At 55.4% G+C, this 116,085-nt stretch overlaps 8 protein-coding genes and 1 non-coding gene across 14 annotated transcripts in view; 5 read left to right on the top strand and 4 right to left on the bottom strand.

Moving 5' to 3' along the window:
* Positions 1-9,059, bottom strand: part of Kcnc3 (potassium voltage-gated channel subfamily C member 3) — an 11,900-nt gene extending 2,841 nt beyond the window's left edge. The window contains 4 exon segments of the mRNA XM_026406385.1: positions 1,427-1,618; positions 2,945-4,052; positions 8,173-8,996; positions 8,999-9,059. Coding sequence (XP_026262170.1) covers positions 1,427-1,618; positions 2,945-4,052; positions 8,173-8,996; positions 8,999-9,059 — 2,185 coding nt within the window.
* Positions 9,060-14,239: 5,180 nt separating this feature from the next.
* Positions 14,240-21,040, bottom strand: Napsa (napsin A aspartic peptidase). The gene is made up of 7 exons (XM_026406359.2): positions 20,967-21,040; positions 16,673-16,814; positions 16,466-16,589; positions 16,159-16,277; positions 15,688-15,887; positions 14,520-14,642; positions 14,240-14,426 (listed from the first exon to the last, which is right to left on the bottom strand). The coding sequence occupies exons 1-7, from the start codon at positions 21,038-21,040 to the stop codon at positions 14,240-14,242; spliced, it is 969 nt and encodes a 322-aa protein (XP_026262144.2).
* Positions 21,041-32,987: 11,947 nt separating this feature from the next.
* On the top strand, positions 32,988-39,659 carry Nr1h2 (nuclear receptor subfamily 1 group H member 2). Of its 2 annotated transcripts, none has more exons than XM_077792895.1 (10): positions 32,988-33,100; positions 33,337-33,469; positions 34,233-34,294; positions 34,380-34,511; positions 34,834-35,124; positions 35,202-35,470; positions 35,638-35,817; positions 36,425-36,524; positions 38,393-38,601; positions 38,941-39,659. In XM_077792895.1, the coding sequence occupies exons 3-10, from the start codon at positions 34,252-34,254 to the stop codon at positions 39,085-39,087; spliced, it is 1,371 nt and encodes a 456-aa protein (XP_077649021.1). In that variant the 5' UTR covers positions 32,988-33,100; positions 33,337-33,469; positions 34,233-34,251; the 3' UTR covers positions 39,088-39,659. The 2 variants fall into 2 exon arrangements, with proteins under 2 accessions (XP_077649021.1, XP_026262149.1); XM_026406364.2 differs by having other exon boundaries at positions 32,988-33,223.
* Positions 37,648-37,720, bottom strand: Trnav-aac (transfer RNA valine (anticodon AAC)). Its single transcript has one exon. It is a non-coding gene; the product is annotated as a tRNA-Val (tRNA).
* Positions 39,660-41,005: 1,346 nt separating the features above from the next.
* On the top strand, positions 41,006-60,499 carry Pold1 (DNA polymerase delta 1, catalytic subunit). 2 transcript variants are annotated; one of them, XM_026406262.2, is made up of 27 exons: positions 41,006-41,091; positions 47,501-47,688; positions 47,990-48,100; positions 48,698-48,844; positions 48,916-49,041; positions 49,109-49,277; positions 49,364-49,445; positions 49,511-49,640; positions 49,909-50,075; positions 50,294-50,398; positions 51,715-51,855; positions 51,935-52,045; positions 52,405-52,596; positions 52,681-52,769; positions 52,841-52,957; positions 53,118-53,231; positions 53,537-53,612; positions 56,571-56,666; positions 56,773-56,910; positions 57,754-57,929; positions 58,205-58,357; positions 58,466-58,568; positions 59,119-59,251; positions 59,333-59,446; positions 59,724-59,776; positions 59,846-59,943; positions 60,368-60,499. In XM_026406262.2, exons 2-27 carry the CDS (start codon positions 47,502-47,504, stop codon positions 60,471-60,473), a joined length of 3,234 nt encoding a protein of 1,077 aa, XP_026262047.2. In that variant the 5' UTR covers positions 41,006-41,091; position 47,501; the 3' UTR covers positions 60,474-60,499. The 2 variants fall into 2 exon arrangements, with proteins under 2 accessions (XP_026262047.2, XP_026262046.2); XM_026406261.2 differs by having other exon boundaries at positions 53,537-53,684.
* Positions 60,500-64,289: 3,790 nt separating this feature from the next.
* On the top strand, positions 64,290-69,137 carry Spib (Spi-B transcription factor). Of its 2 annotated transcripts, XM_026406265.2 has the most exons (4): positions 64,290-64,445; positions 64,720-64,934; positions 65,328-65,443; positions 66,676-69,137. In XM_026406265.2, the coding sequence occupies exons 1-4, from the start codon at positions 64,380-64,382 to the stop codon at positions 66,972-66,974; spliced, it is 696 nt and encodes a 231-aa protein (XP_026262050.2). In that variant the 5' UTR covers positions 64,290-64,379; the 3' UTR covers positions 66,975-69,137. The 2 variants fall into 2 exon arrangements, with proteins under 2 accessions (XP_026262050.2, XP_077649083.1); XM_077792957.1 differs by lacking the exon at positions 64,720-64,934 and having other exon boundaries at positions 65,293-65,443; positions 66,676-69,135.
* Positions 69,138-70,426: 1,289 nt separating this feature from the next.
* Mybpc2 (myosin binding protein C2) lies at positions 70,427-92,328 on the top strand. Its single transcript, XM_026406198.2, has 28 exons — positions 70,427-70,535; positions 72,654-72,731; positions 73,200-73,286; positions 73,836-73,984; positions 74,338-74,455; positions 75,082-75,130; positions 75,284-75,343; positions 76,839-77,035; positions 77,289-77,421; positions 78,210-78,334; positions 78,406-78,511; positions 79,859-80,031; positions 81,737-81,902; positions 82,838-82,944; positions 83,154-83,183; positions 83,333-83,472; positions 84,538-84,697; positions 84,777-84,881; positions 85,268-85,456; positions 85,847-85,981; positions 87,813-87,980; positions 88,136-88,224; positions 88,306-88,501; positions 88,699-88,838; positions 89,567-89,726; positions 89,871-90,007; positions 91,241-91,427; positions 92,214-92,328. Exons 1-28 carry the CDS (start codon positions 70,517-70,519, stop codon positions 92,222-92,224), a joined length of 3,414 nt encoding a protein of 1,137 aa, XP_026261983.2. The 5' UTR covers positions 70,427-70,516; the 3' UTR covers positions 92,225-92,328.
* Positions 92,329-92,764: 436 nt separating this feature from the next.
* On the bottom strand, positions 92,765-97,754 carry Garin5a (golgi associated RAB2 interactor 5A). Of its 2 annotated transcripts, XM_026406202.2 has the most exons (5): positions 97,474-97,754; positions 97,152-97,270; positions 96,642-96,772; positions 93,276-93,540; positions 92,765-92,931 (listed from the first exon to the last, which is right to left on the bottom strand). In XM_026406202.2, the coding sequence occupies exons 1-5, from the start codon at positions 97,514-97,516 to the stop codon at positions 92,875-92,877; spliced, it is 615 nt and encodes a 204-aa protein (XP_026261987.2). In that variant the 5' UTR covers positions 97,517-97,754; the 3' UTR covers positions 92,765-92,874. The 2 variants fall into 2 exon arrangements, with proteins under 2 accessions (XP_026261987.2, XP_026261986.2); XM_026406201.2 differs by having other exon boundaries at positions 92,765-93,540.
* Positions 97,755-97,779: 25 nt separating this feature from the next.
* Positions 97,780-103,730, top strand: Emc10 (ER membrane protein complex subunit 10). 2 transcript variants are annotated; one of them, XM_026406200.2, is made up of 8 exons: positions 97,780-97,967; positions 98,873-98,945; positions 99,684-99,793; positions 100,596-100,700; positions 101,012-101,193; positions 101,324-101,417; positions 102,253-102,339; positions 102,533-102,620. In XM_026406200.2, the coding sequence occupies exons 1-7, from the start codon at positions 97,854-97,856 to the stop codon at positions 102,337-102,339; spliced, it is 765 nt and encodes a 254-aa protein (XP_026261985.1). In that variant the 5' UTR covers positions 97,780-97,853; the 3' UTR covers positions 102,533-102,620. The 2 variants fall into 2 exon arrangements, with proteins under 2 accessions (XP_026261985.1, XP_026261984.1); XM_026406199.2 differs by lacking the exon at positions 102,253-102,339 and having other exon boundaries at positions 97,782-97,967; positions 102,533-103,730.
* Positions 103,731-116,085: the final 12,355 nt, after the last annotated feature.

The raw sequence follows: 116,085 nt of genomic DNA, 5'->3' as shown, positions 1-116,085 counted from the left end.
TGGACTGGGAACCATGATGGCAGATTCTCCAATACCTGGCACTATGCCCTTAAGAATTTATTGCTGAAGGAGCGAATGATTGGATATGTGAAAGGAGCCAGGGGCTGGCAGGCTCTGCAGGATGACAGAACATGCTTCATCCATGAACACCTCTGCACACTCTCATTCCCTGTCCCTCTTGGTCCCTGACCCCTGTCTGCCTCATCTCTTCCTCTCTATTCCCACAGCTCCATTCAGGCCTCATCCTCTCCCCTGGACCCTCACCGGTCTCCTGATTTCATCTCTCCTTCCAGCCCCTGTCCTGCCCAGACTCACCTGCCGGCCTGGGCTCCTGGACAAGGTTCCCAGCCCCCAGCCTGGCCCAGCTTTCCTGTCTCATCTAGCTGCGGCTTTCCCTTCTTGTGCCACCTGGTCTCCCAGGCTTTGCCTGTGTGGCTCCTCTAGTCATTCGCAGATAGAATTAGGTCTCTGGCTCTCAGCCAGAGCTCTGGTCCACTGCAGACCTCTGATCCTAAGTCCCATTCCTGGGAGTTTTGTTTGTACCCCTTCCTGCCCTCCCTGTGCCTCCTCCATCTGAGCCTAGATCACGTCTGCCAGTAGCCTCCTAGGTTAGTGCCTGTTCCCCACCTCCCTGAGCTCCTGGGGAATCCCTATGCCCAGCTAGTGCTGGATGCTGGTGGGGACACCAGATTAAATGCTGGCTCACCCCTGAGGGCTTGAGCCATTCTACACCTGGGTGTCCCAGGTGTGCATCCAGGTTTCCTGATTGAATAAAAAAATCCAGGGGGGAGATGTGAATGGGGTGATGGGTCAGTCATGGGGCAGGGTGTGGGGGTCAGGCACCAGGTGTGGGAGGGAGGGTGAGGGTTAGTTCTCAGGGGTTAGTGAGGGGCAGGGCAAGTCCTGGGGTAGGTGGGTGAGGGTCCGTGTCAGGAGCTGGATGCAGCTGTCCACGGTGAGGGGTGGGAGTCTCGGTCAGTGGGGGCTGCATGTTCTCAGAGGGGTTAGTCGGGAGGGAGGGGGAGTCAGGAGGGACCAAGGGGGCTACTTACCCCGGGGGGAGGGGGTTCGTCCACTAGGGGGATATCCAGGCCGCAGCGTTGGCGTTGAGGTCGGGCAAGAAGCTTGGGGGGCCTGGCTTACGCCAGTCTGGGGGGGGCAGTGGGGGAGCACCAGTGGCTGGGGGTGGGGGAAGAGGCCAGAGGGTCCAGGGTTGGGTGGGGGGAAATGGAGATGGAATAAAGACAGGCGAAGGGTCAGTGGTGAGGAAATTTAGGGCAGGGAGGGAGAGGAGATCTGGGAGGGAGGCAGTTAGGGACTAAGGGAGTGGGGGAGGGAATCCAGTGCCTCCACCCCCACCGCTCGCCCCTCCCCCCTGGACAGGGGAGAGAGGGAGGGTCCCAGGGGCCCAAGGAGGGCACCTCACCTTTTCGAATGGAGCCATCAGGGGAGGGGGCATAGTCGGTAAGGAGGAAGCAGGCTCGGTCGCGGCTGTAGCGGCCCCGGCTTCCAGGTGTGATGGGGCTCTTGTCCTCCGGGGACATGGCAGGCTGGTCAATGGCGGGGCAGTCCTCGTGGGCCAGTGCTGCTGCAGCTGGATCCCCATTGGGGCGGGGGTCTGCATCCAAGGGAATCAGAAGGAGACAAGAGAGTGAGGTGCTGGGGAGCTGGAGGAGGCTTGTGGGTGCTAGAGGGTGTTGGGAAGGGAGATGACAACAGGGCATGTTGGGGACAAGGTATTAAGGGCAACCCGGATGGTCAGGGTAGACAGGGTGTTGGCAGAAGCTGGGCCAGGTATAGGGTGCTGGGTGTTGGGAGGTGGTGTGGGAAGCAGGCTGGGTGCTGAGAAGGACCAAGGCAGAGCCCTGAGTTGGTAGGGCAGGGCCGCGCTGGGTGGGGTACTGGGGCTTGGAGGGGATGGCTGTGGAGGAAGTAGTGGGTCAGGAAGTGACTGTTTAGGGACAAGTGTTGGGAGCTGGAAAGGGCACCATGGGGAAGGGCTGGGGAGGTGATAGATGAGGGAGGGGCAGGTGGGGGTCCCCTAGGCTCTGACTCCAGCTATTTTTAATTGGTGTGAAACTGGGTCAGTGGCTGAGGGAGCAAGATGGGGACTGGGCGGCCCAGCTCCCTTTCTTGGCCTACTTAAGACCTGGGGGGTGGGGCCCACCTCTTCCTCCTCCCTGACACCCAAATCTCTGCCTCTAAGGCACGGACTCCCCTGGGACACAGGACACACACACACACACACACACACACACACACACACAGAGTCAACTTTCTTCTCCCCTCTTCTCCCTCACCTCATCTCCCCTCACAGCGACATCTGTCTGGGCTCTCTCCAGTCCCCTCGCATGCTGTCCTCTGCAGAGCCCACCTGGTCCTGGTGTCCAAGTCACCTTTCTGTCCTAAGACCATATTGTCCACGAGGCCTCTGACTCTTAGTTTTCAGACCTGTCTCCCTCTCCAGCCTCACTGTTACTAGATCCTGGACTCCTGCCCACTGCCCCTCAGCTGTCCCCCACTACTCACTCAAGCCTCAGCTTTCTTTAAGCGACATTCTGACCCCTGCCTCAGACTCCACTATGTCACCTCTGGCCTTGGGGCCTCAGGACAGTCTCTGAATAGCTCAGATGCTACAGCTGTCTTCTGCCTGCCTCTGTCCTGCTGGGACTCCTGTGAGACCCTGTGTCTCCCCTCTAGCCTCTAGCCCCTCCTGGGTCCCTCTCACCAAATGCCAATTACTCCTATTTCCACAGCCTCTGCCCTGCTGGCCTCTTGGAATAGTCTTATCTCTCCCCATAATTCTTTTTCACGAGATCCACGTCTCTGTTGCAGTGTGCGCCTCCTCTCTGGCCTTTCCTCTCCCCTCTCTGGTGCCCACCGCCCTGGTCTCTCTGAAACTCAGCAGCCACTCCTCCCAACGACCCCCAGGTCCCAGCCTCACCTGCCCTGTTGATTTCAACCACCTCCTCCTGAGCCAGCGGGCAGGGCTCCCCAGGGGCCGGCAAAGGAGGCAGCCCCATAATCCCCAGCCCCCCTGCGCCCCCCCTGAGCAGCCCAGGGTGTGTGTGTGGCCCTGAAGGGTAGGCCCCAGCCACAGTCACACCCACGGAAGGTGGAGTGATGGGTGGTGGGGGGCTGATGCCACCACTTCCATGGTGAGGGTGGGGTGGAGGTGGTGGGGGTGGGTCAGGCTTGCAGTAGTTGGGAGAGCCAGGCTGCGGGGGTCGGGGGATATGTTTGTTCTTCTTCTTGGGTAGCTTCTGTTTGGCCATAGCCAGTGAATAGTACATGCCAAAGTTGTTGACAATGACGGGCACGGGCATGGCGATGGTCAGCACGCCCGCCAGGGCACAGAGCGCCCCAACCAGCATCCCCGACCATGTCTTAGGGTACATGTCTCCATAGCCCAGAGTGGTCATGGTGACCACGGCCCACCAGAAACCAATGGGGATGTTCTTAAAGTAGGTGTGGTTGGAGCCCAGGATGTCATCCGGATCAGCGCCAATGCGCTCTGCGTAGTAAATCATGGTGGCAAAGATGAGCACCCCCAGAGCCAGGAAGATGATGAGCAGCAGGAACTCGTTGGTGCTGGCACGGAGCGTGTGGCCCAGCACACGCAGCCCCACAAAATGTCGGGTCAGCTTGAAGATACGCAGGATGCGGACAAAGCGGACAACGCGCAGGAAGCCCAGTACATCCTTGGCGGCCTTGGAGCTCAGGCCGGAGAGGCCCACCTCCAAGTAGAAGGGCAGGATGGCTACACAGTCAATGATGTTGAGGCTGCTTTTGAGGAACTCCACCTTGTCCGGGCAGAAGGTGATGCGCATGAGGAACTCGAAGGTGAACCACACCACGCACACCCCCTCCACGTAGGTCAGGAAGGGCTCCGTCTCCACCTCCACATTGGTGATGTTCTCTGGTGGAGCCCCCGGGATTGGGGAGGCCTGTGTCACCGTCTTGTTGCTGATGTGGATGAAGCCCTCATGGGTCTCCAGGCAGAAGGTGGTGATGGAGATAAGGATGAAGAAGAGTGAGGCAAAGGCCACATACTGCAGGCAGGATGAGAGAAAAGCGGTGACCCACCAGAAGAAAGACCCTTCCAGTGCCCCTTTCCCTAGCTTCCTGGGGCCCAAACTCTGGGGGAACCATGGTACCCCAACCCTGTGGCTCCAACACTTCTAGCATCCTGTTCTCTCCTCCCAAACCAGTGAAAGGGTAGAAACAGAGGCTGCAAGACAGGAGCTGGCCCCATCCTACGCAGTAGGAAGCCTTCCCTGGAACCTCGTTCCTAGCCCCTTCTGTCTCCTAGACCACTGCCCCTGCCCTCCTGGTCCCTGGACTCCATCTCAGGGCCCCCTGGAAAGGTCCAAGTGTCGTGCTGAAGGATGGGGGTGAGGGGGACTAAGATCACACACCCTCAGTGTCTTAGAAGCTTTGGGACTCAGCTTGGAGCTGAGGGAAGGGGAAGAATGGAGAGTCAGAACCATGGGGCAGTAAAACCAAGAAAACCTGGGTTTGATTTCAGCTTTTAACCTACCAAACTTGGACAAGGAGATTTTATTCATGTGGGATTATTGTATGGATTAATTTATAGGAGTGTATAAAGGGCTTGGCTCCAAAAAACATTTTTGGTCCAGTGCCGGGAACACAATAAGAAGATCTGAACCTTTACTGGGATATAGGACATCAGTTAGTGGAGGGCAAGTCTGAGTCAGAGACAGGTCAGGGTTAAGAATCTCAGTGCCGCACTGGAGTTGTGGCTCAGAGGTAGAGTGCTCACCCAGCATGCGTGAAGCACTGGGGTTGATCCTCAGCACCAAATAAAAATGAAATAAAGGTATTGTGCGGCTGAGGTTGTGGCTCAGCGGTAGAGCACTCGCCTCACACACGTGAGACTCTGGGTTTGATCCTCAGCACCACATAAAAATAAATAAGTGAAATAAAGGTACTGTGTCCACCTACAACTAAAAAATAAACCTAAAAAAAAAAAAAGAATCTCAGTGCCAATGTCCAGGCCCCAGAAAGGGGAGATAGAGGACCTCACAAAGGAACAGGCAGAGGTACAACCAAAAAGTGGAGGTAGGAGATCAGAGCCCTGAAGGAGGTGTTGAAGGGTTAAGCTACAAAAAAGGAAGAGGATAAAGAAGTGGAGAGAGGAGTGGCTTAAGGCTCTGGATAAGGAGTCAGGGGCCTAGACATTTGGGGAGAGGACAGGGCAAGGATCAAAGGTGCGGGTAGGCTGTTTCAAGTTGATGGAGAACCATAGTCCTGCTACATAATGGTGGGGGAGGGGTTGACAAAAGCCTTGCAGAGGGGACAGAGTCAAGGTTTGGGAGAAGGCAGCCCAGGGGTCATACCTCTAGGAATGGCAGTGGGCTTTATCAGCTATGTAGAGGGGAGGGGTTAAGAGTTCATGCATTGGGAAGGGAAGACAATAGGTGCTGAGGTGAAGAGGGGCCTTTAATCAGATGGGTAGTGAAGGCACAGAAGATGGAGGGGCGGATCGACTTTTAATCCTAAATGCACACTAGAGAGCAAGGACAGTGACCAGCAACAGAGGACTCTAGACCCTGGGGTAGGCCAGGGGGTTAATGCTGGCCCTGTTTCTCCGCAGTGGTTTACGAGGCCAGAGCACTCTGCAGAGCGCATGCCCACTGCTTCCCCGCCCCCCTTCGTGCTGGGTGAGTGGCACAGGCTGCGGCACTGCAGTGGGGGCGGGCCGGCAGGGCCGGGAGGCGGGGCGCAGAGCGGCCAGAACCATGGACAGCTCCCCCGCCGCAGTGCGCAGCCGCAGTGGCGGGTGCCTCCTTAACCCTTTCCAGGCTGGAGCCCAGCAGGCTGGAGCCCAGCAGGCAGCGCAGCCGCAGTGCTGCTTTACGGCGAGAGGCCTCCTGCCAAGCCTTTGGTTAACTCCTTCCCTCCCAGGGCAAAGGGGAAGGTGGGCACCCGCCACAGTACACAGCTACAGGGATGGACAGCGTGGGGTTGATTTAACCCCTTGCTCCGGGCTGGCTCAAAAGCAGAAGGGATAGAAGGACACAAAGTCCCTGTAAAAGGAAAGGAGAGATTACGAAGGGAGAAGGGAGGTAGGACCGGACCCTCCACTTTGCATTGACCAGCGCTCCCAACTCTAAAAGCAATCTTACTAAGAGGCTGGAAAGTGCTTGGCACACCGCGGACACTCAGAAAAACATGTGTGCCAAATGAATGACCTCCGTAGCTATCCCGGACCCCTAAACTGACCATTACGGAAGGACTTCACATTCACCTTCCCCTTCACCTCAGCACCTTTCAATGGGGTCACGAGAGGGAAGGGCGCTCCAGGCCATGGGGGGAGGGGCCGCTAGGAAGCCTGCGGGGGCATCTGGGGCCGTGTCCCTTCTGCACCTCTACTTCTCACTTCCCCCAACTCAACCCCAAATCTTGCCAACTCAGCGCTTCCCAGGGACCAAACTTTATGCAGTGCCTCCGGGGGCACCCCTCCCCCTACTCCCTCCCCCGGCGCGAATGCGGCACTGCGGCTCCTTGTCCTTCCTGGCCCAGGACGTGGCACCGTGGGGGGAGGGGCCGGATTGACTCCTCTGGGTGTTTATGCCCCTCAGGAGGCTCGAAGGGGACACTGGGATTGCTCCTTTTCCCCTCTTTCCAATCCCCCCATTTTGAACTGCCCCCTTTCTTTCCACTCATTCCCTCTCTGGGGTCCCTGGGACCGGGAGGAAGTTAGGAGGAGGAAGAGGTTCAGAGGAGAACCAAGTGGAGAACCATTTAGCCTGGGAAGTTCCAGATGCTTAAGAAAGTTTTTTGGGGAGAGATGGAGAGATCGATGGGGGAACTATGGACTTTTGAGGGAGACAAAGGTGGAAGAAAGAAAAGGTTAGGGTGTGGGGTCTTTGGGTCACTTTGGTGAATGGAAATAAGTTGAGGGGCCCAGTTCTGGGCTTTGGGGTGAGGAAACTTGAGAAAGGGGCAGAAAACAAGGCTAGGGGAAGGGAAGCCCAGCAGGTAGAAATATCCTAGACAGGATAGAAAGAATTTAAGCTATTCTGAGAAGTTTCTGGGCTTATGACTTGAGATAAAGTTCTGCAGCAGGAGGGAAGTCACTTCGAAGACCAGGAAAGGAGCTAGGAGCTTTTGGAAGCAGCAGTTCTTAGAGGCAGTGAGGTATGCAGTTGAAGGGATGGAAGGGAGAGGTGGAGGCATCTGTGGTGAGAAAGAGCAATTCAGGAGAACATGCGGGGTTCTGGAGAGGAAAGGCATAGTATAGGGGCTTGTGGCTCTTCTGGAAACATGAGGAGGCTTGTGGAGGAAAGTCTGGGGCTCTAAGAGGAAAGTCCTTAGGATGGGAGTTGGTGTACAGGATGCAAGAAGGGACATGAACAGAGGGGGCAGAGGGAAGTTCCAGGAGGGAGGGTGCCCCACCACTCTGTTGTGAAGGGTAGAAGTGTCCCGACTAGGAAAGCGCTTTGAAGGTTCAGAGATCCAGGAAGCTCTGAGGTGCAGGTGGGGTTTGGGAGTGTCAAAATAACCAGGAGACCAAAACTTGGAGCTCTAGAGGTCTTCTGGGATACAGGCTCAGGGAGAATGGGGGAGGAGTTCCGAAAACTGAAAGAGTGAGAGTTGAAGAAAAGACTTCAGAGGTTCTGGAGGGGGTGAGGAATGTGGGACAGTGTTAACAGGGTCTTGATACCTTGAGGGGTGGGAAGGAATGTCTTGAGGGACTGGGGTTGGTCTGAAAAACTGAGGACTGAGGGAAGTGGGGGGGGGGTGTGACCAAGGGTGGTGACAAAAAGTTTAGAGGGAATGGAGAGCCTCTGAGGATTGAGGAAGGTCTTCAGAAGGTCTTGGAGGGGCCCAAGAAAGGCAAGGCAAGAGTGATTCACAGGAACCTGGAAGATTCACAGGAGGAAGGGAGTTTCTAAGGATCTAAGGTGGCCTGGGGCAGCAGGGTGGGCATGGAGAGGTCTGGGAGATTCTAAAGGTTGGAGAGGCTTCATTTGAGGACTTAGGAGATGGCCAGGAGAGGGAGGTGTGTTTGGAAGACTCTGGTTTGGGGGAAGAGGCTTCTAAGAATCTGGGAGCAGAGAGAGTCCAGAACAGGTTGGGATGGGGCACCCCTGAAGGTATAGAGGAAGGGTCTGGGGTATTTGGGAGCTCCAAGAGCGCGCTCACCCTGGCGGCCCGCGATGAGTAGGGGTCCTCGAAGAGTGCCCACACTCTCGGCTGCCAGCGGCGCCACCAAGTGCCTCCCGCGCCGCCCGCTCCCCCTGGAGGCCCCCCGGCGCCGCCGCCCGCGTCTTGGAAGCAGAGGCGCTTGAGCTCGCCGCCAGCGCCGTCCAGGCCGCCACCGCCCGCGCCCGCCTCGTCGTCCAGGCCTGCGTCGTGGGCTCCTGCGGCATTGGCGGCGTTGGAGGCACCCGAGGAGTCGGGAGCCTCGAAGGAGTCGAGCGCCTCCTCAGCATCGCGATGCTGTCGGTACGTCATCCAGCAGCAGGCCTCTACGTCGGTCTCGTCGATGCCCCAGAAGCCCAGCTCCTCTTCGAAGAGCGGCCCGCACACGTCGGCCGGGCAGTGCAGCTTGCCGGTGCGGTAGTAGTTGAGCACATAGGCGAAGACGCCCGGGTGTCGGTCGAAGAAGAACTCGTCTGCACCCGGATCGTAGTCGAAGCGCGCAGCCGCCTCGGGCTCCGTCAGGCCGGCTAGCCGCGTCCCTGGCAGGGTGCGCAGCGTCGAACGGTACGTCTCATGGCGCACGCCGCCCACGTTGATCACGATCTTGCCGCTGTCGCCACCGCCGCCGCCGTGCCGCCCCATGGCCGCCGCCGGCAGCCCGGGGCATGGCTCGGCGCGCCGGCCCCCGGGCCCGCGGGGTGCCGAGGGGCCCGCCGAGGACGCGGCGGGGCCGGGCTGCTGCTGCTGCTGCTGCTGCTGCAGCGGCGGCGGTGGCAGCGGCGGAGACAGCGGCGGCGGGGACTCGGGCAGCTGCGGCTCTGGGCCGGCTGCTGCTTGCTGGCCCCCTGGCGCCGGCGGAACGACGAGACGCAGACTGAGCTAAGCATTGGACGGGGGGCGGGGCGGGAGAGGCAGGGCCAAGAGGGGCGGGGCTCAGGGAAGACACAGACGTGATTGGGTGGGAGGAGAAGATGGACGGAGGAGGCGGGCCCGAAAGGGGCAAAGGCCGACGTGATTGGATGGGAGGAGTCGATAGAATGGAGGGACAGAGCCTTAGTGGGGGAGGATCCGAACTGATTGGCCTGAGGGAGTTGGGTGGGGCTAGGATCGAGAGGAGAGGGGATGATACTCTACCACTGCCTAGCTGGGTGAGGCGGAGCCACAAATGAGGCTCCTCGGTTGGATCTTTGGGAGCAAAACGGAGGGGCGGAGCGTCAGAGGAAGCGGGACCCGTAACAAACGTTTCTTGGCTCAGCAGCACAGTGAAAACGGAGACAGCCGGGCAAGATGTAAGAAAGATACCTGATAGAACCGAAAAAACGGTAACCAGACTGGCCTGGAGGGGCGAGGTCATAATCTGAGAATCCCATCTGGTTGGACTGAGAAGGTCCGGAGAGAAGGGTCAGAAGAGAAATAAAAAGAGATCTCTACCCGGGACCTAAAGCTTTGGCAGGGAGGACCCGGGTGTTGGATAACATAGGTTGGATGGGGCAAGACTTAAGAGCATAGAAGAAAGAGAGTCCTGATTAGCTGGGACAGTGAACGGGCAGGACTGAACTAGGGAAGGGAACTGGAGATGGACCACTTTCTCACGGAATGGGACTGGCTTGAGTGAAAAGGGACAAGGAGAAGGGAAGAGAGATTGAGAGATTGAGACCCAGTGAGAAGGTTTGAAACAAGTGAGGCTTGAAAATCTGAGAGCGTCTGAATAGGACTTAGGGAGGAGGAGCCCAGGTAGAAAGCTGAGGGTGCTGGGCCTAGAGAATGAATGAAGGAAGGAAGGATAGGTCGGGACCGAGAAAAGTAGGTGAGGTCTACGAATGGTAGACAACCCCTTGAACCGGCTACAGGAAGGTGAGACTAAGGGAGGAGCGGGACTTTAAGGAGCTTGAAAGGGCATGGGTGAGATGGTGGAGGAAAGGGACGAGGGGCGGGGGAATAGAGGAAGAGTGAGACTTGCAGAGTGAAAGGCTACTGTGCTGGACAGAGCGGAGGGACCTGGAAGAAGAAGAGTCTTGGAGTCCTTGGAGCTAAAGATCCTCAATGACTAAGGATCACTGACGATTTAAGGGGCAGGGTGAGAACGTCAATTGGTGAAGGAAAAGAGATGATGATTAGACCACAGTGGACTGCAGATTGGAGGATGAAGAGAAGGATAAGAACTGGAGTGAGCCGAATGCACACAGAAGAGAGGGGAGGGGGAGAAGCCAAAGCGTCTAAACTGGGGCAATAGATGAGACCAATGCAAAATGATGCCGGGTTAGGTGTCAGAGAGGTCTGGAGTGGGGGCAGGGGTCGAATGGAGAGTTAGGGGCGGGGCCAGAACAAGGAGGACCGCCTTGAAGCGTCAGGCCCCGCCCCCAGAGTGGACCTGGGCTCTAGGAGGCAGTGCGCAGACGCAGGGGCTGGGGCGGAGCCAACGACTGCGGCTGGGTTTCTGAGCGAGGAGGTGCCTGTGGGAGCGAAGTGGGCGGGTCAGAGGGCTGCGGGCATCCTCTGGCTGCGCGCTGTCTTGCCCGCTGCCTCCCTCTGCCTGTGCAGCGGTTGGTTGGTGTCGCCTCTCCACCCCATCCTGCTCCCGTTTCTGTGTCTCTGGCCCCTCTTTTCTCTGCCCTTCCTCTGGGTCTCTGAATTTGTTCCTTTCCTTTTGAGGCTTTGCTCCTCTTCTCTCTAGAGTTGACTTCCCTTGCCTGGCCATGGTTTAGAATCCCATCCCCATTCTCATTCTTTTGGTCTCTACTTTTTACTCAGGGAGTGCCTCTCTAGGTCTCTCGTCCTCCCATTGGGTCTTTTGTCCCTCTTTGAGTCTCTGTCACCTCATGATCTCTATCCTCTTCTGTGTCTCAGTCCCCCACCCCACCTCACCTGTTTCTGCCTTTTCTGGACCTCTGGGCCCCCCTCTTATTTTCTGATGAACTCCCTCTCCTTTCCTTTCCCTCTCCCTATTTATGATTGGTGCCAGCCAGCTGCTGCACCTGCAGAGGGTGGCATCAGGCCAGGCACCGGGTAGCTAGAGGATGCTGGCAGCCCCCTGGTGTGCCCCCTTCACCTGCTCATCTCTGCCCTTTGTCGTCTGCTCTGTTGACTCACTCTAATCCTACTTTCTCTCTGAGTCCTCTTTGGGTCTCTCTCCCATGTCTTACCCACTCCTGAGTCTGTCTCTTCCTGGGGCTCCCCTCTCTCTAGGTCTCTTATTCTTTCTCTAAAGGCTCTCCTCCATACACTCTAACCCCCATCCTGGCCAGGGTTCTTGCTGCGTCACTGCAGATAGTTTCAGAGTGGGGTTTGTCCTGCAGACAAGGAGGTAGTCATCTCCCTCCCCAGACCCTGGGCTCTCCCATAGCCTCCAATCCAGTATCCACAATCCTTGGACAGCCCTTGGGTCTCTGATGGGACCCACCTAGGCAGAGAAAATACATCAGCACTTCCTACCTCTCTCTACCCTGAATTCTGATGTGGTCCTAGGCAAAAGCAGTGAATCTGTAGTGATTGAATGAGGCTCCAGTTAGAGATGGGGATGGAGGCTGGAGAAGGGGCTGGGTAGGCACTAGGGGCAGGGAGTTGGGACTGGGGTGAGAACCTAAGTCAGCCATCCTTTATTCCCCACCTCCACCCCTACTTTCTGCTTTTGACAGCAGCCAGGCCCCAGGATCAAGTTACTAAATCAGCGGTTTTTGGTCCTCGCCACCAGAGGTCAGAAGTGTGGGAGAAGGTGGGTGTTGTTGGTGAGAAGGAGCTGGAAAAGGGGAGAATATGGAATAAGATTTGGGATTAGAAGCTGGGGATGGGGGCAGCAGCCAGGAGTAACAGGATGGATCGGACTCCCTCAGTCATGGGAAATTTGGATGCTATCATTCATTCCTTTATTGCCCTCTCCATACCTCATCGGGGTATGTGAAGGTTTTGTGAGCCTGGATTCTCACCCATCCATCAGAGAGAAGGGGCCTTCAGGAGACAAGATGGGGCTCAGGACACCCAGCTGTGCTTACAGACCACAGGAAAACGAATTCCACGTTTGGCCATGGACCCAGGAGGAGAGAGGCTATCTGTCCACTTCTTCAGACCTTTTCACACCCCAGCTCCTCTACAGAGCATCCTTTCCCTGACACTAAACACAGAATTTCTGAAAGCTCCAAACTCCCACTCCTTATCCTGGACACTCCCTCCCCCATTCACCGAAGGACCCAAAAATTGAGGATGGGTCATCTTCTCCCTGACTTCTAGGGCTCCTTTCTTATGCCCTCACCTGCATTCCCATCACTTCCAAATCCAGGAAAGGGGAGTCCCACTAATGCTGAAAATACAGGACTCCTTGCCTGAGACCCTTCAAGTACCTTGGCCCCAAAGCTCAGAATCAAAGGGGATCCCTCCGATGTAATCTTGGGTTCCCTGCCTTCCAAGTCCCCTACCTCCCAAACTGGTACTTGGGCTGTCTTACTGCCCCCCCCCCCGGACCTGAGCCTCCGCCCCCTCCCCCGTACTCACCCCAAGTCGAGGCAAGGCGGGGATGGGGGAATCCGGGGCTGGCGACGGGGGAGGGTGACCCAGCCCCAGCAGCTCTGAGCAGAAAGAAGCTGCTGAAAGGGTAGTGACATCACCACCGGAGGAGGGGCAGCACCGCTTCCCCCCAACTCGGGGCAGCAAGCTCCGCCTTTATGGCGGACCCAGGGGTCCCCGGAATCCCAAGGACAGAGAAAATGAACAAAAGATGAGGCCCACAGGAACATATGGTATCCCCCATCCTTAGAACAAGGGTTAGGAAACCCTTTATCGATTTCAGCCACCACCTCTACACACACACACACACACACACACACACCTGACACCTGTAGCTTTTGTCGCGACCTGTCGCCTCCCACGCATGTTGTGGCTGCGCCAGCCTCTGCTAAAAATGTAACATGGCGTGGACTACAACATCCACGATGCTTCGCGAGGCCGGGAGCCTTCGACTGGAGGCAGAGAAAAGGTTAGGGATTCGTGGTATTTGTAGTGTAAGACTCCCCTCGCTAGTGTAAACCCAGCAGAATAGTCGTGAAACCCTTCCCCTCCTCGATTCCGTAGGTCCGACATTAATTTTTCCCTCTAAAACGTGTGTGCTTAGTAAGAAGCGATCCAGGTAGGTTGTTTAAAAGGAAATGCTAGATTTTTACAAGGATGCGGGACCTCCGCTACTGGTCGGCGCGCATGCGCCTAGCAAGGGCGTCAGCCGCAGAACCGCGCCTGCGCGGGTTCATCCCCTTGCCGCCAGTTTCGCGGGAACGAGCGCGCGCCAGGCCCACCCGGGCGCTGCCATTCACGTGCCCGCGGTCGAAGACAGACACGTAGGTCCCCAAGAAGACGTCGCCGAGGATCCACAGGGGTCCTGCAGGCGGAGGCATGTCCAAGCCCTGGAAGCCGGACATACACAGGCGGATGCCACCCTGAGCAATCTGCAAAGCGACAAGACAGGACCACTGGGTGTCACAACACGCCACTGTACCTGCCTTTTCCCCGGGAGCTAATGTGGGGGCTCCTACCCCGCCCTGGTGGTCTCACTACCAGCTCCGCCCCTCAGGTCGGGTTATATTGTGTTACGCTGACGTCAATGAGTCACACACCTGAATGACGTAGTCCTGGGCCGTGAGGTTAAACCAAACCCCCCCAAGGAGGAAGGACACTGCGGGGAGCGATGGGATTTTCGAGCATTGAATGAGGTACTAGAGGAGAAGAACAAGTGAAGATGGGAGATTCCTGCTCAAATACCTTCCGCACCTCCCCAGCACCATAGGGTAATGTCTGTATTGGACAACTAGATATTCAGGGCCTTGTATGGACAGGCCTTGTCACCAAGCCTTGTCTCATCCAGTCCTAAATAAGTAAGGTGGTACTCAATGGGTAATTCTCATCCCTCTCCCCACCACACCTGAGTCATTCAGAGAAGATGCTTGGAAATGTCCTTGCTTCCTTCCTCCGTGTTGCAGCCCATCAAGCAAAGGTCCACTTCCTTCGGCCCTAGGACACTTTATAGCTACCTGCATCCTCCCCTTTGTTCCCAGCATCCTGCCCAATGTCTGCCATCAAATTCCCATCAGCCTCCCCAGTCCACACTCACCAGAGACTGTGTCCTTACCTGCCCAGCCAGCAAGGGAAATCCCCCAATGGCTACATTCAGGGCCTGGATCTCCTCAGAGGGTCCTGTGATGAGGGATGTGCCTGTGTCTAGGATGGCAGCACAGCCCTGGGCACAGACAGTCAGCCCTGTGCCCACCTTCACACTGTGAAGGGAAAGGGGACAGGTATTAGAGGCAGAACCCTAGAAATGCACACCCCTAGCCTCCAACTTCAGGCCCAGGAAGCAAGCCACTCACCCCTCCATGTGGATCTGCCAGAAGGCAGGGACTGTGACTGGCACGAAGGTGAGGGGTGGGATGTAGTGAGTGGGGTCTGAGCCCCCCAGGACCAGCTCTCCTCCATCAGCCCCTTCAGAGTCCCTGCAGAAGCAGAGTACTGTGGTGTCACTGATGTTTCCCTTTCCAGCCCCAGGAATGACCAGGGCTGCTGGGACTTCGTGCCAGTTGGTCTTTTCTCAGTTCTAGATGGGGGTAGTAGAGTGTGGGTAGGGCCTAGATATTGGAACTGGCAGCAAAGCAAGAAGTGAAGGGAAATGGTGCTTTTCTTGGTGGAGAAGGACTTTAGTGTGTTTGGGGGCATCCCGAAGTAGAGATGAGACTTCATTTGACTGGAAGGCAGAATTCTTGGCGGGGGGAGTGGATTTCCTGAACTGCCTGCCGTAGTTACCAAACGCAGCACTGAGGTTTCTGAATTGGCTCTGGATGTGTGATTTGTGTAGGGGTGGGGTGGCTTCCTGAGTAGGTAGTGAGACTTTCTAAATTGTGTGTCCTGGTATCAAGAGAGGTGTTAAGCTTCCTGAGTTGGCTGTCAGTGACCAGAAGAGAGCGTAGCGACTTCCTGAAAAATGGAGGAGGGCCCGTCTACTAAGAGGAAGGCTGGACCTCCTGAGTGGGTTGCATGTTGGGGTAACTGAGTGGACATCGGGATTTTGGCTGTGGGTGATGGGCCTCTGGGAAGCAAGGTGGAGATTTGGGGAGGGGGCGGAGACTTGCTGGTGAACAGGATTTTCGAGTGTAAGGTGGTACTCAATGGGTAATTCCTGACTTCCTGTTGAGTGTTCTCAAATGGAACTTGAGTTTTCTTTATGGTGAAGAGAGTGTTCCTAAGTCAAATATTTGAAGGAAAGTGCATGAAATTCTCTGTTTGATTTTGAAACGTGGAGCATTTTGAAGTGATGGTGAGTTTCTTTAGTATGGTTTAAGTAGTCACTTAAGCTGTGAAACTCATGAATAGGGTTGGGGCATTTCTTATATGAAACAAGCACTTTCCTCAATGGAGGCTAAAAATCGCTTTGTTAAGTGGATGACTTCCTGAAAGGATGATGAGATTTCCTGAATTGGGGGTGGGGGTGGAACTTCCTTCTTGGGGCCAGGACTTGTAGGTAGGGAGACCCTCCCCCAGTACCTGTTGAGGTAAAAGGAGAAGACAGGCTTATCCAGTAGTCCCTGCTCCACCAGTGCATCCAGCGGGGGCTGAACTCCTCCCACAGCCAGACTGGGAAAGCCGAGGCCCAGTATCCCATCGAAATGGGCAAAAGTGAAGACCAGGCTGGGCTCCCACAGAGCCTCCCCAAAAGTCACTGGTGCACCTTTGATTTCCCCAATCTAGGAGTAGATTGAGATTGGGCCGGTTAGTTCTGGAAGGACATTATCTACCTATCCCTTGGATCCCCAAAGCAAGGCATGGATCCTTGTTTCTGAACATCCAGAAACAAGTCCCAACGGCCCAGGAAATTTTGCCTCCCTGCCTGGGAAGCCCCACCTTCAAGCCCTGCCTCTTTGCCCAGGAGACCCCGCCTCTTTAAGCCCCTCCTAGAATCAGTTGGTTTTGGTCACTGCGGTTCTTCCAAGGTCAAGCCTTCTTGTGATCACGCACAGTCAACTTGTCCTCGCTCAGGATTCCACTGAGCCGCCCGGTTCCATACTGAATGGCAAACTTGGTCCCATTGGGCCGGAAGGAGCTGGAAGCCTTGGGATCAAAACGGTGATGGAACCCTAATTCAGAAGATCAGAGAGGTGTCACTGGGGAGCAGAAGATTCCCATGACTCCTGCCCCTTAGACTTCTCGCCGGTGAGGATATCAGAAGACAATGGTGGCTCAAACCCTTAGGAAAGATGAGGCCCCGTCCCTCCTTCTCCCTTCATCCCTGTTCAGCCTTATTCTCCCCACGATGAAAGCTCACAGCAAGGCAGACTGAGGAAGTGACATCGCTTGGATGGAACCCAGAGATTGGAGGAGCCAGTGTCAAAGACGACAGAGAAGTTTTGTGGAGGCGTTCCCAGGCCAATTTTCCCAAAATACTGGACCTGATGGCAAAGAGGAGATAGGATAAATTAAGAGAGTTTGGCTTAAGAGCATAAGGGTGGGGCTGTGTATGGCTGTGACTCACATTCAAGAACTTGGAGAGAGGCACAAAGATGGGCTTGTCCCCAGTGGATGGAGTCCCCAACCTAGAGGGCTCTGCTGGCTCTCCCCATCCCCTCAGTGGGTTCAGGGTTCTGTGTCCAGGGTGAATTCGCTTAAGAGGGATCCTGAAGGGAAAGAGGATGCTGACAGTCACGAAGCCACCCTTCCTGGAAGCCCCCTATAATACAGTTCCCAAATAGGATATGGTGGCAACTTAGACATCTCCATCAGCAGCAGCTACTAGAAACTTTACAATAGCAACCTTCCTGGAAATACAATGGAGAGCACCATGAAAACGAATATCCTCAGAGATTTTACAATAGCAATGCATCATCCCAAATAGAGCATCTCAAAGACCTTTAAATTTCCGAACACCTTAAAATAAGCCATTCCTGGGGAATTACCATTCTCAAAGGGTTCCAAAGACACTAACAAAAAGCTAGCCCTTGCAAAAACCTAGAATTATGAACTTTTGTATGCTTCATTCATCATGTAAGAGGGGAATGTGAGCAAAAAAATAATCATAACTTCATTCCTTACACTAAAATACTTTGCACAGAGCTGGGCACAGTGGTGCACACCGTAATCCCAGCTGTTCAGGAGGCTGAGGCAGGAGGATCACACGTTCAAAGCCAGCCTCAGCAACTCAGCAACTCTGTGAGACCCTGTCTCCAAATAAAATATATAAAAGGGCTGGGGATGTGGCTCAGTGGTTAAGCACCCCTGGGTTCAATCCCTGGTACCAATAAATAAATAACTAATACATTGCCTATATGTCAAAGATTTAAAGTGAAATATAAAATTATAAGATCACCATGAGCAAATGAAATGTTTAAAAAACTCTGGGAAGAGGACTGCTTTTCTAAGCATGACACCAAGAGAAGACTATTGATGAGTGAGATTCTAAAATTTTAAACCCTGGGGCAGGGGGGTGTGGAAAGAAAACGAGGGAGGAAAAGAGAAGTAAATAAAAAAAGCAAAAAAAAAAAAAAGAAATCTGGGGGAATAAATACAAGTTGTATGTCAAAGAGGTAATATTCCCTATATGCAAAGAGCTTCTACAAATGAATAAGGATAATGAAACTCTCCATGGGTCTCACATTTCTACAGAGGCACTGGCTGGCTTTGTGCCAACTGCCCTTTCAAAGATTTTGTTTCATGAATAGTCACAGCAGAAGATAGACAGCATCTTTCTCTGGATTAAGGAACAGGCAGGTTTATGATCCATTTTAAAAGATTTCAGGTCACCTAAGCTCAGAGTTCTTCTCCTATAATGACCTCACTGCATGTGAAAACTGAAACAAATGCTGATAGTCCTGCTACTGCTATTGCTGGGAGTAATAAACTGTCTTTATCTCTGATTTGGGAGTCTTGTGATTCTTTGAGCAACATGATACTGTGGCAAGATAATTTCAGTTCTTGACAAGAGGGAAATGGCAAAGAACCACAAATGGATAATTCTCAAAAGTACAAAATTTCTAAACAAATTAAAGATGTTTGACCCCCAACAGTCATCAAATAAATACAAGTGACTTTGTTTCACTCTGAAAGTTGGGAAAGAACTGAAAATACTGTCTCTGATGGAAAAGGAGAGTGTAAAGTGATACACACTTTTAGGAGGATGATTTTTGATTTGGCAAATAGGTAATAAATACCTTAAAATTAAACACTTTTTTAAAAATATTTTTAGTTGTAGATGGACATAATACCTTTATTTTGTTTATTTAGTTTTTTTTATGTGGTGCTGGGAATCGAACCCAGTGCCTCATGCATGCCAGGCAAGTGCTCAACCACCTATCCACAACCCCAGCCCAAAATTATACACTTTTGTGTGTGTGTGTGTGTGTGTGTGTGTGCTGGGGATAATGCCCAGGGCCCCATCCGTGCAAAGCATAGGCTCTATCACTGAGACACACTGACAGCATGCCTTTTTTTTTTTAATTGAGAAATTTTTTAGTTCTGTGTTTGACTAATTGTTCCATTGCTTTCCAGATAAATCATTAAGATATTATGTCCAATTGGGCATGGTGGCACATGCATATAATCCCAGCTACTGGGGAGGCTTAGGAAAGATGATCATAAATTGAAGGCCAACCTGGGCAGTTTAGCAAAAAGTGGGGAGCTGGGTGTTACTAAGGACATAACTCAGTGGTACTTGCTTTCTTAGTATGTGAAAGACCCTGAGTTCAACACCGAGTATCCCACAGAGACAGAAAGAGAAAGAGAGGTTAGGTCCTACAAAAACTTTCCATTATCATTTTATTTTTAATTAGAAAGTGATTTTGAGGGCTGGGGATGTGGCTCAAGTGGTAGTGTGCTCGCCTGGCATGTGTGCGGCCTGGGTTAGATCCTCAGCACCACATACAAACAAAGATGTTGTGTCGGCCGAGAACTGAAAAATAAACATTAAAAAATTCTCTCTCTCTCTCTCTCTCTCTCTCTCTCTCAAAAAAAAAAAAAAAAAAAGAAAGTGATATTGAAAGCTGAGATTACTAGAGGCTTTCAGGAAGTAAAAGAAACCAAGGAACCAAAAAAACTCTTGGACACACACCTTTTAACCCAACAATGTCAGTCTGGGAATTTCATCTACAAGAGATGAGTGCAGAAAGATGTGTTCATGAGGATGTGCCTGATGGTGGAAACCAGAAACTGTCCAGGGGCCAACGGTGGGTTTGGCTTAGCTCTGTGGTGGAACTTACATGTACAGAATCTCATTTGACCACTAAAAATGAGGAAGGAGCTCACTATACCAATGGTTCTCAAAACTGTAGCATGAAGCAGAATCACCTTCTGTAAAGACTTTGCAGGTTGTTACTCTCTGTCATAACTAAACTCTGTTAATAGAGCATGAAAGCAGCCCCAGACACTAGGTAAATGAATGAACAGGACTAGTTCTCTTAAGCTTTATTTGCAAACTGGCCCTTGATCAGAGTGTTTGCCAATCCCTGACCCGGGGGCTAGTTAAAATTCAGATCTCTTAGCTTCTGATTAAGTAGGTCTGGGATGGAACATTTGCATTTCCAAATTCCTGGGTGCTACCGAAGCTCTCCATCCTGGACAACATTCTGAGACTCACTGCTCTGCATGGACTTGGAAAATGCCCATGATATATTAAGTTCAGAAACCAGGTTAACAAAAATCATGTGCGTAATATTTTTGTACCTGCCTTGGAGCTCTGTCCCCTGGCTCACACCTTTGCCCTCACCCCAACTCCCATGACTCAGTCTTGAGAGGCAGGAGAATGTGAAGTGGGGAAAATACTTCCTGGAAGAGCCCCCCTCCCCCATCAAGAACCAGAGGGGTGAGAAGAGGAAGGGAGAGGGGGAGGGAGGGAGGCAACAGAGGCAAGGTGGTGGGAAAGGGACCCTTGAATGGGGGTCCCCAAAATTGGACTTTCAAAGGCCTGAACAATTTGAAGGATGTGAATTTGGGGGAATTGCATATTCTTCAGGATCTGGAAGGTGGGGGGATCATCTGGCTAAAGACCCCCAAACCAGGGGCTGGAGATGTGGCTCAGCGGTAGCGCGCTCGCCTGGCATGCGTGCGGCCCGGGTTCCATCCTCAGCACCACATACCAACAAGGATGTTGTGTCCGCCGAGAACTAAAAAATAAATATTAAAAATTCTCTCTCTCTCTCTCTCTCTCTCTCTCTCTATCTCTCTCTCTCTCTCTCTCTCTCCCCTCTCTCCTCTCTCACTCTCTCTTAAAAAAAAAAAAAAGACCCCCAAACCAGATCTTCAGAGCTCAGAATGGGATCTGAAGTGGCCACACAAAAATCCTGTCCTGAAAGGAGGAGGAGGCACAATGGTGAGCACACCTGTAATCCCAGCAGCTGGGAGGCTGAGGCAGGAGGATCACCAGTCCAAAGCTAGCTTCAGCCACTTAATGAGGCTCTAAGCAACTCAGCAAGACCCTATCTCTAAATTTAAAAAAAAAAAAAAAAAGTCTAGGGATGTGGCTCGGTGGTTAAGCGCCCCTGAGTTCAATCTCTGGTACAAAAGGTGGGGGGAGGAGAGGGAGAGGACCCCAACCATGGGTTTCTATATTGGGGAATCCTAGACTGAAAAAAAAAAATGGAAGTAGGGGGCTTCAGAGGATGTCATGTTAGAGCCCTCAGGGGTGAGACCCCGATTTAGAGATCTGGGGACCCAAGAAAGAGGAGCCAGGGATCCTGGGGTGCTGAGTTTGGAAGCTACGGAACTAGGGCGCACCAGATTTAAAGGGCAATAGGTGGAGAAGCCTCCTCAGAGTTGGGGTGTCGGGTGGGATCCCATACCGGATCAGCTTGGCCCGGGCGGGCTCTGCGCTCAATAGCGTCAACAGCAGCAGGCACAGCGGCGCCGGCGACATCTCTGGAGACCCGGAGTGGACCCAGGCGCCCTGGGGCCCCTGTTCTTTCCCCTGAAACTCCGCCCTGTGCACGCCCTTCCCCGGTTTCGGAGGTGAAGTCCCTCGGTGTGTGACACCATGGCGGGGAGGCGGGATGTTTTAAAGGTTACCGCTGAGTATTTTTTGAGAGGTCACCCAAAGTATTTTCCTGTGTCCCTGGCTCCTCACTCCTACCTTTGGCGGGGATGGGCGTGGGGGACCCGTCCTGAGCTGGGACCCGTTCCCTGGCCTCGCTCCTTTAGTCTGTCGGTTTTTACTTTGAACTTTCACTTCACTTTTCTGAGACTAGAAATGTTTCCTTGAGCAAGAGGGAGGGACGGTGAGTGTTCGCGAAGGTTCTGGGGGAACCGAGAGGGGGTCAGCTTAGACACCCGCTTCCCACGTGACGCTCCGCCTGTGTCTCGGGACCCCTGACTTTTGTTGGAGCTGTTGTTGAGGGTGGTCCTGTGTGCATGTTTCTTCTTGAAACGGGATCTCTGTGTCCCCCAGTTGGCCTCCAACTCCTGGATTCAAGGGAGCCTCCTACCTCAACCTCCGCCCAGCTTGGGCAACAGGCACAAGCCGTGGGGGGCTAGGAACCCGGACTCCTGTTGTGTTCGGAAAACATAGAAACACACGGATGCACACACGTACACAAGTGGTAGTGGCACCACCAATAGAAATGTTTTAAAATAATTCGCAGGAATTGTCACCGTCCCTTCATGTAGCCCCTCCCCTTTCCTTGATTAAGCATCGCAAATTTTAACAAACGTGAGAAATCAAGTGAAAAATGCAGATTCCTGGTCGTCCTTAGAAATTTTGGATGAGGAGGCCCGAGATGGGGGCCCTAAAGAATCTGCATTTTGCCTGGGAGGTGGCGCACGCCTGTATTCCCAGCGGCTCCGGAGGCTGAGACAGGAGGATCAAAGCCAGCCTCAGCAACGTAGCCGGGCGCTAAGCAACTCAGTGAGACCCTGTCTCTAAATAAAATACAAAATTGGGCTACGAATGTGGCTCAGTGGCAGAGCGTACCCTGATACCAAAAAGAAAAAAGAAAAAGAGTCTGCATTAAAAAAAAAAGAAAGAAAGAAAAAGAAAAACCCAATGAGCCTGTAACCACAAACATTACTGAAAAATTCCCTCCCTCTCTTCCTCCCTCTCTCTCTCTCTCTCTCTCTCTCTCTCTGTGTGTGTGTGTGTACGTGCCTGCTGCTGCTTAGAGATCTGGGGACTCAAGAAAGAGGATCCAGGGATTGACCTAAGGGTGCTTTACTACAAACTTACATCCCCTGCCCGATTTTTTTTTTTTTACTTTGAGACAGGATCTCACTAAGTTGCTGAGGCTGGTGTCCAACTTGTGATTCTCCTGCCTCAGTCTCCAGAGTATCCGGAATTACAAGTATTACTAAAACAAAAAAAATATATATATCAGATTTTTGGCTCACTCGATTAGATTTGCCTGTCAATATCAGCAGACACATCTCTTTTTTTAAGTAAATAAAAATAGATTTTGCTACTTGATCTGCATCTTATTTTCCCACTTAACTATATAACTTAAATTTTGAACACTGGCCTTAGCAACCTAGTGAGGCGCTGTTTCAAAAAGAAAAAAAAGAAAAAAAAGGAAAGGGAGGAAGGAGAGAACTGGAGGGCGTGCAGCATGGAGCTCAGTGGTCAAGCACCTTGGCTTCACGTCTCAGGACCAGTACAGACAAGAAAAGAAAGAATAAGATACAATTTACCTATGATAAAATTCACAAATCTTATTTATTTCTGGTACTGGGGATTGAACCCAGGGGCATTTTACCACTGAGTTACATCCCCAATCCTTTATTTATTTATTTATTTATTTTGAGACAGGGTCTCCCTAAGTTACTGATGCTGGATTCAAACGTGCAATCCTCCTGTCTCAGCCTCCAGAGTGACTGGGATGACAGGTGTGCAGCAACATGCCAGGCTCATTTTTCTTTCATTCTTTCTTTTTAAAATTCTTTTTTATAACTTTATTTTATTTATTTATACGTGGTGCTGAGATTTGAACCCAGGGCCTTTCATGTGCAAGGCGAGTACTCTACCACTGAGCCACAACATAACCCCAGCTCCTCATTTTCTTGATTCCAAAATAAATTCCAGATATCAGTACCATTTGTTGCAAAGGGGCAAACCTTCTTTTAAATAGCTACATTGTATCTCAGAGTATCAAAAAAACACTATTTATATAACCAATCTATTTATTGCTCCTCCTTTTTAGTTATAAACATTAGCTATATTTTCTGTGCATACCTTTAATAGTATGCACACATCAGTCTCTAAAACCAGAATCCCTCAGGCGGAGACCACATGTGATTTTGACAGCTATTGCTAGATTGCTCCCCAGAGCTGGTATAATGGTCTAAGGGTTGGTACTTCCCACTACAGGGCCTAGGCCCATAGCAACACCACCCGCCCACATCCGCACAATGCTACCTCCTGTCAGATGGTGTAAAAAGAATGTTTTTTTCTTCTTTATTGAAATGCCCATTTCTTGATTAGTAATGCTGTCAGCCTTTTTATTCTTTCTTACTCTTTAATTATTTTATTCTTTTTTCTTTTCTTTTTTTAACCAGGGATTGAATGTAGGGGCACTCGAACCACAACCCCAGTCCTATTTGTATTTTATTTAGAGACAAGGTCTCACGGAGTTGCTTAGCACCTGGCTAAATTGCTGAGGCTGGCTTTGAACTCGCAATCCTCCTGCCTCAGCCTCCCACGCTGCTGGGATTACAGGCGTGCGCCACCATGCCTGGCTAATACTCTGTTTTGATTTGTCTATTTTCGACATTATTCTTTGCCTTCCCACTGTGACAACTAGGCAATTGACTCTTTCCCCCCTGCCCGCTCTCCTAACACCTGGCTTTGTATGATGATGTAATGATTTGGGTCAGGTCAATACTGAACACCTATGGTCATATCTCATCAAGGGTGTGCATGTTAAAACTGCAGTGCAGAGCTGGGCTGTAGCTCAGTAGCAGAATGCCGGCCTAGCATGTGTGAGGCCCTGGGTTTCATCCCAAACTCAGGAAGAGAAGGGGAAGGAGGAGGGGCAGAAGGGGAAGGAGGAGGAGGAGGAGGAGGAGGAAAGAAAAAAGAAAAATATGACACCAACACACTCTCATCAGAATAGTGACTATTAAAAAGATGACCAGCTTGGGGACAGCAGGGAGCTGTGCCATTGTTTCCTCTCTTCCATTTCCCATTGCAACCAATAAAGGGTGTCAAATAAATTAAATAAGCACTTTGTATGCTTAGTCGTGTCCCTCTCTGGGTCTGTGAGATGCCAACATTCACCTCCCTCTGAGGCAGTAGGTGGTGCCCCTCAGTAGTCTCCTCTTCCTCCGCCTCTTCCCCCTCATCCCCCTCATCCTCTTCCTTCTTTTTTTTTTTTTGAGAGAGAGAGAGAGAGAGAATTTTTAATATTTATTTTTTAGTTCTCGGCAGACACAACATCTTTGTTGGTATGTGGTGCTGAGGATCGAACCCGGGCCGCACGCATGCCAGGCGAGCGCGCTACCGCTTGAGCCACATCCCCAGCCCCCTTCTCCTTCTCCTCTTCTTCCTCTACTCCTCCTCCTTCTCCTCCTCTCCTTTCTCCTTCTCCTTCTGGGGAATTGAACCAAGGGCTCAAGCATACTCCCCTGAGCTACTTCCCCAGCCCAAGACTCAACTCTTAAACTTGGGTTTCCTTTGAGATGCTACAGCAGAAAAGTCCCAGAGTTGGACCCTGGAGGAAAGGAATCTTCAAGAATTACTTAAGGGCTGGGGATGTGGCTCAAGCGGTAGCGCGATTGCCTGGCATGCATGCTGCCCAGGTTCAATCTTCAGCATCACATACAGACAAAGATGTTGTGTCCGCCAAATACTAAAAAAAAAAAAAAAAAGAATTACTTAAGAGGAGCACCCAGACAGAGGAGGACCCAGGACCTCCAGGTCTCTGGAATCACTCTCAGCAGCACCACGAGGAAGTGTAGCATTCTAATGTCTACAGTGACATCTAAAGGGACAAAAACTAACGAGTTGCATAACTAATGGTGCAGAGAGAGAGGAAAACATGGGAGGGGAGACTGCCTAGGGAGAAAAGAAGGGGTCAGTGCTTATGGGGGGGTGGCCATCATGGTCATGGGAGGGACAATGATGTAAGTGTATTTTGCCCATGAGCCAGTAGTGATCAGTGGAGTGTCTTCCTGATTGCTTCTGTTCCCCACCCCCCACTCCCCACCCCCACCACCCCACAAAAGAAGAAGTGAAACTGAAGAGAAGGAGAAGGAGAACTGTTGGAGGCTGGGAAAGAAAGTGAGGACTGGTTTCTTAGGCAATGGAGAAGGGCTCTGAGTGTCCACTTGCCACCTGCAGTTATGTGTCTGAAGGTGCCCATTGTGCTCAACTGGGTGAGCTGGAGTGAGGGTTTTGCCAGGCAAGTGTAACTGGGGGAGTCAAGTTTAGAGTGTGCAAGATGTGATGATGGCGGTTGATCATACACTCTCTGCTGGAAGGACAAGAGGACATGAAAGGAGGGGAGCAAAATGGAGGGGAAAATCAGTGTGGTGGCACGCACCTTGATCCCAGCGGCTCAGGAGGCTGAGGCAGGAGGATCATGAGTTCAAACCTGCAGTAGCAATTTAGAGAGGCCCTATCTCAAATAAAACTAAAATGGCCTAGCAATGGGGCATTCCTCTGACACTATAATAACTCTCACCATCCATCTCTCTTTGTTTCAGCATCCAGAACCCTCCATCTAGAGGCCCTTAGCTCACCCCCGACCACCACCACCACAGCGACCTCGCTGTCTGCAGCATCCCTGTTCTGACTTTCTAAAGTACTTTGAGAAGCCTTGCCTGCAAATCCCCAAATGGCCACACGGTGGTAGTGGGGACCTATTTTCCCAGGTAAACAGCACACACGCACGCGCGCGCGCACACGCGCGCGCACACACACACACACACACACACACACACTTATTCCAACCTCAGCTGCAACTTTTGTTAACCGAACTGGAACACACACCATGCTCTTTCCAGATCCCCTGCTTTGGCCCTTTGGTTCCCACGGCCCGGAATGCCGCCTGGCTCACTGTCTCCACCAATGGTACAAACAGAACAAATGCTTCCTTCCTGTCCAAGCTGACGGGAAGAAATTGCCCTTCTGAACACAGCTCTGCTAAAAGGGACCCACATTACCTCCTGTCTCGTCCCTTAGCATCTCCTGCCCACGTTGGCCTTCACCATCAGACCAAGAGGCTCTCAAACGAAGGCACCTGACTTTGTTGAATCTTCAAAATCACTCAACACCATCCTTCCCGGGGACTCAGGATGGGACTAGGGAAAGCCTTGGGAGTTTTCTCAATCCAGTATTTTATTTAATCGTCTAATTTTGTGAAAGGGATTATCGTCCACATTTCAAAGATGCCCCAGCCGGCCCTATTGCACTCGGTGGGGGTTTGAACCGGATTATTTTTTGTTTTGTTCTTTGGGTACTGGGGGCCTCCATGCATGCTAGGCAAGTTCTACCACCCCTAGCCCTTTTTATTTTAATTCGAGAGTGGGTCTCACTAAATTGTCCAGTCTGGCCTTGAATTTACGACCCTCCTGCCTCAGCCTCTCGAGTAGCGGGGATGACAAGGGAGCTCAGGCGGTCGGAACTGAACTCAGGAACACTTAGGAATGCGTGCAGACACCTCGTTTCCCTCTCTGCCTGGTTACTTTTGCAGCAGTCCCATTGGCTGGCATCAACCACGTGACCACATCTAGCTGCACGAGCCGCTGGGAGTTGTAGTTCGAGGGTAAGGGACGGCTTTGGTGAGTGCTCAGCCAGCGTAGGACACCTCTAATCTGGAAGGACACTTGATCAGAACTGCTGTTCCCTCTCTGATTTCTTTTTTGTTTGTTTTGTTTGTTTGTTTGCCTTGCTGCGGATGGAGCCCAGGGCCTTTCGCATGCTAGCAAGTGCTCCACCAATGAGCCACACTTCAGCCCCTTGAAGGGATTTAAGTCAATGTTTCAACATAAGTTCAGAAATGTGAACCAGTCTTTTTGTTGATTTTGCCAGAAACTGGTTAACATCCCTTATCTCTCTCCCACCACCACTATCCTATGGTCCTTATAGTTAAATTGAGGACATCGCAGAATTTTTCATGTAATTTATGTTGTCGATTTTATTTGGCTGCATTTTTGGAAAAAAAAATCATGTCACCTAGGGCAACGCTGCCTGAGGAGGTTGAGCTGATGACACAGCACACCTGAGGAGACTGCAATGCAGTTGTTAAATTCCCAGTGATTCTGCATCTCCAGGGAGGATCTGGCTGCCACGTTATCTTGTTACCTATATTGGAGGAGTTATCATTTTATTACAAATGAGTTTTCACCTATTCATCTTTTGTGTTACAGTTGGTGAAATAAAATGGTCTTTTATTGTTGTACACATAGAATTCCATTTCAGAATAATAACTGTTACTGGAGTTTGAGTGGACTGCAGGGTGACGACTTTTGGTCCTTCGGTATAATGCCTAAGATTAGACAATCTGTGCAGGACAAAAGCAGAAGCACAGCAAGGCAGAGATAGGAATTTCAGTAAGCCAGGAAGAGGTGAGAGCAAAGGATGTGCAGCTCAGAAAGGGGTGGACAGAGAGAGGTTAGGGACCCAAATGTGCCAGAATGATGAGGCTTGGGGCTTTTGTTAGGTTAGGGGGTGGGAATTTCCAGTGGTGCAAAACCTCAGAGGGACAGGTAGCCTCCCTACTTGGAAATAGCACTGTGTGAAAATTGAGGGCATGTGCCTGTGCACTTGGGTCACTTTGCCCTTTCTGGCCTAGTGCCACTGGCAGAAAGTCAAATAATAGTCCACTAACCCTCTGAGCTACTGCAGGTCCTTCATGATACGGGCCTATGAATCTACAGAGAAAAGTGATGGCCCCTTTGGTGGAATGCTGGGGAATCTGGTATTGACATTTGGTAGCTCTGAGTAGACTGCCCAATTCCTAAGATGGATTTCTTCCATAGCCCCAGCCACTCAAGGGGAGGGAGGAATGCCTGTCCTCACTTGGTGGTATGTTGGGTATTGATTCTCCTGGGTCAACTAGAGGCCAGGAGCCCTTTGACAGCTCCTCCCTCTTGCCTCCCCCTTCTCCCTTGCCTTCTTATCTCTGTGCCAACACAACCACAGAATTATATACATTAAATAAAAATTATAGGAGGTCATTCTTTTTTTTAAAATGTGGGTGCTGGGGATTGAACCCAATGTTCACTTGTGCTAGGCGAGCACTCTACCACGGAGCCCCAACCCCAGCCCCAGGAGGCCATTCTTTTAAACTCCCAACAGACTAAAAATCAAAATGGAGTCACTCGTGCCAAAGTTGTCACCGAGATGAAACTAAACTGTTCAGAGAAATCAGCATTAAAGACACAAATTTCACCAACAGGCTAGTTCAATTAGCATGGTAATGAAATTCTTTCTGTCTCCATCTTTACACAAAAAAGGTAACCCAGCTGGGTTACCTGTGCAGGCCCAGACCTATAATCCCAGAAGCTGAGGTAAGAGGATCACGAATTTATAAATTTGCAAATTTGAGGTCAGCCTGGGCCCTTTACTGATACCCTGTCTCAAAATTTTAAAATAAATAAATAAATAAATAAAAAGGGCTGGGAATGTAACTCAGTGGTTAAGTACCCCAGGGTTCAATCCCCAGTACTAAAAAAAAAAAAAAAAGTGGAGAAAATAGGAGCCAGGAATACTGGTCAGCACCTATAATACAGCTAACTAGGAGGCTAAGGCAGAAGGATCACTAGAATCCAGGAGTTTCAGGTCAGACTGGGCAACAGAGCAAAAAGACCTCTGTGGGAGACCAACCTTGCACTGACTGGGTCACACTCCCCGACTGGGTGCTGAGATGCTCAGTCACAGAAATGTGGCAGAGCTTCCCCCACCCTTCTTGGGTTCGAGGGATGGTGTCTCGTGCATGGGTGTGTCTTCCTACAACCCCATGGGTGAAGCTACGCTCACCTGTTCCTTTGTGATATTACCCCTTTCCCTGTTTAGGATAGAATCTTCCATGGAAGTGCCTTGAGTGTGTCCCCTCCTCTTACTGTGCCCTTGGGTGTGGCCTACCCAGGTGTCAGTCAACCCGCTGACAGTGGACATCATGAAGATAGACTCAGCCCCCTGAAACCTGACCCCTTGCCTCATTTGAATAGCTTCTCCTCAATAAAAGGGGTCAGTGCTTGCTCTCACTCTCTCTCTTCCCAGGGACCCTTAAGGTCAGAGGAGCCGTCACAGCGACCCCAAAGAAAAAGGTATTTGTGTCTCTTGTGTGGTTATTTTGCACAGCCCAGTCAGCCCAGTTTACCTGGAGTGACCCCTGAGCCTTTTAGTCTCCAGAACAGAAACCCGGCAGACCTCATTTCTTTAAAAAAAAAAAAAGTGGAGAAATTTAAGATTTCAAATAAGAATATAAATGATGCATGCACTTTTGACAGTTCCTCAAAAGGCTAAACATAGAGTACCAAATAACCCAACAGTCCCACATCAAAGTACAAACCCAAGAGAAGTGAAAACATGCCTACACAAAAATTTGTCCATGAATATATGTAGCAGCATTATAGCCAAGAATAAAAACAACCCAAATATTAATCCGTATAATGCCTAAGATTAGACAATCTGTGCAGGACAAAAGTAGAAGCACAGCAAGGCAGAAATAGGAATTACAGTAAGCCAGGAAGAGGTGAGAGGAAGGAGGTGCAGCTCAGAAAGGGGTGGGCAGAGAGAGGTTAGGGACCCAAATGTGCCAAAATGATGAGGCTTGGGGCTTTTGTTAGGTTAGGGGGTGGGAATTTCCAGAGGTGCAAAACCTCAGAGGGACAGGTAGCCTCCCTACTTGGAAATAGCACTGTGTGAAAATTGAGGGCATGTGCCTGTGCACTTGGGTCACTTTGCCCTTTCTGGCCTAGCGCCACTGGCAGAAAGTCAAATAATAGTCCACTAACCCTCTGAGCTACTTGCGGGTACTTCATGATGTGTGCCTATGAATCTACAGAGATTTGAGTTGTTTTTATTCTTGGCTTATACTGCTGCTAAAAATATTCATGGACAAATTTTTGACCAAGGATAAACAATGGTATATCCATATAATAGAATATCATTCAGCCATAAATAGTAATGAAGCACTCATACATGCTACAACATAGATGAATCTTGAAAACATAAGTGAAAGATAACCTCTCAAAGAAGAACAGTCTAGATACTGTTTATAGGAAATGCCCAGAATATGGAAATGTCATAGAGATGAAAGGTTGGTTAATGGTTGCCTAGGGCTGCAGGTGGGATGAGAAAATTGTAGGTAGCATCTAAAGCCTGTGGGGTTTCTTTGTGGGGGTAGCAAAAAAATATTCTAAAATCATTCATGATGATCACTGGGGGGACTTACCTCGCATGTATGAGCCTTCAGTTTGATCCCCAGCACTGCAAATATAAATAAAATAAGGAAGTTGAAGTTAGACGTTTTTAAAGCTGCTTACAGCTCTGAATTTCTAAATAAAGAGTCAAGGAGTCAGCTTGTTGAAACATTACAACATTTCTGTTATGTCATTAGTGAATATTCCTGTCAATAGTAGTTTCTGCATTGGTTTAACACTATTGTTACTGTTGTATTATGTAACAAGATTGGTAGCTACTGTTTCTATTTAAATAAAAGATAATGATAGGGCTGGGGATGTGGCTCAAGCGGTAGCGCGCTCGCCTGGCATGCGTGCGGCCCGGGTTCGATCCTCAGCACCACATACCAACAAAGATGTTGTGTCCGCCGAGAACTAGAAAATAAATATTAAAAATTCTCTCTCTCTCTCTCTCTCTCTCCTCTCTCACTCTCTCTTTAAAAAAAAAAAAAAAAGATAATGATAGCTAAAGAAGAACCAGCCTGATGCAGTGGTTCACAGGGAGCTCTGAGGCTTGTAGGCTTTCTGTGTGTTTGCAGAATAATGGAAGAGGCAACAGGACCACCACAGGGCCAGAAGACAATAGAATCAGCCAACCAGACAATGACCAAAATAAAAATAAATAAATTTGTTGATGGTAATAGTTGCAGAACTCTGTGAATATACTAAAAAAATGAATTTTACTTTAAATGGTGAATTATAGAGTGTGAGTTATAGCTCAATAAAGCTGTTACCTAAATGGGGGTGGGTATTGGATCAGTTACAAATGAAAACACTGGTCCACAACTAGATTCAGGCAACACTGCTACTGACTGGATGTTTACAAATGCCAGATGCAGGGTTTGCTGAGCTCTTACACTCTTCACAACATACAGTTTCCCCCATTTTACAATCAGGTCAGTGGATACTGAGCCTCATATGACTCACCCCAAAAGTGTGGCACAGTGATTAATATTAAGTCCCTATCAGCCTTTTGCACTTTTCTAAGAGTGTTAAGTTAGAAAGAACTTTAACACCCATAGGAATAAACAAAGCTCCAACATGTCAGACTCATTTGAGCCCAGGTTTCTTCATCCCTTTAACCTCAAGTAATTACAAGAACAATACAATCAGGTCAGTTCTCTCTCCCATTTACAGGCAAGGAAAAAGAGATGCAGGGAGGTTAAGTATCCTGGCTTAACCATGGCAGAGCAAGGAGGTGACAGAGACACCAGGTTCTGCCAGATCTGGATGCTCACATTAACCACTCATTTTATTTATGATGTTCTTGGATGGAAATTTCCATAGCTACAAAGGCCAGTCTGAAGTGAACAATGCAAGTTGAAGAAGAGCATGCATTACACATTGTTTTTTCTAAAAAACAAAAAACAAAAACTAAACTAAAAAAACATTCATGGTGGAGTGTAGCAGAGTGGTAGAGGCCTTGCCTAGCATGAGTGAGGCTTGGTGAGTTCAATTCTCGGCACCACAAAAATTATAACAATTAAAAAGTATCATATATGGAGCTGGGGATGTGGCTCAAGCGGTAGCGCGCTCGCCTGGCATGCGTGTGGCCCGGGTTCGATCCTCAGCACCACATACAAAATGTTGTGTCCCCCAATAACTAAAATAAATAAATATTTAAAAATTCTTTAAAAAAAAAGTATCATATATGCTTGATAAACTGATATGCTAAAAAAACCGATTATCAGTGAGCAAAAAATCTTTGGAGCAATTTCATCTTCTATCTGAATTTTCTTTTTATTTATTTTTTAGGCGTAGATGGACACAACACAATGCCTTTATTTTTATATGATGCTGAGGATCGAACCCGGGTCCCGCCCGTGCTAGGGGAGTGCTGTACTGCTGAGCCACAATCCCAGCCCCTCTGAATTTTCTTAAAGAGCTATTTATTTTTACAATTTGGGTAGTGGAGACCATATTTCTTATTTTTGAAGATTCCAATCAAGAGGTTTTTTGTTTTGTTTTTTTCCAAAATGTTTTCAGGTGCAAGCTCAGTGGTAGAGCGCTCGCACAGCATGAATGAGGCCTTGGATTTCATATCCCGCACTATATATATATTTTTGGATCTATGTTTGTGATTTAACTTATTTAAAACTAACCACACCCACAATATCAGAAAAGCATGTAATAAGCAAAAAAAAAAAAAAAAAAAAGGCAAACAGTCTTCGAATAAATCTTGTGCGAGAGGCAGTCATTGCTGGGGAGATTTATGTTCATTAAGTCTTTGGGCGCCGGCCGGCGAAAGCGCATGGGTGGAACAAGGCTCCAGAGCGCGGACCCGGAAGATTTGGGGTCACCTGCGCCCCTCTTGCTCAACATTGAACGGAACTTTCCGGAACTCTTTTTCGTGACCCCAGTGGAGCTACCCGGTAGGGAACACTTCCGGTGAGCATATGACTTCCGTGCGGGGCAGTGGATTCCAGGCGGGTCCTAAGGGGACCGGAAGTCCGTCACCTTTCGCTCTCCGCCCCCTTCCGGAGGTGACGCTCGGCGGGGTTGCCGGAAGAAGTGGCGAAGTTACTTTTCCTCCTATTTTTTCTTGCGGTGTTGGGGATCGAACCCAGGGCTTCGCGCATGCTAGGCAAGTGCTGTGCCTCTGAGCTACACACCCAACGCCCCGAAGTTACTTTTGAGGGGACCCAGTAGCGGTCGCCTGTCAGGGGCTGAGGAGGAGGAGAAAGAGAAGCAGAGCCAGGGGACGGAGGCAAGTGTTCCCGAGAGTGGGGAGGCGCGGGAGAAGCCCGGCCAGAGACTCCTGGGTGGTCCGCGCCACTCCGCTCAGCCTCGCTCTCTCCTTTACGTCCCTCTCGTCTGTAGCTTGCGCCTCCCCCGGCTGTTTCCAGAACAACAGAGTAGGAGACCCCGCGAAAGACCGCCCACAAGACCCCTGCGCGCAGCCATGAGCCCCGCCTTCCCCTGGTGCTCGGAGAGGGGCGGGACTTGGAGCGAGGTGTGGGGGCGAGGCTTGGAGGGAGGAGATGGGCGGGATCTGAAGCTGGGGAGGGGGCGGAGTTCCAAGGCAGGCACGTTCCACGATGGAAGGAATGAGGGTCGGCCCTGGGAGGAGTGGGCGGGACCTAGGAGGAAAAAATGGGGCGGGGCATAACAGGAGATGGGATCGGGATGAGAGATTGGGGGCGCTCTCAGCAGAAGTGCGGTAGAGCCCAGTAAAAGTAGGTGGTGTGAAACTTGGTGGAGGGAGGACCTGAGGACAGAGCGTGATTTGAGAAGGGTTGTTTCTTGGAGCTGGTGGGTGGGACCCGGAGAAGGGGCGGGACTTGAGGATGAAGGCTGGCATGGAGCAGAAGGGGGCGGGCATTGTTTAAATGGGTGGGGAGAGAGCCCCATGAGGTGGCCCGGGTTTGTAATCCCAGCAACTAGGGAGGCTGAAGCTGGAGGGTGGCAAGTTCAAGGCCAGCATGGGCAACTTAGTGAGACTGTGTCTCAAAGTGAAAAAATAAAAAGAACTGAGGGTGTAAGTCAGTGATAGAAACCTTGCCTAACACGTGGGGCTCTGGGTTCCATTCCCGCACCAAAAAAGAGAAAAAAGAAAGAAAGAAAAAGTAGGGCTAGGGCTGAGAGTGGAGTCTTTGTGTAGTAGTTTTAAAAAAAATTCTGCCGGAGGTGAAAGAGAGGAGCACCCCTTCAGGACAACTGGTCTGACCTGCCTGTCCCTGGCCTCAGAAAGCTCTCAACCCTTCCATATTCTGTAGGCTGCTCCGTGACCCCACCATGTCCTCCCCCACCACAAGTTCCCTGGACAGCCCCGTGCCTGGTGAGTGAGACTTCCCCGTTTATTCCCCATCATACACTGGCAATAGAAGCTCAATGTCCCTCCTTCTGTTTCCCCCCTTTCCCAGGAAATGGCCCTCCTCAGCCCAGCACCTCCTCTTCTTCACCCACTATAAAGGAGGAGGGCCCTGAGCTGTGGCCAGAGGGTTTGAACCCTGAAGCCCTAGGCACTGATGGGGCCAGCTCCGCCTTCATAGAAGGTGAGACAGGGATAGGGGTCTGGAAATTGGTGTGAGGCTCTTGGAGGGATCTAGAAAGGGAGAAACAAGGATGGGGAGATGGGAGGCCCATTTCTTTTTCTTTTTCCTTCCGTTTCTCCTTAATGCCTCCTACTTTGATTCCTTCTTGGGGGTCTACTGACTTGGACGTCTTTCCCTCTGCATTGCAGCCCCTCTGGGTGTGCACATCTCCTCTCATCCTTCGTCCTCTGGTTCTTCGCCTTGGGATCTCTCATGGGCCTGACCCTCTGGCAGCTGTTTCTCTTTGTGGCTCTCTCTCATGGCCTTTGTCTGCCCATCCCAGTCATCCTAGAGCCAGAGGAGGAGCCGGAGCGCAAGAGGAAGAAGGGCCCTGCTCCGAAGATGCTGGGCCACGAACTTTGCCGAGTGTGCGGGGACAAGGCCTCTGGCTTCCACTACAATGTGCTCAGTTGTGAAGGCTGCAAGGGCTTCTTCCGGCGTAGTGTGGTCCACGGTGGGGCTGGGCGCTATGCCTGCCGGGGCGGTGGAACCTGCCAGATGGACGCTTTCATGCGGCGCAAGTGCCAGCAGTGCCGGCTGCGCAAGTGCAAGGAGGCAGGGATGCGGGAGCAGTGTGAGTGCCAGGGAAGGGTGGTACAGCCTGCCCCTGCCCAGGCCTGGAGCCTCTGCTGAGGCCCATGTCCCCCACAGGTGTCCTCTCTGAGGAACAGATCCGGAAGAAGAAGATTCAGAAACAACAGCAGCAGCAGCAGCAGCAGTCACTCGTGGAACCAGGTGGCAGCAGCAGCTCAGCCTCTGGGCCTGGGGCGTCCCCTGGAGGGTCTGAGGCAGGTGGCCAGGGCTCAGGGGAAGGCGAGGGTGTCCAGTTAACAGCGGCTCAGGAACTAATGATCCAACAACTGGTGGCGGCCCAACTGCAGTGCAACAAACGCTCCTTCTCTGACCAGCCCAAAGTCACGGTACTGCCCCTTCCACAGCCTCGAGCAGTGACAGGCCCAGTGGGGAGAGCCAGCAGGGCTGGGGCCAGGATGTGGGGGGTATGAGGCTTCAGAGGGCGGGACTTTTTAAAGGAGGGTCCCTCAGAGTGCAGGATTCCTGGGAGTGACCCTGCTGTTCTGTATCCCAGCCTTGGCCCCTGGGTGCAGACCCCCAGTCCCGAGATGCCCGCCAGCAGCGCTTTGCCCACTTCACGGAATTGGCCATCATCTCAGTGCAGGAGATCGTGGACTTTGCCAAACAGGTGCCTGGCTTCCTACAGCTGGGCCGTGAGGACCAGATTGCCCTCCTGAAGGCATCCACCATTGAGGTAACCACCAGACCACCCTTGCTCCTGCCCACAGGAACCTCAGAGACAGCTCCAGGACAGATGCTGGGGGCAGAGTGAAGAACAAGGCTAGTCCTTACCTTTGTGGGGATGGCATTCCACAGAGGATCATCTGAGTTTTAAATTAGATAGCCAGAGCCTCCATGAGCCAAGGAGAGAGCGGAGAGGCAGCTGAGGTAGAGAGCAGTCAAGGGCTGCACTGGAGAGGCCAGCTTTGGAGGATACACACCTGGAAGGCTTTTCAGAGGAATTGACATTCGATCCAAATCGTAGATAGTGAATAAGAAACGAGTCTACAGTATCTGAAGCTTGATCCTAAGTTGTGGCATATGGCAATGAACAAAACAGACAAAACTTCTGCCCCTGGCCCTTATAGCCACCAGGGGAGAGAGTGCCCCAGAGTGGAGCAGCACAGGCTGAAGCTGAAGCTTGGAGGCAGAGCACTCAGAGGTCCAACCTGCCACTTGTGTGCTGTCATGGCACAGGAGGGTGATTCTTGCCAGATTGGACTCCCATTCAGGTTGGGTGGGAGGGACAACAGCTGAAGGGTTGTGGGACCCCCTTGATGCCCTCCCCCTGCTGCCCCCAGATCATGCTGCTAGAGACGGCCCGGCGCTACAACCACGAGACAGAGTGCATCACCTTCCTGAAGGACTTCACCTACAGCAAGGATGACTTCCACCGTGCAGGTTGCCAAGGGGGCCCGGATGAAGGGAGGTTGGCGCCCACTGGCTAGGGGACCTCAGCTTCTCTTGTTTGAGCCTCGAAAGTGTGCTGAACATGGAGCCAACGTGAGAGCAAGATGAGAGTGTGTTTAGTGAGCCCTGTATGAAAGGAGTCTCTGCCAACACATAGGGCATCTTAGTGGGAATCAGGAAGAGACACCTCTCTCCAAACCTGTCTCAGCAGGAGACAGGCTGCTCAATCCAGCCCATCACAAAAACAAAGCTTCCCTTGGTGTGTAGGGCAGCCTGGACATCCTGTGCTCCAAGAGCACGTACTTGGGCATGACCTAGGCAGGAGCTCCTGGAGAAATTGTGTTTGAGTTGAGGCCTGGGGAGTAAGAGGCATTGTCTGGGAGAAGAAGAGTGTTTGCTGTAGGGGGATTGGCATGTGCAAAGCCCCGAGGTGGGAAAGAGCTGGATGGCTTTAAGGAACTACAAGGAGATGAGATGCAGAGAGCTGAGGCTGGAGAGGAGGTCAGGAATCCCACCACTTCCCATCCCCTCCTCTGCTACCACTCATGGATGGCTCCCTGGAACACTTAAAGGGCTCCTCTCTGCTCTCAGCTGTTGCCCTTAGCTTCTGCCCTCTCCCCCTCGATCCCTGACCTTCTCACTCTTATTTGAACCCATCAAACGTGCTCCAGCCTCAGGGCCTTTCCATTTGCTGTTCTCTCCCCTGGAACCAGGGTGACCCACTTGTTCAGGTTTGCCCAGGACCTGCCCAGTTTGAACACACAAAGTCTTGTGGCCTGGATACAGACAGTTGGTCGCCCTGCCCAGGACACTCACATAGTCTTGGAACTTGCTCCCTCACCTCCTTGGGTCATTGCTCAAATGTTCTCCTACAGTGAGTGGGGCCTTTCCTGTCCACCACATGTAAAATGTAAACAGATTTCAACTGTCCCAATTACTCTGCTGTGCATTATTCCAAAAGTTCATCACAATTTGATAAGCTGGGTATTTATTGATATGTTTGTCATCTGTTCCTTCAACCCCAGAATCCTACAAGAATTGGGACTTTGTCCCTTTTTTTTCTTAATATTTATTTATTAGTTTTAGGTGGACACAATATCTTTATTTTACATTTATGTGGTGCTGAGGATTGAACTCAGAGCCTCATGCGTGTTAGGCAAGCACTCTACCACTGAGCCACAACCCCAGCCTGGGACTTGAATCTTTTTTTTTTTTTTTTTTTAATATTTTTTTGGTTGTAGTTGGACACAATATCTTTATTTTATTTATTGTTATGTGGTACTGAGGATCGAACCCAGCGCCTCACATGTGCTAGGCAAGTGCTCTACCGCTGAGCCACAACCTCAGCCCCCCCCAGGACTTTTATCTTTTTTTTTTTTTTTAATTTTAATATTTATTTATTTATTTTAGTTTTTGGTGGACACAACATCTTTGTTTGTATGTGGTACTGAGGATCGAACCCGGGCTGCACACATGCCAGGCGAGCGCGGTACCACTTGAGCCACATCCCCAGGATTATCTTAAGAACAGCTTTACCCTTGGGCCTGGCCCAAAAAGATGCTCAATAATGTTGCATGAATAAATGAACACATAAGTTTCAAATGAGTTTGGAATTGACCTCCAGAGCAGTGGAACCATGCAGGGACTGGCAGAACACCACTTGGGTTAAATACCCTCCTCTGCTCTTGTGCAGGCAAGGACAGAGTCTGTGAAAACAGGGAGGAGCTGCACAGGACAGGTGTAGAAATGACAGGACGTTGATCACTGCTGATCCCCTCACTTACTGGCTGGGCATGGGGACCGGGGTCTGGAGCCTGGTTTTAGGCTTGAGAGCTGATCAGGTGGCCCTCTCCCTACAGGCTTGCAAGTGGAGTTCATCAATCCCATCTTCGAGTTCTCACGGGCCATGCGGCGCCTGGGCCTGGACGATGCAGAGTATGCACTCCTCATTGCCATTAACATCTTCTCTGCTGACCGACCCAATGTGCAGGAGCCAAGCCGCGTGGAAGCCCTGCAGCAGCCCTATGTGGAGGCTCTGCTGTCCTACACTCGCATCAAGAGGCCACAGGTACTAGGACCTGGAGCCACCTAGAGCCTGTGGCCCCCTGGGGTGGGAGGGGAGTCCATGCCCACAAAGAACCACTCTGGGGCTAGGGTCTTGCTTCCTCATCTGAGCACGGACTCTGCCTGCCCCACTGTGATGTTCTGAGTTCCAGGCACTGTCTGCTCATCAGAGCTGTCCTCAGGCTTCTATCCTTTCACAAAGGACAGCTTCCCCAGCCCTGGGTGGGGCCTGTACTATGCCTGGTTGCTCCCTACCCTGGCTTTCCTGGCTAATTGGAGAAGGGAGGCCCTCCTTGCAGGCAGGGGCCCTGCCAGCAGCCACCTTCCTCCTGTCGGCCTGCAGGACCAGCTTCGCTTCCCACGCATGCTGATGAAGCTTGTGAGCCTACGCACGCTGAGCTCCGTCCACTCGGAGCAGGTCTTTGCCCTGAGACTCCAGGACAAGAAGTTGCCACCTTTGCTGTCTGAGATTTGGGACGTCCATGAGTAAGGGGCTGGTCATCCTGGTCTACAACCTTGCCTGACCACCCTGCAACAGATGGACGCTGTCACTCTCTTCTTCCTGGGGTGGAAAGGGGCCAGGGCAGGCCTATGGTTTCACCTGTGACCTGAAGCACCCTTATGGTCCCTCCCTTCCCACTGAGTCTTCCAGGAAGGGTGATGGGTCACTGGTCCCGACCTCCGACCTTTCCCAGCTGCCCTTCCCACCCAGCTTACACCTCTACTGCTCAATGCACCTTGAACAGAGGGAGGGAAGGGGAGGGCCCATAACTTCACAGGCCTGGAGACCATAGGTCCCTCTCTTCCTCTGCTCCTTTTATTTAATAAAAACTAAACACAAAAACAAGAAAATACGAAAACAAGCCAACCCTTAAGTATAGGTAGAGAGGGGGTGAGCTTTCACGGTCCTCATTAACACCAGCCTCTGAATCTAATTCAGTAGACAGACCAGCAGCCTCTTCAGGCTGCCAGGCTGTTGAGGTGATAGACCATCCCAATCTAGGGAGATAGGGGCTGGCTGCTTGAGGGGGGTCCAGGCCATGTGCCTGACAAGACTCACCTCCCTGAAGAAGATTGATTGGAGTCATTTTTTTCCCTTTTTTTCTGGTTGGTACTGGGATTGGGTGTAAGGGTGCTTTACCACTGAGTTACATCTCCAGCTTTTTAATTTTTTTTTAATATTTATTTTTTAGTTATCCGCAGACACAACATCTTTGTATGTGGTGCTGAGGATCGAACCTGGGCCGCACGCATGCCAGGCGAGCGCGCTACCTCTTGAGCCACATCCCCAGCCCCTGGCTTTTTAATTTTTGAGACAGGGTCCCTCTAAGTTGCTGAGAGTCTTGCTAAGTTGCTAAGGCTGGCCTGGAGCTTTCAGTCCTGTCTCAGTCTCCCAAGTCTCTGACTACACCTGGCTTTGGAACCACTTTTGAAGGACAAATAAGATTTAAGTTGGTGAAGGGTTGGGACTTTTGTCCAGTCAACAAGTATTTGCCAAGGCCCCTCGTGGGTGGGTGGGTACTGTGCTGCCCCTTCCAGGGATGCACCATTCATCCACCAAGTGCTGATGGAGAGCTTAGACATGCCCAGCAATTTTTGGCCTGGAAACAGTGAACAAAATAAAGTGGAGACATGGGGAGTGGATGAGACTGGTAGAGGGGAGGGACAAGGAGGTTTGGCGGCCACACAGGACAGTGGGAGCTGGAGAGAGGAAGGGGAGGTATTTCCAAGGCGATGTTTTTGAGGGCACCCAAAGTAGGAGAACCTGGGGGCTGGGCCTCCAAGTTGTGGGACCACACACACAAGGCAAGCTGTGAAGTTCTCACATGGCAGTGGGCTTGGTGGAGAGCCCTGGGCGAGGGGGAGGGCTGCTTGTAGGAACCGACAGAAAACCGGGAAAGTGCATTTATTGGGGGCAGGAGACAATGGAAATGAGAGTGGTTATACGCAATCGCCTTATTCCAAGTATGTGCTGGGCACCCCAAAGGTGTCTACCTTGCGCTAGTTATTTGCAGATGGGGAAACAGGCTCGGGGCCGACCCGTAACAGCCAACCTTTGCGGTGAGGGCGGCGTCCACTTCGGTAGTTCCCGGGAGGCGACCTCGGAGGGAGGCAGGTTAGGACAGGAGTGTGCACGCACGACGCCCGAAGGGATAGTGTGGGTAGCGGGGCATCTGGCCAGGCCGACCCCGGGAGATGGGAGGGCCGCAGCCCGGAGGGGCGTGGCCTCGGGTCCTATACGTCATGAGGGGTGGGGTTGTCGGGAATTTGCAACGGGGCGGGGGTAGTCATCACCCCAGGGGAGCCCAGGGGCGTGGCTTGCCTCGTCTTGGGGGAAAGGGGCGGGGAACGTTGCCTGGCTGGGCGTGGCCTTGGCCGCGCTGAGCGGTCAGGGGCGTGGCCCGGCTCGGCGCGCGGCGGCTCTGGGCCTGCGCGCGCCGGAGTCAGGGGTCACGGCGGCGTACGCTGTGGCGGGAAACGCTGTTTGAAGCGGGTAAGTAAGAGGGGATCTGTGGATCCCCGCCAGGCAGGGAGCGGGTCTCGAGGAGCCGGGAAGAGTCTTGAGGGGTTGTACTAACAGGTGGCGTGGGACGTGGTGGTGGGAGGGATCCCCTTGACTCGGGGGCGCGAGGAAGCGGGGCAGGGGCCAGTGGTCTTCCAGGCGGCGCTGGACTGTGCGGCTGCAGGGAATCTGCGAGGGGCGCATCGCGAGTTGGGGCCGCGGCCCGCGAGGCGCTGGGGGTTTGGTTGGTGCACGTGTGAGCACGGTGTGGTCCCGTATTCGCTAGAAGTTGATAGAACTGCGTTCAGAGCACTATCTTAGGAGCAGTGGCTGCAGCATCACCAAGTCTGAGAAGGTCCTCGCCTCAGGGGAGGGCAGACGACAGACAGAAGTGATAGTAAAGCCATGCTTTCAGGTGTGGTGCTTTGTAGGAGAAGAAATGAAACAGGCTCACGTGATCACGATGGGGCGTCACTAGCTAGAGTGACCCGGAATCAACCTGACCGGGAAGTTCTGTTTGAGATAAATCAGCCTGGTAAGGAAAGATCTGGGCAAAGGACTGGCAAGTGCAAAGGCCCTGAAGTAGAAAGGAGCTTGGTGTATTTGTAGCCGAAAGTGAGGAAACAGGAGAGATACAAAATGTAGATGAAGTCAGAAACATGATGGGGACTAGGTCCTATAGGGTCTTGTAAGCCTTGGTTTGAGGCTTAGCTTTTATTCTGTGTTCACTGGGGAGCCATGGGAGGATTTGAGCATGGGACAATAAGGTCTGCCTGCATTTTGGAAAATTCAACAGCTGCTAGTTGGAGATTGTATTGTATCAGGAGTAAGAGTGGAAGGAGAGCCAAACTAGGAGATAAGGGTGCAGTGGGGGTCTGAGGCCTACAGGACAGGCAGAGAGAATAGATGGACCATGTGGGCAAGAAGAGATGAGCCCAGGAAGACTCCTGGGTTTGTGGTTTGAGCAGCAGTCCAGATGGGAAGGCTGAGGGAGAAGCAGCTTTGTTGTGCCATCAAGGACAGATCTTGGCAGAGTGAGGAGGCAGGGAAAGATGATGTCACTATCTGTACCTTGTCTTTCGCCCTCCTTCCTGTACTTCTTCCTCCTGGGCCTCTCCTGTCCCTTAGAGAGGTTCCTTTCCTAAGCCTGGCCTTTCCTGCCAGCACCTTCTTCAGCCCTTCAAGCACCTGCTCTTGGGGCAGACCATTCGCAGGGTACTGGGGAGCCAGTGATAATTCGGTTTGGTTGGAAGAGCCGGAGATCTCGGTTCAGGGTGCTGTGAGCTCTCTAAAGTCAGAGCTGCCTGTAAGCCCAGCATCTCAGGAGGCTGAGGCAGGAGGATCAAATCCAGCCTCAGCAAAAGTGAGGTGCTAAGCAACTCTAGATAAAAATAAAAAATACAAAATAGGGCTGGGATGTGCCTCAGTGGTTGAGTGCCCCTGAGTTCAATCTCTAGTATCCCAGAAAAAGAAAAAGAAGTCAGTGCTAAGTGCTGAAGTTGGGGGTGAGGGAGGCAGTGCTGGTCTTTGGGAGCCACGTTAAGTATCTGGAGGCTCAGGGGAGACTCATCAAAGTTGGGGACACCTGGTAGGAGACTACACTCACATCTTGAAGTGACCTGTAATGTTGGGGACCCTGGCATGGGCAAGACCCTGATCTCTTTTCAAGGAACTCATAAGCTAAAACTCCTCGAGATGACCGAAACACAGCCCCACAGAAGTCCTGGTTCTGTAGGTCTGGGTGAAGCCTGACGATGAGCTTTTCCTACAAACTCTTACCCGAAGCTCTTGTCACCGCTCTTGGGACCATTCTGAAAACTCTGAGAATGGGTGGGTGCAGTACACTAGAGAGTAAGTCCCACCCAGAAAAAACAGCAGGAGAGGGTTGGGGGGCGGGCAGGAGGGCAGCTGCCCAGCTAGCAGGAGTTGCTGAGAAGCAGCGGGAGCAGAGGTGCGAAGGGGGGGCCAGGGGACAGACGCCTGGGGAAGAGCTTGGGTGGGAACCACCTGTGCCAGGTCCTAAGCTTGGGCTGCAGCTGGTGGTTACAAAGCCACAAGCCTAGTCGCTGGAGCCACTTGAGTCAGAGGGAGAGGGTGGGAGGTGGGGTCTGAGCGGAGAGAGAGGATGGTCCTGCCTGTGGTGCAGAATCCTCTGGCTGCCATGTGGAGAATACCCTGGCAGGCGGGTGGGGGAGGCCCAGAGGGGTCATTCATCCACTCTTGTTTCTCCAGAGCACTCTGTGCCACACACCCTTAGGGGCTGCTGGGGAACTCTGCCATACTGGCCCTTTCTGCCTGCGCTGAGCTCACCTTCCAGCAGAGGGAGGCAGACAGCAGAGTGCACAAAAGAAAAGAGGCCTGCGGTCCAGGGGGAGCTGCCAGGCCCAGGAGCGGTTGGCCTTGGATCTGGTAGATGGCCAGATGGGCAGGGTTTGCAGCGGAGTGTGTGTGTGTTGGGGGGAGAGAAAAGTCCAGGTGGCTTCAAGGTCTTGGCCTCATGGAAAATGCCATTTGCTGAATTGGGGGAGACCATGGGGTGCAGAGAGCAGCTTGTTCACCTGTGGAGTCCAGGGTGCCTGGAAGGACATGCTCTCAGCTCCCAGTGGAGACACAATGGGGGAGAAGTCGGGAGAGTCTGCAGCTGCCCAAGAGGGCTGGGGGCGTGGTTAGCGGCAGAGCACTTGCCTAGCATGTGGGGGCCTGGTTTCATCTCTGGCACCTCAAAAAAACAAAATTAAAAAAAAAAAAAAAAACAGTTGTCAAGTTTGTGAGATGGGATGAGGTCACTGAGAGGAGACTCAGTTCTGCCCCAGTGAGCCTTGGTGGTGTTTGATCACTGCGGTTGGTTGCCTTTGAGCACGTGCTACTGAAGGGCCTGGAGAGGGGAAGAGCAGTGTTTGCCAGGGGCTTGTCCCAAGCTGGCGCTGGGGAGAGGGGTAGACCCTGGTGAGGGGCTTTCCTCCCTAGTGCTTATCAGTGGTGGTAGAAAAAGAAAGCGTGGTCCGTCTATGCAGAGGGAAAACAGGCACGGAAGAGCTGAGCACTGAACAGGATGGACCTTGCAAATGTCAAGTGGAAGAAGGACGTTCTAAGGCTCCGTACAGGACATGTCCAGAGGAGGCAGATCCACAGAGTGTTGATTTGTGGTTCCCCCTGGCTGGCGCATCGGCTCAGTGGGGGTGATAGCTGAAGCCACTGTCTGTCACCTGGTGGGGGGGAAAGTGTTCTAAATCGAATTGTGGAGATGTTGCACATCTGTAAATACTCTCACAACCACTGAAGGTACTTGCAGGTGGGTTGCATGGTGTCTGGATTAATATCTGAATAAAGCACTTCAGAAAACCATCTGTCCATTCTGCCCCTGGAAACCAGCACTACCAGAGTGATGCATTAGGGACACATGTTTTCTACCACCCACCTTGTTAAACAGTGATACCCTTGTTAAACAGTGTTACTCTTTTTTGTGTCGTTCCCCCCCGCCCCCCCCACCAGCTTACTATTTTGAAAAGTTTCAAACCTGCAGAGAAGTTTCCTATTGAGTATCATGAGCAGGGTACCATTCCCCTCTGCCTGTTCATTGATGATCAGCGAGGCCTGGTGTTGTTTTTTTTAGTTGTAGTTGTACACGATACCTTTATTTATATGTGATGCTGAGGATGGAACCCAGGGCCTCACACATGCTAGACGAGCGATCTACCGCTGAGACACAACCCCAGCCCCACCTGGGGTGTTTTGCTTTAAGCACCTGGACATGTATTCCTTTCTTTCTTTTTTGCTGAATCATTTGAAAGTTGTGATTATGATGTTTCTTCTTTCAAAAACTCCAGCTGGGATGCCCCAGGAACTGGGATGTCCACTGCACAAATATGGTATAGCTACTACAGTTGGGCAGTTTAACGTGAGCTGGTTTATTCTATCATCCCAGTTGTCCCAGTTACATCCTTCAGAGCTGGTTTTGATCTTTCACTCCAGGGTCACATCTGGGCTCACACATGGCATTTTGTCATCATGGTGGATTTTTCTTTTTCTTTTATGGCAACAACAGTTTTGAAGATCCAGACCAGCTGTGGCCAGCCTCCACATGGGATTTGTTTGATTGTTACTCAGTGACTAGTATTAGGGCAAACATTTTTTTCTTTGATATCTTTTTTTTTTTTAATGCAAAACATGAAAGTCAAAGTTCACTTTCTGTACCTTGCTTTGTCTACTGAACAATACTTCTTTGAGCACCTTCCCTATCAGCACTGGAGAGCTTCCTCCTCCCTTTATAGAGCTGCATAGTATTCCTTGGAGTAGAATTAATGTAATTTATTTGGACAGTTCTCCAGGGGCGGGCATTTAGGTGGTTTCCAGTCTTTTGGGATTTCAAACAATGCTGCCGGAAATAACCTTGTAAATGCAGTTTTTTTTTCAGACTTGATAATATATCTGCAGCATAAATCCTAAGATATGGAATCACCTTTATGTTTGTAATTTATAATTGAACTGTAATTTACGCTTAGTGAAATGCACAGGTCCCAGGTGTGCAGTTTGATGTACAGTATGTTTCCGTCATCCCAGGAAATTTTCTTGTACCCCTTCTTTGTCAATCCCTCCCATCTTAGAAGCAGCCACTAGTCTGATTTCTAGTACCATAGACCAGTGTGTCTGTTCTACATGTAAACGGCATCACATGGTGTGGACTTTCCTCTGGTACTGAGATAAAATCAACCTTGTAAAGTGAACAACTCTTCAGTTTGATGACATTCACTCTGTAGTTCATCCAGCACCTCTGTCTAGTTTCAGAACATTCCGTCACTTTCAGAAGTCCCACACCCTGTCAGTCCCTGTTCCCCAAGCACACACGCTCTGTGTCTGGCTTCTCCCGCAGCATGTTGAGTTTTGTTCTTTGCAGTGCTGGTGGTGAGCTCACTCTGTCCCTGAGCTACACCGCCACCCACACAGTTTGTATTTGAGATTGTCTCCTGTGTGTTTCTCAGTCACCTGCTCCTCTGTGTGCCACGCCCACACACCTGCCCTCACAGATCCTCTGGCAGTTCAGCATCTTGCAGCGTTTCTTTGATAAAGTCTGGACTAAGCTGAGAGTAAGGGAGTACACTTGTAACCCTAGCAATTCAGGGCTCTAAAGCAGGAGGATCACAAGTTCAAGGCCAACCTGGGCAACTTAGTGAAACTCTTTCTCAGAATCAAAAATAAAGGGCTGGCAGCTCAGGAGGCTGAGGCAGGAGGATCATGAGTTCAGAGCCAGCCTCAGCAACCGTGAAGCACTAAGCAACTCAGTGACACCCTGCCTCTAAATAACATAAAATAGGGCTGGGGATGTGGCTCTGAGATTGAGTGCCCCTGAGTTTAATCTCCAGTACTCCCCAAAGTAAATAAATAAAAAAGGGGGGGGCTGGGGATGCAGCTTCCTGACAGAGCTCACTGAGTTCAATCCCCAGTACTGCGGAGAACAGGGGTGGGGCTAGGTGTCTCAGAGTGGTAACGGACCTGGTTCAACCTCAGTAGCACAAAAAAGAAAAGAAAAAAAATACCAAAAAACATAAAGAGCAGTCGCCATGAGGCTCCTGAGTTGGGGGGGTTGCTGTAAAGAACACTTGGGGGACAATTGAAGAAATTAAGAAACACTATTTGGTTGCTTTCCTGAGTCACTGTTAGGTTTCTTTGACCTGATCCTTGCACTGTGCTTGTTTAAGGGAATGTCCTTATTAGAGCTTATTAGAACTGCTTGCTCAAGTGTCGGGGGTGTGGTGTCTGCACCCAGCTCTCCAATGCAGGGGAGAGGGAATGGTGTGGCGGGTGCATGCTGCAGAGGGAGCTGGAGAGTGACAGGCGAGCTTTCTCACACAGGAGCATGGAGCCTCTGGGGGAAGGGCACAGGGTACTGTGGGCGAAACTGCCTCACCTGGAAAGGGGGAATTTGGCCGTGAATCACAGCAGGAATCAGCCACAGTGTGGTGTCCTGTGTTTGTGTGAACCTCAGGCAGGGAAGGGACATGGTCAGATGTGCTTCAGCCCTTCCTGGCACTGAGCACAGCTACAGGCTCCTTGTTCACCTGAAAGGCATGTGGGATGGTGGGTAGGGAGGGCATCAGGGACAGGGGCTTCTCGGAAATTAAGGGATAAGCTAAGGCTCCTGATGGGGGACAGGGAGATTGGGCTCCGGTAAACAGCGAAGGGGATGTGGGGGCTGGAGCGGGTGAGGAAGGGGTTAAATGGGTGGGGTAGAAGGGGTGCCTGAAGAAGTACTTGAGTGTCTGCAGTGTGGGATGGAGTTGGGTTACTCCTGGCCACTCCAAGTACTAGAGGACTCATGGTCAGGGTAGGGGTTGGGAGGCGGGGAGAAGATAGCGGGAGGAGGGTCTGGTCAGAAACCCACCGAGCGCCCCCTTCTCGGCAGGATGGATGGCAAGCGGCAGTCAGGCCTGGGTCCTGGGGTGCCCCCGAAGCGGGCCCGTAGGGGACTCTGGGATGAGGAGGAGGCGCCTCCACCATCCCAGTTTGAAGAGAACCTGGCACTGCTGGAGGAGATGGAGGCAGAACAGGAGGAGGAGGAGCTGCAGCCGGCCCTAGAGGGGGCCGCGGGTGGTGAGGCTTGGAGTGGGAGCCCCTGCAGTCTTGCTTCTGGACTCAGCCACAGAACTGACCTCGGGCTCGCCTGGGGCCCTCGAAAGGGGTGACCTCTGACCCCACATCACGATCATCATTCGTGGCTGCAGCTTCCACTCTGACTCTGACCCTCGACCCCAGTCTCTTCTCCTGACTCAGATCCCCACCTCCACCTGACACCCTATGAACTGGGCCATTGAGGAACCAAGGGCTGGCCTGGGGGGTAGGCACTTCTTTCCAAGGGCAGACCATCAAACCCTGCTTCCCCACCCCCATCCAGGGCAGTTCTCTGAAGCCATAGATTCCCGCTGGGTGCGGCCTGCCCCACCTCCCCTGGACCCTCAAACAGAGCCCCTCATCTTCCAGCAACTGGAGATTGACCATTATGTGGGTGAGTTGGGGGAGCAGAAGTAGCCTATGGGAAGGGGCCCTGGCTCTGCCCCTCTGGCAGCCACAACCTGTGGACCCAGGCAGTCCCCATCACAGTGACCTGGTGGTGGGAGGGAGGGAGGGATGGGGCAGCTGGCAGGAGTGCTGCCAGGAGGAGAAGGTGAGGAGGGGCATGTACTCTCATTGTGCCCATCGCAAGAGACCAACAAGACGTTCTGTCCTGGCTGGTTCCATTTATATGTATGGTCTTAATGATAGATCAAGGGGCTACCATGGCCAGGGGGATGACAGCGGCAGCCCAAAGGAACTGCTTGTAGCATGGAACTGGCCCGCATCCCGTGTCCACCCATGCGTTAGTGCTCATGACATTGCACCTAGGCCCCAGTGGTCAGTTTTGCTCTTTACAAGCAATGTCCTCTGTGCTGTGGTTCCAAGGCGGGGCCTCTTCCAACATTGACAGAGAATGGTGCTGGGGTGGGGGCTGCCAAGGGCAAGTGGGCAGGAGAGCAGGCATGTGGGGCACACAGGCTGTAGGTGTGGATCTGGGGAAGAGACCTTTGAGGAACCTGAGGGACCCTCCCTACCCTGTGACCCCCAGGCCCAGCGCGTCCCCTGCCAGGGCGGCCTGTGCCGCCCCGTGGTACTGTGCCAGTGCTCCGCGCCTTTGGGGTCACGGATGAGGGTTTCTCTGTCTGCTGCCATGTCCACGGCTTCGCACCCTACTTCTACACCCCAGCACCCCCTGGTGAGTGGCCCCTGACCCGGGAATCTCCACTGCTGGTCTTGAGGCCCCTCTGACTGGACTCCCCACACCAGGTTTTGGAGCCGAGCACCTGGGTGACCTACAGAAGGAGCTGAATGCAGCCATCAGCCGGGACCAGCGTGGGGGCAAGGAGCTCACAGGGCCTGCCGTGCTGGCCGTGGAGCTGTGTTCTCGAGAAAGTGAGTGTCACCTGGGGACCAGGGGGTGTTGGGGCCAGGGACTGGTCCCAGCCTCCTCTTTCCCCAGGCATGTTCGGGTACCATGGCCATGGCCCATCTCCATTCCTGCGCATCACCTTGGCGCTGCCCCGCCTTGTGGCTCCTGCCCGTCGCCTTCTGGAACAGGGCATCCGGGTGGCAGGCTTCGGCACCCCCAGCTTTGCGCCCTATGAGGCCAACGTGGACTTTGAGATCCGGTAGTGCTCCTGTCTCCCTCTGCCCCCAGTCTCACTCCCACACGCCCTCAGCCGGCCTCTGCCCACTGACCCGCCGTCCCCTCTAGGTTCATGGTGGATGCGGACATCGTTGGCTGCAACTGGCTGGAACTCCCAGCTGGGAAATACATCCTGAGGCCAGAGGAGAAGGTACGTGGCTCCCCGGGGGAGAGGAAGCCAGGACCCTGCTGCCACTGACATTCCCCACCCCACAGGTTACACTGTGTCAGCTGGAGGTAGATGTGCTATGGTCAGATGTGGTCAGTCACCCCCCAGAAGGGCCATGGCAGCGCATTGCACCCCTGCGTGTGCTCAGCTTCGACATTGAGTGTGCTGGTCGCAAAGGTCTGTCCCCAGGGCTTGGCTCCTCACCCATCTGGATGTCAGTGGTGTGCCAAGCTCTGACCGGTGGAGGGTGGAGCAGGACTTTGCCAGCCAGTGTGGTTGGCGTGGAGTGAGCAGGGGTGGGGGAAGTGCATGAACCTTGCAGGCCTTGGGGACAGAGGTGTGGATGTTCTGGGGGAAATGTGGAGGTGCAGCACCCTCTTTGTGTTGGGAGGAGAGGCAGGAGTCCAGTCCCCTGCATCCCCTCTTCCCTCTCGTCTTTCCTCAGGCATCTTCCCTGAGCCTGAGCGGGACCCCGTGATCCAGATTTGCTCTCTGGGCCTGCGCTGGGGTGAGCCAGAGCCCTTCCTGCGTCTGGCGCTCACCCTGCGGCCCTGTGCTCCTATCCTGGGTGCCAAGGTGCAGAGCTACGAGCAGGAAGAGGAGCTTCTCCAGGTGGCTCTCATTTTGTGCCCTGATACTTCCTCAGCACCCCCATCCCAGGCTGTGGTGGATAAGCCCCTGGGCATGGAGACAGCTGTGTTCTGAAGTTTGCATGCTTGGTCTAAATACTTCTCCTCTGGGTTCTGTGATGTTTTCAGAAGTGCCGGGGGTCTTCTGAAATATTCTGGGAGCAGTGCATTTGAAGCTTACCCCTTGTGCTTCTGCTCCAGGCCTGGTCTGCATTCGTCCGTGCCGTGGACCCCGATGTCATCACTGGCTACAACATTCAGAACTTCGACCTCCCCTACCTCATCTCCCGGGCCCAAACCCTCAAGGTGAGGGCCTTGCCCTGTATACCTGCAGCCTGTCACCCCCAGTGATTCAGGACATGCTGGGCCTGGCCCTGCCCTGCTCAAAGAGGCTACTGAGGCTTCAGGCCAGGGCAAGGCGAGTGTTGAAGATAAGCAAGGAATTGGCCGCTGTTCCAAGCTGCAGAGAGCAGCAGGCAGGGGCTCAGGAGCCAAACATGTTAACAGGGAAGAAGAAAAAGAATAAGGGGAGCAAAGGAATAATAGGAAGGAAAGGGGGAGTGTACCAAGTCCATGCAAGGCCAGATGCTGTTGAGTCAGATGGGGCTGTAGATGCGGTGTGAAAGCCCTGTGTCCTAGCTGCTGGGATGAAGACTCTTAGGCTGGGTGGCTCGAAGCCACCGAAAGGGATCACCCTGAGGTTCCAGAGCTTGAAGACCAAGGCGTGAGGTGGGGAGGGGGCTGGTCCCTCTGGGGCCAGAGGAAGCATCTCCCCAGGCCTCAGCTTGCAGGGGGCCTGCTCCTCCCTGGATCTGCACATCGCCCTTCCTCTGTGTGTCTCTGGGTGTACATTTGCCCTTTTCAAAGGACGTGGTCAAATTGGATTAAGGTCCCCTCTGAGGACCTCATCTTAATCCATTTGCAGATTTGTGTTTCCAAATGAGATCATGTTCTGAAGCACTGGAGGTTAGGGCTTTTAGGGGGACGTAACTAACCTTTAATGAGGTGTAATGTGTTCCTTTTTACTTTTCCTGTATGTTTGGCCAATTGGTAATGAAAACACAACAGAACAGACTCAGGGGCCCCCAGCCAGACCAGCAAGTCTAGCCCTGACCCTGGCCTTGGCAGCCAGGCCGCTGCTCTCCGTGCTCCCTCAGTGCCTCAGTCTTCTCCATGTGTGCCCCAGCAGCTTGAGAGAACCCCTCTCCATCCCTGCTCATTCCACCTCTCCAGCTGGGCTCTCCAGGCTGCCTCCTGCCTTGCCCCCTGCTGGCTGCCCCCAGGCCCCGCCCACTCCCCCAGAGCAGTCAGAATCCCCCAGAGATCCCTTCTCCCCAACTGGTGCAGCCCTGGGCAACTCCCTGCCCATTGCCCATCAGGACCCTGCTGTCCATGTCAGCCCAGCCACAGCTCCCCCATCCTTGTGTCCTTCCCACCTTCAATCCCCCCAGCCCTTGAGTCTGCACCAAGAGCTGCCCCTGCTCCCAGCACCTCACATCATGTGTAGGGTTGTGGCTAGTCTCCATCTGCTGTGCCTGGGAGGGCCTGGGCCCTGGGCAGGGGCTAACCTGCCCCCCACTGGGATGTCATCCTGGCTGTGTGGCCGTCATCCACCCTTACAGGTGCAGGCCTTCCCTTTCCTGGGCCGCGTGGCCGGACTCCGCTCCAACATCCGGGACTCATCATTCCAGTCAAAGCAGATGGGCCGGCGAGAGAGCAAGGTGGTCAGCATGGTAGGCCGTGTGCAGATGGACATGCTGCAGGTATGGCCTAGCTAGGCAGGTCCTAGGCTCAGGACACCACTGCCCAGACCTGCGCCCAAGCCGTGCTTGCCCACCCCAGGTGCTGCTTCGGGAGTATAAGCTCCGCTCTTACACACTCAACGCTGTGAGCTTCCACTTCCTGGGTGAGCAGAAGGAGGATGTGCAGCACAGCATCATCACCGACCTACAGGTGCCCGTCCCACTCCACCCTCCACCAGGCCTGCCCTGGCCTCGTCCACCCCGCTGACTTCTGGTCTCACCTGGACCTCTGGCCCAACCTCTGATTTTGCCCATCCACTCTGGCCTCGGCCTGCCATTCACCTTCCCCTGGTCTTTCCCACTCCCATGATCTATGTCATTGGATCCTTTGGTCTGCTCCACTCCTGCCCTGATCTCGTTCATGCCAGCTCCTCAGGCTGCCCCTCCCTCAGATCCTGTGACTCCCCACACCCCCTCACTCCACCCCACCACCCCAGCCACCATGCACTATCCTCCCCTGGCTCCATCTGCCACACTGCCCCTGACCCGACCCGGTGGTGCTGACCCCAGAACGGGAACGACCAGACCCGCCGCCGCCTGGCCGTCTACTGCCTCAAGGACGCCTTCCTGCCTCTGCGGCTGCTCGAGCGGCTCATGGTGCTGGTGAACACTGTGGAGATGGCGAGAGTCACCGGTGTGCCCCTCAGTTACCTGCTTAGCCGTGGCCAGCAGGTCAAGGTCGTGTCCCAGCTGTTGCGGCAGGTCAGTGGCTTAGGGCAGGCCCATCTCTGCTGAGGGGCCCTGCCAGGTGCACCCATGGTGGTCACTCACCCAGTCTCTCCCCAGGCCATGCGTGAGGGGCTGCTGATGCCCGTGGTGAAAACGGAGGGTGGCGAGGACTACACGGGAGCCACAGTCATCGAGCCCCTCAAAGGGTGAGGCTCCAAGACCAGGGGAGGGCACAAAATGGAGGCTCCTGGCCCTGACCTCTCCTGTGGCCACTCAGGTACTACGATGTTCCCATCGCTACCCTGGACTTCTCCTCGCTGTACCCGTCCATTATGATGGCCCACAACCTGTGCTACACCACACTTCTGCGGCCCGGGGCTGCCCAGAAACTGGGGTATGGCCCCACATTCAGCACGTATCTGCCCAGGTGGCCTGGGCCCTGCCTTAGGGGTCAGTCTGTGGGGGAGACAGGCAGGCCCGGTAGTTGTGGACAGGGAAAGGGAACCACAAGAGCTGGCGGATCTTGAGAGCCTGAGGCACTGTCTTCCCACCAGCCTGACCGCAGACCAGTTCATCAGGACACCCACTGGGGACGAGTTTGTGAAGACATCTGTGCGCAAGGGGCTGTTGCCTCAGATCCTGGAGAACCTGCTCAGTGCCCGGAAGAGGTGGTCTCCCCAGCCCTCCCACCCTTGCTCAGAGTTCAGACTTGCAAGGGGAGTTCAGCAATCCCTGCTCCTCACTGCCTCACCCCTCCCCACAGGATGGCCTGTCTGCAGTCATCTGTGGCTGTGCATGCACCATCTCCAGGCAGGACCCTTTGCCTGTGGGTCAGGCTCCTCTGCAGTACATGGCACCCCCATAAGAAAGGCACCCTGAACAGTGTGCAGGCCTGGGGCCCTCGCTAGGCCTCTGATCTCCCCCCGAGACCTGGGGCACTACCTGAATAGCCTTCAACCCTGTCCTCTCCTAGGGCCAAGGCAGAGTTGGCCCAGGAGACAGATCCCCTGCGGCGGCAGGTCCTTGATGGGCGGCAGCTGGCGCTGAAGGTGAGCGCCAACTCCGTATATGGCTTCACCGGTGCCCAGGTGGGCAAGCTACCATGCTTGGAGATCTCACAGGTGAGCCTTTAGGCCCCTGGCAGACAGGAGCGGGTGGCAGGTGGGCGCTGCAGAGGGAAAGCAGAGCTCTGTGGGGTCCACTTGCCCCATCTGCTGGCCTTTGGAGGGTCTACTTGCCCCATCTGCTGGTCTTTGGAGACGGGACCAGTGTGGCTTGAGCAGCTGGTTCCTGTCGAGCATGTGCTGGGAGCTGGGCTCTGCTCTGTGCCTTGAAGGACAGACAGTAGCAAAACATGAGGGCTTCTGTTCTATGCAGTTCAGTGAGCCTCGTGGGGATGTGGACCACGATGAAATGTTTAGGATGCATGGTGCTGAGGGCTCTGCAGAGGGATATGAGGCCAGGCAGGGGCACACAGGATGCCCAGCTGGAAGCCAGGTGACCTGAGGGAGGGAAGCAGCTTTGCCCATTTTCTCCAGGTGCCACAGGATCACCTGACAGAACCCACTGCCCCCACAGTCTACCCATCAGCCCACTTCCCCGGTCTCTGCAGGGGGAGAGGGAGTAGGGCAGATTGCTTTCCTGATGGGGGGACAGGGCCATGTCTGCTCAGGGACTGGGGGAAGGCTGGGGGATACGCAGCAGCTAGCCAGACTGGATTTGCTGTGTCCTCAGCGGGGCCACTTGACCTCAGTCACAGTCAGACCAGGCACAGGTCTTCCTCTGCGCTGACTGTGAAGACCCCAGTGATGAGGCTTAACCAACGCCAGCTCTGAGCAGGATCACGGCTGAGAAGCCCTGTCTCCCTCAGCAGCCCAGCCTGGCTGCTGACCAAGGCAGCGCTGCTGCTCGGACAGAACATTCTCAGGGACACCTCAGAGGGCCTGAGTCTGCCAAGCTGGAGTCTGCCCAAGAGAGCCCCAGAAGGGACCCTCCCTGGGCTTTGGGGACTGTAGCACATTCTGGATGACGTTTTCCTCTCTTGGTTGTCTCTGGCCATGAGGACCTCCCTCTGTCCCTGGCAGCCCGTGAGGCTTCATAGGGTTGAAGGGAAGGCTTGGTGGGAATGCTGGCCAGAGGAACCCAGGTCGGGGAGCCTGAGCACACTGCTGCCCATCTGCAGTTTTGGGGCCCCCAAGACTACTGGCTGGAAGATTCACTGACTGGTTGGAAGTACTCCCACTCAGAATGGTTGTTTACTTAGGGTTGTGATTTAATATAGCAAAAGGCTACATTGTAAAACCAGCTAGGGAAGGTGGTTTGTGGGATAGGACCTGGGAGGGACCAAGCATGGAGCATAGCTGTCCTCCCAGCAGTGGCATGTGACAACTCATGGAGCATTCAACCAGGGAGGTTCACCAGAGCCTTGGTGTCCAGGAGTTTTACAGGGGTCACTCCTATAGGCTGAAGCCACCCCTGTGACTGACCTTAGTTATTCTTCAGTCTCCAGGTTTTCCTACCCTGAAGTCACACTGGGTGGCCCAAGACCCTGACCAAGGCCTTGTTTTATGAACTGCCTGGTGTGGCTGAAGGTCTCATGTGAACAAAGGCACTCTTAACAGGCAGGACAATCCAAGTACTTGGAGGTCCTCTCCCAGGGCCAAGCCAGAGCAAGACCTTCCCTTGGTCCGTGACCCCCTTACTCCGTGCCACCCCTGCTCCCTCTTTGGCCTTTCAATCCCCAGGTGCCTCCCTGGTGGGAAGGGGTGAGTGTTGGGACAACAAGCTGCATCCCAAAGCAGAGAGGAGGACACCAGCCTTCCTCAGCTGCCTGTCACTGACCCTGTCTCTGTCTTTTCTCTCACCTCCTTCACTCTCTTTGGCTTTTTTTTTTTTTTTTTTAGTTGTTGATAGACCTTTATTTATTTATATGTGGCGCTGAAAATCAAACCCAGTGCCTCATACATGCCAGGCAAGTGCACTACTGCCGAGCCCTAGCCCCAGCCCTGGACTCTTTTGTCTCAAGCACATAAGGGCAGGGGATAGAATAACAATAAAGTAGTAAGTCACCCCAAAAAAAGATGGGGGGGGAGGAAAGGAACATGGAGCAGATAGAACAAATAACAGGCAAATGGTGTAATTGCAGCTTTAAGTATAAATACGTAAGTAATTACACTAAGTATAAATGGATTAAATGCTCTAATTAAAAGATGCAAGGCTGGGGTTGTGGCTCAATAGTAGAGCATTTACCTAGCATGTGCAAGGCCCTGGGTTCGATCCTCAGCACCACATAAAAATTTAAAAAGTATATTTTATTTATAATAAATATTAAAATACAATAAATACTAAAATAAAAAATATTAAAGTAAGTATTAAAAGTAGATATTTTAAAAAAGATGCAGGTTGACAGCACATTGGTACACACCTGTAAGCTACTTGGGAGGAAAAAATTATCTGATTGGATCCACACAAACAAAAACAAAAAAATCCTCTCTCCTTGGTCCCCCAATTCCCAGTCTCAGGGGTCTGTAAATAAGACAGCTGGAAAGGTCGTTGCCTGATGTGAGATGCCAATGGGGGGTTTTGCCAAGCTCAGCATCTCTGATTCTCAGGGTGCCTACAAAGCTAAGAATGCATAGCTTGGGGTGCCCTGACAGCATATGACAGCATGCACAGGGGGGTGACACTGCTGGCTTTCAGGAGGTGGCTGGCAGTATCAGCACTGAGTTGTAACCTCTTCAGATTCCAGCCTTTCTGTCTGTCCTTGGGCATAGTCAGTTCCTGTCCATGCCCAGAACTCTGAACTGGGGAGCCCAAGTATTTCTAGCATATTGTTGAGGGACATTGTAGTAACCCAGGTTGCAGATTTGGAAACCAAGGCTCAGGGAATCAGAGGGGCTCACCCAAGCCCACGCCTCTGGGAAATGGCAGAGGCAGGATCCCTTTCCAACCAGTGTCCATTGCATGTAGCTTCTGGGCCTTCATCTGCCTGGTTCTGTACCCCACAGAGCGTCACTGGATTTGGGCGTCAGATGATTGAGAAAACCAAGCAACTGGTTGAGTCCAAGTACACGGTGGAGAATGGTTACAGTTCAGATGCCAAGGTCAGGAACTGGCCTGCCCACCCACACCTGGGGGCAGGTGGGCTTCGGGGGAGCTGGGCCCGGACCCTGGTTGGCAGAAAGCATCCTCCCTCTCACCTTTTCCCAGGTGGTGTATGGTGACACTGACTCAGTCATGTGCCGATTCGGTGTCTCCTCTGTGGCTGAGGCTATGGCCCTGGGACGGGAGGCTGCAAACTGGGTATCCGGTCACTTCCCACCACCCATCCGGCTCGAGTTTGAGAAGGTACATGGAACCCCCTGCACTCCACTCAGTGGGTTTTGCCAGGCTCAGCATCTCTGATTCTCAGGGTGCCTACAAAGCTAAGAGTGCACAGCTTGGTGTGCCCTGGTGCTGCTCAGGCCTCTTGTCTTAGGGAACCTCATCAGACTGTTCCACATACCATAAACCCAGTATCGAGTGCTTTGCTACCTGGTTTCTCCTGAATGTGGGTCTGAGCTTTGGAACCTGCCAGGCCTGGGCCTTTGTTATACAGTATAGCATTCGTGTGTTGAAAACCTGGTCATGGGCTAGGGGTGTGGCTTGGCGGTAGGGTGTAAGGCCCTGGGTTCCATCCAATTACTACAAAAGCAAAAAAAATCTTGTCACAGTGTACCTGATTTGGGGGATTCCCAGTATCTGTCAGATATAGTGGTGGTCCTTGGGAGGTCCACCTGTGTCTGTACCACTGTCTGGTGTCCCCAGCTCCAGGGTGCACCTACGGTGTGACTTGGAGTCTTCACACTGTCGTTTCCCCCATGGCTCAAACACTGACTAATACGGGGCTTCTTGTTGAGAGGGACTCTGTCATCTGGACTTGGTCTCTTCTCCCTTTGAGGGGACACCTTGTTGTACCTTCGCTTGGATCCCGTGTTTCAGGGGCCACCTCTCGACCTATCCCCCTGTTTCACATTGGGGGTTTCTGGGATGTTGAGGGTGCTCAGAATCAACCCTGGGCTCCACCGCATCGGGCTCTGGCTTCCTGGAGCCTGTGCCTCAGGCCCTGCCCTGCCTGTCCTTTTTCTGGGAGGAGCCTCAGAACTGTGGGCGTCTCCAGTCTCAGGGGTCTCTGCCATGGGTCTCTCCCAGGTCTACTTCCCCTACCTGCTTATCAGCAAGAAGCGCTACGCTGGCCTGCTCTTCTCTTCCGGCCCAGATGCCCATGACCGCATGGACTGCAAGGGCCTGGAGGCTGTGCGCAGGGACAACTGCCCCCTCGTGGCCAACCTGGTCACTGCCTCACTGCGCCGCTTGCTTGTGGACAGGTATGTGGACTACCCAGACCCCAGCCTCCTCCCTTAGACCCGAGGTTCCAGCTCCCTGTCCTCCTGTCCCCTGGGAACCTGAGTGTCGGGCTCAGCTCTCTTCCGGTGCACAGGCTTGCACAGCTGAGTGACACCTGCCTTGCCACTCGCCGTCTCTGGTCTGGCCCCTCCCTGCCCTGAGTCTCAGCCCACAGAGCCCATCCTGGTGCCTTCACTGGCTCCAGTCTGAACCTGCCACTGGTGACACCTGCCTGTCTGGCCCACCCTACCCCCAGAGACCCCGAGGGCGCCGTGGCCCACGCGAAGGACGTCATCTCAGACCTGCTGTGTAACCGCATCGACATCTCCCAGTTGGTCATCACCAAGGAGCTGACCCGTGCCGCAGCCGACTACGCCGGCAAGCAGGCCCACGTGGAGCTGGCCGAGAGGTCTGCGGGGTGGCTGGGCGTCCAGAAATAGCCCCTCCTGCCAGCTGGGCCCACCACTTCCTGCACACCCCCCACCCTCACCCACCCGCCACCTTGGTCTCCCCACAGGATGAGGAAGCGCGACCCCGGGAGTGCACCCAGCCTGGGCGACCGTGTCCCCTATGTGATCATCGGAGCTGCCAAGGGCGTGGCTGCCTACATGAAGTCCGAGGTCAGGCCCACCTGGGCTGCCTGCTGCCTCCCGGCTCTGCGGCTCTCACTTCTGCTTTCCAAGATGGGCGGGCCCCGTGGGCCCTGAGAACACCCCCATACACCCCTGGGACACAGTTCCAGGAGGCTTTGCTCCCAGTGACTCAGGCGCTGCAGTGTGCCTGGTCATCCTGCCCCTCCCCTGCCTCCTGCAGAAAGGGGTCCCCTGCGCTCCTGGCTGGCTCCTCCGCAGTTTCTGACTCCCTTAATTCATCACCACCCGCTTCCCACAAAGAAGTGTGCTGACCCAGCTTTCAGCCCATGGCCTCTGACTCCTGTGACCCCTTCCACAGCTTTGCCTCCTCCCCTGAACTCTGGCACTTCCTTGGTGACCAGAGGGCCCCCACCTGTGGCTTCCAGCATGGGTTCACAGAGCAGGCCTCTTCTGTGACTTCTGACCCCATTCCAGTCCTGCTCAGCCTCACTACGCCTCCAGGGTGGTGCCCCTCGCCACTGCCCCCTAACCAGATGAGCCCTCAGGGGCCCACACGCTGCCATGTGGCCTCCCGCAGGACCCCCTGTTCGTGCTGGAGCACAGCCTGCCCATCGACACGCAGTACTACCTGGAGCAGCAGCTGGCCAAGCCCCTCCTGCGCATCTTCGAGCCCATCCTGGGCGAGGGCCGCGCAGAGGCGGTGCTACTGCGTAAGAGCCAGGGGCTTGGGAAGTGGAAGGCACCAACGGGCACAGCTGCCTGACCTCGCCTCACGACCTCCCCTCCCACAGGGGGTGACCACACGCGCTGCAAGACGGTGCTCACGGGCAAGGTGGGCGGGCTCCTGGCCTTCGCCCAGCGCCGCAGCTGCTGCATCGGCTGCCGCACGGTGCTCAACCACCAGGGTGAGACCCCAGCCCCTGTCATTGATGCAAGGTGGTCAACACACCTTGGCCCTGAGTCGGGGGCTCCCCTCTGCCTGCACCCCCCACCCGAGGGTCCTCACCCGCACCCTGGGAGTTCCCCAGGGGAGTTTTCCCCACACACTCCTTCCGTTGTTCTCCAGCCTCCGGGGACTTTCACAAACCGGGATGGGCAGCGGGTGGGGAAGGGACAGGAATGGGGTGGCCTGGGCCCTGGCTCAGTGCCAGCACCCCTGTGCTGACCCAACCCCCCCACCAGGAGCCGTGTGCAAATTCTGCCAATCCAGGGAGTCAGAGCTGTATCAGAAAGAGGTAAGGGACAGAGCCTGGGGGCGGGAGCAGAGGGGCTGGGCTGCCCTACTCAGCCCCTGCCATCCCCAGGTGTCCCACCTGAACGCCCTGGAGGAGCGCTTCTCACGCCTCTGGACCCAGTGCCAGCGCTGTCAGGGCAGCCTGCACGAGGACGTCATCTGCACCAGGTGTGCACTCGGCCCTCTGCTCCCAGCCTGTGGCACAGGGACCAAACTCCCGACTCCCTGTCACTACATCGCCTCTGGGCCTTAGTGGGACAGGGTCCCGGTGCTGGCCCCTGGAAATGGCCATCTTCCCAATCCACCTCCCTCCCCCAGGTTGGGGCTGGGCTTTCCCCAGGGAACAAATGGGCGGGGTGGGTTCCCACGCCAGGTGACAGGTGATATACAGCCACCCAAGCCTTGCCAGGCACCCGCTGTTATCGGCTCCCCCTGTGCCACTGAGCAAACAGCCCCCAGAGGAAGGGGGCAGCAGGCGGGGGCCAAAGTCCTGGGAACAGCCCTGGGGTGGTTGCCTGTGTCCCCCACCCCCGCCCCAATCCTGGGCAGGGTTCTGGCCGGGCCACCCAGCTGACCGCACCCACCTCCGCAGCCGGGACTGCCCCATCTTCTACATGCGCAAGAAGGTGCGGAAGGACTTGGAGGATCAGGAGCAGCTGCTGAGGCGCTTTGGCCCCCCTGGCCCTGAGGCCTGGTGACCTGGAGGCCCCCCGCGGGGCGTTAATAAAATTAAGGCCTTTTCCTTTGTGGTTCTTTGTGGTCTCTGGGGGAACGAGGTCTAATTTCATGAGCCCTGGCTCCCTGGGACCCTGGAGGCCCCAGTTGGGTCTCCTCACCCACAGGTGAGACCCTGAGGGTCCACCCATTCCCACTGCCAGGCCTGTGGGGCCCCGCCTGCCTCCGGTGCCCCTCCGCCTCTGGGTGGGCATCTCTGCCAGGCTCTCTGCTCAGGGGGCCAGGTGTCTGGCCCCAGCCTGCCCCTCCCTGGGGGCTGGGTGTCCACCCCTCCTGCCAGGTGCTGACCTGTTTCCTCCGGTCCCTGGGGCAGCCCCTGACAAGAGGGTTCCACTCCCTGGCTCCACCAAGGGGACACCCCTGCCATGTCACACCCACAGATGTTTCCACTGTGGGGTCCTAATGGTCGGTTCCAGCTTGAGTCCCCCCAGGCAGTGTCTGTGAGATCCCCTTGTGCCCTCAGAGCTGTCTCCACAGCCCCTGGTGCTTGTGCTGTCCTGCTCCAGCTGCCTCTTGTCACCCTATCCTGTGGTGGCTGGCCCCTGGCACTCTGCTCCTGAGATTTGAGTCCACCACGGTCCACAGCCCCCTGTCCTGATCTCTCCTCACTGACCACAGCCACGTCTGTTCCTTTTTCCATCACCCCACCAAATCCAGTTATCCCATCTCTACCACCCAGAGCCAGCCCCCCAAAATGGGGATCCCCAAATCCAGACGGCCTGTGGGTCTGCCCTTCCCACCACATGACCAAATGCATTGTGCAATCCAGCCCCTTCCCCTGACCCCTCCCCAAGGGGATTTTTGGGGCGTGCCCAGTGCTCCGCCCCTCCCCTGAGGGCTGGGCCAAGGTATATATAGGGGTGGCAGCTGCCGCCCACAGCAAGTCCAGCTGCCCGGCACCAACATGCTCGCCCTGGAGGCTGCACAGTAAGTGGGTCCCCCTAAGCCCACATGGGGACCCCCCATCCTGCGCCATCCCCTGGGCCCCTCCTCCAGGCCTCATCCTCATGGACGCCTGCCCCGCCCAGGACCAGGTGGATGGCACCGGGGTCCACGCTGCCTTGGCCCTGATTCTTTCACCACAGACTTCCCTCCCTTCTTCCCAAGCCTGCTTCTCCAGGTCCCCAGAAGTGGCATCTGAGGACACTTGCTGCTCTCCTCTCGCGCCATGTCCTCTCCCAGGTGGTCCTGTGTCTGTATCCGGGCCTCCCTGCCGTGTCTGTTCTGTTTCTCTGCTCTGCGCCTCTTGCTTCCTCTTGTTTCCTCCCTTCAGTTCTTCCCCCCCCCCCCCCCGCCCCGCTTCTCTCCTTTGGTCGGTCCCCACCACCCTATCTACATTCCTGGGGCCAAGAAATATCTTGTCCCTGGGCAGGAGTCTCTTTCCATGCCTTCCTCCTCTTCCCACTTCCCCTCCCCCTCACCTGGTTCCCTCTCCCTCCCTCTGCCCAGACATTTCTCCCTGGTCCAAGTCGGACCCATTTGCCAGACTTGCCCGCTAAGGCCCTGGCCACCCCCACCTGCTGGTGCCCAACCTCCTCTCCTCTCCCGGGACTTTCTCTTCTTCACTTTCCCTGCCCCCTGCAGCTTTTGTCTATGCAAATTCTGGGGAGGGGGGACATTTGCCTGGCCCCCCACTTCCTGTCCTGGTGGGGGTGTGGGGGGTGAATGTGGCGGGGCTGGTCTCACCCAGGGACACCCAGCAGACTTCAGAGCTGCAGTGGCACAGCTGCTGCCACCTCCCCCATCAGCCCCAACCACTTGGAGACTCAGGTGGCTGAGGGTGGCTCTGACATGCCCCTGTGTCTCTCCCCTGCCAGGCTCGATGGGCCACACTTCAGCTGTCTGGTAAGTTGGGTCCCCCGGGGTGGGGCCTATGGCCCTCCATGACCCCCTCAGGTCACCTCTCTGCCTCAGTTTCCCCTTCAGTGCCTTCTTCTCTCTTTGTCTTTCTGAACTCACTCCCACCCTGTTCCCATCCCAGACCCATTTCTGATGTCTCTATCCCTTTTGCAAGCTCTGAGACCACCCTGGGACTTGAGTGTCTGTTTGTCCCACACTTGGCAAGTGTATTCATTCCTCTTCCCCACTCCCTACTCCTAGTACTGGAGATTGAACCCATGGTGCTCTATCACTGAGCCTCAGTCCTTTTTTGGGGGTAGGGGGTACTGGGGATTGAACTCGGGCACTCGGCCACTGAGCCACATCCCCAGCCCTATTTTGTATTTTATTTAGAGACAGGGTCTCACTGAGCTGCTTAGTGCCTTGCTTTTGCTGAGGCTGGCTTTGAACTCATGATCCTCCTGCCTCAGCCTCCTGAGTCACTGGGATTACAGGTGTGGGCCACTGTGCCCAGCAGTCCTTTTTAATTTTGATTTTGAGATGGGGTCTGCCTAAGTTGCTGAGGCTGGCCCAGAACTAGAAGTCTTCCTGCCTCAGCCTCCAAAGTAGCTGGGATTATAGATGTACACCACCACACCTGGCTTTTAAACTTTTTTCCTTTATTCCGTAATTCTTCAAACACAGAAAATACTATACCCAACTTCCCAGGAGCCACAATTCAGTCCAAGAGATGTGGTTGAAAGAAAACTACTTCTGGATCACTTCCCAGCCTCGAGTTTTTTTTTTTTTTTTTTCCAATTGAATATAAGTTACAGGTCAGCTGACTGTCCACGTTTGTGTATGTCCATGAGTTTTCACATTGTGCACACACCTGTGCCACCATTGACCAGATGCAGATCCAGAACATTCCCATTATTCCAGAATAGAGCATTCCCTCACGTCCCTTCCCAGGAAATACCTGCCTGGCATCATCGATTGTTTTGCCTGTTTATTTATTTTTTTTTTTAAAGAGAGAGAGAGAGAATTTTTTTAATATTTATTTATTTTTAGTTTTTGGTGCTGAGGATGGAACCCAGGCCGCACGCATGCCAGGCGAGCGCGCTACCACTTGAGCCACATCCCCAGCCCTGTTTTGCCTGTTTTTTTTTTTCTTTTTTTTTTTTTAAGAGAGAGTGAGAGAGGAGAGACAGAGAGAGAGAATTTTTAATATTTATTTTTTAGTTCTCGGCGGACACAACATCTTTGTTGGTATGTGGTGCTGAGGATCGAACCCGGGCCGCACGCATGCCAGGCGAGCGCGCTACCGCTTGAGCCACATCCCCAGCCCCTGTTTTGCCTGTTTTTGAACTTTATATGAAATGACTCATGCAGCAGGTCCTGTTGGGGACCTGACTCTCTTCCCTCTACATTAAATGTGGCTGTTCTTTTTCCTTGCTGTGTAGTACTCTAGCCAACTATGCCACAGCTTGTTCATTCATCCTGCTGGGGACCCTGCTTCCGGTCTAAGGCTCTTAACAAAACTGCTCTGATTATTCCTGACTAAGGCTCTTCTGTGGGCAAGGTTTTCAGCTGTCCTGGGCTTACGGGGGGTGCAGGGTCACAGGGATGGTGGATATTGATGCTAGCTTTAGTCTCCACTAGATTCCTAAGGCTAATGCAACACATGACTCTTGGAACAATCCAGAGCAACACAGAGGTGGTTTAAGGAAGTGTGGAGCCTCCACCTCTGCCACACCTCCTCAACACCCTGTTATACGGACTGCACGTAGACCGGCTGCCAGGTCCTCAGGAGCCACAACTGTGCTGGGGGCGACTGCTGTGTGTCCTGCTCACAGTGTGCCTGTCTCTCTCCGCTCCTGCCTCTTCCTGCCTGTGGTACCTGGTCTCTGAGTCTCTCTGCCTATCAGTCTCTGCCCTCACCAGCCTCTCCTCTTCCTCTGGCTCTGTCAGTCTCTCCTGGGGTCCAGGGTGGAGATGGGGCTCCCTGAACCCCGGGTTGATCCTCTCCCCGCCACCCCAGCAGTACTCAGATGGCGTCTTCTACGACCTGGACAGCTGCAAGCATTCCAGCTACCCCGACTCAGAGGGGGCTTCTGGTGAGTGGCGCTGGCCCAGACCCCTCCCCACCTGGGCCTTGGGCCCATTTCACAGATGGGGAAACTGAGGTTCAAGGGAGGTCTCATGTGGCATGGTAGAAGGGTGGCCCAGGCTTCCAGACTGCCTCCCCTTCCTCTCCCCCACATCACTCCCCCATGCAAATCCTGGGGTCAGAGATTTGCACAGCCCACAATAGTCCCTCTGTGCTGGGGACACTGAGTGGGAGGGGGCCTCCTCAGACCTCCTGGCTTCTGACTCAGTGCTTTCTCCCAGACTCTCTGTGGGGCTGGGCCGAGGCCCCCCCTGTCCCAGCCACCTCCTATGAAGGCTTTGACCCAGCAATGGCCACCTATGGTCACCCCTCAGCTGCCCAGCTCTGCTATGGACCCGCAGCCTACAGTCCTGCAGGGAACCTGGACCCAGCTCCCAGCCTGGAGGCCTCTGGGCCCAGCCTCCCAGCATACCCCAGCGAGGACTTCACCAGCCAGGTGAGGGGCAGGGGACAATGAAAACCAAAGCCATCATCTAGTGCAGGTGTCCGAGGGGCCAGGCACTGCGCTCAGCCAAACCTGGGCACACAGCAACCTTCTTGTTCCTTCAGTGCCCCAGGGCAAGAGCTGTCCCTGTTCCAGTGAACCAAGGGGCTGCCCAGACTGGCCCTGTGTGCTGGCCAGGCTTTAACGGAGGCAGCTCAGGTGTCCCCTGGACATGGAGATATGATCCAAGGCCAGCATCCAAACTAAAAATAAAATGGAGACAGAGCAAAGAGGGCCACAGAGAAGGGAGAGGGAGGAGAGGGAGGGAGAGAGGGTCCCTGGATATGCAGGTGACACTGGCCTTCCACAGACTCTGGGCCCCCTGGTGTGTGCCCCGTACCCCAGCCCTGTGCTGTCAGAGGAGGAAGACCTGCTGCTGGACAGTCCTGCCCTTGAAGTCTCAGACAGCGAGTCGGACGAGGCCCTCATGACTGGCCCTGAAGGGAGGGCATCCGAGGCAGGTACGTGGGAGTGGGGAGGTGGAGGAAATGCCCAATAGAGACAGAGGGAGGGTCTGAAGGAATCATGGCTTCTCCTGCTGTATTCTGCACCTCTGAGAGTAGGTTCCAGATCCATGCCACCTGCTGGCTGTGTGACCTTGGGCAAGCACCTCCACCTCTCTGTGCCTTGGTTTCCAGTCTGCACAGAGGGAATAACTTTGAGTGACTTTGAGTGATAGTGAGTACCCCCCGCGGGGCTGTAGGGAGGACTAAATGGGTTTGTAGATGCAGAAGGGATAGCACTGTGTGGCACAGTGAGTGCCCAGTATGTCCATATCTTCACCATCATTACCAAGGCAAGAGCCCCAAAAGAAATTCCAGGACCTACCCCTAATTTGTTAACCCTCGCTGCTGCCCACAGTCTATATCTCACACCCAGCTGGGAAGTTGGCCACGGATTGTGTTTGCCAGTGGGCCTGTTTCCCATCTGTGAACTGGGCGTCGCTGTCCTCATCCCTGTCTTGTGGGTTGTGATGAAAATGAAATGACCTCACACTTGGAAAGTGCCCAGTGAGACACCTGGAGTGAAAAGCTCCCTCGAAATTTAAAACAGTAAAATAAGCCCGCACGGGAGCGGGAGCCCGCTTTCGACTGAGCAGACTCCAGCTCAGAGAGGTTGTCCCACCTCCGATCACACTGCTGAGACAGGGCAGGTGGGCGTGCCCCATTTTGAAGTCACCAGTTTTGTGGGGCCGTTGCTGCTTGTAGGAGCCCAGGAGTCCTATGCCCTGGCCTCTCCCAGGACCCACCTTGCCTGGGGCAGAGAGGCCTCGAGACTAGGAGCTGGAGAATCGGCCTTGGGGTCCAAGCTGACTCCAGAGCGCCCGCCAGTCGGTCCCATAGGAGCGCAGTCAATACCTCGCCCTGTGCTGTGCGGGCGCGTAGCTCAGCCCCCACCGCGCAACGCCCAAGCGCAACGCCCGGCCGGTCCATCCCCAGCACATAAACAAGACCAAACGAGTGCCCGCAGGCAGAGCAGGGAACAGGGCAGACAAATCCTGAGGGCGGAAGCAGGGCAGAGGGACGGGAATTCCGGAGCTAATGGCTTCAGGAGGGGGTTGCTGGATCGCAGGTGGGCAGAGACAGGTGCACCCGACGGCCAACTCCCCGGCCTCTGCTGCGGACCCAGAGGCTGGGGCGGAAGCGGGCGGGCCGGAGGGACGTCCGCTGACGCGTGTCCCGCGCTGCTGCAGGGGCCCGCAAGAAGCTGCGCCTGTACCAGTTCCTGCTGGGGCTGCTGACGCGCGGGGACATGCGCGAGTGCGTGTGGTGGGTGGAGCCGGGCGCCGGCGTCTTCCAGTTCTCCTCGAAGCACAAGGAGCTCCTGGCGCGCCGCTGGGGCCAGCAGAAGGGCAACCGCAAGCGCATGACTTACCAGAAGCTGGCGCGCGCGCTCCGCAACTACGCCAAGACCGGCGAGATCCGCAAGGTCAAGCGCAAGCTCACCTACCAGTTCGACAGCGCGCTGCTGCCCGCCGCCCGCCGGGCCTGAGCGCACCGAGCCTCGCCTGTGGAGCCGCTTGGGGACCTCATGGCCCAGCTAGGACCCCTCTAGAGTCCCTGGGTCACCTTGGCGACATGGCACTCTAGGACATAGGATCCATGGATCCCCACATTTGGGGTGGGGGCTGTCACAATCCCTAAGCCCTGCCCAGGGCCCCTCTAGGACTCCCCAGTGTGTTTCTGGGACTCTTTTGTCATGTACAGGATCCCCCAGGATCGTCATGTTTTGAGTCATAGGACCTATGGACCACTGTATTGTGTGTGGCAGGCAGGTGGGTGGGGCATGGGCAGTGTGTCCAGAATTCCAAGAACTTCTGGGGGATCCCCTTATGTCTGAGGTCCCCCCCCATCCAGGCCAGTCACCTCTTTGAAGCCCCTTGTGTGTCTGTGAACCTTCAATCTCTTCAGATCATCACACCAGGAGGGGGGCGCTGCCAGAAACCTTAAACCCTGGGGTGGGGCGTGGGGTCCCTTTGGGATCCCCTTCTCAAATCTGGATCCCTCTTGTCAGATCTGAGGTCCCCTGGTTATGTCTGGAGCCCTCTGTGGAACCCTTTATCTTCCCAGATCTCTGTCCATCTATGGTTCTTGTCACTCTGTAACCCCAGATCCCTTTGCCATCTTTGAGATCCCCTGTTCTATGGAATCACTCTGCTGTCACTTTTTTTGGGGGGGAGTCTGGAACTCTCTAATCACATCTAGAGCCCCTTTGTGATCCTTTGGTTATGTCTGAAATGACTTGTTAGGTCTAGGGTCGGTAGGGGTTCAGTAGCACTTAGTTTGGGCCCCTCTTGTCATATCTGGGATCCTCCAGTCACATCTGAGACACCCCCCCAGGGGATCCCTTAGAAGTCCCAAAGGAGGTCTGAGATTTCTGGACCTTCCTGGGGTGCCCTTTGTAGGCCCCTGTGAGCACCCTTCTGCCACCACGGGGATTTCTGTGTGTTGGGCAGCCTCCCCTCCCATGGCAGTTCTATCGAGACATCTCAAGCTGGTGAATCCCCACCCCCACCCAGGCAAACTAGGTCCCTGGTGGTGTTTTCTTTAGTTCACTGAAGCGTTTTGAGGGGAAGAACCTGAATTAACAGCCCACATTTGAAATAGGGAGATGTTTCATGGTCCAGATTTCTGGCTTCGCTTAAATCTTTGGACAATCTGGTGACAGTGAGCCAGCTTTTTGATGTGGAGAGGTTGCAGCAGGAGAGTGGCCTCCTCATAACGCATCATCTATTCTTGCACTTCCTTGGTCCCAACTATTGAGTTTCTACCCTGTGCAAACCCAGCAGGAGCTGGAGCCTGCCTGTGTGGGAGCTGTCACTTGGGAACCACGGGAGTCAAAGGTCCAGAGCCTTGAGGCTGGGTGGGCTAAGCAAGTGAAGTCTCAGTTTGTCCCTCTGAAAAGTGGGGGAAAGGAGGAGGATCTCAAAAAAAAAAAAATCCTTGCAAGCTGGTCAGGGTGGTGCACACTTGTAATCCAAGTTACTGGGGAGGCTGTGGCAGGAGAATTGCAAGTTCAAGGCTAGGCTGGGCAACTTAGTGAGATCCTGCCTCAAAATAATAAAAGGGTCTGAGGATCTAGCTCTGTGGCAGAGCACTTGCCCGGTACGGATGAGGCCGTGGGTTCCATCCCAGCACAAAAACAAAAACAAAACCACCTGTCAGCCCCCTTGAACTTCAACACATCTCCTGAAATCCACCCGCAAGGAGGATGGGAGGAGGAGGAGAAGTCTTAAGGACCCAGAGAAGGTCCATGTTGGCATACCCAGCACACAGCGTTGGTGCTAATCCTCCCTGGGGCTTCTTCCTGCAAAGAAGGTACTTTATACAAAAGCTATCATCATCACCCTAAACGTGGAATAAAAATAAAGCAAAAGGAGTCAAAGTGGAGGGATGTCCTGGGACTCTTTGCAACCTCCTGATGCAGTGGGGCTGGCTGTCGCTCAAACATCGCGAGAGCAACAGAGAAGGGGGAGATAAAAGAGGAAATCAAAGCAACAATGACGGCCAGACCTGGCTGAGCCTTGAATGACAAAATGAGGATGTAGATGTGCAGACATTGGGGGTTCCGTTTAATTTTTGTGTCTCCCTTTCTTCCAGCCAATTAGAGTTCGGCCCCACCTCCTCCTCTCTTTCTCTTCCGTCTAGGTCTCTATCTCCCTCTTTCTAGGTCTCTGTCTCTCTCTCTCTGAATTGAGCCCTCGGGCTGGCGGTGGTGGACGCGAAGCTCCACTTGTTAGAGTCCCTCTTTGTCACCAGGCCCTGTGAAACTGCTGGGTCCTGGAGAGGCGAGGCAGTCTGCCTGGCAGCCCGAGGCGTCACACGGAGGCTGCCTCCTGGTTGCACTGGCGCTCCCCGGGGCAGGGAAGTTTTCAATTCTTCGGGGATTTTGAAAAAAGCGGGGGTGGGGGTGGGGGGGTGGGAGACGCGTAGGAAGAAAAGGGGGAGGGGCTTCACGTCCTACCGGTACCTCACGCAGCGTCACTTCTCGGTGGCCCGCCCTACCCCTGTCCCTCACGCCCTGCCCCTCCCTCCCATGCCCACCCAGCGCGCCCCACAACACCTGGTTTCCCCAAGTCCCGCCCCGCCCCGCCCCGGGGCCCGCCCCTTCCCCTCCAGCCCCACCGCCACCCGCCACCCCACTTCGGAAAGCCGCAGGTCCCCCTGCTGGGAAGGGCACCAACATCCCGGCAGCCCTCCAGGGCCTTCCCAGCTCCCCTCCCTCCCCCGTGGGGACACCACCCTTCCCCTGCGTCCGGTGCCCGCCTCGCTCGCTCCGGGAACAGTCGCGGCAGCCGGCTGGGCTCGGTCCCAAGGGGCACGGCGGCCAGTCCAGAGCCCCAGGTGGCCGGGGGCCCAGGCCTTTGGATCTGCCCACGCCCGCAGAGCGGGACGCGGGAGTCCCAGAGCCCCAGTGCGCTCCCTGGGGTCACAGAGACCTCCTCCCCCCGACAGTTGTCCTGCCTACGCTGGGAAACCGGACCCTCCCTCCCGGCTCTGGTTTCCCGAAAACTCCTGACTTGCAGATACTAAGAATGGCTTTCTAGATGTCTCTCCCCAACCCCCACGCCAGCCTCTGACTCCCGGCCTCACCCACCTAGGACCCTCGCCCTTCCCTTGCCTCCTCCCAGGACCCAGGCATCCTGGCCCTCCTCCGCTTCCTCTTTCCTTCTTGGGACCGAGAACCCGGGGCGGTTCCTCTGCTCCCGGACTTAGGATTCAGGGCACCCAGCCCCCTCCTACCCGAGACCCTGGTGTCCCCGCTTCTGGCACCTCCTCCCTCCGAACCAGGTGTCTTGAGCCCCGCGGCCTGTCCTCCACGCGGACCTGGCGTTCACCCATCTATCTCTGTCCAGCTGTTATTTCTCGCCCTTTAGAGCACGCAAGAGGAATGTGGGGCAGCCTTCCGATGCCTCCCGGAGCCTCCTGGGAGTCCCCGGACTTCTTAAAGCCCCCCTCTTTGCGGTCCCACCTGTCCTCCCTAGGGCCTGCTAGAGGCGGCTGGGTCAGAGGAGCCGGAAGAGATCCGCAGCCATGCCTGAGGCCAAACCAGGTGGCTACCAGGACCCCTTTCTAAGAGAGGATGGGTCTTCTTTTCTGAATGGGGATTTGGGGCTCCTGTTTTTGTGAGTTGGGGAGAATGGGGTGCTTTCTCTGTGAGGAAATGTTTATTTTTTTTACGTGGGATGGGGGCCCCATATCTGAGTAGGTTGTCCCTGTGTGGAAAGCTGGGGGAGATTCCTTCTTGTGGTAGGTGGAGGTGTTGCATGTCTTTGTAGGATAGGGGGGTCCCCTCCCCCTGCAAAAAAGAGTTTTTTTTGTAGCGGATTAGGGATCCATTTCAGGGAATGGGGATTCTCTGATTGCAAATCAGGGTTCCTTTTTCTCAGTGGGGGAAGGGTCTCTGGCATATGGATTGGGGAGTCTGCCGTGGTGGTGGGGTCCTTTGCATTTGGAGGGGGTATCCTCTAGGCAGGGATTGGGCTTCCTCCCTGGATGAAGACTGAATCTTTTTAGGAGTGATCATGTGTGGGTATAGAGCTTAGAGGTTCCCGTCTGCATGGGACTTGGGACTCTTCTCCAATAAGGAGGAGGAGAGCCCTCTTTCCATGGGAATTGGGGCCGCCCTGTGGAGGAATTAGGGGATCTTCTTGGAATAGGAACCCAAGATCTTTCTTTTTCTCTTTTGCAGTTCTGGGGATCAAACCTAGGGCCTTGCATTTCCTGGGCAAGCACAGTGCCACTGAGCCACACCCAGCCCTGGAGCCCATTCTTTATGTACAGTTTGGGAGGTCCCTCTTCCAGTGGGACTGGAGGGCACTTCTCTGTGGAAGCATGGGCTCCCTCTCTATGGGGAAGTCTGCACAGGAGACAGGCCCTGGGTGGTGGACCTCTTCCTGGCGTGTTGTGTCCCCTAGCATCAGGCCAGCCAGGAGTGGGGTGGGGGTCCAGCCCCTTTCTGCCCCTGCGCCCCCATGGAACCAGCACCCCAGGGGAAGGCTGCTGTGGTCAGCAGGAGGTGTCCAGTTTCTAGCCTAGAGGAAGAGCTAATTATACCCCCAGAAACCAAAAGGTCAGGGCCCAGTGGCCTGGGTAGCTGGGGCACCACCTGCCTGGGGTAGGGGAAACCTGATCTCACAGACTCAGGATTAGATATAAATTTACACCTAGGATGCCCACCCCCCACTTCTGGGTCTGAGGGAGGGGGGCTGGGGCCTGGACCCTTGGGTCTGAGGGAGGGGGGCTGGGCCTGGACCCTGGGTCTGAGGGAGGAGGCTGGGCCTGGACCCCTGGGTCTGAGGGAGGAGGCTGGGCCTGGACTCCTGGGTCTGAGGGAGAGGGATGGGGCCTGGATTCCTGGGCCTGGACCCCTGGGTCTGAGGGAGGAGGCTGGGCCTGGACCCTGGGTCTGAGGGAGGAGGCTGGGCCTGGACCCTGGGTCCTAGGGAAGAGGCTGGGCCTGGACCCTGGGTCTGAGGGAGGAGGCTGGGCCTGGACCCTGGGTCTGAGGGAGGAGGCTGGGCCTGGACCCTGGGTCTGAGGGAGGAGGCTGGGCCTGGACCCTGGGTCCTAGGGAGGAGGCTGGGCCTGGACCCTGGGTCTGAGGGGGGAGGCTGGGGCAGAACCCCTGGGTCTGAGGGAGGAGGCTGGACCTGGACCCTGGGTCTGAGGGAGGAGGCTGGGCCTGGACCCTGGGTCCTAGGGAGGAGGCTGGGCCTGGACCCTGGGTCCTAGGGAGGAGGCTGGGCCTGGACCCTGGGTCTGAGGGAGGAGGCTGGACCTGGACCCTGGGTCTGAGGGAGGAGGCTGGGCCTGGACCCTGGGTCCTAGGGAGGAGGCTGGGCCTGGACCCTGGGTCTGAGGGGGGAGGCTGGGGCAGAACCCCTGGGTCTGAGGGAGGAGGCTGGACCTGGACCCTGGGTCTGAGGGAGGAGGCTGGGCCTGGACCCTGGGTCTGAGGGGGGAGGCTGGGCCTGGACCCCTGGGTCTGAGGGAGAGGGCTGGGGCCTGGATTCCTGGGCCTGGACCCCTGGGTCTGAGGGAGGAGGCTGGGCCTGGACCCCTGGGCCTGGACCCTGGGTCTCAGAGATGGGGGCTGGGGCATGGACCCCTGGGTCTGAGGGAGGAAGGTGGCCAGCACTTGCTCAAGTGTGAACATTTCCTATCTCAGCAGCCAAAAAGGTCCCAAAAGGTAAAGATGCCCCCAAAGAAGCTCCCCCTAAGGAGGCTCCTGCAGAGCCCCCCAAAGGTGAGAGGGTATCCCTGGCCTGTCATCCCGTCTCCCTCTTGCACTCCTCTGTGCCCTCTCTCCAGCCTCTTCCTGGTCTTTTTCCTTTGGTCTGTCCCCACACAGCACCAGAGGTGACCAGCCCTCCCTGCTCACAGTCTGCCATGGCTCCCTAGTGCTAGGAGAGCGCCAGCCCCTCAGCCTGGCCTCAGGCTCCCATCAACTGGCTAGTTGGTCACCACGTCCTGCCCAGCTCCGAATGCCCCAGTCCATCTTTAAGCCTCTCCTACCCCAAAGGACCATTTAGTCTACACCCTCTGATTCACAGAAGGGGAAGCTGAGGCTAAAGGGCTGGGGGAGTCTAGTTAGGTCACACAGGCAGCTATAGGACACACGGTCTTTCCCAGTTCAGGAAAAGCCACTCTGCCCCCATGCCCTGCTGCTGGACCCTAGCCATTCTCTGATATCCTAATCCTGTCTCCTGAGCAGAAGCCCCACCCGAGGACCAGTCCCCGACTGCTGAGGAGCCCACTGGCATTTTCCTGCAAAAGCCAGACTCTGTATCAGTGGAGACTGGTGAGGGGCCTGAAGGAGGCTGGACCTGGACCCTGGGTCTGAGGGAGGAGGCTGGGCCTGGACCCTGGGTCTGAGGGAGGAGGCTGGGCCTGGACCCTGGGTCTGAGGGAGGAGGCTGGGCCTGGACCCTGGGTCTGAGGGAGGAGGCTGGGCCTGGGTCCCTGGGTCTGAGGGAGGAGGCTGGGCCTGGACCCCTGGGTCTGAGGGAGGAGGCTGGGCCTAGACCCTGGGTCTGAGGGAGGAGGCTGGGCCTGGGTCCCTGGGTCTGAGGGAGGAGGCTGGGCCTGGACCCTGGGTCTGAGGGAGGAGGCTGGGCCTGGACCCTGGGTCTGAGGGAGGAGGCTGGGCCTAGACCCTGGGTCTGAGGGAGGAGGCTGGGCCTGGACCCCTGGGTCTGAGGGAGGAGGCTGGGCCTAGACCCTGGGTCTGAGGGAGGAGGCTGGGCCTGGGCCCCTGGGTCTGATGGAGGAAGCACTGGGTCTCTCAAGCTCACAGTCCCCCTCTGAAGAGTTCTGGGGACCCTGATGGCTCTCCCTTCACCCAACCCAGGAAAGGATGCTGTGATCACAGCCAAGGTGAACGGGAAGGAGCTTCCTGCCAAACCGGCCATCAAGTGGTTCAAGGGCAAGTGGCTAGAGCTGGGCAGCAAGAGTGGGGCCCGATTCTCCTTCAAGGAGTCCCATGACTCTGCCAGTAATGTGAGGACTCCACAGTATGGGGGGGTGCGCGGGCGGGCTGGGGGCCGAGCAGGCCTATTATCTGAGGCCCAGCTGTGGCCTGGAGCCCCCTGGGGGGAGGCTCTGTTGAGCAGTGGGGGGTGTTTGGGGTTGGGTATCGTGCACTCGAGTGTGGTCATTTGGGCCCAGGAGTCGAGATTGTCCAGCCAGGAGAGACTGAGCTGGCCACTGGGTGCTGAGGCCCCTGTGCTAGGCCTTCAAGGCCCCTGGGTGGGGTAGGGGTGAGGACTTGGGCACAGTTCTGAAGTGGGCTTGGGGGAGGTGAGGGGCTGTGGGGTAGTCCGTGTATCCACACCCCTGGCCCTGGCCCCCAGGTGTACACTGTGGAGCTGCACATTGGGAAGGTGGTACTGGGGGACCGTGGGGATTACCGCCTTGAGGTCAAAGCCAAGGACATCTGTGACAGCTGTAGCTTCAACATTGATGTGGAGGGTACGCTGGCGGGGCTGTGGTGGGGTAGAGGTTTGTGGGTCTGGGCTTGGGGGTGTGGGGAGATTGTGGAGACATGTGGGGAGGCTGGGTGTGTGGATCTGGGAGTAGAGATCCAGGGTTCATGGTATTCAAAACCGGGGAGACCATCCACGGGCTAGAGGAGGAGGAGCTATAGGTTCAGGGGCAAAGTGTTCAAGCATGTGAAAGCCTAGGAGGTGAGCAGATTTCAGGCTTGAGCAAGTGGGATCAAGGCTTGGGGGAGGAGGGTGTCCTGGTGTAGAGCACGCGGGGGTGTGGGCTGAGGGCAAGGGTATAGGGGACGACAGGAGGCTACACATGGGGGCACAGGTATAGAGCTCTGAGGGATTAGGGAGTCTGAGCTCAGGACATGGGGGGACTTAGATATGAGGGGTGCAGAGGATGAGGCTGCCCAGGCCCCGGGGGGAGCGGTGCAAGCTGGTGGCCAGGGATGTGGGTGAGTGGGACTGGGAGTGGAGGGGCCAGGCCCAGGCAGGAGGGCGTGCTGGTCCAGCAGGCAGGGGAAAGGGGCCTGGAGAGGAGCTCCTGTTCTTAGATCAGCCCTCGCCTCCAGCTCACCTTCCCTTTCCCCAATTGTCCCCTCCCAGCACCCCGTCAGGACGCCTCTGGGCAGAGCCTGGAAAGCTTCAAGCGAACGTAAGTGGTTCTGGATTCCGGGGAGAGGGGATCTCCTGGTGCCAAGGATCATGGGCGGTGGGAATGTGGGAGAAGGGAGGATCATGGAAGGCAGGGAGTGGGGACCCCAGGATGAATCTCACTGAGGTTCATTTCCCCTCTCAATGGCCACAGGGGTGAAGGGAAGCCAGAGGACGCGGGTGAGCTGGATTTCAGCGGCCTGTTGAAGAAGAGGTGAGCCCACTTCACAGAGGGGAGTTGGGGCAACCCAGGGGAGGAGGATGGCGGGCGAAGCTCCACTGCCTGTTACTTCCAAATTCTCCCGGATTCTCTGCTTCTCCCTCCATCATCTTCTCCCTCTGTTCAGTTCCTACCTGCCAACCCATCCAGTCACCTGTCGATTCACTACCCACCTACATACCCCTTGCCCCTGCCCACAACCTCACCCAGTCCACCACCTGCCCACCAATTAGCCTACCTACTCCTCTTTAACCCATGACCCCACATCCACTCTCCTGCTCACTCAGGCTCCAGTTCACTTCCATATCCACCCACTCATCCAACCCACCATCTGTGCATCCTCTTGTCCCACCCACCAGTCCCTCCGTCTGTCCATCCACCTACCCACCCATCCATCCACCCACCCATTCATCTATCCATCCACTAATTCATCTATTCACCCATCTTCCCATTTCTCAATACCCCCACTCACATATCCCTCAATCTACCCACCATCTTTCCACCTGTCCATCCACCTAATTGCCATTATGCTCAGCCATCTATGTCAGTCCATCAGTTCATCCTGCACCTTCCTGCTTCATACACTTCTCCACCTGATGAGGTCCCTTCCTGTCCTCCTCTCCACCTCCTGTCCGTCCTTACATCCATCCACCTTCCCACCTTCCCATCCGTCTAGCCATCTGTACCCTCTCTCTCTCCCAACCATATCCAGTATCCTGTCTGCCTATCTACTCATCCCCCATCTGTCTCTCCAGACGTCCTTCTACCAACCGTTCACCTCTCCATTGACACATTGCATCCCCCACCGGTAGCTCTCTGTTAGATTGAACTGTAGGAGATCAGTGTTCTCTAGGTCAAAAATGACTGAATGATGGCCATGTCATGCTGCCCCATGTAGTGCTCACCACCTGCTGGTCAACCTCTCCATCCCCCACTCCCCCTCCTACCCCATAACCAACCCCATTTACTAATCCACTCACCCGTTTCCCTGGCCAGTCAACCACTGCCTGGGCCACCTCCCATCCACAGATTCACCCAGCTGCCCAACATTTCTAGCTAGCCACCAGCCCATCCCCTCACCCAGCCACCTGCCGCCAACCGCCCGCCTGTCTTTCTGCCTCCCCATCCATTGATGCATCTGTCACTCACCAGTTGCTCTATATTCGTGTTCCTGCTCATCTGTCCTGTGGGGGCAGTGCTGGAAGGGTGGGTGGGTATGTGACCACCAGGCCAGGGAGTGGGGCCTTAGAGCTCTTGAGGGCAGTGAGAGCTCCTGGGGGCTGTGAAAGCTCTCAGCAGCTTAGGGATGGCATCTGAGGGGCCATGTGGAGAGGGGAGGAGGCTGGAGGACAGAGGCCTAGGAGGAGGCTGGGGTGGGACAGTGGAAGGCCAGAGAGAGAAGGTGACTTGGGTAAGTCCCACAGCAAGCAAGCAGAGGAGACGCTCGCCTTCTCACTCCTGGTGGCTTCGGCCTGCCTCCCGCCCCCAGGGAGGTGGTGGAGGAGGAGAAGAAGAAGAAGAAGAAGGACGACGACGACCTGGGCATCCCCCCGGAGATCTGGGAGCTCCTGAAAGGGGCCAAGAAGAGCGAGTACGAGAAGATCGCCTTCCAGTACGGCATCACCGACCTCCGGGGCATGCTGAAGCGGCTCAAGAAGGCCAAGGTGGAGGTCAAGAAGAGCGCAGGTCAGCACTCTGAGCGGAGGAGGCCCCTCCACAGGGACCCCAGCACCACGGGCACCTGCTGTCTGGACACGGGACCTATCTTGGAGACCCCGGTCAAGGAGTAGTTGAATCTTGCTCTCAGGGAGGTTCACAGGAGGCCCCTGACCTTGACCTCGGAGAGCCCGTGGCCTGGGGAGGGAGAGGTGGCTTCTCCTGGGTGCCCAGGGTGGTGAGGCTCCTCGTCTCTAGCCCCTGTGCTTCTCTCCACGTCCAGCCTTCACCAAAAAGCTGGACCCCGCCTACCAGGTGGACAGGGGCAACAAGATCAAGCTGGTGGTGGAGATCAGCGACCCAGACCTTCCTCTCAAGTGGTTCAAGAACGGCCAGGAGATCAAACCCAGCAGCAAGTACGCGCACGTGGGGCTTGCTGCCTGGTTGAAATCCAGTCCAGAGAGGACACCCGGCAATAAGGATGGGTTTCTTTTTTGGCTTTGGTATTTTTTTTTCTATAATAAGCTCCTCCCCCCAATACTGGGGCTGTGGAACCGAGGGACACTCGACCATTGATCTGCAACTCTAGCCATTTTTATTTTTTATTTTGAGACAGAGTCTCCGTAAGTTATTCAGGCTGGCCTTGAACTTGTGATCTTGCTGCAGCCTCCCCAGTTGCTTGGATCCAGGTGTGCAGCACCACACCTGGCTCTAATGAGCATTTTTTTTTTTTTGGAGTGGGGTATTGGGGATTTAACCCAGGGGCAATTTACCACTAAGCTACATCCCCAGCCTTTTTTATTTCATTTTATTTTTTTAAATTTTGAGACAGGGTTTCACTAAGTTTCTGAGGCTGACCTCAAATTTGCAATCCTCCTGCCTCATCCTCCTGTAAGGAGCCCCCATGACATCCACTCACATTCCACTGGCTCAGACTTAGTCTTCTGTCCATCCCTGAGCAAAGGAAGCTGGAGAATGTCGTTCTCTAGTGGGTGGCCACGTGCCCCTGCTCAAAGGAAGGGAGGGAGGATGCCAGTGGACGGTTGGTATTGTCACTCTGGTTGTTCACATAATGAAATGGGCTCTCTACCGCTCCCACACACCTTGACTTGGACAGGGCCGTGTGTTCTGAGAACAGCTGGGCAGAGCTGCCCGGGGCAAGGCCTTCCTCTGTGCACGGGCTGAGGTGAGCTTTCTGCGCCAGGTACGTGTTCGAGAACGTGGGTAAGAAGCGAATCCTTACCATCAATAAGTGCACGCTGGCCGACGACGCGGCCTACGAGGTGGTTGTCAAGGATGAGAAGTGCTTCACGGAGCTGTTCGTCAAAGGTGAGTGTGGAGAGGGGTGGAGCTCTTTAGGGGGACCCGACACCACTGACCTCCGTCCCCCCACCACACAGAGCCTCCAGTCCTGATCGTCACACCCCTGGAGGACCAGCAGGTGTTTGTGGGCGACCGTGTGGAGATGGCGGTCGAGGTGTCAGAAGAGGGTGCCCAGGTCATGTGGTGAGTGACCTTGACCCCTGAGCTCCAAATAGGTGTCTCAGCCCTGATCCCGGTGGGCGCTGGCACCACCAGGGACGTTCCTGACCTTTACCCAGCCTCTCTCTTCAAATGTTGACCTTTCCTCAGTGCCTCTTTCTGGGACTTCTGACCTTGACCCATCATTTTCAGGGTCTATTCCTTGGTCCCTGTTGTTTTGTTAAATATTTATTCATCCATGTAGTCCATCATGTGTCCTTAGGTCTGGCTACTCATCTACCTTCCCTCCACCCGCCCCATTCATTAATTCATCCATCGGCCCATCCACCTACCTCCTCATCTATTCAAGGAGACCCCCACCCTCCATCCACTCATCGTCCCCGCATTCCCCTTTCCCTCCACCCATCTCCCATCACCCTGTCACACACTCACCTCCATGGATTCACCCATCATCGCCTTGTCCATTTGAATGGTTCTCTAACCCTCCATCCGCTTATCCACCCTTCTACCCACTTGCCCTCCTTCTGCCCCTTCACTTATCCATCCATATATGGATTCACCCATCCAGCAAATATTTATTAAGCACCTATAGCAGGTTGTGCTCTTCTACGAAAAACATATCAGGGCTGGGGTTGTGGCTCAGTGGCAGAGCACTCGCCTAGCACTTGTGAGGCCGTGGGTTTGATCCTCAGCATCACATAAAAATAAGTAAATAAAATAAAGGTGCCCATCTACAACTAAAAAAAAAAAATATTTAAAAATATCAGCCTGGTGCCTACCTCTGTGGCCCTTATAATCTGGAAAATTGGTGGTGTGTGTGTGTGTGTGTGTGTGTGTGTGTGCGTGCGCGCGCGCACGTGCACATGTGTGTAAGGAGACAGGCAGGCATTAATCACATTTCATGCAAATAAATATACTAGTTCTTCTTCTTTGACAAGTGATTGAGAGGAGCAGAGAGATGCTGTAGCCTTTTCAAAGGGGGAAGGGACTCGGGAGTCTGGCAGGCTTCCTGGAGGGGCCCTTCCTGGGTTGCAATTGAGTGAGATCTGTGTGACAAGGTGGCAGGGTGACGTGGGAGGGGATCCCAGTGGGAGAAGCACCATGGACAGGGGTCAGTGCTGGACATCTCTCTGAGAGCATCGGGTTTCCACTGTGCTCTGACCTCTCCCCATGGCCTCTTTCTGTGTCCCTGACCTCTCCCCTGACTTGCCCTGGGACCCTGCCAGCCCTCCAGATGTCTCTACCGTCCCCTGTCTCCCTTCCTCCTGTGACCTTCCCCCAGTCCCTCTGCCCTGGTTCCCCAATCACCTCCAAGACCAGGCCCAGAGCTGAGCTGGCCCCTCACACCCCCTTTCACGTGCGTCCACCCAGGATGAAGGACGGCGTGGAGATGACGCGGGAGGACTCCTTCAAGGCCCGGTACCGCTTCAAGAAGGACGGGAAGCGCCACATCCTCATCTTCTCCGACGTGAGCCTGGAGGATGGGGGCCGCTATCAGGTCATGACCAATGGCGGCCAGTGTGAAGCTGACCTCATTGTGGAAGGTGAGGGCAGCCCCCCATGGCCTGGGCCCCAAATCTGGGAGTTGAACCGGATCCTCCCACCCTGCCTTCAACCCAGGCAAATCCTGTCTGTCCCATCCTCAAAGTACGCCTTCGGCTGCCCCTTCCTGGCCCAGGCCCCTGTCGCCTCGTGCCCGTAGCAGTCTCCTCACCGGCTGCCAGGTCCATACTCGTCCCCTTACAGTGACCTCTCTACACCTCATACCTTTGAGGCAGCCTCGTTCACCTAAACTGTGGTGAACACTGAGCACCAGGTGTCATCCAGCTCACAGGCACAGTTGGTGACATCCTGGCTGGGATTTTGGTTCACAGTCATGTAAGGTGTCACCGCTGGGGGATGTTGGGAGAAGGGTCCAAAGGACTCTGCATTGTTTGTGCGAGTTGCTCGAGTCTGTAAGTCTATACAAATGAATGGCGAAAACAAACCAATAAGCCCCGTTGGTGGTGCATGCCTGTGATCTCGGCAACTGTGGAGGCTGAGGCAGGAGGATGGCAAATTCAAGGACAGCCTCGGCAACTTAGACCCTGTCTCAAAATGACAGGTGCAGGGTGTCTCTCAGTGGTAGCAAGCTTGCCTGGCAGGCGTGAGGCCCTGGGTTCAAGACCAGCACTGCAAACAAACAAAACCCCAACAAACCCTGTCACCTGTGGGCCAAGGAGATGACGGGATGTCCCTGCGTTACCATAATAAGTGACAACACGGAGCCCATGTGGTGGCATGCACCTGTAACCCCTGGGACTCTGGAGCCTGAGGCAGGAGGGTAGTGAGCTTGGGGGGCAGCCTGGGCAATTTAGAGCATCCCCATCTCAGAAAAAGAAAAAAAGGAAAGAAGAGAGCTGCATTTCCTGGAATGGAAGGATGGATTTCCAAGCTCAACTGACAGGTGACAAACAAGTCACCCTATGTATAAAGACAGAGAAAGAAGAGAAGAACCAGCACGCGCCCCGTGCTCCAGGTTCTGCAACCCCGGGTTCCAGCAGCCACGTCCCTCGCGTCCCTCTCGGGCCGGCAGCTGAGCTGAGCACACAGACCCTTTCCTTGTCGTTATCCTGTGACCATCTGAAGTGCATACTTGGGTTGTGTCCAGAGGTGACTGAGAGCACAGGGACCCGAGGTTAGGCACAGACACTGGAACATCTGCCGCTCTGGATGCCCTGCCAATCCCGAGAGACAGGGATGTGTTTGCTTTTACAGCTGCAGAGGGGATCCGGATGGCTGGAAGAGCGCCGCTCCCCTGTCTAGACCCTATAATCACTTTGCTGTAAATCGGGCATCTTATTTAATAAGAGACAAGCATTCGAACGCCGTCTCCTCTGGTGGCCCCTGTCCCACTCAGAGACAGAGTCCTTTTATTTTTTATTTTTTTCGGTACTGGGAGTTGAACTGAACCCAGGGCCTTGAGCCTGCCGGGCAAGCACTGTGCCACTAAGCCACGCCCACCCCGCCTGGGGCCCCCGCACAGCGGTCCCTCTTCCTGGGTGTCTCTTCTGCATCCTCTGTGGATTCTTCCCATGCCACCTTACTCCCTCTCATGGTGGGCCTTGTTCAGCCTCCCCCAGGACAGGACCACCCAGGGCCAGTGGTGGCTTCCGAGTGGTCGGGCTGCCCTGCAGGGCCAGAGCCTCGGGTGCGCCTGAGTCCGCGGGCCATCTGGAGTAGTGACGGGCCCGCCTCCCTTTCGCTCAGAGAAACAGCTGGAGGTCCTGCAGGACATCGCGGATCTGACTGTGAAGGCCTCGGAGCAGGCTGTGTTCAAGTGTGAGGTGTCCGATGAGAAGGTGACCGGCAAGTGGTACAAGAACGGGGTGGAGGTGCGGCCCAGCAAGAGGATCACCATCTCCCACGTAGGCAGGTGAGGAGCGCGGAGGGCCGGGCGCGGTGGGTGTCGCTCCGTGGAGGCTGTGGGCCCTCTTCCTGGTTCACAAGAGCCAGGGCTGACTTCCTGTGAGTGTGTGGGTTGGCAGGGGGCCTCCCTCCTGCCTGTGTGGCCGGCAGATGTCCCCTGGTCCTGCCTGGGCTCCGTGAGGACCTCAGCTGGGATGGTTCAGCTGACAGCGCTCTGGTCCATGTGGCCTCCCATCCAGGAGGCGAGTCTTGGCTATTCCGTGGCAGAGGCAGAGGCCACACGAGAGGCAGAGGTCCCCAGAGAGTGGAGAAGTGAAGGTGGGCCCAGTGGCCTGTGCTGGGAACTATCCCAGTGTCACTTGCCCAGACCAGGCTCCAGGGGTGGGAGGAAGACTGCAGCTCGTGGTGGGGACAGGCCTGGCCACAGGGCCATGTGTGGGGGGAGCCTGGGGCCACGGGGATTCCGGCTAGGACAGCAAGAGGCTGGAGTTCAACAGGTGCACGTCACACCTGAGATCAGCACCTGCCACCTGCAGCATGCAGCCGCGCCCTCTTGGTTTTCTCTGCAATACTCCCGAAGGACGCAGACTTTCTCTGTGTTCTGTGTAAGGAACCAGGAGTGCTAAAGACAGCTGTCCTAACATCTGTAGGGCACTTGCTGTGTGCCAAGCACCCCTCTAGATGCTGTTCAACAATCCCTAGGTACAGTGTTCTCATCACCCCTCTTTATGCATGAAGAAATGGAGGCACAGAGAGATTGAGTAACTTGCCCAATGTCACACAGCTAGTAAGTGGGACTCAAACCCAGGCCATAGCACCCTAAAGCCATGAATAAAAATGATGGGCATGTAGATTGCACTGAGGAGGGTGTTTCTCACACTGGCATTGAAGGGAGGAGCGGGGGCAGACCCGCCTCCCCACCCTGCTCCCTCCGCCCTTCAGGTTCCACAAGCTGGTGATCGACGATGTCCGTCCTGAGGACGAGGGCGACTACACATTTGTGCCTGATGGCTACGCTCTGTCCCTCTCCGCCAAGCTCAACTTCCTGGGTAAAGATGCCCCTTCCTGTGCCCCAGAGATACAGAACACACCCTCCCGAACCTGAGGACCCCAGATGCCTCCCTGTGGGTGAAGTGTCCCTAAGGGTGGCACCAGCTCCCAGGGTTCCTGCCACATGTTCACCTCTGCCTCTGGGTTGTGAAGGTGGGAGGCGGGTGCTGAGGGCTTCGACCTCATCGCCGTCTCTCTGCTCTTCCAGAAATCAAGGTGGAGTACGTCCCCAAGCAAGGTGAGGGCCAGGTCTGCTCGGGTGGGCTGGGAACCCACGCTCAGCCTGAGGGAGGGGGCCACTCTGGGAACCCAGCTTCTCAGCGGCTGCTCTCGTGGGCTGGGGTCTGACCGCCTGTCAAGGTCCCTAGTGTCTTTCTGCACCTCCAGAACCACCCAAGATCCACCTGGACTGCTCGGGGAAGACCTCAGAGAACTCCATTGTGGTTGTGGCTGGGAACAAACTGCGGCTGGATGTGGCCATCACAGGGGAGCCCCCTCCTGTCGCCACCTGGATGAAGGGAGATGATGTAGGTTGGGGCTTCTGCCGCCTTCCTCTCCCTTTTAGCTCTGCTGGGTGAGGCCAGACAGGTTTCTTGCCCTTTCTGAGCCTCAGTTTTATCCTGTATGAAATAAGGACAAGGATTCCTTCTTCATGGAGTTGTTTTGAAGATTGGAGAATTATATTTGTACACCACCTGGTAGGCGCTTGGCACAGGGTGGGTACTCCTTCCATTGTCTGCCCAACAGCTAATTAATCAATGGATCAACTGGGTCACCCATCCAGTAACTCATCCGACCATCCATCCTTTCATGCATCAGTTAATTGATTAATTCATCCATCCATCCACTCGTGAAATAATTCATTCGTTTGACCATTTAACCAGCTATCAATTCAGTTATCTATGCATTCATCTAGAAACTCATCTGTTTAGCTAGATATGCATCCATCCATCCGTCCATCCATCCATCCATCTTCCCATCCACCATTGTGACCGTGTATGTACCAGACCCCGGGTCGGTCCTGTGCTCGTTTCCCCTTCTGTCAAGTGGACAGACTCGCTTAGTCTGCGCTCACTTGCTCATTCACTCACCAGCATCCTCTGAGGCTTCCTGGGCCAGGCTCTCTGGTAGTGCTGAGGTTGCCACCATGCGTCAGACGCAGCCGCCGCCCCTGCGGGCCTTCCCTCTTGGAGAGGCAGATGTGAGCCAAGCAGCAGTCGCCTAGGATTCTGGGGCTGAGATAAAGGGAGGGAGCGGGAGTCCAAGGATAGGCAGGGGTGCTCACGTTCAGCTGGGGGCTTCCAAGAGGTGACTTCCGGGTGTCTAAGAGGATCGGGCTGCATGCACAGGGAACAGCCTTGTCAGACCTCGGGGACCAGACCATCTGGTGTTTTTTAATGAGGGACAGAGTTTGGAGGGTGAGAGGGCCGTAGGGAATGGTGGGCTGTGTGCAGACCTGAAGGGCCCCTGGGCCTCACGCAGGCCTCACGCACACTGGGCGAGGGGAGCCCCTGCAGGATTCTGAGCACAGGAGAGACGGGGCAGGCCTGGGTGGGGAGCTGACGCAGCGAGGCCATCTGCTGCCTGTCCAGGTGTTCTCAGCCACCGAGGGCAGGACCCGCATCGAGCAGCGTGTGGACTGCAGCAGCTTCGTCATTGAGAGTGCTGAGCCCGCTGACGAGGGACGCTACACCATCAAAGTCACCAACCCTGTGGGCGAGGATGTGGCCTCCATCTTCTTGCGGGTTGTGGGTGAGCAGAGGGCCAAGGGCCGAGCCAGTGAGGGGCTCCCTGATGTCTGGAAGGGTCACCTGACTCTCTCGTCTCCCAGATGTCCCAGATCCCCCGGAGGCGGTGCGTGTCACATCGGTGGGAGAGGACTGGGCCATCCTGGTCTGGGAGCCACCCAAGTATGATGGGGGACAGCCAGTCACTGGTGAGTGCCTGTGGGCCATCCCCACGACCCTGAGCTGCCTTAGTCTCTGCTGCTCCTCGATGTCCTCATGGGCCTGGGCCTTGGGTCCACCTTTGATGGAAACCCAGGTCTCTGCCTGTCCAACACTGTTCTTCATCCCAACAACCCGGGACAGGCCTGGGGCTTTCTATGCACCGACCCCCTGATTCATGACCTGTGACCTTCTTGACTCCTGCCCTAGGAGGGGTGGCCTTGGAATGCTTTGGGGGCCAGAGACCAACCCAAGACCTGTGGCCTAAGGCCTCCATGGGCCATGGGAGCCTTTGGATGGCACCTTCACTGTCCCAGTGGCCTGTGACCCCACGACCTCTCCATGACCCCCACTCCTCTGCTTGGGGAGCCCTCAGGGTACCTCCTGGAGCGGAAGAAGAAGGGCTCTCAGCGCTGGATGAAGCTGAACTTCGAGGTCTTCACGGAGACGACCTACGAGTCCACCAAGATGATCGAGGGCATCCTCTACGAGATGAGGGTCTTTGCCGTCAACGCCATCGGCGTCTCCCAGCCCAGCATGAACACCAAGCCCTTCATGCCCATTGGTGATGCCTCTGGACCCCTCACTGCTCTGTCCCTCTCGCACCTGCACCCTGACCTCTGACCCTACAGACGGCGGATTTCTGGGCCCTCATTGACCCAACCCATCAACACCCACCCCACCCTCCTCCTCTCCTCTTGATCCCGTGCACTAACCACTGGTCCCCACCACCCTAGACTCGTGCTGATGCCTGAATACCTCACTGGCCTCTGCCTGCCAGGCGGGCACCAGCCCTGACCTGAGTCGGGCTCCCGGATGACATTCCTTGCTCATGCACTTTCAGCCAGCCCCGCAGCCCCCTTCCCAACCAGACTGACTCCACCTCTGACCCCTGCCCCTTTCTGCTGACCCTGACCCTTCATTTACCCCACACCCCTTTCCCTGGCTCCTACAGCCCCCACGAGTGCACCCCAGCACCTGACGGTGGAGGATGTGACAGACACCACCACCACGCTCAAGTGGAGGCCCCCGGACAGGATCGGGGCCGGCGGCATCGACGGGTACCTGGTGGAGTACTGCCTCGAGGGCTGTGAGTGCCCTGGCGGGGTGGTGGCCCACAGGGGCCCCAAAGGGAGCCCTGTCCAGGGAGCTGATAGGGGTTGGGCAGCAAGAGGCGCCTGGGGAGGGAGCCTCTTGCCCCATGTCTGTACTGGCGGGGATTGCAGGAAGGACGGGTCAAGCCAGACCCTCAGGCCAGCTTCTCCTCTCTCCCCGTGCCCTCGCACAGCAATGGCTCTTCATGTGTCCTTCTGTCCTTCCAGCCGTTTATCTACTACACATACCTACATGCTTCCCTCTTTCCTTCCATCCAGCCAGACAGCCATATTTCCTTTTTCCTTTTCCCTTTTTATTTCTCCCTCTCTTTCTTTCCCTCCCTCCCTCCTTTCCATCCTTCCTTCCACTTGCCTAGTCAGTCATCTGTCCGTCCTTCTTTCCATTGGAAAATCTTTTGGATCATCCAGCTACTGATCCGTCCATCCATCCACCCATCCATCATCCATCCACCCCCCAACCACCCATCCATCCACCCCTCAACCACCCATCCATCCACTCACCCATCCATCCATCCTCCATCCATCCATCCACCCCCAACCACCCATCCATCCACCCCCCACCACCCATCCATCCACCCACCTATCCATCCTCCATCCACCCATCCATCCAGCCGTCCATCCCCCACTCATCCATCCATCACCTACCCACTCACCTATCCATCCTCCATCCATCCATCCATCTCCCACCCATCCATCCACTCATCCACCCATCCACACATCCATCCATCCTCCATCCATCTCCCACCCACCCATCCACTCATCCACCCATCCACACATCCATCCATCCTCCATCCACCCATCCATCCACCCATCCATCCATCCCCCACTCACCTACCCATCTATCCACTCATCCTCCATCCACCCATCCATCCACCCACCCATCCACCCACCCACCTATACATCATCCATCCAGTAACATTCTCACCCATGTATCCATCCACCCACCCACCCAGCCAGCCAGCCAGCCTTCCCTTTCTTCTTCTACCTGTGTGACTGCCTGCCTGCCTACCTATCTACATATTGTCTCTCCGCCTGTCCATCCATCATCCATATTTCCATCCTCCACTTCTCCACTGGCCCCTGAACACTCACTGGACACTGACTGTAGCCAGCCCCAGGGCCACAGATGTGGAACTGTCTCTGATGTGGCCAGTCACTGGGAGGCCTTAAAGCCAGGCAGATATGGCTGCCCTCCTGTCCCTGTGCTTTGTGCCTGCGTGGCCCTGGCCGAGACTTCAGGGTCAGCTCCTCCCTCCTAATATGGCAGAGGGAGAGCCCATCCTGACAGGTACCTTCCCCTGCCGGCCCTCTCCACCCTGTCTGACCTGGCTGACCCCCTGTGCCCAAGCCTGGTGCTCTGGAGCTGGGCCGGGAGGGCTCACACCCCTGGAGGATGCTCTGACCCTCAGTGCCTCACCCACCCAGAGGCGGCAGCAGAGGCGGAAGTCCAGGGAGCCCTAGCCTCGCTGCCTGCTCGGGCACCCCTGGGTGTGGCTGCCCAGCCTTCTCCTGCTGTGCCCTCAGAGTGGCCCCTGAGCAGAGCTCAGCAGTGCCTGGGTTCTGCTGCCCAGGCTGCCTGGTCTGAGCCTCTCTGGGCCTCACTTTCCTTGTCCCTAAAATGGGGAGACCATGGGTCAAAGCAAGGTGGACACACTCACGCATGACTGCCCTGAGGACCCTCACAGGAACGCTGGGCAATACTCAGTATTGGCTGTGCTGGGGCGCAGGTCACCAGAGGGACAGTGAGCAGGGCCGGGGGAGCTTGGAGGCCGGGACTGAGGCACCCGCCTGGCTCTTCTCTTGCAGCCGAGGAGTGGCTTCCTGCCAACAAGGAGCCCGTGGAGCGCTGTGGCTTCACGGTCAAGGATCTCCCAACCGGAGCCAGGATCCTCTTCCGCGTGATTGGGGTCAACATTGCAGGTCGCAGTGAGCCGGCCACCCTGGTCCAGCCGGTCACCATCCGGGAGATTGTGGGTGGGTGACCCAGCCCTCCTAGAACCCAAGGCAGTGACATCCCATCTGCCCTGGCTGGGTGGTCACCAGGGCCTCCCCCAGACAATCTCACCCATTCTGTCCTTCAAATGACCCCTCGGCCGTGCGCTGAGCCCCCACCTGGGTCTTACCCTCAGAGCAACCCAAGATCCGCCTCCCGCGCCACCTGCGCCAGACGTACATCCGCAAAGTGGGCGAGCACCTCAACCTCGTCATCCCCTTCCAGGTGCCCGGGCTGGGGCGGGACGGGCGGCTGCGGTGGCCCCACGGTGCTGCAGGCCCCTGACCCGCTGGCCCGCTCCCCCAGGGCAAGCCCCGGCCCCAGGTGGTGTGGACCAAGGGCGGAGCCCCCATAGACACCTCGCGCGTGCACGTGCGGACCAGCGACCTCGACACGGTGTTCTTCGTGCGCCAGGCGGCCCGCTCCGACTCCGGGGAGTACGAGTTGACCGTGCAGATTGAGAACATGAAGGACACTGCCACCATCCGCATCCGGGTCGTGGGTGCGCAGCGGGTGGGGGTGGGGCAGGGGGCGTGATCCAGGAGGGGAAGGGCGGAGGGGGCAGGAGGGGAGGCGTGAGGGGCGGAGGACGGGTGGGAGGGGGTGAGAGGAGGAGGTTTGGGGCACCAGGATGGGTGGGCGTCTAAGGGGAGAGGACTGAGGGGCCATGTGGACAGCGGCCACGGGGCCTCCTTCCAGAGAAAGCAGGGCCCCCGGAGAACGTGCAGGTGAAGGAGGTGTGGGGCACCAACGCGCTGGTGGAGTGGCAGCCCCCCAAGGACAACGGGAACAGCGAGATCACCGGCTACTTCGTCCAGAAAGCAGACAAGAAAACCATGGTGAGAGGACGCAGGGCGGCGAGAGCGGAGCCCAGGGCCCATTCACCAGGGAAGGAGGCGAGAGTGGTGGTGGTGGTGGGGGGGACAGGGGCTGGGGGGCCCTCGAGGCTGAGGCTTGATGCAGCTCTTTTTGGGTTGAGATAGACTTCACAGAACAGAATTAGGCAGTAACCATTTTACTGACTGGTCCTTTGTGGTGCTGGGGATGGAACCCAGACCACCCCCCCCAGGCAAGCGCTGTTCCACCAAGCCATACCCCAGGCCCCAGAGTTCCAGGAGCCCTCGGGGGCTTCTAGCACATTTCCAAGGCCTGCAGCCACCACCTCCATCTAGTGTGAAGGCATCTCATCACTCCAAAAGGAGACCCGTCCCCATTGGCAGCCCCCACTTCACCCACCAGTCCCCAGAGGCTGCCCACGTGCTGTCTCTATGGACTCATCTGCTCTGGACATTTCACATGAGTGGAATCAACTTGGGACTTCAGTAGTCTGGTTTCTTCACTGAGCACAGTGTCTTCAGAGTTCACCCTGGTGGCCCTCGTCACTGCTTCTCTCCTTTTTAGGGCTGAATAATATTCCATTATACGAGTGATGTCATTTTGCTAATGTCTCCCTTGATGGCCATGGTGAATAGCGCTGTTGTCGATGACAGGTCTTCTCAACCCTCCCTGACTCTCCTGTGTCTGTGTCTACTTGTGTATGTTCCCATGTCCCCTGTCCCCACATTAGGAGTGGTTCAACGTCTATGAGCACAACCGCCACACCAGCTGCACTGTGTCTGACCTCATCGTGGGCAATGAGTACTACTTCCGCGTTTTCAGTGAGAACATCTGTGGCCTCAGTGACTCACCTGGGGTCTCTAAGAACACGGCCTGCATCCTCAAGACAGGTGCTGCCACCCTCTCATGGGGCCCGTTACCCCTGGGGCTCCGAGGGAGGGCACCTGGCCACAAGGTGGAGATGGCCAAGTCTGTTCCCTGGCCGGGGCTGGGACCGTCTAGATGGGCCATCTTACTGGCATCTCTCTCACCAGGAATCACCTTCAAACCCCTCGAGTACAAGGAACATGACTTCCGGACGCCTCCCATGTTCCTCACGCCTCTAATCGACCGGGTGGTTGTGGCTGGATACTCCGCGGCTCTCAACTGTGCTGTCAGAGGCCACCCGAAGGTGTGGGGGCAGGCTGGCCTGCAGGTGCCCCTGTGTGGGCCCCGTGGGGACTCTCCCACAGCCCAGGCCCATCCACAGCTCTTCCTGTGGGAATCACTCCCTGGGACCCACTTCCTGTTCCCCTCCTCTGGCCAGAGCCCAAGTCAGACAGTCATCTCCCTGCCTCTTCTCTGCCGTGTGACCTCCAGGGGGCAGCTTGTCTTGGCAGCCTGAGGAGAGGCCACTTGGTCTCTTGTCCTGCTCAAGGACACACATGGGTGCCTTGGACACAGAAACCTGGTGGGGGGTCTAAATCTGCAAGGAACCCCCGGGGCGTCCCGCTGCCCTCTGGGAGATGTGGACACCGGCAGCCCTGAGCTGCAGGAAGCCGTGCGGACCCGGGGCTGGCCGACTCCAGCTCAGGGCCAAGGCTGACGGCTGCCTGTTTCTCCCAATTAAGTTTTATCGGCGCGTGGGCCACACACATCGGTTTGTATTTTGCAGCACAGCAGCAGAGCTGAGCAGTTGTGACAGAGACCTGGGGGCACAAAGCCTGACACAGTTATGATCTGGCCCTTCACAGGGAGGCATTCGTCAGCCCCCTCCAGTCACTCCCTCTGTCGCCCCTCCCCTGCTCCCACACCCACGGCTCAGCCCTTCCCGCCAGGAGCTGACACGATGCCTCCATTTGCTCCATTTAGTCTTTCGAGGCTTTTTATGTGCTAGACAAATAGGACAAGGAGTTCCTGTCCAAGAAGTGTGGGATCAACAATCAACTGAGGGTTGATCCAAAATCACCCAAGTAATATAAAACTGCAAAGGGTGACAAGAAATGCAGGCAGTTCTGAGAGAGCAGTGTCCCTGTCCCAGGGCAGGGGTCAGGAAGCGACACGAGCTATGGAGTGAAGGACAAGCAGGTGCTAACCAGGGAGGAGGAATGTCAGTGTGGAGGCCCGATGGAGCACATCTGGTCATTTCAGGAACAGCACCCAGCCAGCGCCTGGAGGGTGGGGGCAGAGAGCCATGGGGTCAAGTCACGTCAGGCTGTGGGCTGCTATGCTGAGGACAGTGGGAAGCCCTCACCACTACCTGTGCAGTGGGGTACAGAAAAGGAGACGGAGGGTCAGAGAATGGAAGTTCAAGGAAACTGGCAAGGAGGTGGCCCAGCAGGATTAGAAACCAAACCCGCCTCCTGAGCCCGCCTGCCATGGCCCAGGGCATGCCCTGAGTTGGCCTCTTCTCCCTCCTTGGCAGCCCAAGGTGGTCTGGATGAAGAACAAGATGGAAATCAGGGAAGACCCCAAGTTCCTGATGACCAACCACCAGGGGGTCCTGACGCTGAACATCCGCCGCCCTTCGCCCTTTGATGCGGGGACTTACTCCTGCCGGGCCTTCAATGAGCTGGGGGAGGCACTGGCGGAGTGCAAGCTGGATGTCCGAGGTGAGGAGGGGTCCCCACCCCGGCCGACCCCACCTGACTGGGGCTCTATGTCAAGTGATGCTAGACCCGAGCCGGCCTGGGCCCCGGGGAGGCCCTGGGCGCAGGGCTGGGCCCGGCAGCAAGGGGCAGTGCAGGCAGGGAGGGGCGCCTGCGCACCTGGCCAGAGCTCAGTGAGGTTTCTCCAAAGGGAGGGAGGACAGAGGCGGAGAGGAAGGAGAGCCCAGCGAGTATCCCCAAGGCCTCCAGCAGGCCTGGGCCTGTGTGGGGAGAGGCGCTGGGGGCTGAGCGGATGGCATGGCCGTGGAGCCCCTGCCCTGATGTCGTGACAGCCCGTAAGATGCCCCCTCGAGGGCCTCAGTACACACGGTGCCTCTTCAACACTCTTCCAACCTCCCCCGCCTGGGGCCTGGAGCCAGTCAGGAGCCAGTGCAGAGGACACTACCAGGTCCCCCAGGGCTGGACTCAGGGGTGACCTTCCAATAGAGAGAGACTCTCACTGCAGACCCTCAGCAGGGGCTCAGAGGGACTTCTCTACACCCAGGCAGCTGCAGTTCCAGACTGTTGCTCTTCTGGGGTCCCCAACATCCAACATTTTTCTGTCCCTTCTAACCAACTGAATAATTTTAAAAATGGCCTGAACTCAGGAGTCCTGTAGCTGTCTATAGCAGAACAGCCTACTCTGGGGTGGAAATTGGGCAGGGACAGTCGCTGGACGGGAACATGTCATGTGGACACAGCTGGCAAAGGCACCTGGAGATCTAGGCACCTCTCTCATTGTCCCCACAGTGCCGCAGTGAAACCGTCTCCAACCTGTGGAGGTGACCAGCCTGACTGCAGCCCGAGAGCTCTGCCTCTGTCCCCTCCTCTACTTATCCCACACAACAAGACAGTGTTGCTTGGACTCTCACGTGTCTTTCCTTGAATCTGCTCCCCTGCCCCCTCCTGTCCCCCAGCTCTCTGGGTGGGTAATGTTGGACTAGCGGCCACCACCATGGGGCTGTCACAGTGAACCATGCCAGCACTGGGGCTGCCGTCTTGCAGCAGGGACTTTAGGGGGCAACCAGAGGCCATGGCTTGTGGTTGGAGCTGTAGAGGTGCAGCCCGTATGCAGGAGCCTGGGCCCAGCTACCAAGAGCCGAGGGAGGCAGGCTGGCCGCAGCTGCAGCTGCAGTAATCGGAAATGAGCCACAGGCCCAGCCCGGAAGGCCATGCTCCTGAGGGAGCCATGTGGCAGTGGTGGGCACCAGGTTTTGACAATGGCCCAAGGAGCTGGGTGCGGCTGACCGGAGACCCCGCGAGGCAGCCGTACTCGTGCCGCTTCGAAGTGCCTGTGGTGGTTAGTTCTTAAGTGGACGCTCTTTATTAAGCTTTATAATTCATTTGTTGGCCCTGAGGTAAAGTACTCCATCTCGGGGCCTTTTGGTGACCTCGAAGGATGTTGGCAGAATCACAGTCCCCAGAGTTCAGAGGCCTGCGGGTCAAGTCTGACTTCTGTGGCTTGGAGCTGGGTGGGGAGAGTGTCTCTCAGCGCTCTGACCTGCAGGGGTGTCTGCTGGGGTGGGTGGGCCTCTGGGCGGTGGGGGAGGCGGGGGAGCCCGGTGCAGCACCCTCAGGGTCTGGGGGGGCTGCTCCTCGCCTGCCCGGGCCTTTCTGGAGTGGTCATCTGGTGGGAGCCCAGCTCTTCAGGTGCAGGCATCCCTCCCGCTGGACCCATTAGCAAGCTAGAGCCACCTAGCTAGGAGTGGCAGGTCCTGCGGCCCCACCCTGCTGTCTTCTACTCAGACACCCCTAAGGACCGGGAGAGGGTGAGTCACCTGGACTCTCACACCCAGGCGCCCCGCCCCTCACCTCCTCCCCGCCCATCCGCGACTCCTCGTCGTCGCCATCGTCGTCGTCCTCCAGCGCGTACTCCTGTGTGAACGGCACAGCTCCCTCAGCCGAGTGGAAATGCAGGCGGTAGAGCAGCCGCACCCACTGGCCGAACTCACGGTCGCGGGTCTCTGGCGGGGCCCGCAGCTGCAGGTAGAAGGCACGGCCAGTGCGGAACTTGACCTTGAGCTGCCGGCGGCATTCATCATGGACGAACAGCTGGACGAACTGCAAGGGAAACAGCCTGCGCCGGCGGCGGGCGGCAGGGCGGGCTCAGGCGGCTGTGCTCACCGTCCAGCCTGCCCGCCCCTGCGGCCCTCTGCCCGGAGGCTTGGGTTTTACTTTCATTGCGTGTTGAATTAAGCTCATCCCAACCTCCTTCCAACCTCCCATCCCTTTTGTCTCCGCTGGGCCTCTTCCTGAACCCCGGACCCGGACATGCCTATGTGACATGCCCGTCTGGACAGTGGATCGACCACGGTCCCACGATGTGTTCAGCAACCACATCCCTGAAGGCCTCCCCTTCTCCAGATCTGCCCCTCTGGGTCTTCACGTCTTGGCTACATCCCTACACTTGCTCTGGGAGTTGTCCTTAATTCAACTTTCTTTTCCATACCCGTATCCTATCCTGCCACCAAATCCTGATGGCTCCACCTCTAAAACATACCCAGAATCCAACCTTCTCTAACTCACGGCCACCCTAGTCTTCTCATTTCCAGGGCTTTGCCAGGCAGGCTCACAACCAGTTCCCCACGAGGCCGCCAGAGGGCGCCAGTTAACACTTTACCTCCACTCTGCGCCAAAAAGCTCACCTGAAGTCCAAGTTCTCACCACAGACCACAAGACCCTGTGGGATCTGATCTGCTGTTATCTCTGCACCTCCATCCACACCACCTTTCTCTCTGTCCATAAACACAGCTGGCTCTGACATTCCCCAGGACCTTTGCACAGGCTGTTCCCTCCACTTGAAATCCTCTTTCTCTAGTCTTTTCTGTGATTCCCCTATTCATCTCCCTCATCTCTCTCTTGGGCAATCCTTCTCAAGGAGGTCTTTACCACTGAGCATCTACCACTAAGCTACTTTACCACTGAGCTACGGCCCTTTTCATTTTTTATTTTGAGACAGAGTTGAATTTACGATCCTGGCCTACATACAACCACGTCCATCTTCGTACACCTCTCTTGGCCCTCCCTTATCTCCTCACAGACCATACCCTGACCAGCAAATTGCCCTTTATCCTATCTGCCTTGTCAATAGAATGTGAGTGCCCTGAGGGCTCTGAGTGACCTGGTCTGGCTTTGTCCAGTGCTGTTTTCCCTGCATCCTGAGCAGATGTTAGCGGGTGCTCAAGGGACACTTGTTACATATGTGAATAAATGAACTGCTCAGGCCCCCAGCTGGACTGAAATTTCAACAAGATGGAGTAGGAAACAGTCACTGGGGGGCTGACAACTTGGCCCAGGCCACGCAGCTGAGATTGGGACCAAGTCCTGTGTTCACAACCACAAAACATTCTTAATGACAACTGGGCAGCCACACCCAGCTCTGTTCTGGCAGTGACCTCCAGGAATTGATCTAAGAAGACACCCTCACCCCTGTGCACAGACGTATCCACACAGATGTCCCCTGCCTCGCTGGCTGTAACTCAAAGTCAGTGGACAAAAACCAGTGTCCCGCCGTGGGCAGCTTGACTGCCCCCACATGGAAGAGGAGCTGCTGGCCTCCACAGAGGGCTGGCTCTGCCAGGTGCTGCTCCTGCACCTCACACCAACTCAGTTTCTCCCCAACAGCCCTGGAAGTGGCTTCCCCTCATTCCCACTTTCCAGATGAGGAAACGGAGGCACAGATGGGAAGCTTGGCCAAACACAGTGAAGAAACCCTGAAGGCAGGATTGAACCCAGACCATCTGCAGGCAGACTGGTTCAAGGACGTCTCCTGCCACATTGTGATAAAAGCTTGTTCAGGGTGTATGTCCTGGGGGCAGCGTCTAGTGCGGAGAGAGCGAGCCCAGCAGGAGGCAGCGTGCACACTGCTGCTGGCACAGAAAGGTGAACACTCGCATGTGCCAGTCAGCCACAGCCCAGGGCTGTACCCCTGGCACCCAGGGTGAGTCCCCAGGCCCTGTCTGCAGAGCAAGCTGCTGATTTTTCCTTCAGTGGTCTATTTGGGGCAGGGAGCTTAGGAAGCTGTTTTGAGACAGGGTCTCAGGTTGCTCAGGGCCTCGCTAAATTGCTGAGACCAGCATTGAACTTGTGATCCTCCTGCCTCAGCCTCCTGAGCACTAGGATTATAGGTGTGTGCCACCATGCCCAGCTCACAATTAGCATTTAAGATATTTGAAAAAAAAAAAAAAACCACAACAGTGACAGGATAGTGCTTTGTGAAACGTTCTCCACTTAGGTGGGGGGATAACTCAAGGCTGTGAACCTCCAGTAGGCTCAGATACATCCCTTCATTCTTCACTCCTTACATTCTTCCCTCCCCCTTCCCTCCTCCTCTCCCCAACCTGCTATCTCTTTCATTAACGATGAGATGTGGTTAAAAAAGTAAAGTCCCTGGCAGCGCTGTCTATAAACTCAGCCTGTGCTTCTGGATTTGCAGCTGGAGTTGGGGGAAGGAGCCTAGGATGGGAAAAGGTATATCTCCTGCCATGTCACTTTTGTCCTTGTATGTGTGTGTTCGGGTGCACGTGTGTCACTGGGGACTGAACCCAGGAGCACTTTACCACTGAGCTATATCCCCAGCCCTTTGTATTTTTTATTTTGAGACAGAGTTGAATTCATGATCCTCCTGCCTCAGCCTCCCAAGTCACTGGGACTACAAGTGTACCCCATGGTGCCCAGTGTGTGTTACTTTTTAATGAAAAAATAAGACCTCGAGGGGCAGTATAGCAGTAACATGGCAGTGGGATTCAGGAATTAGGAGATCTGAGATGACAATGAATGTGACCCCTGGCTCACATGGGACCCTGGGAAACTGTTCCCTTCTCTTAGCCTCACTTTATTTCTTTGGAGGATGGAACTAAGGAGCCCCACCATGAGGATATGAGGTAAAATGTGGCTAGTGCATGGCTCAAGGGCACCTGGCATGTAGTAGGCACTTCATAAATGGTCACTGTCCTGACCTTTGCAGGGTGTTGCTGAGAACTGTCCTTGCCCTGTTGTCTAGTCTCTGATTTCTGGTTCCTGTGGACTGCCCTGTCCTCTTTCTCCTGGATGTACAGCTGCCCAAAGGGCTGAAGCCACCCAGTGCTCCTGGGTGGTCTGGGTGAAAGGAGCTGCTGCCAGAGGCCTGGGTTCCCAGAGCGGGGGAGGAAGTGGTCTAGGCCTAGTTGGGACAGTCACCCGAGGAGTTGCAGGCGTCCATTCTCCTTGGCAGGGCCAGCCAACAGCAAGAGGTCTGGGAGTTCCAGGGCTGGACTCGAGGCTGCCACCCCCATGGTGACCTTGTTGGCAACTTCTCCAAACCGGGTCACCTGGGACCAGAGATCAGAGATTAGAGGCAGGATACATGGGAACATTGGAAAGGAACTAGAGGTCAGGAATCTTAGTAGAATACAAGGTCACAAACCAAGGGAGTAAACATGGGGCCAGATACCTTGGGATTAAAGTCAAGAAGTGAGGGTGTGAAGTCAGGGAAACTGAGACAAAGGACTCCAAGGCCAGAGTTCACAGACAAGCCAAAGGGCCAGAGATATGGGGTGGGAGGTGGTCAGATGGCATCAGGTGCAGCTGGAGGTCCACAACTGGGCAAGGATTATGGGGAAATAGCTGGAATGGCAGAAATGGGGTTCCCCAAGACAGAAGGATGAAGGTCAGGCCCAGGCTCTGGGCCGAGGTGCCCAGACTTCACACCTGCACGAAGTTGCTCTCAAAGATAGGGAAGTCCCGCAGCTGGTCAAACTCGCCGCTCAGGAGGTGGCGTTGGAGCCGTCCAGGTCGTCCCTTGGGATACGCTGGAAACAGGGGACGTTCTAGAGGGACAAAGTTTGAGGGTCTGTTCCAAGAGGTTGAGCCCAGATCCCCCAGAAGGTCGGGCCCAGAGCGGCACAGTGCTGAGGCGATGGTACGGGGTATCTCCGAAAAGCTGACTCCATGCCTTACTCTGCGCTCACAGGTCCAACCCCTCGCGGCCTGGCTCTGCCTCCCATGTCCCATCTCACATGTCCCCCCTCACCTGCTCCACCGAGGGCTGGCTTAGGATCGTACCCCCGCTTCATCGCAACGCCCAGAGCCCTGGTGGGAGCGAAGGGAGGAGCCGGGGTAGAAAACCACACTGCCGAACTGCGAGCGCTGTGACATCATAACGAGAAATCCAGATTTGATGACGTCATAGAAGTTCCTAGAATGGCAGCGTCACCTGAAAAGCAGGCCCTGGAGACCCGGATAAAGGGGCGGCAGCCCGATGACGTCAGGCCCTGGTGCCTGCGGATGCACGCCAATGCGCAGGCGCGAGGGGCCGACGCCCGCGCAGTTGTGTCAGGACGCGGCCGGGCGCTCCCAGCGTGCTCCGCGGTGCTCGGTTCACATCCTCTAGGTTGATGGGAAAGAGTTGAAATGGCGGCCGCCGGCGCCGGGGCCGCCCGGCTGCTCCTGCTTTTGCTGATGGTGGCAGCAGCGCCCAGCCGAGCCCGGGGCAGTGGCTGCCGGGCCGGCGCCGCCGTGCGAGGGGTGAGTGCCCATCAGCTTCGTGGAGCAGGAGAGGCCGACGGAAGTCGTGGGACTGTAGGTGGATTAAGGTGGTGACGAGGCCGGGCAGGGTGGAGAGGAAAGATGAGGTGAAGGAACCCTGGAGAGTGAGGCAGGCGTGGGAGGGCGCCAGGCCCGGCACCAGCCCGCCGCCACCTGGAGGGAGAGCCGCGGACGGTGGGGGCTTTGGCGGTGAACGGGAAGGCAGGCTGCCGGAGGCCTGGTCGGGCACGTTGGCTTCGGCCGGGGCGTGAGGGGCCCGCAGTTCGTGGACACGCAGGAGCGGTGTGGCCAGGATGGAATCCTGGCCAACTAGACGTCAAGGTGGTCAAAATGAAACAAAGGCGCGCGGGCTGCTCCAAGGCCTGGAGAGGAGTTTAGTTTCTTGAATATGCGTCAGGATACCCGGTCGCGGTCGCGCAGGAGCGGGGCGTGAGGAGGTGGGGAGTGCAGAGCCGAGGACAGGGGTTAGAGAGAGGAAGGCGGAGAATCCTGAATGTACTTGGTGGGGGCGGTACTTAGGCAGCATCTTGGCTGTTGGGATTTTTAAGGTGCAAACGAGGACTTTTAGATATTAGCAACCAAAGGAGCCCCCGGGGAGAAGGATTTTCTATGTTTATCATGCAAGGCATGAAAGTGACTGGGAGTAGTTGCCTTGAAAATAAGAGTATATCCTTAGCATGTCTGTAGGGTCTTGGTTTCTGAGAATGGCAGTCCAGGTCATGAATAATCATGAATGGAAGGTCCTGGTGAAATGCGCATAATTGGACCTGAACATCAAGGTGAGGCTTCTTAAGTCCTACTGTCAGGCATTCCTGGAACCTGTGGGTCCTGCCCTGCAGAGAGCTTGAGTTAGTCCTCACCTGGGCCCTCTTTCTCTTTTGCAGGTGGGGACAGAAGGGCGAGAGGCTGAGGGCTGCGGCACGGTGGGACTGCTGCTGGAGCACTCCTTTGAGACTGGTGAGTCCAACGATGTGGTTTTCTCAACACTTATCTGGTGCCCTGTGAAGTCCAGTCTTTACAATGTGTGATCTGCCTGTTCACTAACAGTGTTGCTCTCGGGAGGGAGGAGAGAGAGATGGAACACCAGCTTCAAATACCCCTACACCTGTAGGACCAATGCCAGACTTAGTGCTGAAGTAATGGTTTCGGAGCTTTTCTGACCAGTTGCCAAGTTTGCTGCATTAGTGATTTTTTGATGCTTTTTTGTGGATATGCCTGATATCCTTGTGACAGTCTTTCCAGGTTGTGGATTTAAGCATTAGCCCCATTTTCCAGAAAAGGAAGCTGGCTTAGAGTAGACTTAACACATGGTCCCTGCATCAGTGAATGACAGAACTGGAATCAACTCACACTTAAACAGCTGTGACAGGCAAGCCAGAGCCAGCTGTCAGCACTACACAGGGCTTAGTAATGAAGTCAGAGGCTCCAGAGTGTTGGCATTTGTTACAGTGAAGCTGGGGCACCTCCCCAGACCTCCCAAGCCAGACCCTGGTCAGCCCAGAGAAAATTTAGGCTCAGAGAACTTATGTAACTGCCCCAGGATCAGTACACAATAAGGGTGTCCCAGTTTGCAGATGGGAGACTGGCAGCTTAGGATGAAGAAGCCACCTGGTCACTCTTGGGCAGAGCCAGGCCAAGATATGAATTCAGTAGGGCTGGCCTGGGGTGGTGGTCACTGAGCCCAGCTCCCCACAGATGACAGTGCCCACTTTCGGAAACGGGGCTCACTACTCTGGAATCAGCAGGATGGCACCTTGTCCTTATCACAGCGGCAGCTCAGCGAGGAGGAGCGGGGCCGACTTCGGGTGAGGTGGGGTCCCTAGGCTGCACTGGGGATGGGGGGCATCCAGTGAGCCCTTCCAGCTGCCCCCTCCCTCCAGGTGCCCCTTCTGCCCTCCTGCCCTCTGTCCCTGCAGCTGCCCAGGCTGAATGGTACCTTGGTTACCCTCTATGCCCCTTTTGGGGTGCCTGCCTCAAGGCCTTGGTCCAGGCTTCTGCCTCTTCTCCCACAGGTTACCATGATTGGCTCCTCCTGCCTTTCCAGTTATAACTGTCATTTCATGGCCTCTTGGGAGGAGGCTTGCTTGTGAGGAGAAAAGTCCTCAAGAATGGCCCTCCTTAGACAGGGTGTTCCTCCAGGGCCTCCTCATGGGCTGGGCTTCCCCCTGGCCTGGCTCTTTCCTCTTCTGCACTGTCAGTCCCACTTGTGCCTGGCAGGAGGGAGGCTGGGAGCATCAGCTTCATTCTGGCAGCCACATGCCCAGGGTGCCCTCCCTGTGAAAGAGGGCAGGGCAAGGTTGACCCAGATAGCCTGCCTGCATTGTGCCTTTGTGGTTCACTGTCCCAGCTGCCCCCAAAGAAAATTTTATTTCCGGTGGAACTGGAGAGTGAGGCATAGGACAGATGTCCTTGGTACCCACTCTGCTACTGAACTGGGGGCTCTGCTGTCCTGGGTAGCTTTTCCCCCAGAATGGGTAGCCTGGACAGACGAGGGTGGGCCAGGCCAGGAGTGCAGTGTGCTGAGTGGGGAAGCTGGGACAGGCCCAGTGGGGTCATGGCCTGGTGGACCATCGTTCTCACTAGCACCCTCTTCTGCATGACCTGCAGGATGTGGCAGCCCTCAATGGCCTGTATCGGGTGCGGGTCCCGAGGCAGCCAGGGGTCCCTGATGGGTCAGAAGCTGGTGGCTATGTCTCTTCCTTTGTCCCTGCGGTGAGTTCGTTATAAGGACTATCCCCATCCTTGTTCCCTGTGCCTACCTTGGTCCCCAGCCTGCCACAGCCTGCCTTGGTCCCCATCAAGCCCCTTGCCCAACAGAGGGCAGGTGGTTGGAGACTTGACCTTGCTCTGGAGGGATCACTCCAGGTGGTGGTGGGGTGGCATCATAGTAGGGCATGGAACATTGGCTCACAGAAGAGTGGCAAAGAGCTGAGGGAGGGTTTTGAGAGATGCTTTGGAGGTCTTGGAAGAGCAGCTCCTGCTCTTCCTGCTCCTCTAACTTGGCTCCCCCCACCCCACCCCAGTGCTCCCTGGTGGAGTCACACCTCTCAGACCAGCTGACCCTGCATGTGGATGTGGCTGGCAATGTGGTGGGCGTGTCAGTGGTGACACACCCTGGGGGGTGCCGAGGACATGAGGTGGAGGATGTGGACCTGGAGCTGTTTAATACATCTGTGCAGCTGCGGCCCCCAGGCACAGCCCCAGGGTGAGTACCTGAAAGGAGGTTGCGGAGGGAGGGTCCTGCTCCTGCCTTTGCTGGCATCCTGACTGGCTGCCTCAGGTCTCTGGGTCCCTGGATTCCTTACCCACTTTTTTCCCCTCCTCTTGCTCTCCAGTCCAGAAACAGCAGCCTTCATTGAGCGCCTAGAGATGGAGCAGGCCCAGAAGGCCAAGAACCCCCAGGAGCAGAAGTCCTTTTTTGCCAAATATGTGAGTGGGGCTCCCCTGCCCTCCCTGCCCTCTTCCCTACAGGTCCTGCCCAGCTGGCTGGGTCTCCCTTCTCCTGCCCAGATGACCTGTGCTTGTCTCTGGCACCTGGGCTGAGTCAGGGACGAGGGCTGTGGACTCCTGCTTGTGTCAGCTTGTGAAACTGTTCAGAGCTGAGTAGCCCTAGGAGCCCAGAAGGCCCCAGCGAGGGATTCGCGGGCATAGTATTCACAGGCTTATTTGGTAGAAAAATAGTGTGGGGTGGGTGGAGGGCACAGGCTGGGGCAGGCTTCTGTTAAGATGGAGAGGCAGGGATGGGCGGAGGTTTCAGAGGAGTGAGGGAGGCTTCGGGGGGCACCCAGGAAGGCAGAGAGGGGTGGATCTGGGGAGTGTTGCTCAGGGACATAAGGGTGGAGGTGGCCAGGAATGGGCCCAGGGCCCAGGAAGGAAGGACCTGCACTGCTAGAAGCAGATCTGTGGTCAGAGGCCTAGAGGCCTAGAGGCTGAGGTGGGCGGGAGGCTGGGGAGGTGCTGAAGAAGCAAGCCTTAGTAGAGAAGGTTGGTTTCATCCAACCTTCTTGTCCAATGGCACAGGCCCCCAGGCAAGGTAGGGGACAGCAAGGTCAGTGTTATTCGGGTTGGGAGGGTGCTGGTGGCCTGTGAGTGCTGAGCACCTTCCCTGAGGCCCTCAGCAGCTCCGGAGTCAGGGTAGTTCAGCTGCAGGAAACAGAGGCCCAGAGAGGTGGAAGCTGGACTGCTCTGTCTGCTGCTTGCTTGAGGGCCCACCCTTCCCTGAGGCCCCCGGAGCCCACTGACCTGCGCTCCCCTCCCTCCTCAGTGGCACCTCATCCTGGGGGGGGCCGTGTTGCTTACGGCCCTGCGTCCTGCTGCCCCGGGGCCCGCGCCACCACCGCAGGAGGCCTGAGTGAGGACCAGACCCCTTCCCACCTCCACCCTCCTGTACCCTGCCGGCCCTGCCCCTGCCTGTAGTGCTGTAGGGGACCTGGGCCCCTCCCCTCACGCGGTCCCCCTCACACCAACCCCCTCCCTACCCTGGGCAGAGTGGCACCCACACTTACTTCCCTTTCTGTCTCTGTTTGTCCCCCTCTGCCCTGCAGTGGATGTACATCATTCCTGTTGTCCTGTTCCTCATGATGTCGGGAGCACCAGACGCCGGGGGCCAGAGTGGCGGTGGGAGTGGGGGTGGCAGCGGGGGTAGTGGCCGGTAAGCAGCACACCCTCTTTACCCAAGGACTTCCTTTACCCATTCTCCCATGTTCTTGGTCATCCCAAGAAGGACTTGCTGGCCCCCTCCTGTCTCCTCATCCCATGGAGGTAGAAAGATGCCCCCTCTTTAGGGGGCCTGTAGGCTGCCCGGGGAGCCCATATTCTCCGGGGGCCTCTCTGTTCTTTTTAGCAGAGGGGTGGCAAACTAGAGTGCATCTGCTGTGCCCCCTTTCCCATGACCCCACCTCAGCCTCATGGGCTCCCCTTAAAACACAGGCTGGAGTCCAAGCTCTGGGAATTGTGTCACTGCACCCCGTGGCCCACCCCACCCCAGCCCTGCAGTCTGGGAACATGCCACGTCCTCTCCAGCCTCTGTGCCTTTGTTCTGGGTGTTCTTGCCCTGCCTGGCCTCGACCAGGTTCCCAGGGCACCTCCTCACTTAGTGTGTGTCTCTGGCCTTCCACGGTCTCCCCTCTGAGGATGTGGTTGGGAGTGGCTGGCCGTGGGTGCCCTTGGGTTCCACTTGCAGCACCCCCCGTCACCCTGCCTGGCTGTGGGGGAAGCACTGGGCCTTCTGGACGCCAGGCCTCTACTAGCCTTCTGGGTGTGAAGAGTGGTGGTGTTTAATCAGGAAATGACAATGGAGTCAGGGCCAAGTGATACGAATAGAATCCCCTCCTCAGTCTTACCTGGGTCACCTTACCCAGGGTGCAGCGCCTGGACAGGCTGCTGGGCCTCTGCTGTTTGTTGCCCCTTGTCTGTTGAAAAACGTTTGCATTATATTGAAGGTTCCAGCTTTCAACAGCCAAGTGTGGCTTGAGTCCTGCTGTTCACTTAATATATTTATTCAGAAATAAGAAAATGGCCATCGTTGTCGTTATAATGTTATAATTGCTATAAAGCATTCAGTTGTCGTATGGCAGTTGATTAAACTTCCCCAAATGTCCAACATGTAGCTCCCTTTCTGCTTTAGTGGTCATTAATGGCCCTGCAGGGGGCCTGCAGTTGTGACTTGCCTAACACATGGGAGACGCTGTTTGATTCTCAGCAACACATAAGAACAAATAAAAATAAAGGTGTCGTGTCCAACTACAACTAAAAAAACATTAAAAAAAAAAAAAAAAACAAACCCATAACCCTGCAGGGAGTGTTATCCAGTCCCTCTGGTGTGCATTTGGGTGGTTTCCTTGGGTCATGAGGCAGAGTGGAATTGCTGTGGCAGATGAAAAGCACCTTCGTGAGGCTTGTCACTGCGGCATGAGGGCCGCACAGTTCAGTCTCTTTCCCTCCCAGCAGATGTGAAGGCCTAGCATCTTCCTTTAACAAAAGAATTAAGGATGTTGTCCTGCACGTCCTGCTTTGTCCCAAGGTGTTTCCTTGCCCTGCCAGAAGGATGTACTGGGACCATTCAACCCCTCCTGTCCCAGCTCCACACACGTAGGCCTAACTCGGGTGAGGTCCCAGGCTGGCCCACAGGCCGCCAGCCTTGTCCCCACATCCTTGCCAGCAGACTTCTCAAACCTGGGCCATTCTGATAGGTTAGAAAATGGTATCACACAGCCTGTCATGGTGGTGCATGCCTATAATCCTGGCTGCTTGGGAGGCTGAGGTGGGAGGATCACAAGTTCCAGGCCAGCCTCAGCAACTTAGCCAGGCCCTACGTCAAAAACCAAATGGCATGTGTTGCTCCAACCCTGTGCTTCTAAAAACACAACAGAGTGTGCGCAAGCCCAGCGAAGGGCTCTGGAGAACTCCAGCCAGCTCATGGGTGGCACGCACTTGCGGTTTGAGTTGCTCTTAGAGCTCATCTGGTACTTCAGCCCAGCTGAGAGGCGGCTTAGGTGTGCATGTTCTCACTGGGGCCTGCCCTTCACCTTCTCACTCCTTTCCAGCACTCCAGTGGCTCACACCCCTCCCTTGTGCACTTTGGCATAAGGCCTGAGAGTTCCCAGGCATTGGCCAGTTTACATACTCTGTATTTACAAAGGGTCTGCTGTGTCACATGCCTGTCAGCTATGGGGTTACCTTTTTAAAATGTTTTTGTAGCTGTACTTCAAAAAGTGTCCCAGGGTTCCTCTGACTTTCACATCTTTCCCTGATGGTGAGAGATTGTGATGCCACCACGCTCTGTTAGGTCTGTTCCATGTGGATTTCTGTCTCTCAGATTACCCCAGCAGTATTTACTGATGCTTTTTGGGAATCTGTTCACTACTCAGTTCTTAACCTTGATCAAATTTGCACATCCCTCTTCCCACAGCAGTTTGCATGGCCATCTGGTTTTTAATGGATTAGGCTTTGGGATCTTTATATATCTGATCACATTCTTTTCCTCCAATACTTTTGCTTGCTCTCAGCTGGCACTTACTCTGGTATTCTAGAAGATGTCTGAGTTTCTTCAAGGTCCCCAGGACTCTGTCCTTATTAAATTTCTCTTACCATTCCTGCTTGTCCCTGTAGAACTCATTCACTGTTTTATTTTACTGACCAGGGTTTCCAGGGTCTTCAATACATTAGGATCCATGGCAAGGAGCCTTCTGCCCACCCCAGGCGCTTGCCCCCAATTCCCCTGGCAGGGGGCAGCCTGGGGTTTCTGTGACCTGACCACTGATTTGGAGACAGTCTGTACATCAACAGGCAGATACTCTTGTTTTGCACAAGTGTGTTGCTCTTGACCCACCCCTTCCTCCAACATAAATTGGAAAGATTTTCACTGGTGGGTGGGTTCTGCACAAGCTGCAGCCTCTGAAGCTAGCAAGTGTTGCAGCTCTTAATGGCCAGCCACACCCTCTAGTATTGCAGCAGACCCAGCAGCTCACCTGGTCCCTGCTGAGAAGTGGCAGGGAAATGGTGAATCAGCAGAGTGGCAGCTGGGTACACAGAGCACAGTCTGAACACAAGGTGCCTAGGGGAGCCTGCGATGCCAACGGGCTCTTCTTTCGATTTCATTTGAAGAGTGAAATCCAGAGACCAGGATGAGTGAGGTGCATAGAAACAACCCTCACAGTATTAGAGGGGTGCATAGAAACAACCCTCACAGTATTAGAGGGGACCTGACAGGTTGCTGTCTGAGTGTGATAGGGGTTTATATAGCACTTGGGCCAATGCTCTTGGCCCAAACTTAACCTAAGTAGGATTGGAAAATTAATACCACTATTGGTTAGCCCTGAATTCCACTCAGGTTTACTTTACTTCCATTTTCTCCTAACTTTGGGAAGTGGGAGGTTGAAGTCATTGAATTGTACATGCTCAGTAACTGTATCGGGTGTCTGGAGATGCAGCACTGGAGTGTGCTTCCACGCCCGTGTGCAGGCTGGGCTGCTGTGGGGTAACAGGTTGGTTTCTCCCGGCTCACTTAGGTGCTGGTCCACCGCACCTCAGATCCACGCTGGCATGGCGGGCTCCCCAAGGCACCCTGCGTTCAGCCTGTGCTTTGTGTGTCCAGTTGCCACTCTGCTGATTCACTGTTTCCCTGCCACTTCTCAGCAGGGACCAGTGGGTTGGCTGCATGGCTTGGTGACCAGGGAGCCACATCACCTGGGCCATACCTGCCTCCTGGCTCCTGCCTTAGGGAGCACTGAAGAAGTCAGCACTTCCCACCCTTAGTTGCTCTGGGATCCTGCCCAGGACCCTGTTCCACTCTTCCTACCCCTCCAGGTCCCTTCTCTCTTTTCACTGTTCCTATGTGCCCACAGCCTCAGCTCAAGCCTAATCTTCTTGGTCCATCAGCCCAGCATCCTCTTCGGCCTCCCAGCCTCTAGCTTCCCCCATTCACCGTCCATCCTCCTCATGAGGAGCTTGATACCACAGTTTGCCTCTACTGAAGCCCTCCTGTGGCTCCCCAGCATCCACTGGACAAAATGCCATCTCCTCCTGGCATTGAGGGATACCATGTCCCTTATTGAGGGATCAGTTAGATAATCACCAGGCCAAACCTCTGGCACTGTTCTCACCTGCCCACCCCCAGCCTTATCCCTCCTGCCTCTTTCTACCATGTTCCTGGCCCCAGCTCAGTCCTCATGCACTTCTGGACTCTGTCCCCAGCATGGCTTCAGGTCTAAGACATGAGGCCTCAGTGAGGGGACTGCCTCACCCCTCCAATACCCTTTTCTGGTCCCTGGCATGTGGATACTCCCCCTTTCCAATCTAGAGTTTCATACCGGCATTTGGCTGTTTTTAGCACTAATTGTGTGGCACGTGGCCTTAGGATGTGGAAGGCTAAATTTTGGATGTTGTAAGACTACTGGTCCCCACTGTGGCTTCTGGAAATAAGTCTGTGGGCTTTTTACCCTTGGAAGACTCCAAGGCAAGGAGCAGGGACTTGTTCTTGGGCCTCCAGCTGTTGGTCCCCCACCTTGGCTCACATCTACCTTCCTTTTACAGAGGGGACATACTCGATTAGGCCCAGTCCCTGGAATAGTTTTCCAAGCAAGCCGGTGTAAGCCAGATCCCAGGCCCTTTTCTCCCATAATGCAGTCCCCACTGCATCACTGCATCGTCACAGGGTGAAGGAGAGACTCCTTGAATGGATGCCCTGACAGCACGGGAGGATCTGGGTGTAAGCTGGCATACCAGGAAGCTTGTGGAGCAGGATCTTTATATGTTGGAAGTAAAAGTGGTCATTTCTGCAGCATTTTGCAAATCTGTCCTCCTCCACCCAGTCTCCCCACCTCCCCCAGGCATTCTTGGCATTGTCCTTATCCCTGAGGCGGACTCAGTTCTAATAGAGCCCGGGTGCTGTTCCATCTGCTGCCAGGAGGTGGTAACTGAGGGCCCTGCATGGATGAAGTGCCCTGCAGGTGGCGCTGTTGGTCCTTCAGGCCAGGTCTTCCCTGTAATCTCCGTCCTCACTGCTGCTGGTCATTTGAAGCCCTGGGCACCTGTTTCTCATGGGTGAAAAGGAGATCTCCACATGGACGTGCTCTCTGCTGTCTGAGAAGAGGGTGGAGTGCTGGGAAGGAGAAGAAAGCAGAAGGTCTCATCCCTTTCCCACCAAGTTCAAACTCCAGTCCAGGAGCTGATCCCTAGCCCGCCCCAGGGGCCCACCCAGACCTGGCCCCTGGCCCTGCCACTTACATGCAACTTGCTTCTTTCTCTGGTCCCATTCCTCGTTTCCTCCTTCCCAGGCTTTGGGTGGGCTTGATTTCTCCAGGGTGTATCCAGCGTCCAGGACAGACAGAAAAGAGAGAGAACAAACGTCACAAAGTTCTTTCAGCTCCTGGGCTCTGGCTTGGCAGCTCTGCCTCAGGTGGCCCACCCCCTGCACTGGGTGGAAGCCACCTCCTTCTCAGCCTGGGAACCTTGAGTGCTGGCTGGGGCAGGGGAGGGAGGGAGAGGGCACGGGCACGAGCAGAAGAGGAGTAGGGAGAGTGCAGGCGCCTCCCTGAGACTGGAGGAGGCCGCACCCCAGAGGATTGAGAGGGTGGGGAGATTCAGAGAGGAAAGGAGGGAGAGGGCGTGGGAAGATTTACGGATCTCCCAAAGGAGAGAGTGGGGAGCAAGAGGGAGAGGAAGGGGAGGCAGATTCAGAGAGAGAAAGCTCGAAGGACAAGGGGAGGAGAGAAAAAGAGATAAAAGAGAGGGGAAGAGGAAAGAGGACAAGATGGAAGAGAAGGGGAGCACAGCGAGAGGGGTGCGCCGAGCGGGAGGGCTGGCGAGAGGGGGCGAGAGAGAAGAGGAAACGTCAGGGAGGAGTGGGGCGGAAAGACGGGTGGGGAAGAAGGGAGCGAGAAACAGAAAAGGAGAGGGCAGCTGCAGCGACGAACTGTAGGGACCGCGCGCACCTGAAGTCGAAGCTGCGCCAGGAAGAGGCGCCAGGCCCCCAGGGCCTGCTGGGGGGAGAAGGGGGGAAAGAGCCCGAGAGCGAGCCGGGGAGACCAGTGGGAGGGAAGGGATGGGGGAGAGGCCCGGAGCGAGAAGGGCAGGCAGGGCGCACCCCGGGAGAGAAAGGGCTCCGAGGAGAGGAGAGGAAAGGAGCGGGACACTGCAGGGACGCGCGGAGGGAGGGAGGGAGGCGGCGCGGCGGCTGGGCGGCAGGTCCCTGGAGCCCGCGCTGCGCCAGCGCCGTCCGGGACCCCTACCTCTCGCTCAGCCCAGCCACGGCCGCCAGAGCCCGGCGGCACCGGAGAAGGCGACCCCCATCCCCGCAGAGGCCTCCCCCTGCCTCGATGGGCGGCCAGGGCTAAAAGGAAGAAGACTGGGGAAAATGAGGAGAAAGAGGGAAGCCAAAGAGACGGGCCCAGGAGGGAGGAGGTGGGGATGGAAGAGAAGAGGAGACGAGGCGGAGGGGAGGCTGACCCAGCCGCTGAGCTCAGCGAAGGAGACTGGAGGAGGTGTGCAGAGCCCAATGCAGGGCTCTCACGGGGACACGGAGGGATGGGGGGCGGGCGGGAGGGAGGCTCAGAAAACCGGAGAGAAAGAGGAAGAGAGGAAAGAGAGGGGGGGAGGGAGGGAGAGAGAGGGCAGGAGTCAGGGAGAAAGAGGGAGGGAAGAGACAGAGAACAGAGGAGGGAGACAGGGAGATAGATGAAACAGAGGGAGGGAGAGAAAGAGAAGAGAGATGAGAAAGAGGGAAAAGACAGAGAAGACAGAAAAGGGAAGGGAGGGAGGGAGAGAGGAAGATAAGAAAAAAGAAGAGACAGAGAAAGAGGGAGAGAAAGAAAGAGAGAAGGACAGGAGGAGAGAGACAGAGAATGGAGGAAGAGAGAGGAGACAGAGATGGCGGGAGGCTGTCACCCCGGCCTGCCTGCGGTGCTGGGTTGGTCACTGGCCCAACACTGTAGCTGACAACTAGATAAAACATTTATGTGAATTGGAAAAGCACCCAACTGTTGCTAAGACCACAGAGGTGGGGGTCAGGGAGGAGGGTTAGGGGACAGTGAGGGGGACAGGCCCTGTGCATCGTTTCCCAAGGGACCTGTTGACCTGGGAATTTAGACTTTCATGTGGGTGGTTCCCGACCCTGGGCCCTCACAGGGGGCTGCAGAGGCCCCCCCCATGTCTCTACTCAGCTGGGGGACTGCCCCACACAGATAGCCATCAGGGACCCTCAAGTCTTGCCCTGACCTCTGGCTGGCAAAACCACGGGGAATGCAAGGGAAGAAGGGACCATGAGCAGAGCCATGGTCAGGGAGGGATGGCGAGGGCCTGGCTGCTCTGAGTTGGAGCCGCTGGGCACCTGGAATGAGCCCCTGGCACTGCAGCTCAGAGCTGGGGGCAGAGGGGGCGCAGGAGGGAACTGGAAGGGGCACCGGCTGGGCTCTGGCCACCTTTCACACAGGACAAGTGTCCTTCCCTGGGTCCCATCAGTATCAGTCAGGAGCTGCTGAGCCACGAGGGCCAAGTCCTGGCACCTGGACAGACGTGACCCCAGTACAGGGCAAAGCACAGGTGGGAGGACCTTTGTCCTGAGGGGGGTAAAGTCATCAGTTTTGTGGAGGGGGCCTGCCAGTCCTCCTGGTCACTAGCATCTGGCTTTTCTCAGGGACAGGGAAGGGGCAGGGCGGAGGTGTTAGCGCTAGCCATCAGGAAGGACCCGAGGCTTGGGATATCAAGGAAGAGAAGATAAAAGGCCCCGAAGCTCAGGGCACAGGGAAGCAGCTCCTAGTGCCTCAGAGGAGTGGGGGCCAAGGTGGCCAAGGGACGCAGAATAGGAGAGCAGGGGGAAAGCAAGAAAAGGTTCTGGAAAAAACAGCAAAGATGAGGAAGGGATGGGGAGCGGGAGAGAAAGGGGGAAAGGGGCAGGAGAGCAGGGAGCCTGAGAGGAAGAGGAACTTCCCAGGAAGTGGCCTGGACCCCGCCCTCGCCCCACCATCCCCCTCCTCTCCAGGGTGGTGGCCTGGGGGCAGCACAGCAGGGAGCACACTGGCCAAGGCAGAGTGGTGAGTGGGGAGAGCAGGGTGGTGTGAAGGTCTTCAAAAGGCGGAATGAAAAGGTGGGGAGTCAGGAAATGGGGGGGACGTGAGAGACAGACACCATGAGGGAGGGGAGTCAGAGTAGGGGGAGGTGAGGGACAGACACCACGAGGGAGGGGGTCAGAGCACGTGATGATGAAGAAGGGACGAGAGACTGAGGGGCTGAGGAGAGTGGGGGAGAGGAGGAGGAAGGGGGAGGAGAGGGAGCCAGGGGAGCAAGGATGGAAGGAGGAGGGAGGAGGAGGAGGAGGAAGGTGGCTGGGGAGGGGGAGGGGGAAGAAAGGAGGAAGAGGAGGATGGCAGAGGGATGAAGCGGAGGAGGAGAGTGGGAAAAGAGGAGGAGGTGGAGGAAGGAAGGGCAGGAGGGGGCAGTGGCCTGGGGGCCCTCGGGGACACCGCGCAGGGAGGGAACTGCAGGTGAGGGCACCAGCTTGTGGAGGAAAATGTGTGGCAGAGGAGGGGACAGAGGAGAAGAGAGGGAGCCTGTGATAGAATGAGAGGGGCCGAGAGTGGTTCCCAGGGTGGGTGGGGTGCAGAGGAAGGAGGCTGGGGAGAGGGGCCCTGGCCACCCACAGCCCTTGCCCTGCCTGGACAGGGGAAGGGGGAGGCAGCGGCTCAGCCAGGCCCCCATGCAGCCTGGCCCGGTCCATGGCTGTCAGTGCTCTGGGGGGGGGGGCGCACTCTACCCCAGTGCCCGCTCCAAGGGAGTGCTGCTCTCACCCCCGGCGAAGTCAGATCACCCAGGAGAAATCAGATCGGGACCCAAATCTGCCCTCATTTCGGTCTTCCCAGCCCCATGAGGCAATGCCAACTTGCCCTTTCCATGGCTCCAGAGGACACCTAAACCCCTTCCACCTAGAAAATTTGGAGCTTCCACTGAAGAGAAGGAAGAGAAAGAGAAAGGGAGCTAGAAAGAGGGCGTCAATGTGTTTTGATTGCCTAGCATACAGCTGGTGGTCAATTAGTGTCCCTTCCCTTTTCTGAGGGAGAATACAGGGAGCAGGAAGGAGGAGAAGGGGGAGCAGATTGTGAGAAGGGAAGGAATTGCTGAAGAAGAGCTCAGCACACAGCTGGCACTCAATAAATGCCCATTCCCTTCTTCAGGATAGATAGATAAGAAAGAAGAAACCATTGCAGAGGAAAACAAAGGAAGAAAATCAGCCTAAGGAGTGGGGTAATGGGTAGAAAGTACTAGGTATACAGTAAGTGCTCTTTAAGTGTTCTCCAGGAGAAAGGAGAGGAAAATGTCAGTAGAACAAAGAGAAGAAAAGTTGTGGGGGAAGAAGATAATGTGCATAAAGTGGCTGGCACATACTAGGTGCTTAATAAATGCCTATTCCCTGCCCTGAGCACGGAGAAAGAAGCCAGGAGGAAGGAACAGAGCCTGTGGGGCGTCACAGGTGGATGGTGCACACCAAGGCGCACACAGGAGGTGCTCAGCACAGGCTCCAGCTGGGAGGAGGGAGCTGGGTCAGGTGTGCAGGGAGGCATGGTGCCCAGGAGCCTGGCAAGAAGGGTCTTTGGAGGAGACCACAGGGGGGGAGTGGGGGGGCTGGGAGAATGGGAGGGGAGAAGCCGGCAAGGAAGACAGCATACAGGGAAGGGCAGGTGCCAGTGATTCTTGGGGTGTACAGGAGGCGCTAGATAAATGCCCACACTCAGAGTGGGGGAGAGAGAGGTGGGCAGAGTAAGAGGGGCGGAGAGAAAGAGGCAAGAGGAATGAGGTGGGATGCCAATGCCGTGAACAAAGCACACAATGGCCTGGCACACCAGGAGTGCTCAGTAAGTTTGTTCCTTGCCTTGGCAGAGGGCAGGGATCCCAGAAAGAAGAGGACAGGGGCAGAGAAGAGGGCAGGGGAAAGTGCCCAGTACACAGTAGGTGCTCAAAATGTGTTCATTCTCTCCCCCAGGAGAGGGCAGAAAGTCAGAAAGGAGAGGAAGTCAAAAGAGGGAAGGAAGCAAACGGTGGGGACAGATATAGGGAGGAGGAGCCAGTGTTTGTGTCTGGCACACAGCAGGTGCTCAGTAATTGCCCACCTCCTTGTCAGGAGGGAGCCTACAAATCAGAAGAATTAGGTGAAAGGTACAGGATAGCAAAAGGACAGGCACAGAGGCAGTGTGTGGAAACTGCCAGAAAACATGAGGTTAATAAATGCCCACTTCCTCCCAGGCTGGAGCCAAAGCACAGGAGGAACAAGCAGAGGGTGCACAGGAAGGGACTGGGAGAGGGACAGGGAGGGGCGGGCGGAAGGGTGAAGAGAGGTGAGGAGGCTTCCACTGCCTACAGTAGGTGCCCATAAAAGCCCTTCCCCAGGCAGAATCAAAAGCAGATAGGCAGTTGGAGGCCCCCAAAGGAGGGCCAGAGGGTGGAGGGGACTGAGAGTGCCACAGGCCTCTCTGCAGGCCCTCCCCTGGCCAGCCCACAGGACATCACAAGCTGCCCGAGGATGGGGACAAGGGCCCATTGTCCTGAGTCAGGCACGTCCTGGTCCAGAGGGGGAAGGAGCAACCCAGCCACCAGCCCTTGTCCCTGGATCTATTGGGCATGATGTGGGGGCACCTTGGTGTCTGAGTCCCCATCCCTATGTCTGCCTCTGTCCCTGTTGTCTCCCAGTCCCTGGTTCTCCCTCAGATCCTCTCTCTCTCTCCTGGGTCTTTCTCAGATTGCTGTGTCTGGGAGGGAGGAGGCCTGTTCCCCCCCACACCATAGGCTCATCCCCTTGATCTCCATGAGGACTAGGGCTGGGGGCACCAGGCTCAGGCAGAGGAGGGAGGGAGGAAAGAAGAGGCAAAGGAGCAAGAGAGGTAGGGACAGAACTGGCTTTATTCAGCAGAAAACTCAGAGGGCAGGCAGGGCTTCCGTCTGCAGAGGGGACCAGACCTGGAAAGGAGGGAGGGGTCTGGGAGGAACAGAGTGAGGCACACAGAGAGAGATGGGCTGGGGGGCTACAGAGATGCAGAGAGAGGGGATGGGGGGAGACAGATGGGTGGAGGGAGACAAAGGTGGAGAGAGATGTGGTGGTGGAGACAGAGATGGAGAGATATGGGGTGGGGGAGACAGATGGAGAGAGATGGGGTGGGGGGAGACAGAGATGGAGAGAGATGGGGTGGGGTGAGACAGAGAGATGGAGAGAGATGTGTTGGAGGAGGAAACAGAGATGGTGAGAGATGGGGTGGGAGGTGACAGAGATGGAGAGAGATGGGGTGGGGGGATAGAGATGGAGAGAGATGGGGTGAGGGGAGACAGAGATGGAGAGATGTGGTGGGGGAGACAGAGATGGAGAGAGATGGGTTGGTGGAGACAGGTGGAGAGAGATGGGGTGGGGGACAGATATGGAGAGAGATGGGATGGGGGGAGACAGAGACGGAGAGTTGGGGTGGGGGACAGAGAGGTAGAGAGAGATGGGTGGGGGAGACAGAGGTGGAGAGAGAGCGGGTGGGGGACAGAGGTGGAGAGAGATGGGATGGGGGACAGAGATATGAAGAAAGATGGGATGGGGGAGACAGAGAGGTAGAGAGAGATGGGATGGGGAGACAGAGATGGAGAGAGATGGGGTGGGGGAGACAGAGAGATAGGGTTGGAGTAGAGATATGGAGAGAGATGGGGTGAGGGGAGACAGAGATGTGGAGGGAGATGGGGTGGGGGAGACAGAGATGGAGAGAGATGGGATTGAAGAAGAGAGATGGAGAGATGGGGTGGGGGAGACAGATGGAGAGAGATGGGATAGGGGTGACAGAGAGATGGAGAGAGATGGATGGGGAAGACAGAGAGATGGGGTGGGGAGACAGAAGATGGAGAGAGATGAGTAGGGAGAGACAGAGATGGAGAGAGATGGGGTAGGGGGAGAGAGATGGAGAGGGATGGGGTGGGGGAGATAGAGAGGTGAAGAGAGATGGGTTGGGGGAGACAGAGATGGAGACAGATGTGGTGGGGGAGACAGAGGTGGAGAGAGATGGGGTTGGAGAGGAAGAGAGATGGAGAGATGGGGTGGGGGAGACAGATTGAGAGAGAAAGGTTGGAAGAGTAGAGAGATGGAGAGAGATGGGGTGGGAGGAAACAGTGAGATGGAGAGAGATGGAGTAGGGGGTGACAGAGAGATGGAAAGAGATGGGATGGGGAGATAGAGAGGTGGAGAGAGATGGGGTGGGGAGATAGAGAGGTGGAGAGAGATGGGGTGGGGAAGACAGGTGGAGAGAGATGGGGTGGGGAGAGACAGAGACAGATGTGGTCATGGAGACAGATGGAGAGAGATGGGGTGGGGGAAACACAGATGAAGAGAGATGGGGTGGAGGGAGAGACAAGAGAGGAGGGAGATGGGGTTGGAGATGTAGAGAGATGGGGTGGAGGAGATAGAGGTGGCAAGAGAGGGGGTGGAGGGGGAGACAGAGATGGAGAGAGATGGGGTGGGGGAGACAGAGAGATGGTGAGAGGTGTGGTGGGGGAGACAAAGATGGAGAGAGATGGGGTGGGGGACAGAGATGGAGAGATGGGGTGAGGGAGACAGAGAGATGGAGAGAGGTGCGATGGGGAGCGACAGAGTTGGAGAGAGATGGGGTAGAGGGAGACAGAGGTGGAGAGAGATGGGTGGGGAGACAGAGATGGAGAGAGATGGGGTGGGGAAGATAGAGGTAGAGAGAGATGGGTTGGGGGGAGACAGAGAGATGGGGTGGAGGGGGAGAGAGAGATGGAGAGAGATGGGTGTGGGGAGACAGAGATGGAGAGAGAGAGATGGGGTGGGGGTGACTGAGAGATGGAGAGAGATGGGGTGGGGGATACAGAGAGATGGAGAGAGATGGGTGGGGGGAGACAGAGATGGAGAGAGATGGGGTGGGGGGAGACAGAGATGGAGTGAGATGGGTGGGAGGAGACAGAGATAGAGACAGATGTAGTGGGGAGACAGAGATGGAGAGAGATGGGGTGGGGGGAGCCAGAGGTAGAGAGAGATGGGGTGGGGGAGACAGAGAGACAGAGAGAGATGGGGTGGGGGGAGACAGAGAGATGGGGTGCAGGGGGAGAGAGAGATGGAGAGAGATGGGTGTGGGGAGACAGAGATGGAGAGAGATGGGGTGGGGGTGACTGAGAGATGGAGAGAGATGTGGTGGGGGATACAGAGAGATGGAGAGAGATGGGTGGGGGGAGACAGATGGAGAGAGATGTGGTGGGGGGAGACAGAGATGGAGTGAGATGGGTGGGTGGAGACAGAGAGACAGAGAGATGGGGTTCAAGGAGTTGAGAGATGGAGAGAGATGGGGTGGGGGAGACAGAGGTGCAGAGAGATGGGGTGGGGGAAGGTGAGATGGAGAGAGATGGGGTGGGGGGAGACAGAGATGGGGTGGGGGAGACAGATGTGGAGAAAGATGGGGTGGGGGAGACAGAGGTGGAGAGATGGGCTAGGGGGAGACAGAGATGGAGAAATGAGGTGGAGGGGAGACAGACGGAGAGACATGGGGTGGCGAGACAGAGATGTAGAGAGATGGGTTGGAAGGAGACAGAGATGGATAGAGATGTGGTGGGGAAAACAGAGATGGAGAGA

This window comes from Urocitellus parryii, chromosome 15 (assembly GCF_045843805.1).
Source record: "Urocitellus parryii isolate mUroPar1 chromosome 15, mUroPar1.hap1, whole genome shotgun sequence".
Taxonomy (NCBI): domain Eukaryota; kingdom Metazoa; phylum Chordata; class Mammalia; order Rodentia; family Sciuridae; genus Urocitellus; species Urocitellus parryii.
Note: the sequence above shows the minus strand (reverse complement) of the source record. Positions and strands in the feature narration are given on the sequence as shown.

Coding starts and splice junctions, on each gene's coding strand:
- Garin5a (XM_026406201.2), bottom strand. CDS start 97,516: ATGAAGCGGGGGTACGATCCTAAGCCAGCCCTCGGTGGAGCAG. Junction 97,271..97,473: donor GCCAGCCCTCGGTGGAGCAG/GTGAGGGGGGAC, acceptor TTGTCCCTCTAG/AACGTCCCCTGTTTCCAGCG. Junction 96,773..97,151: donor TTGAGAGCAACTTCGTGCAG/GTGTGAAGTCTG, acceptor CTCTGGTCCCAG/GTGACCCGGTTTGGAGAAGT.
- Napsa (XM_026406359.2), bottom strand. CDS start 21,040: ATGTCGCCGGCGCCGCTGTGCCTGCTGCTGTTGACGCTATTGAGCGCA. Junction 16,815..20,966: donor GCCCGGGCCAAGCTGATCCG/GTATGGGATCCC, acceptor CTTTCCCTTCAG/GATCCCTCTTAAGCGAATTC. Junction 15,888..16,158: donor TGAGCGAGGACAAGTTGACT/GTGCGTGATCAC, acceptor ATCTACTCCTAG/ATTGGGGAAATCAAAGGTGC.
- Mybpc2 (XM_026406198.2), top strand. Junction 72,732..73,199: donor TCCTGCAGAGCCCCCCAAAG/GTGAGAGGGTAT, acceptor TCTCCTGAGCAG/AAGCCCCACCCGAGGACCAG. Junction 80,032..81,736: donor AGCTGACCTCATTGTGGAAG/GTGAGGGCAGCC, acceptor CCTTTCGCTCAG/AGAAACAGCTGGAGGTCCTG.
- Emc10 (XM_026406199.2), top strand. CDS start 97,854: ATGGCGGCCGCCGGCGCCGGGGCCGCCCGGCTGCTCCTGCTTTTGCTG. Junction 98,946..99,683: donor GGAGCACTCCTTTGAGACTG/GTGAGTCCAACG, acceptor AGCTCCCCACAG/ATGACAGTGCCCACTTTCGG. Junction 101,194..101,323: donor CCCCCAGGCACAGCCCCAGG/GTGAGTACCTGA, acceptor CTTGCTCTCCAG/TCCAGAAACAGCAGCCTTCA.
- Nr1h2 (XM_077792895.1), top strand. CDS start 34,252: ATGTCCTCCCCCACCACAAGTTCCCTGGACAGCCCCGTGCCTG. Junction 34,295..34,379: donor CCTGGACAGCCCCGTGCCTG/GTGAGTGAGACT, acceptor CCCCTTTCCCAG/GAAATGGCCCTCCTCAGCCC. Junction 34,512..34,833: donor CAGCTCCGCCTTCATAGAAG/GTGAGACAGGGA, acceptor TGCCCATCCCAG/TCATCCTAGAGCCAGAGGAG.
- Pold1 (XM_026406261.2), top strand. CDS start 47,502: ATGGATGGCAAGCGGCAGTCAGGCCTGGGTCCTGGGGTGCCCCCGAAG. Junction 52,770..52,840: donor GTCATCGAGCCCCTCAAAGG/GTGAGGCTCCAA, acceptor GTGGCCACTCAG/GTACTACGATGTTCCCATCG. Junction 57,930..58,204: donor CGCCGCTTGCTTGTGGACAG/GTATGTGGACTA, acceptor CCCTACCCCCAG/AGACCCCGAGGGCGCCGTGG.
- Spib (XM_026406265.2), top strand. CDS start 64,380: ATGGCGTCTTCTACGACCTGGACAGCTGCAAGCATTCCAGCTACCCCG. Junction 64,446..64,719: donor CGACTCAGAGGGGGCTTCTG/GTGAGTGGCGCT, acceptor GCTTTCTCCCAG/ACTCTCTGTGGGGCTGGGCC. Junction 64,935..65,327: donor GCGAGGACTTCACCAGCCAG/GTGAGGGGCAGG, acceptor CCCGTACCCCAG/CCCTGTGCTGTCAGAGGAGG.